This window comes from Abramis brama, assembly GCF_963993115.1.
Source record: "Abramis brama genome assembly, chromosome: 12".
Lineage (NCBI taxonomy): Eukaryota > Metazoa > Chordata > Actinopteri > Cypriniformes > Leuciscidae > Abramis > Abramis brama.
In genome coordinates, this window is record NC_139974.1 from 23,931,006 (window position 1) to 24,075,184 (window position 144,179).

General features: G+C 38.9%; 4 protein-coding genes across 4 annotated transcripts; 3 read left to right on the forward strand and 1 right to left on the reverse strand.

Moving 5' to 3' along the window:
- Positions 1–17,218: 17,218 nt before the first annotated feature.
- Positions 17,219–29,015, forward strand: serinc2 (serine incorporator 2). The gene is made up of 10 exons (XM_084130764.1): positions 17,219–17,335; positions 17,797–17,958; positions 18,609–18,796; positions 19,009–19,088; positions 19,771–19,908; positions 20,488–20,657; positions 20,847–20,937; positions 25,298–25,448; positions 26,997–27,209; positions 28,234–29,015. Exons 1-10 carry the CDS (start codon positions 17,297–17,299, stop codon positions 28,370–28,372), a joined length of 1,371 nt encoding a protein of 456 aa, XP_083986890.1. The 5' UTR covers positions 17,219–17,296; the 3' UTR covers positions 28,373–29,015.
- Positions 29,016–31,244: 2,229 nt separating this feature from the next.
- On the forward strand, positions 31,245–89,703 carry hivep3a (HIVEP zinc finger 3a). Its single transcript, XM_084130763.1, has 7 exons — positions 31,245–31,483; positions 57,715–61,860; positions 62,372–62,511; positions 80,469–80,644; positions 81,198–81,299; positions 81,788–82,461; positions 83,286–89,703. The coding sequence occupies exons 2-7, from the start codon at positions 58,087–58,089 to the stop codon at positions 83,856–83,858; spliced, it is 5,439 nt and encodes a 1,812-aa protein (XP_083986889.1). The 5' UTR covers positions 31,245–31,483; positions 57,715–58,086; the 3' UTR covers positions 83,859–89,703.
- A 9,198-nt stretch (positions 89,704–98,901) lies between these two features.
- On the reverse strand, positions 98,902–104,049 carry LOC311093031 (uncharacterized protein; the record flags this gene model as incomplete). The annotated part of the gene is made up of 5 exons (XM_084130107.1): positions 98,902–98,938; positions 99,459–99,636; positions 99,794–99,863; positions 100,317–101,311; positions 103,857–104,049. The coding sequence occupies 5 exons, from the start codon at positions 104,047–104,049 to the stop codon at positions 98,902–98,904; spliced, it is 1,473 nt and encodes a 490-aa protein (XP_083986233.1).
- A 9,233-nt stretch (positions 104,050–113,282) lies between these two features.
- Positions 113,283–115,973, forward strand: edn2 (endothelin 2). Its single transcript, XM_084130000.1, has 5 exons — positions 113,283–113,452; positions 114,332–114,485; positions 114,762–114,875; positions 115,432–115,524; positions 115,628–115,973. The coding sequence occupies exons 1-5, from the start codon at positions 113,392–113,394 to the stop codon at positions 115,713–115,715; spliced, it is 510 nt and encodes a 169-aa protein (XP_083986126.1). The 5' UTR covers positions 113,283–113,391; the 3' UTR covers positions 115,716–115,973.
- Positions 115,974–144,179: the final 28,206 nt, after the last annotated feature.

Below are 144,179 nucleotides of genomic sequence, written 5' to 3' on the forward strand. Positions count from 1 at the left end.
AATTGTGTTTTGCATTTGTGAAATGTATTTTATGAGTATATAATTTTATTTTGCGCATGTGAATTGCTTTTTGTGAATATATATTTTTTTCACGCACGTGGATTTTTTTTGTGTGTACGTGAATTAGGTTTCATGCATGTGAAATTGTCTACGCATTTGTGAATCATGTTTTTTGCGTGATTTATATTTGAGACTAAACTGCCTCCATACTCTACAAGCATGAAAAAATATATTATTTAGATTGTCAATAGCGCTCACTTTAAGCCATCACTTACTTACCGCGTTCTGCACTCTCACTGAAACTCTCGTCATAAACACTGAAGTTGTCCGTACTGCACAGCGAATCTCTTATTTATATCGCGTCAAGACTTTGTTGTTTATGAGGAGATTTGCGAAAGGATAAAACTCGCGCTGATTCTGAACATACGTTTTGAGCGACTTCTCCGCATGGTGACTCAAAACGCCTCTGATTGGCCACTGTGTTCATGCGCTTAATATACATATCTGTGATTGGCTACAGTGCAGTTTCGTTTCGTTTCGTTTTTGAATAATATTGTGTCCTCCAGTGAATAGGCTTGTTTGAGATGAGCAAAATCTGCGCAGAACCGATCACCGGTGATCAGCGCGAGATGCATGCCGGTTAGAAATGTGTCCGACTGCGGTCCGCCTTGCTCTGATGTCATGCTGACGTATGTCAAAAATCTCTCGCGATCGCAAGGCAGACGTGTCGGATTCTGCAGTCGAGCGCAGTTGCTCTCCACCGACTGCGCTGATCAAAAGCATGATGGGAAACGACTTGCTGACGACACAGCTTAATGTTCATTGGTTTAAAGAACTGTGATGTAGGCTATTGTTCTCTTTTAAAATGTTTTAAAACTCTAATATCATGTTTTATGTGTATATGTTATGTGTGAATATTCCCAAACTATCTGACAGTGCGATCTCTTTGGGTTATGCAATTTAATTTTTATTAAAAAAAAATAAAAAAAATAAAAAACACATATGTCTGTATTAAATAAAAAAAATATTGATAAACATGTATTTGGAATGGAATTAAATAACAAGTACTTTGGGTGTCTTGTTCATTTTATTTATTTTCATATAAAAGCAACAGAACTTGAATTACATCCAGTTTATTAGCAACACTGTGCACGAGCGTGAATCCCGCGATATCCATTTGATCTCGCAGGTGTCAGATCCACTACGAGAAGAGAGAACTGTCCGGCTTGCCTGCGCTTTTTTCACTCCTCCTCTCACTGCAGCCGCCTACTCTCGCATACATTTCAGGCGAGGCAAGGCGCATCTCAAACAAGCCTAATGTGTCCTCCAGTACAAATTCATCCGAGTGCGTGACAAGTCCGAGTTCATTAAAAATTGTTCGAGTTCGAGTACCCCAACTCTAGTGGAGATATCTATTTGGTCTATGAAAACTCATAGAATACAAAAACACTCTCGCATCTTCTGCTGAAAGCTGACTTTTTAACATGCTTTTGGTGAGAGGGTGAGAGTCTAAAATAATTTGAAAGATATCTAAAATCCCGCACAATTTGTAATTTTTCACCATTAACTATGATATCTGGTTGGACGTCTTCCTTATTTTTCATTTTAAAATGCATGCATGCAGTTTTCTGAACATTTAATGTTAAACAGCACTGAGTAAGCCAGTCAGAAATTTTGGACATTGCAAAAGATAATTTATGTGCCACCTGTTCTTTCGTTTTGTCATGTACAAAGTAGGGGCCCCAGGGTAGAGCCCTGAGGAACTCCTGTGGAACAATCTCTTAGGGAAGATATATGCATTTCAATCCGAGTGCACTGTTTCCTAGATATAAAATAAAACTAAATCCCTTTCATTGTATTGACTGAAAAACTAAAATATGATAATTTAGATAAGAGTATTTTATGATTTACCGTATCAAATGCATTTTGTAGATCAAGGAGCACAGCATCTCTGTGTCTTGTCTGGTTTTGACCTTACTTGCTGAATAAAATAACATACAGCAGTTTCTGTCGAATGCAATTTTCGGAACCCAAATTGCATAGGACAATAAATCTGTCACGTTTTGAGTTTCTTTGTTCATGTTTAGAGTTCAGTGTTAATTGGTTCTTCCTTCTGTTTCCCTGCCTGTCAAGTTACAGATTGATTTGAGTTTCAGTTCAGGTGTGTCTCATTAATTATCTCATTAAATCCTTGGTTTCCCTGTGAAATAGATTTGAACCATGTGTTTTGTTCTGTTCAGTTGTCTGTTATCGTTGCGTTTTACCGGTTGTTCTGTTTGAAGAGTGTTTTGTTTCTAGTTCTTTTGTTAATAAACCTTTTTCTGCTGCACTTAGATCCTGTCTTACTATTATTTGCTACTGTATTGTGACAATTATTTTGTGTATTAAAAAAATCACAAATTGCTTAGTTGCTTTTTTCCCCTGCTATTTTAGACACTACTGATAAAATTTCAATCGGTCTGTAATTTGCAACATTAGTTGGATCACCGGCCTTGAAAACTGCGGTTACTAGCCCAGTTTTCCAACAATTTGGGAATGTAGTGTTAATAATAGAGATTGACTAAAATAAATAATTTGTAATACATCAGCGTCCATCAAACTGATATTGCTGCTGTCTGGGACAAGTTGCCTACTTCCTGTGGTACTCGCCCCTTCTCAAAATACTCTGGAGGGCAGTATATTGCTGTCCCTGGAGGAAAGAGTTTGTTTCATGTGTAAGTTTGCTTTACCACTGCATGTTTTCTCTACTTTAACTTAAATGGCATTTATTTTAGTCACTGAAAACAATATTATTATTGGCTTTTCTTCTTCTGAGTATGTAGTTAGTGCATTGTTAATATATCACTGTATTATTTTCATTTCATATTTTTGTCAGCAGTATTTTTATAAGTTTCTTTTTTTTCGTCTTCATCATTGGTGAAATAAAATAATTTGTCAATGAACATTATCTTCAGAAACTTAGTTGACATAACTTGGTTATGACAAATACTCATCTGAAAGAGCTTTAGTGTGACATGTCTAATGGTGAAACACGTTTGAGAGATAAAACATACCAGAGTAGTACTACACCCAAAATCAATCCATTTGACCTCAAGGGTCTCCGTGTTAACTAGGAGGTTCAGCATCTTGATGTCCCAATGGATCACCCCCCGGGAACTGCACACAACAACGCCGTCAATCGCCTGCCACATTAAATGACGCACCAACTTCTCACTGAAGAGGTTGCTATGATACTGCCAGAAGTGGTGAATGTCCACGCAGGGCATGGGGTGCTCTGAGACCATTATGTACTGGTCTGGATTGTCCTGCCAGTCCAGCAACTCTATGATGTGGCGACAGCTGAGGCCTTGATTGGCCATGAGTATCAGGGCCACCTCAAGTGGATCTGGTCTATGGTCAGGCTAGAAGAAAGAAAGAAAAGTTTTTTTTATGATGGTTAGATGAAGTTGTTTCTCAAATAAGGATTTAGGCCAGTCTCTTTATTGAAATATTTGTACTCCGTGATTTACATTAATCTTAGATGTTATAAATTGCAAACAGTGACTTAGATGAGATGACACAGAGAGAACGGTCTACTTACAAGATTGATGTATAGCATGTTCTCCGTCTTCACTGTGAATTGCAGCCACCTGAAGGCCATCCTTATGGTGGGTCCCTTCAAAGACGGCACCGAATCCTCCTTCCCCATTCTTTTATCCGATGCCACATTTCCAGCAAATGTGGTCTATTAAAACATAATTCTAGATCAAAAGAGAGGAATATCAACCAATGCAACTATATTAAATATTGCAGATTCATATTAATTCTTCATTTACAGGTACTTTTGACTAGTTGAAATTTGAAAAACTTAAAATTTCATCAAACTATAGTTCATAATCTACATACAGCATTTATCACGTTATGGAAGAAAGTCATTTTTTTATAATGTGATGGTGTTGTGGGCTTTTTTATTGTGTGTAAATAATTAAGAAACTTACAGACGTCTCCTGGATGGTGCAGCATCATTCAGTGTCCTGGTCCACCTCATCCTGATTTACCTGCTCATGAGCTTCGGTAAATTTGGGGTGAGCACCACTTGGGAAGAAAAGAGGAAAACCTCCGAAACCTCGTATTTTTCTGCCTCTTATTCTTCGTTTTCTCTCCCACTCTCTTCTTTTTCTCCTGCCCGCCTCCCTCACTGATACCCACAGACGAGGATGAATCTCCGCCTTGTGGTTGGTGGGTTGTATGCTGACTGAGGGGGCTTTTCTCTGGGGTCAGCTCTCAGTATCTTATAGGTGATGCGAGGTCATAGTCATGGAATTTAATGGCTCTTTTTTATTTTAATCATTAGTGGGTGGAGTCCTATTTCTGCTCTGCAGACATTATTTTGAGTTTTTCGATGTAGGCCTACCTATTTTTTTACAGTCTATGAGGCCTACTCATATATTTTTTTCAGAATTCTGAGTCTCTATTGGGCATTTTTTCCATTTAGTGAACCTTTGGTTTGTGAGACTTTGGTTTCTACAGACCTCACATCCGTAGAGATACAGTAGGTTGTATAACCAATTAAATTATGTTTAGATTTTAATTGGGATGTCATTTTGATATTTTTCTTAATAGCGTAATATGCTCTTAATGCTTGTTTTGGGTCATTCATAGCCTTTAAGTTCCCTGTGTTGCTGGTGTTAATACCGAGATATGGGTAGTTTTGAGTGCTGTCTAATCTGAAGTTATGATGTTGGTCTTGGAGATGTGTTTTGGGGTTCACTGACAGATCTGACAAGGTGTGCTGGAGGTCTAATGCCTGCAATCATTCAGTCGACTGCACAAAACCTGCAAACTAAAAACATTATAAACTTTTACGAAACGATAAACAATTGTAGTTTAGCCATACGTTCAGTTCGGGCTGAAATTATATTTACCTTTTTAAGTAATCCATGAAACCTGCTGAGAAACAAAGCGTGAACTAAAATTCTCAGTTCCATGCGCATGTCCGGAAACTATGATTTAAGATCTGCTTTATGTTTGGCACTGGCAGTCCTTTTACAAAGTTGTCCATGCCTAAGCATCTTGCATCATGCTTAACTCATTCATGTTCCCTTTCGAAGGGAACTCGACACTACGTCATAGACGCTTTGGGGAACGCCTCAGGCGTGACAGGTGTCTGAAATGAAATATCAACTCACGGCAATCATGTTGACCGGCGACAGCCCGTGAATCATCAGCTTGATTGATTAACGCGCAACCTGGATGTATAAAGGGGAGCCTTGCACACATGAAAACATCTTTTCGTCTTCAGGGACTGTTTGTCTGGTAAGAATATCGCTTATAGAAGTAAGAATGAAACGCGCAGAGAAGAAGCAGAGCTTCCGTAAGTGTGCAGATCCGTGTCCAAGATTTTTGACGCCGGCTGACACACACGATCTGTGTGTCATCTGCTTGGGGGAAGAGCACGCACGAGAGGCTCTCGAGAGAGCCTCTTGTGCAAACTGCGAGAGTTTTTCTTTAAAGACTCTCCGCTCTCGTCTGACCCTTTTCTCGAGGGAAGAGGGTTCAGCATCTGAGCCCCGTGGTACCGGTCCCGCTCGGGCTGAGGCTCAGTGGCGGCTTTCATCATGGGGTTCTCAGATGGAGCTGGCCGATCGTCTTGAGAGGGAAGTGCACCTCTTAGACAGTTCGTCCGCTGACGAGGGTGAGCTGCAGGTAGATTATCGCCTAATGCGTCTGCAGCTGCTGCTCTTCCGGACGGGCAGGATATGGTTGATGATGCTGTCAGTCAGGCAGAGACCGAGCCATCTCAACCATCTTGCCCTGTGTATGCGGAGCTGGTGGAGGTTATGGGGCGCACCACCGGCACTGGCCGTCTCGACGATCGGTTTCTTCCCAGCCATAGGCCACCAGCTCAGGTGAGCCTTCCATTCCTTCCGGATCTCCATAATGAGATCAAGAAGGCATGGAAGAACCCATACTCTGCCCGTATTCATCCACATCAGCGGGGTAGTTTCGCTGCTGTGGATGGAATCGCAGAGCATGGGTATGTGTCGATGCCGCCCGTGGACGAGACGTTAGCTAACTATCTCGTGTCTGGGCAGGCATCGACACTAAGAGCTCCTACCCTGCCATCCAAGCCGCTAAAAACTACATCGCGCTTGAATGGCAGAGCATACACAGCAGCGTGTCAGGCCGGTGCTGCTCTGCACACACTCGCTGTGTTACAGGCGTACCAGGCCGACCTGCTGCGGGATCTCGACCAGGGGACAGGACTATCCCCTGAGGCGGTCACTGAGCTGCGCCGTACCACGGATCTTGCTCTCCGGGCCACCAAACAATCTGCTGCCGCTATTGGCCGGTCAATGGCGGCTATGGTGGCCACGGAGAGGCATCTGTGGCTTAACCTGGCGGACATCGGGGAGAAAGAGAAGACCTTTCTTCTCGATTCTCCGGTTTCGCCCGCTGAACTTTTTGGCCCCTCCGTTCAGGCGGTGGTTGAAAAGTTCAGGGAAGCGAGGGCGCGCTCAGCTGCTTTTAAAAGCTGTATTCCGCTGAGCTCCGAGTCCGCACCCAAGCAGGCGGGAAGGCCTGGTCCGTCTTGGTCTGAGGGCCATAGACAGGCCCAGAGTGCCAGTGTCTCCTCTCGTGCGCCTCCTCCTGCCCGGAGCAGGTCACAGAGGAGACTCAACTCCTGCAGGAAGAAGGATCTGAGGGAGGTTATCCAGGATAAGCGCACTCAGCGGCGCTAGGGATAATCTCCCCAGAAGCCTTCTCCTACGTTCCCCAGGCGTTTCTTACATCAGGCCTGGGGTTGGGCCTATGATGAGTATCATGTCTGATGGCCCTCCTCGACCTGGTTGGTATGAACGCCTCTTTCAGGCATGTAAGTGGTGAGCCCAGGTACTTTTTAAAGAAAAAGGGAATTCCTGACGTGTCTTTACTCCACACGCCGCAGGTGTACTGTCTGGTCTTTTTGTGAAATGTTTTTTGTGCGCAAATAACATATTTCTGTTTCTCTTACAGACCGCGTCTCCTGTATAGAGTTTGGGGCATGTTATGGTAAGAAGGTAAAAATCTAAGGTTTTTTGGAGGCTGTATGGCAGGTAGTAGGCCTTGGCAGGCCACCTTGACCAGACAGTCCCCATTTAAAAAAAAAAAAAGAAGAAGTATGTGGTTTATTAAGTCATAGGCCTCACTAGGCCTTCTTGAATATGAGCTCCCACATTCAGTGGTTGAATATGAGCTCCCACATGCTGTGGTTAGCAGGTTAGAGGCCTCACCAGGCCTTCCTGAATATGAGCTCCCACATACTGTGGTTAGCAGGTCAGAGGCCTCACCAGGCCTTCCTGAATATGAGCTCCCACGTGCTGTGGTTATCAGGTTTTAGGCCTCACCAGGCCTTCCTGGAGATGGGCTCCCACATATAGTGGTTGAATTTGAGCTCTTAGATACTTCGGTCCCACATTCTGTGGTTAGCAGGTCAGAGGCCTCACCAGGCCTTCCTGAATATGAGCTCCCACATACTGTGGTTGATTATGAGCTCCCACATACTGTGGTTGAATATGAGCTCCCACATACTGTGGTTAAGTATGTGCTCCCACATACTGTGGTTGAGTATGAGCTCCCACATACTGTGGTTGAGTATGAGCATCCACATACTGTGGTTATCCGGTCATAGGCCTCACTAGGCCTACCTTAATGTGAGCTCCCACATGCTGACCCCCCCCCCCCCCATACTGTGGTTGAATATGAGCTCCCACATACTATGGTTAAGTATGTGCTCCCACATACTGTGGTTGAGTATGAGCTTTCACATACTGTGGTTATCAGGTCATAGGCCTCACTAGGCCTTCCTTAATGTGAGCTCCCACATGCTGTGGTGGAATATGAGCTCCCACATACTGTGGTTGATTATGAGCTCCCACATACTGTGGTTGAATATGAGCTCCCACATACTGTGGTTGAATATGAGCTCCCACATACTGTGGTTGAGTATGAGCTTCCACATACTGTGGTTATCAGGTCGTAGGCCTCACTAGGCCTTCCTGAATATGAGCTTCCACATACTGCCAGCCTTCCTGAGTATTAAGCTCCCACATTCAGTGGTCACCAGGCTTCAGGCCTCTTCGGCCTTCCTGGTTATGAGCTTTCACATGTCAGGTTGCAGGTCTCACCAGGCCTTCCTGAATGTGAGCTCCCACTCACTGTGGTCGCTAGGGCACTGGTTGTGATCTTCCACATGTCAGGTTGCAGGCCTCATCAGGCCTTCCTGAATGTAAGCTCCCACGTATTATGATTATCAGGTTACAGGCCTCACCGGCCTTCCTGGGTACGAGCTCCCACATTCTGTGGCCGTCAGGTCACAGGCCTCAGCGGCCTTCCTGAGGATGAGCTCCCACTTATTGTGGTCGTCAGGTTGTAGGCCTCACTAAGCCTTCCTGAATTTAGAGTGATGGAGTACATGCATCTTTACTTCATCTATTTTTATTTCTGGTACGTACACTCCGTGCCTTCTTACCAGTGCTCATGGTAAATCACACGACTTAACGTCTTGTGTACTTTCTAAAAAAAAAATTATAGTAAGGGTCATGCGCTGTATGCTTCGGTCCCTTCCTATGTGGATCAGACCCCAGTCTTTCACCTCGGGTCCCACTCTAGATGCGTCCTGTCGTCAAAGTGGCTACGACAGATGCTTTTCTCTAGCTAACTTCCATCATCCTGGATACGAACTCCCACATTCTGTGGTCGTCAGGTCACAGGCCTCAGCAGCCTTCCTGAGGATGAGCTCCCACTTACTGTGGTCACCAGGTTATAGGCCTCATCAGGCCTTCCTGGATTCAGAATGGCTAAGCACATGCACTTTGTCCCATGTACTTTCTAAAATCCATATTTATGGTAAGGGTTATGCGCTGTATGCTTAATTCCCTTTTTTACGTGGCTCGGACTTCAGTTCTTAGGTCCCACTCTAGATGCATCTTGTTGTCGCAATGTATTACGACAGATGCCTCCCTCTTGAGCTATCTCCCACATTCTGTGGCAGGCTATAGGCTTCATTAGGCCTTTCTAGGGCCTTCCTGAAAGTAAGCTCCCACAGGTTGTGGTCCCCAGGTTACAGGCCTCACCGGCCTTCCTGAGTATGAGCTTCCCCCATGTTGTGGTCGCCAGGTTTGAGGTCTTACCAGGCCTTCTTGAAGGTGAGCTCCCTTTAGGCCCTCACAGGCCTCCTCAGTGTTGTAAGAATTGATAAATTAGGAAATTCCAGACAGTCTGTTTTGGGGGTGACCAGGCCCTGAGAGGACAAAAGGACCTCTCTGGAGATTACCATTTGAACTGGCCCTTGTGCACCATCGAGACGAAAGTCTCACCTCTGAGTCATCTTAATCTACATCTCCTTCCCTCTCCCTACACCCCCTCTCTCTCATGCTCAGATGATCACCTGATTTCACCCAAGAAAATGTATAGTTTAATGTGAATGATTATCACAGAGTATTTTCATGTTTGGTATCGTTTAAAATGTCACAGTGCGACTGGTACAATTCTCTCATTTCAGAATAAGTAAAACACAAGGTAATAAGGTTTTTGAAGGTTTATGGATAACTAGCATACAAGGAGGGGTTGGTCTCTCAAGCAAATGGTCACACACCCCCAAGAGGTGCTACAGTGTACCTCTGAATGCAAATTTCTATTGTTAGCACATGGTTCCAGGTGAAAGGTTTGTCTATTTAAGGAAGTGCAGCAGGGAGTTCGGGGCCTTTCCTGTACTTCAGATCGGTCCGTTAGGCTGAGAGATATAGATCTCTCAGCCTCACGTATTTTTTAATGTTGGGTTTGCATCTTCTTTCTATTCCAGAGCATTTGATGTTTTGTATCGATTATCTTTGAATTGATTATGAAATTGGCATGATACATTTACCTGACATAATAAATTGTTACATTTGATTATTCTAACTGACTTTGATATTATTTTCATTGAAGAGTTAAACGGAATAGTCAAACATTCACTCATGATTAATGATCCACAGATATCATTAAAACCTTTTCATTTATGGAGTCAGATGAAATAAACGAGAGAATACATAACTAAATGTATTGTAAATTTAACCAACCAATACTTTGCATGAGTGAGGACAGAGCACGTGATAACCTTCCCCGTGTATTGGCGGACCGGCAGATTGGACCAATTTAACGGGCCTTACAGTGTTTTGAAATACAAACACTGGGTAGATCCATGGATCGAGTAGAGAAACTCCCCTCGATGGCAAGGGTTGTAAAGCACTATGCTGAGTCATACTCTCCAGGATGTCCCGTCTCTGAGATCCGGGCCGAGTGGTTTACTGCCTGCTTTGCAGTCCCTCGGGTTGGATGCCTTAAGGCATGTGTCCAGAGGCTCTGTCTTCAGACAGACAGGAAGTGGCCAGACGGTAGTGTCTTATGTAGTGACACCAGGTCAGGCCTGCCTGGTGGCATTTCAGTTCTAGGCCCTCGCAGGCCTCCTCAGTGTTTCGAAACACAAACACTGGGTAAATCCATGGATCGAGTAGAGAAACTCCCCTCGCTGGCAAGGGTTGTAAAGCACTATGCTGAGTCATACTCTCCAGGATATCCCGTCTCTGAGATCCGGGCTGAGTGGTTCACTGCCTGCTTCGCAGTCCCTCGGGTTGGATGCCTTTCCTAAAGGCAAGTGTCCAGAGGCTCTGTCTTCGGACAGACAGGAAGTGGCCAGACTGTAGTGTCTTATGTAGTGACACCAGGTCAGGCCTGCCTGGTGGCATTTCAGGTGGCACGTTCCCCTGAATAGTGACTGGCTAGGGTTCCCTCGGGTTCCCTAGCCACATTCCCTAAAAGGGACCCCTTCTAAGAAGTTGAAGTTGTGGTCCTAGGCCCTTGAGCAGGCCCAGGTAGACCTTCCATTAAGCTATGTTTTTGGAGGTTTTCTGTGGTATCTTATAGCTTGGGCTATGACCGTAGGGAGTGCTGTCACTGACAGCCCAGTGTGACCTGAGGGGGTTCTAGCATTCTCTGAATTGCTGATCTCGACAGTTGCCACTGCCTTTGGGCATGCACTCCCCTCAGCATGGCGGAGTGGGTATTTCGTTCCCCAAAGCGTCTATGACGTAGTGTCGAGTTCCCTTCGAAAGGGAACGTCTCAGGTTACGACTGTAACCTATGTTCCCTGAGAACAGGGAATGAGACACTACTCTCCCTGCCATGCCTCGGGGCCTTCCTACCAACAGTCCCTTCAGACGATAGGATGTTGTCATGTGTGCAAGGCTCCCCTTTATACATCCAGGTCGCGCGTTAATCAATCAAGCTGATGATTCACGGGCTGTCGCCGGTCAACATGATTGCCGTGAGTTGATATTTCATTTCAGACACCTGTCACGCCTGAGGCGTTCCCCAAAGCGTCTATGACGTAGTGTCTCGTTCCCTGTTCTCGGGGAACATAGGTTACAGACGTAACCTGAGACGTTTTTTTGCATGGCTCCCTGCAATACTCAATTCTGATTATTCAATTGCACCATCTAGTGGCTTTTTATTGCACGACAATAACCGCTACAACTGCAATAGACCGTTCAAGCGGGTAGGCCACTCCGAGACTTGAGGTAATACAATATGTCAAATTAATATTTTGTGTTCAATCATTTACTTGTGTGGTGAGTAAGCCGCATAATAATTTGTAGAATTTCGGAGTGGGGTCTTGTTTCTTGTTGCATAACAATCTGACTGCTGTATGCCTGCCACGCCCCCTTTGAATTTGTTATAATTTGTTAGTGATCTGTGAATTTATTTTATGTTGGCTAAAAGTTATGTCTGTTTGTTAATGTGGAATTTGTGGACACAAATTAGATTGTTGTGGTAAGACATTGTTTTTATTTTGAAGTCAAAAGTTGTGAAACTGTGCTTCCTAAGAATTTGAGCAGAAGGCCATCTTCTGGTGTTTTTACAGTTTTTCTCAATTGTTTACACACAAATACTGGTACTTGAGACACAGTGACCACAACATGTAACTCATTCACCAACCCCCTGAACAGGGCCGGAGTGGGACTCATTTTCAGCCCTGGAGTTTCATGCCTTAGACCGGCCCACTTTAGTTCCCAACTATTAAAATAATGTAATTAAACCCTCAGTATATAAGGCCCAATCTTTCAAGGGCTATCTGGCCATTCCCCCTACCACTACCCCTCCAACCAAAAAAGAATCGAGACAACCCTACCCCTTCACGGGAACGCGCAAAACGGAGGGGTAGGGGCAAGGGGTGAATTGGGATTGAGCCTAAGTCTGCAATAGTGCACTGTTCTGTACAGCCTTGTAATTCAACGTATTTTTCAAAAATATAATTTTCTATTCAGTGCGATATCAGTACACAGGGTTTTATAAATACAGAGGTCCCAAAAGTGATCTAGGGGGTTCGGGGGCATATTATTTTTCCACTGTCATTGGCAAAGAACATCTGACTGTGTTAAATAGGAATCCATTGTAATAAAGTTATTCTCATTATTATGCAATAGGCTATTGCTCTACCTGCTCTCCTCTCTCATCTCCATCTCCTTCTCTCGTTCTTCTTCTCTCAGTCTCTTTATCTTTACCTGTAAATCTCCCGTTTCTGAAGATGAGCTTAGATTGATACAGTTTTTGTAAAGCGATTATTTATGTCGGTCGTTTAAAATCTATCGTAAAACAGCTGTTTAGTTTAGCCACTTGCACCTTATCTCGTGAAGCGTCGCGTTGGGATTCGCGCGTGGCCGCGGCTCGCACTTCTGTGAACATATATCCCGCTTGCTTTGATCGGTCATCTCAAACATTTTGCCATTGCCGACGAGCGGTGTTTGAGTGCTGAAGCAGCTCAGATGATAAGGTCGGTTATCGTCGCGATATGCGAATCATTGCAGCAGTTAATATTAGGAAATTATTTCACAACGTTCATTATACACTCAGGAAAAATGATCGAGGTCCGGACCTCGGAGACCTCAATGGTCGGTACGGCCCTGACTCGTAGGCTATTTGGCCGCTTGAGTTTCTAGAGATATGGCCTTTTCAGCGCCGCCTTTGCGCCTATAGGCTATTATCCATGTTTTGTATCTCTTATTTTTTGTTCGCACATCTCTAACAAAGTGACTTTATTTTTATTTTTTGTGGGGCTGCGATAAAATAATAATAAAAAAAATAGTGGGGCTGCGCTATGACTGGAGCCTATAAGGAAAGCATTCAACCCAGTGCCATGACAACACCGGCCCTCCTGGCCAATAAAACAAACCGGCCCACCGGGAATTCTCCCGGTGCTCCCGATTAGCCAATCGGGCCTGCCCCTGAACCAATTCTGCTAAACTACAAGCACAATTCCTGCTTTACAGTCAAATTACAGTTCTAAAACACACCTTTTTCAAAACACTACACACAATTCTCTGCTTTTGGCACAATTTTCATGCAGAAAATCTCTTGTTTTCACAAGGAACACACTGCCATTCAAATATGCACACTGACTCATCACATGGGCAAACACCCATCACACAGTTTTACAATTAGCAATCAGAGCTTTAGCATAAAAGGGCAACAGGTCAGCTCTTCAATGGAGCAATGGATGCCAACATTGGATTTTTTTATTTTTTTTACTGTAACTGTATACAGTCAATTCTTCTGTTGTTTTGTATGTAGACCACTGTATGTACAACTTTGTGTTGGTTGGGATGTACACTGTGTACATTGTTTTTGTGGGAAAAATAAAATATATTCGTTACCGTGTATTTGTGTGTTCTGAGTATAAAAACAATATTCTCAAATATTTTACAACACACTTATGTATGTACTGTCTGTAGTAAGTGTAACACTGAACAAAAAAAAGGCCTAAGTCATTATGATGAATGGAGAAGAAGTGTTTTCCATTCATCATAGTGTTTTACATTGAGCACATCAGTGTTCAACTGGTTCTTATAAATGTCTATTCATATGATGGTTTGTGTGTGTCATTTGAAAACAAAATACCATTTTGAGAAGAAATAACATTGTTTTGAATGTAAAGTTTCATTTTGCAGGATAATTGAGGGGTTTTGCCCATTGTGTGTGTGTTTTTTGATTTGTGTGTAGAGTTCTGAGAATATGAGGCATGCTTTCAGAAAATGTGTGTAAACAATCAAGAAAAACTGTATTACTTAGTTTACTAATTATTATAATTCATGGAGTTATTATTTAATAATAATAGGTTATCTATTACATCAACATTGCTGATCACCATAGCCTTAGTTAAGTGAGCGGAATCCTCTCCAATAAAAATTCATAATCTATTTAAATTCCTTAGAATAAACAATTATTTGCAGAATATGCTTAGAGTATCCTTGTGCTATTTTTATTTGCCTGTCACTATTAAATTATTCAGCTGTAGGCTATAATTCAATAAATGTATATATTGGAATATTTAATTTAGTATTGCACAATGTTATCAGATGCATTTTATATATTCAGAAAAGTTTAAGTTATTACAGTTTTTTCTGAATGCTTAAACCCTAACCATGATTCTTTCTAAAACTATTAATACTTATAGCAAAACCACTCACTGAGTTTGCAAAACTAAAAGCACAAACACTGCTTTGCACTCAGTTTGCAATTTTGTAACACACACTTTGCAAAACTGTAGGTACAATCCACTGCACAGCACTCTTTTTGCGGAACTGTAAACACAACTCACTGCTTTACACTCAATTTCCAAATGATCAACACACTCCTAGCAAAACTATACAAATGTATGGCTATTATTTACACTATTTTGCCAACTGTCTGGCACACTGTCACATGTGAAAACTGTTTTAGATAATTAGTTCACTTTGCAATCAGCCTAAGCCACAGGTAAGCTGTCCGTGTGGAATACAATGGAGGGAGCAGGAAGAGTGAGAATTAGAGGAGGCAGAGGAAGAGGACGTGGAGGTGAAAAAGTAGGATGAAGAGGACGCAGAGGTGAAGAAGTAGGAGGAAGAGGAGGAGGAAGAGGACGCGGAGGTGAAGAAGCGAGAGGGAGAGGACGACAAGGACAAGGAGGTGAAGTTAGAGGAAGAGGACAAGGAGGAGCAAGAGGAGGATGAGGAGGGGGAAGAGGAAGGGTAAGAAGAGTAAGAAATAGAATTACTGATAACATCAGAGCTACAATAGTGGACCATGGAATGACCCTGAGGGAAGCTGGCCAACGGGTTCAGCCTAACTTGAGCCGCTACACTGTAGCAAGCATCATAAGGACATTTCGAAATGAGAATCGGTTAGTACAGTCACTTTGCACTAAGTTTTGTAGCACTGCCATACTCTAATGAGAAACAAAACAATACCATACATGTAAAAATACTGAAATTGTTACTTTACAGAATTGCTAGACGTCCAGATGCTGGGGGCAGAGGAAGAATGTTCACTGCAGAACAAGAGACCCATATAGTCAATATGGTGATTGCAAATAATTCCATAAGGCTACGAGAAAAACAGCAGCGCATAACTGAGGATGACACCACCTTCCAAAACATACACAATGTGAGCATTTCTGTATTATCTTGTATTATTCTGTATTATTACTTGCCCGTAACAGAATCCAAATGAAACAAATCTACCGAGTCCCTTTTGAAAGAAACAGTGAACGTGTAAAACAACTGCGTTATGACTGTGCAGGAAAGCTATAGTATCATATAGTATCATTGGTACTGAATCTGGAAGTGCATAGTGCTGTGCATGGGCCTGCTGTGCTGCATTTGTTTTGTCTTGTCCAGAGAGTGATGGAGCTAGAGGCAGATGCCATGGGTCATGAGCTGCTTTTTGTGGATGAGGCAGGTTTTAACCTCACTAAAACAAGGAGACGTGGCAGGAACATTATTGGACACCGTGCCATAATCAATGTCCCAGGACAACGTGGTGGTAACTTTAAGTCAAAATGGTGTTGTTCACCATCATGCAACCCTAGGCCCATAACACTGCACACATTATTGACATGCTCACTAATGTTCAGAGACCAGAGCAGACCAGATACGTCATCATATGGGACAATGTTAGTTTCCATAGGGCTGCTTTGGTCCGCAACTGGTTTACAGATCACCCGCTCTTCACTATACTCAACCTCCTCAAGAGTTCTTCTCTGCCTGGCGCTGGAAGGTCTATGACCGTCATCCCCATCAACGCATAGCCCTTTTACAGGCAATGGAGGAGGCATGTGGGGATATTGACCAGGCATCATGTCAGGCCTGGATACGGCATTCCAGAAGATATTTCCCCGGTGCCTTGGACTAGAGGACATTGCATGTGATGTAGAATTATTTTTTTTATTTTTTTTTGTGAAATTACTATTTTGTGTTTTGACTTGGAAAAAAACACTTGTGTTTGTTTTGATGTGTGTAAATAAACACCAATACTTGAAGTTTGGATCCCTGTATGTTTACAGAACTATGACAAAAGTATGACCTCAAACGGACATAGCCTACCTTGTGCACAGAGAAAGCAAAAACCAGATGTGTTTTTTATTCATACCATCAGTGTGTAGTTGGCGCATTGTGTGTTTATTAATGTGATGGCTTGTGTTAACTGTTTGATACGAAAATACCATTTTTATGACGGTTTGAAGAGTTAAGCAAGGTTTATTAGCTTTTGCAAGAGAACTACAGTGTTTTGCTGATTTGGTGAAAGGTTTTCTTATTTGTGTGTAGAGTTTTGCAAAAATAGCCAATAGTTACAAAAAATGTGCTTAAGCCATCAGAAAAAACTGTAAGTGGTTTAAGTAGGCTATAGCCTACATCATCTTTTAAATATTGGACAATAACCAATAAATGTTAAATCCTGTGCTAAAAGTGCACGTATGATTATGTTAGCTACAATTTAACAGTAAATGCACTGTTTTAAGGGGGATATCTTCCACAATTTCCCCTATGCAAATTGGGAAGGTTTTTTAAGTTTCAAAATCACAAAACCTTTGCATCACAATCCATATTATGGGATTTTGCGCCATCTAGAGTGCATCGTAAGACAGAGACTTTTACCGATCTCATAGGTTGCTTTAATCAAAAACATAAATATGTAATGCAATTCTATAAATTGAGATGTGGATATCAGACGCATGCAAAGTTAAGGGTCTTTGCAAAATACAAACACAACCACCGTTACCACAAGTTACTACGCTTAGTTACATCTGATTGGTTTGTTACTTCAGCGATTTTTCTGTACCGTCGTCTGATTGGTCCAATAGTTTTGCGATGAGTCTCCCAGCCAATCATTGCTCACTTTTTGAGTTATTTATTAGTAACCTGAATGAGGAGGAAAGATTTGACTTCCGTGTTTTTGCTTTAGTCTTGGTGTTTTCTCCGTCATCATGGGTGCTTGTATGGCCTTGTGTTCGCTGGCGAGCTGCGTAAGTCCAAAATATTGTTTTAAAATGGCTTAGCCTACTTTTTCCCTCACTTTATGTTGTCAAACTTCAACGGGTAACGTAAAGACAGCAACGCATTTTTCCAAAAAAACATTTGTAACTGTCTTTTTCATATAGGAGGCTGTTTCCTTGTTTTGTTTACGTATAAACTATAAAGTGTTGAGAAAACATTAATAAATCACTGTATAGCCATTTCTTTATGTTATCTCAAAACTTTATAAACCATGTTTAACTTTTCCTCACGAGTTTTTCGCCCACATTTGATTTTACAGTTCCTTTTCAGACTTAACATTTCCATTTTATCAGTACAGTTTAATATAAATGTTTAACATACAGACCCAAGCTACTCATATAGTTGACATATAGTAGGTTGTTCCCCCTGTATGACAGGGAAATGAGTGTATTTTCTGTGTTGAACTTGAGTGAGTGTTCTTGTCCTGTAGGCGTCCTGTCTGTGCGGCTCTGCGCCATGTCTTTTATCAGGATGTTGCCCTTCTACATACAACTCCACTGTGACCCGCCTGGCCTTCTCCTTTTTTCTGCTGCTGGGCACTATAGTGTCCATCATCATGATCCTGCCAGGCATGGAGACACAGCTAAAGAAGGTACACAGAGTGATGGTGTAGTTCTACAGGTAGTGCATGGGCTCACAGCGTAGCTGGTGTGCTCATGAGGATCCAAGTTTGAATCTGTCCCGATGAACCCACTTACTCTCTCTGCATTCCAGTCCTAAAAAACAAAAACAATGAAAACATATAGACCAGTGTCAGAAATAGTTTTTAGTAAAGGGCAATATTTGAAGATTTCTTCATTTGAGCACAGGAATAAACACAAATCTGTATGTTTATATTTTCATGTTTATTAAAAGAAAGTTAATCATATTTTAAGATTTTTATATTTTTACATAAACAGTTCTTTGGCTGGTTTGTTTACCTTCTCTCATTTGTGATATGCTTTAGTAACTTTATGAAAACACAAGCAAGCTTACGAGAGGCAGCTGAGACATTCTGTTTGCAGTATTACTTTATACAATTTTGTGGGTTATACATAATCATTATCTTAAATGTAAAATGTTTTGTTCTGTTCACTAACTTTTGAATTTTTTTTTTTTTTTTTTTTTTTTTTTTGATGATGTATAAACACCCACATTATGTTTGTAAGATGTTAAAACACATTCTTGATGCGATTAAAATGCATTCTTTGATCACTGTGTAAAACTGCAGATGTTTTTCTTTTTTGGTGAATTTATCAACAGATTCCTGGTTTTTGTGAAGGAGGCTCTTCTATACCAGGGATTGAAGGGAAGGTGAACTGTGAGATCATTGTTGGCTATAAGTCGGTCTACAGGATGTGCTTTGCCATGGCCTGTTTCTTCTTCCTCTTCTCCATCATCATGATCCGTGTGAGAAGCAGCAAGGATCCACGAGCTTCAATTCAAAACGGGTATATTTTTACTGTTTGCTGTTCCAGCTGGCATTCTCATAAAATCTTTACTAACTCAAATATTTTCACTAACAAGTGTTGCCCTCTACTGTTGAAAGCTGGGTTATTTTTTTTTTATATATATATATGTGAAATTCCTTTTTGCACAATAGTTTCTGTCTAGGAAGCCTTACATAATGACTCATGTCAATGTGACTTTTTTTCTTTTTCAGTTTCTGGTTCTTCAAATTCTTGATTCTGGTCGCTCTTACTGTGGGAGCTTTCTTCATTCCAGATGGAGCATTCAACACGGGTAAGTAAGCTGATAAATAAGAAAATAAAGACTATAGTTCAGTAATTACATGAAAAAAAAAAAGATTGTTGCTGTTTTTAATATATTTTTTGTTATGGTAATTTTCACAAATATTTTTCCACTCATTACAAGTTATGGTAAATGGCCAGTGTGATCTTTGTGCAGCTATTCTATTAAAGATAAATCACTCTTTATTGTCATTCACAGCTACGTAGGTTTTCTTCAGTACTCATAGTTCCCATGCGCAATCGGTGGGCGGGGTTAAAGAGGCAATAATGTAGAAGGCGGCGTTGATCTTCTGCAGGGGCAGTCTGTCGTTGCACTTTTACGTTATAATGTGACAAAATCCAAAACAAGTAATTTTGGCTTGGTTTCAATAAAAGCTGTTTTTGGACTAACAAGGACGTTTTGATTTCTGAAACTTACAGCATATATTTTTAGTACAATGACCTCTTATAGGTCAAAAGACCAAGGAAAATTTGATTTCTCAATTCATGACCCCTTTAAAAAGTCTTCTAGTTATGCTTTGCTGTAAATCATTTATTTAAAAAAAGAATTGCTCTTTGTGAGTGCAGTCTCTATAAAATAAGTCACTTCAAGGTGGCATGGACAGCTGGTAAAGTCATGCCAGTTCATTGGGTCAAAAGGAATGGATGTAAAACCTAAATGTTGTCCATTGCAGTGTGGTACTACTTTGGTGTGGTTGGGTCCTTCATCTTCATTCTGATTCAGCTCATTCTGCTGGTGGATTTTGCTCACACCTGGAACCAAAAGTGGGTGGAGAACGCAGAGGACGGGAACCGTAAATGCTGGTATGCAGGTATGTTCAGCAACATTGTTTCCCCATGACTAAGCTTTAAAACTGATGATGGTAAAAGCTGAAAGCATGCATGTGAAACGATAGAGTCACAAGCATTAAAATCTGTTCTGTCCTAACCAGCTGCAGCATTGAGAAGCAATAGACTTTTTTTTAAAAAAACTTTTTTTTATGATGATGCAATTCCACAATTACTAAAATCGTAAATCTAGGAAGGTTTTTTTTTTTTTCATTTGATGTGTTTTATAGCACTATAGTTTGTTTTATATTACTTTGACATTAAATTGCAGAGAACTAGTTAACGCTGCAACATGAGTGTTTATAATACAACGGCTAAGGGAGTGACGGCTAATTTGGCATCTTTCTTTATTATAACAATGTAATAAGTCTTTTCTTGCTCTTTTGTAAAGTCATGGAAATGGCATCATAGTTTGCCTTTGGCTATTTGAGTAAATGAGAATGAAAAAATTAGATTTGTTGTAGTTTCCGTTCACCACTATTTAAGTTTAGCCAACTATGACGACTTCCGCTTCAGAGAACCCCGGAAATGTGAATATTGACAGATGTGTGTTTTCTCCACAGCCCTGCTCTCTTTCACATTGGTGCACTATATCTGTGCCTTCGCTGCTGTGGTTTTGTTCTATGTATTCTACACACAGCCAGATGACTGCACAGAGCACAAAGTCTTCATCAGCCTCAACCTCATCTTTTGTATCATTGTGTCTGTGGTGGCCATCCTTCCAAAAGTGCAGGTCATTCCCACACTCATTTGATCCATTAGTGCTCATTTGTTTTCTTGTTTTTCTCTCTATCTTTATCACTCTTATGCAGCGCCAAGACTACGCTCAAAAGGCTAAAGCTGTTCTGCTTTGGGGTGTTTTGGGTTTTGTGGGAGTGTGTAGAATCAAAATGTGAACATTTGCATTGTATATGTGTTACAGGAATCTCAGCCGAGTTCTGGTCTGCTCCAGCCGTCTGTCATCTCTCTCTACACCATGTATCTCACATGGTCTGCTATGAGCAACAACCCCAGTAAGTCTCACAACCAGATCACATGTCCATACCAACATTAACCTCTTTAATGCTGTATCACTTTTGTTGATTTTAATAGATATTTGGATTGAATTACTAATTTAGTTCCTACTGTATGTTGACCCTTTTCTTTAAAAGAAAGACAAACACTGAAAAACACTGTCTGGCGTTTACATGTACAATAAAAAAGTTGATAAATTAAGAATTTGACATTGAGGTGATTTACATTAAAAAAAGTGAAATCAGAGTAAATCATATCCAAAAAATTAGGTTTGATTTATCAGGTTTTGTTTAAACGTTCTAGAACAACGATCTATGGTGGTTACATGAGTTAAAAGTAAATTATGTGTAAATACAGTAGCTGTAATGTTCAGCAGCTATCCAAATTTTTTGTTTGTTTTTCACCTTTATTTGGATAGTGTCTGGACAATATATTTTGATAATGACAACATATTTAACTCTGACTCGGTCAGCACGTTACTCACAAAACACCCCGAGGGCTTTTTTATGATAGCAGGTGACTTTAACCAAACCAACCTCAAGAAAGTCCTACCTAAATGTTATCAGTATATACTGTTTATACTGTTCCCACGAGGGTAGACAACATTTTAGACCATGTGTACACAAATGCACAGGGTGCTTACAGAGCCTTCCCCCGCCCCCACCTGGGTAGTTCTGACCATTCTTCTGTTATGCTAGTGCCCTCTTATCAACCACTTCAGAAACAGGAGAAACCAAAGTCATCAGAAGATGGCCAGAGGGAGCCATATCAGCTCTAGAGCACTGTTTTGTTTTTTTGCACCAATTGGTATGTGTTTAAAGAGGTTGCCACATCTGATGGTGTGATAAGATATTGAAGAATATGCTTCATCTGTTACACGTTACATCAACAAATGTGTAGATGATGTTGCTCCCTCCAGGAAAATAACAGATCCCCCAAACCAGAAACCTTTATGCAGATGTCTGCTCGCTCCTCAAACTATGAGATTTCAGGGAAGGTGACAAAGCAGCATTGAAGGAAGCAAGGAAAAAACTCAGTGCTGGAATAAAAAGAGCCCAGGCCACATACTCCCACAGGATCCAGGAACACCTGGAGACTAATGACCCCCGGCGAATGTAGAAAGGGCTAAAGGACCTTACCGACTACAAGAGCAAAAACTACAACAATGCTTCTGTTAATGATCCTTTTTGCCTCATGCATTGAACAATTATTTTGCTCGTTATGAGGAATCCAAACGCAGGTGCTGTCCCTTACAACAACTGGGGTAAAAAGGACTCTACAGAGAGTGAACCAACGCAAGGCTACTGGCCCAGATGGGATTCCTGGACAGGTGCTGAAAGAACGCTCGCACCGGCTGACAGATGTCCTTACAGACATCTTTAACATCTCGCTAACACAGTCTGTGGTTCCAGCATGCCTCAAAACGTCCATCTTCATTCCTGTACCAAAAAAACACCACAGAAAAAACACAGACACTCATCAGTAAACTCTTCACACTGACTTAACGCCACACTCTGCAACTGGGTTCTGGACTTCCTTACTTTAACAGAACTCAGGTAGTAAGGATCCACGAGAATACATCACACTCTCTCACTCTGAACACCGGAGCCCTTCAGGACTGTGTTCCCAGCTAGAGTTCTGCACTCCCGCGGGAGTCCCGCGGGACCCGACGCAAAACAGAGCGGCGCGGGACAAATTTTGAAAGGTCATTGCGGGAGCGGGCGGGATGATGAAGGTGCACTTGCGGGTGCAGGCGGGGGGGGATGATACGCTGCACTCCCGCAAATTAAATATGAGTGTAAAGTAAAATATATAAATGATTAAAGTAGCGTACATAATTTGTAGTTGTGAGGGAGATTCTGTTTGGCAGCAATAAAAACGTTTTAAGCAGCCTAAACTTGGATGTTGTCGTTTGGGGTAGGGCGGGGCCTAATCTCACGCACACTTGTTTAGAGACAATTCCTTCCCGCTGCTCCGTGTTCGAATTCAAAAGCTTCAAGTTCAAAATAGACAGCATGGATGAGGAAAAGAGCACCTCTAGTGCTTCAGATATAGGCCTAAGCGCTTCAGATGTAAGCACTTCTCTAAAGAAAGGCACATTTACTACAAAAAAAAATCACGAAACGTCTTTTTCGGTTGTGCATGATGGAGAGGGGAATCAACTACCTTTTGCCTGCTGCGATAAATGCCAAAAGGTGTTAACATACAACGGACACAAATCGCATTTTTTTTCCAAGACCTTTCGTGAGACAGAAAGAACATACATCCTGCCTGCCGTCTTGCGGGCATTTGCGGGCGGGAGCGGGACATAATATCACAGATGCGGGCGGGAGCGGGACTAAAAATTACAAATCTTTGCGGGAGCGGGACTGAACACTGCGGGCGGGAGCGGGACTGAAAATTGTGTCCCGCGCAGGTCTCTATTCCCAGCCCATTACTGTTCACACTACTCACCCATGACTGTATTGCTCAGCATCAGAACAATCACATCAAGTTCGCTGACGATACAACAGTGGTGGGCCTAATCTCACATAACGAGACAGAGTACAGAGAAGAGGTAAGAGACCTTGAGCTGTGGTGCACAGAAAACAATATGTCCCTTAACTTCAACAAGATGAAAGAAGTGATTGTAGACTTTGTAGATTGTGATTGTAGAAAATCTGCTATTTACCCTCCACTGCACATTAATGGAGCGGCGTTGGAAAGTTCCTGGGGGTTCACATAACTAATGATTTCTCCTGAAACCAGAACACCACTTTCCTGGTAAAGAAGGCCCAATAACGTCTACACTTCCTGAGAAGGCTTAAAAAAAGCTGGCAGGAGTACAATTTTTTTTACAGACATAAACTTTTACAGCTGTGTAGTGGAGAGCATCTTGACCAATAACATCACATTCTGGTTTGGCAGCTGTTCTGCCACTGACAAGCGGGCCCTACAGAGGGTAGTAAAGTTTTCCTAGAACATCATTGTGTCCAGAGGACATATACAAAGTCCGGTGCATTAAGAGAGCAACCAGAATTGTAAAGGACAGTACCCATCCCTCTGCTGGATTGTTTTGCCCACTGCCATCTGGAAGAAGATTCAGAAGTGTCCGAGCACGGACCACGAGACTGAAGAACAGCTTTTCTCCCCAGGCGATCAGGTTACTTAACAGCGCTGGCCCTCCACCCTATAGGGAGAGAAATTACAATAAAAATACTTGAACTTAAGTCTGACCACCGTTTCCGGGTTCAAACGCTCTATCAGATGCCAAAACCAAACAACATATGGTACTAATAATCTCTCATGCTGTGCAGTAAACTACCGAAAAATCATGTTTCTAAACTTTATCTCCATTCCGAAATACCAGATGGCCAAGCAGTGATTCATTTTTTATGTATTGTTAAAATATTGGTGTCTGGGTTGCCATGAGTCCAGAGATTGTAATGTAGCCTACGCTGTGAGTTTATAAAAGCTTACCTTAAATGTGTAATATGAATAAATAATTCTAATAAACAGCTGAATCTCACTTGAAACGAGTGAAGGCTTGGCCCCGGAAATAGTAATCCGTCCATGACTTTTAAACAGATAGAGTGGACAGGAAGCAATGTGGGAGAGAAGCAGACAACTCACTTGTCTAATATATTTTGTATATATTTTCGTAATATATTTCTGCTGTTTTGCTAATTTATACCTCCTATTAATTTCAAGTCAAGTCAAGTCACCTTCATTTATATAGCGCTTTTAACAATATAGATTGTTTCAAAGCAGCTTTACAGTGATAATAGGAAATTAATTAAAGTTACAGAGATTGTTTTGGCTTTACAACAGCTCTAGGATAAAGTTATTGTCCAGCTAAAGTTAGTTTTGATTGATTTACTTCCGTCGCAATCTTTGACCAGTAGTTTATATCATTGTCTGATGGTCTCTTAATAATCGGTTTCTTACACTACATGATTCAATTACAAAAGATAGAAATCACATGCTTATAAAAGCTATACCAGAACAAAGGAATTCTTGGAAAGACATCGGAAAATTCCAGACGCCAGTTGTTTGTTTACATAAGTGAATGCTGGGAAATAAGACATGAAAACATGGAGCTGCTTGAATGGAAAAAATGACATACCTCAGCAACCTCCAGGCCAAATGTAATAGGATTTAATGCAATTAAACTTTAAAGGAGCATTTTTACTGTGGAGCACAGTATGAAAATTGTCCCAATTATTGGCCCTCAATCATTAACTCAGAATAATTGCATTATAGCCAGTTAGCATGTGTAAAATGAATAACAGGATCAGTATCTATTTTAGAGTATTACTGTATGCTGTTGTTTCCTCATAAATTAACATGTATGACACATCTTTTTCTCTCTGTGCACAGATCGTAAGTGCAACCCCAGTCTGTTGAGTCTAGTCAATGGCGGGCCAACAGCACCCACTCCCACCAGTGCCCCCGGTATCCATACACAGTGGTGGGATGCTCAGAGCATTGTGGGTTTGGTCATCTTCCTCCTGTGCACACTGTATGCCAGGTGAGCTTATAACCATCATCCTTACCACTGCTAACAACAGACAAGGACTATTTAATATCATTAGTTAAATGAAAACCAGTGATGCTGAGCAGTATATCTAATATAAAATATTTCAATATTTTTTTAACCTTTTGATTGTATTCAAATAAATAAATGTATTGTAGAATTTGCTTCGAAATGGCTTACAAACAATTACAAATAAATTATTATCAAAGCATGTAAAACATTTGATCTTAATGCCCTCATGCTCATTGCTTGTCTACTGACAGGATTTGTAGGAAATACAATGTCCAAATGAAAAGCACATTGAAATAATTGCTATATTCATGATATTTGTTTATTTTACATTCCTGCGTAAAGTTTGGGGTCATAAAAGGATTAGTTCAATCCAGAATTAAAATGTCCTGATCATTTACTGACCCCCATGTCATCCAGGATGTTCATGTCTGTCTTTCTTCAGTCAAAAAGAAATTAAGGTTTTTGAGGAAAACATTTCATGATTTTTCTCCGTATAGTGGACTTCAATGGGGACCAATGGGTTGAAGGTCCAAATTGCAGTTTCAATGAAGCTTCAAAGGGCTCTACACGATCCCAGCCGAGGAATAAGGGTCTTATCTAGCGAAACGATTGGTCATCTTGCACTAGCTCTGCGATGCCCATCCAAAACTTCACGCATTATGTAATCACGTTGGAAAGGTCACGTGTGACATAGGCGAAAAGCTCCATTTAATTTTCTCCAAAATCATTTAACATCGTTGTTTTACCTTTTTTTGTAAAGGGCATTTGACCTAGTCTTTGCACGTTCGCTTTGTTAACACTGGGTCAGTACTTCTGCTACATGCGTGACCTTTCCAACATGATTATGTAATGCGTGAAGTCGTGGATGCTCACCGCAGAGCTAGTGCAAGACGAGCATTTGTGGTTAAAAAGTATGACTGTTCGAAGAAAATGACAGATTGTTTCGCTAGATAAAACCCTTATTCCTCAGCTGGGATCATGTAGAGCTCTTTGAAGCTGCATTGAAACTGCAGTTTGGACCTTTAACCCGTTGGTTCCCGTTGAAGTCCACTATATGGAGAAAAATCCTGGAATATTTTCCTCAAAAACCTTAGTTTCTTTTCGACTGAAGAAAGAAAGACATGAACATCTTGGAAGACGGGGGTGAGTAAATTATCAGGAAATTTTAATTCTGGAGTGAACTACTCCTTTAAGATTTTTATGTGTTTGAAAGAAGTCTTTTATGCTCAACAAGGCTGCATTTATTTGACCAACATTATTGTGAAATATTATTTAATTTAAAGTAAAAATTTTCTGTTTTAATTTAATTTAAAATGTAGTTTATGCCTGAATTTTCAGCAGCAATTCAGTCACATGATACTTCAGAAATCATTTAAATCTGTTTTAAAAATGAATAAAAAAATCATCATGAAATATATATCATCATCAAATCATATTCAGTATATCCTAAATGCTAATATCCTAAATCCTTTTATTTTTTGTAAAATGTCTAACTAATAACATTTTACATGTTTTCTTCTCTTTTTCTAGCATTCGTTCCTCAAACAACAGCCAGGTGAACAAGCTCATGCAGACAGAGGAAGTTCAGGGGCTGGCGAGCACTGATGAGCATGTCTCTGAGGATGGCGTGAGACGAGCTGTGGATAACGAAGAGGACAGCGTCACATACAGCTACTCGTTCTTCCATTTCTCCCTCTTCCTTGCCTCCCTCTACATCATGATGACCTTGACCAACTGGTATCAGTGAGTGTCTAGAGCAGGGGTATTCAGTTATATATATATATATATATATATAAAACTTTCATCAGTTGAGTCCAATTAGCTATGAAGATTAAAAGGTTAGATCAGGTGTTTTATCAAGCTATTATTATCTTTACATTTAGATGCTTATGAAAGGCAGAAGGTCATGTGACAGATCAAATGCCCTTATCATGAGCAGAGCAAAGTTGACTAGTACATTTCAAAGTTTAAGTTGTCTTTCCTTGCCATCTACTAATATTTTTCCCAATTATAACATTGTTTATTATGAAATGTTCTTAACATGCTGAATAATAATGCTAAATGTAGATGAAAAAAAGAAAATGTCACAATCCTGGTTTATCATAATATGTATGACAGATAAAAAATAACTATATTTGCAGCATTGTTTTCTGCAGTGTTTTAGCAAAAGTATCAATCTATTTTACTGATCACTGTGTTTCTGCTACAACAACACTGTGTTGTTAAAATAACCACGTCATCTGCAGCTCTTAATGTGTTGCTTCAGCGGGAGAGAGAAACAACGCGCATGGAATGGAAAGGGCTTGAATGAAGCGTGTTTGGCTCTAGACAAAAATATTAGAGGAAATAGTGCCGAAAGATCATTAACATAAACGACCCTGAGCACTTGTGCTGTGTACCCCTCCGTTGTTTTGATGAGCTGCTCACTTTAAACTGTAGAAACTGTAAAATGATGCTACAGGTGTCATTATGTCTCGCGGTCCGCCATTTGAATATGCCTGGTCTAGAATATCCTAAACAAGCACAACTGTGATCGCCCAGTATTTTCCCTTTCATTTTGTCCATAGGCATTTCAAAACAGGTCTTCAATCCTCAGTAATCAGTTTGTATGGAGAAAATAAATTGGGTTTTTTACTTTTGGAAACAAATTGTCCCACTTTACATTATGCCGTTTTTGAGTTGAGTTCTGTGTATATGTTAATGTGAAAAATTGGGGATTGAGCGATAATTATTCCTTAAACATTTTTTTCTTCTCTTTCCTTCTCAGGCCTGAAACCGACTATGCAGCCATGAAAACCACTATGCCATCTGTGTGGGTGAAGATCTGCTCGAGTTGGCTGGGACTGGCACTGTACCTCTGGACTCTTGTGGCTCCGGTAATCCTGGCCGACCGAGACTTCAGCTAAACGCCCATGCGATTCTACAAGTGGCCTTATACATATTACCTTATGCTGAGTTCATTTATGCTGAGTTCATTTAGTAAATTACAGAAGTTTTTGTTTCTTAAGATGTTTTGAGCCCTTGAATTATGCACACTTGTAAACCTTCATAGGACACTTTTCATTTACATTTTTGTTGTTACATAATCAAAAACATTTATCAAACCTCTTCAACTGTACCTACAATACACCTGTCATAAATTATGCTTCGATCTAGGTAAAGACTAAATAGGGCACTTTGATGTATAACTCTTTCTGTTTTAAAAATGGTTTAGAATTCTTTGTGAATTTATGTATACTTCAATTCACATATTCTGACATCTCATTATTATATACATCCATTTCTGGATATTTTATTGTTCTTTATATCTGTCTTGGGTCCAATTTTGTTACAAATTGCACTACGTTTGATCAAATCAAAGATGAATGTTCATTTGAAAATGAAGATCGCCTTCTACATGTCAAGATTTTGATGAAACATTTTTCTAAATAACTGTATCCATTTACACTTTCAAAGCTTTATGATGACATTCCTGACCAAAAAGATTCTAGTTCTGTTTTTGTACTTTATTCATTCTTATAAAACTATTAAAGAAAATGTACACAAGAAGTTATGGTTCATCAATCCATTTATTCAAAGTTATTCCCTCTAGATGGAAGTGGTGTTGTATATGGTTACTTGTGTTTTTATTATAATTCTAGAAATGTAAAAAAAAAAAAAAAGAAAAGTTGGATCAATGACAACCAAACAAATTTAATTTTTTAACTTGCATCTGTTCAAACCCTGCAATGTTGCGATATGTGTCGTTATCCTTGAAGAATGTAATTTGCTAGTGATGTAATAGTGAGATCCTAAAGTGTATCGCTTGGTTGTGTGACGTGGCTGATGGTGCTACACCATGGAATCCTTTTCCCTTTACGCATCACTTTGTGCTGACCTCACTAATTGTGCTCTCTCACTTTCCACCCGCCGGCTGTCCCACTGCGGGTATCTCCCTGTCTATCTTGTCGTTATTCCTGATGGTTTTATGTCAGCGCAGCGGTGCATACACGCACTCCAGGGAGCAGTAGGCAAAACTAATTCTGTTATATAACCAGTAACTACACCACCACAACATAGTCTAAAGTGGGACTGTGTCTGCTTTAGTAAGGTGGCTGCCATCATGTCAGCACGGGAAGCTGAAAGCCCAAAACAGTCTTTTCACAATATCAAACTCCCTCTTAAGGGACTGACTCAAATAGAGGATGATGCACTGGCTAGGGACCCTATGCACTGGCAAGATCTGTGTGTTAGCTGTCAGGGTAATTAAAGGTTCAGCTGCCCTGCCGCTGAGACTCAAGTGTGGTGTGTAGGGAGGCTGCCATGGTTATGTAGCTGGAAAAACAGCAACGGTTTACACCTGCTCCATAACAACAACAGTAATTGCTCCTAATGGTGTCTGATTGTGTTGGCCATTGGAACTCATTTTAGGACCTACAGTGTGGATAGTGCACCAGGGGAGAGGCAAAAAGGCTTTCATTATGAAAAATGTTTTAGAAATGCTGTTAAGTGGCTCTTTTTTTAAAGTCAGCATGAAATGCTCTTCCAATGACGAACTTCCATCACTCATCCTCTGTCTGTTGCTCTGCTCCGTACACAACAAACCCAGAGAAACTATTCTACAAATGAATTTTGACACGGTTAAAGGTTTACTTCACTTCAAAATGAAAACTCTGTCATTTTATTCATTCTCAAGTTGTTTCAAACCTGTATGAATTTCTTTATTCTGCTGAACACAAAAGAAGATATTTTGAAGAATGTCGCTAATCAAACAGTTGATCGTATCCCATTGACTTCCATAGTATTTAGTTTTTTCCTATTATGGAAGTCAATGGGGTCCATCAACTGTCTGGTTACTGACATTCTTCAAAATATAAAATAAATGATGACAGAATTTTCATTTTGAAGTGAACTATTCCTTTAAGATATGTATATGATTTCATACGATTTGAGTTATTTTCAGAACAATAAAGGATGTGTAGGCTACATCCTGTGTGAAATGCTAACAGGTGCAGTGACTAGCTGCTTATTGTATAAAAGGATATAAATAACATATTTCAACAACATTATATGACCATAACCCACATTCGATCGTAACTGGAAGTTATTACAAACTCTCAATTGTGGTTTAAAGTGGGTTTTGAGTAAAAGCATAGTATTAAAATAAAGTATTAATATAAATAAATTGTCTTATGTAGCGTAATGCTAATTGTAGATCTAATAAAAATACAAAAAGTATTTTTTTTTTTGTCTAAATTATAGGCCTAATTCTCAAACACAGACCAATGACACCTAATAAACAGCATATCATGATGAAAGCAGTTTTATTTAAAATGATTCTTGTGACCAGAAAAGTTCGATTAATTTTCAAAAATCACATATACTGCTCAAAATGAATCTAAAATGCATTGCGTAGCCTAATTCATGTTTGTTAAACTTGAACTGTTCATAGATAATGTGATTCTCTACACATGTGGCTGCTCTGCTAGACTAGTGAAATTTAGGAGAACTGACTTCATCCAATAAAACCAAGTTGATTGAAAGTCAGTTTGGCTCAGAAAAGTGAAGTTAGTTCTCATTAAAGCTCGAGCAGCAGTTTGTACGCCACTTGCGTTTCTTTATTATCTAATACAATTAATAACATTCAGACATTTTAAGTGAGATCTAGGTATCCTAACGTACGTGTTTTAGAGAAACTGTAGGTCTGCATGGAAAACTAACTCACTGTAAACGATTTGAAAGCATGCAGTGGGACAAGCGTGCGGGTGCACTGCCACTGACAGTTCATTGAAGGGGGCGTGGCGCGGGCCGCTCAATGGTCTCGTGCGGGATAGCGTGGCGCGCGGCGCTTGCGCTCATCGAAGCAGCGTGTTCTGCGCGAGATTGCAGTTCTGCTTGTGCCAGCCTGCCCTGGACGAGAGGAAAGACATGTGCCAGCATCTAACAGACCTGCCTCTCCGGACCTAAATGCTACAAGGCAATCGGTTGACCGAGTCATCGTGGAATTAAAGATGATGAGGGAACGGCCACGCTTTCAGGTAAACGTCTTTTCTGACATTGTTTTACTGAGCTTTATTGTGTACACAGATCTGTCCTGCAGGGTACAGTAACAGAACATTACATCCGAAGAACCAAAGTCTGCCCCATGCGGTCTGTAAATATGCTTTATTTGCCAGATCTTTTATAACGACGCCAAATGTAAACGTTCAGTGCGTCAATTATTTATATTCTAATGTCTTTGCAGTGAAGTCACATGAGCCGTAGGGCTCATTAGGTAGGGCACACCAATCTAGGTGCCAAGGCACAGGGTGGGTATATGTTGCATTGTCAGTGGTGTAAAGGGGGTCACTAAACATGTTCAGTGGCTTCGGTAAGACTACAGTCATGTGTTTCCCAGCTGCCCTCTTGTTGATAGCCATTTTAACATGCAAGCTCTTTGTTAGCGGGAGTAAACGTTAATATAGTGGAACTGAAGTAAAATGACATCATCGCTCTTTTCTTACCGTTTATGATTTCAAGTGCAGTTTATAGCGTCATCAGGAAATCCAGACTCTCAGCACTGAGAACTTGAAGCATTAAATATATAATGAAGGGCAAATGCAGATTAAAGCTAATGTAATATAGCCTACTGAATTTATAGCGCCTGGTTAACGCGTTAATCTTTGTATTATGCCGTTTTGTCGCTAAAACGCCGGACTGAACTATTGGAGTATAGGCACACAGAATTCCCGGCATTGTCCAGAGCGCGATGAAATCATCAATAATGTTGCATAATCGCAGAATGCGGGATTGGGTTAAACGGGGGTCATTGCGTGCGTGTCGATCCTAGAAAGATGCGAAATGCCACCTCATAATGACGATTAGTCTATCAATCTTAGCAGTCCATCGTGTCGTTTGTTCATTGCCTTTGTTAACATACATACGCGCAGTAGGGCAGCTTAGTCTACATTAGCCTAAAGAAAACAGAGTGATTCTGCTTTTCTTTATTGCACGAGAATTCGAGGCGAGCGTCCTAATCGCAACGCGACAAAAGCTTCGATGCTAAAGGAGCTTTCACACCGCGCTAGTTTGAATCGTTGTTCTCTGTACCCAGGCGTCGCGTTTTGTGACATTATCGTGTCGTTTTTTATGCGAGGTGTAATATTAACAATTCAGATTTTGTCTCTGTCTAGTTGTTCTAAATGAAACGTTCTCTGTGAAAGCTCCCTAATAATAGGCTATACGCTTTGGTGATTATAAGCATTGTAGTTTTGTCGCGTCGCTCGCGCTGTCGATGGGATGACGCTAGTCTCTTGCTCATGTGATTTATGTTAATGTGGCCTAATTATAGTCCACCTTTTTGTCATTTCCAGCCATACTCTGCCTGAATAAGCCAAAGGCACATTATAAAATGAAAACAATTTGAGCAAATGAGATTATTGAAAAATGAAATCAAGGAGTTTAGATTTTACCTATAAAACTGATATTAGCCTACCCATCATCACCCAGGAACCTAGACTAGGCTGTCTACAGTACAAGAGCATTATTGTGTGGTTCTTGTGTTTGAGAGATGTTTAAATATTCAGAGACATAGTTGTGATGTAAATCTGATTAAAAAAAAAAAATGCATGTTGTGGTTTAATAAAATGTCATGTGAGTAATAACTCTGGAGTCATAGAAAAATTATGTCTTAAGCACTGATTGGCTGATGATACCACAAGAACACACAGTCTCAAACCATTCTAGTAACTAATTGACAGGGAATTGGATAAAATTTACAATTTCACTTACACTATTATTATAATAGAATGTAATATGAGTTTGTTATTGTTACACAGACAAATGTTTCTTTAATTTAAAATGTGACCAAAGTATGCAACAAATTAAATGTAAGTAGTGCGATGCACCACGTTATCATGGATTGTTGTTACATTTTTTGTAGCCTTTATTTAATATTCTCATCACAGATGGATTAGTCTCTTGTGAAAATGGAGTGTGCTTAAATGTATTGAATGTGCATTCGTAGTGTATATTTTATAAAAACATGTACTTGCAGATAATATAATATTAATTAAATAAAATGCCTCTTATTATGTGTACTTCAAAAGAGTACACTTTCATTAATGTTTCTTAACACAGTAAAGTAAACTTTTAAAAAGTGCACTTTTTAAAAGTCCAATTAATGTCAAATGATTTTTTTTTTTTTTAGTAGCCTACTTTTTAAGTCTTTGTTTTAATAATCTTGTGTCATGCTTTACATAAGTACAATTGTTTAAATGTTTTGACTAACATACTGAAGCACATGTAAGCTACTTTATTATACTTTTTACTGTAATGTTTTATTCAATATTACATTTAAAGTTAAATATTTTAGTTCACCGGGCCGGCAGTACACTTTAACCATATTTCAAATACAATAGAAGTAATTATACAATTTCATATAAATATGTACTCAAATTCTACTTAAGTTGTCACGGTCATGTTTAGTTTCATTGTCTTGTTTAGTTTCTAGTCATCATTTGCTTTGTCACTGTTTTGCCTGTAAGTGTACTTCTTTTCCATATGGACTTGAAAAAAAATAGTTCACTAAAATGTTTTAATTCTGTCATAATTTACTCATCCAACATAAAATAATTTTAGAAGAATGTTTCAGCTATTTTTGCCTATACAATTAGAGTTAGTGGGATTCAAAACCACATTATCCTCACTGACCAAAAAAAAAAAAAAAAATTGAGGTCTAACAGTCATACAGGCATGAATGTGAGTAATAGATTTTTTTGAGAACATTTTTTTTTTAACTGTCCCTTTAAAGTAAATGTGTGTGTATGAGATTTTGTGTGTATGAGATAGTCATTGGCTATTGTCACTACAGATAAAGGCTTAATTAATGTATGAATAATGAATAGCATATAATTATTATTATTAATGTCAATAATATTAATCATTCATGGACAATCCAATAAATTCCAGTTATTAATCAAACCCAGTACACCCTATGAGCCACTAGCCAGGAATGTGTTGTGATGGAATCAGTTCTTTTATGCAGGGCCCACAAAGGCACCTTTCCTTGTGTTTCAGATGGCCTGGCATACTGACATACTGATAAGGCAGTCTTAATGACTTTCCATGAAGAAGTGGGATTTTTCAGGTTGCATCGGACAGGCCATAGGAATCTCCCCAGTGGTTTCCAGGAAAGCCTGTGACAATATTTATATTTCACTTATTTTTCTAAGAGAGCATGCAAGCGCAATGTTGCTTAAGAAAGACCGGGATCTTGCCTCACACAGCTTACTTTCTGTCTACGGCACTGAGCTTCTCCTTTTTGTCCAGTTGGCCTGCAGTTCTCAGCTCAAATCCACATGCAATATGCCAGCCGAGTCATGGCCGCAGTGTATAAATGACTGGTAAACTTTACATGTTCAACAGAGTCCAGCATTAAAGTAACAGAGGAAAGGAAAGGAAACTGGTTTCGTAATGACAGCCTTATATTGTGTGTAAAGTGAATGGTATCTGGTTATGTAACCAAATATAAAGATACTTCTTACATCGCTCAATGGCTACCTCAAATAATCCCAAGTATTCCCTTAAACTCAAACCTGATGCTTAACTGTCCTTCCCGTAACTCCCGTAACTCAGCTCTCCTCTTTGCTAAATGTGTTCTGCCAGCATAAGGTTTAGCTCACAGTGCCTTTTCTCTCTGAGGTTATTTAAGACAATCCCTCTGTAATCATACTTAAAGCCTCAGCCGTTATAGTCCAGAGGAATAAAGCCTCGATTGTGAAACTGATAGGCCCAGAGCCCAAATGGCACTCTGAAGGTGTGTCATCAGAGCCAATACGGAGTTTGATTTCTTGATACCTGATACAGGCACAGTTCAGAAGGAATTAAACCCATACTATCCAGACAAGAGCCAAACAAGGGCCAAATCTGCTTTAGTGCTTGAGCTGTTTGATAAGTGTATGAGAGGGATGACAACATGACTCATATTTGGTGGTGTGCACCATGCTGAAGCTCTGGCTTTGATATCGACTCTGCCAAAGTTTAAAACTTGAGGAGATTACAGTAAGTCCAAGTTGGCCAAATATGTTGAATTTAGGGTTACCATGATACCAAAATGTCAGCAGTCAATGCTGATGCCAGTGAAATTTCACTCTTCTTTGTACAAATTTTAATACCACAGCAAAACAAAAACACCATTGAACACACACTATTGAACTGCAGTGTAAATATTTACAAATTAAATTAAAACAGCTGAATCTAGCCTTACAATACTTACAGAACTACGTTATGTATTCATAACTGTAATAAGCCTTGAATGCCTTAATTATTTTGTAAAATGACTACGTAATAAAAAACAGCAAATTTCCTGTAAAGCATTCTTTTATTAAGCAAAATAATTAGATACAGATAATTAAATAACTAGAAAGCATGAGAAGGACATGAGGAAGATTAAACATGAAAGATTTTTTTGTTTTTTTTGTTTGGTGTGTCAGTACTACTGATACTAACAATGATTTTAGCATCATCTTGGTACTGAAGTACTGGCTCTTGCATCCCTAGATGCATTCATTTCTCTGTACTGTAAAATTCCCCACAGCTTCCACTCAAATCAAAGCAGTGCTAAGCCACTGAACTATGTAAACATTACAGGCTGTCTATGATTTCAAAGGTTTTAGTGTACAGCCATCAGCAAATTCCAGTAAAGTCTATATTGATATCAATGTCTCATTTACATGTAGACACTTTGAGTAGCTGTCAGTCAGGTGGACTCTTTGGAGAACTGGGACTTGGACTGGAGTCCAGCCCACCTGAGCAGTGCACAAGAATAATATCCAGCTGCGCTGTCAACCTTTAACCCCTTAACTGTAATCAGAGATTTGAGAGTTTCAATATGCATGGGCTAGAATTTGGTATATAGGAAAGGAAACTGTAGTTATAGGTACTTAAAAAGAGTAATCATTCTTAAAACACTGTACCCAACAATTAAAGGTAGGGTAGGCAATTATTGCGGAGAGGTTAGCAATAGCAAGTTAGCTTTGAAAGTATGAGATCCCACCCTCCCTTCAGAGCGCTCTTCAAAGCCACGGCTTCTCCAAACCACATGAACTCACACAGCCAGAGCAGAGACTGCAAAGCATCACTAGAAATGAGTCTCAATAATGATGAAATGATGACTCAAACCACTTAACATTAGAATAATAATGAATGTAAACAACTTGCAGAGCTCTTACTTGTACCACCTGACTGCTGCAGATTCATTTCGGCGTTGATAGTGTTGACATAGAAACTCATAGATTCGAATCTGAGGACGTGAATAGTTCCAGGTTGCCAACTCGTAATTACGGTAACAACATAGCGTAAACAAAGTATAAACTCTTTGTTTTGGTTCAGGAGGAGATGTAAAAGGTGGCTTCTGTTTGTTTGTGGCGCTCAGTGACTGTCTGTCTACAACTCTGTACAGCCTTACGGAACGCGCCGATAATGTGTGATGTCTGCGTGAGCACGGAGGTATGGAGATACGTACAGGCAGGTAGGACATTGTATCATTGCATATGGACTGAAAGCAATGATTGGATGAACATGTTTTGGTCCTGGGACTTCCACAGAAGATATACAGTATGTATATGTTTTAATATTAAGACCACTTCTATTATTGATTGCTTTCAGGATGTGATGAGAGTTTCAACCAGTAAAACAAAAAGTGTTTATAAAACAAATGTCCTACCCTACCTTTAAGCCTTTACAATTGACAGATATTTTTAAAAGACTTTTTTTTTTTTTTATACAATACGGTGTTATAATATGTAAACACCTACCATTGGTCCAAGGTAAATACGTAATAGGTAGGTGTGTTTTGCGATTCTGCTTTCTTTGAGATGGAAATACATTTCTGATACTAGAAATTTCAAGGTGTATTAGTACTGATTTATTTCTGTATCTCATTGTTTGCCATTCAAAGTATCTCTTTATTTTCTTGCCTTTGCCTTAAGAGGCATTTAATGCAGATTATTAATCTAGTCCAGATTTTGAGCTAGATCTGCTGTTGCATTGTTGTGGTAGGACAAGTTTTGTGTATAAGATTAAAGCAAGATGAATTATAAAGGTCATTCAAAATGCCCTCGACTTAATCCAAACTCAAGTGGGATGCCTGGTGCTCCTTGACTTCCTGTTGTGATTTGGGATGAGTGGTTTAATGTGCATATTGTGTCCTTGGCCCGCCTGCTTTGCCCCTGTCCACGGTGCTGAAGCACATCTTGTTTGGAACCCAGAACAATGCTGGGGCTTGACTAGCCCTGTCATGAAAACTACTTTTCATTGTGCAATATATATTGTCCCAGAAATAATTGAGATATGCAATATTATTGTCATTTTAAGACTGTTTTATGCCACTGAATATATAATCATAATATAACAGAATAATAATGCAAGTAGGCCTACACCATTTCAAATGACAATGAACTTTATTCTTAAGAATATTTAGATACTGGATATGAAGTGTCAAAACACAATAATAATATTGAAATAATAATAAACCTTTGCTAACAAAAAGTGCAAAATAACAAGTTGAAAAAACAAACACACTTGCAAATGCACAAAATGCACTTACATGTAGAATTTTCATCTACATTATTTTCCTGACCTTTTCTCATTAAAGGGTGTACACTATTGCTAAAACATCTTGAGGGTCGTGGTTTACAACGCTGCATCTATCTGTCTATGAATGCTATAGATTTCAGGGCAGGAGAGATTTGGAAGTGTGCCATAGCCTGTCTCTTAATTCAGTGTGGGTGAAATGAGAGAACATATGTCTGGTCCCTCTCCGCATGACATCACCTTGCTATCAGATCTGATCTGTTTGTCTGCACTGCTCTCATGGGGTGCAGCCATTGTCCCTTTCATAATAAATCTCACTTATGCTGGGTACACACCAAAAGATTTTTTACGTCTTATAAGATTTTCAAAATGTGATAGACCACAAACATGAGGACAAAAAATCCTAGATTTAACCATTTTGCTCCTATAGTGCGTGGTGTGTCATGATGTGACAAAGACAGCACACCACACACAAACAGATTTTCAACCATAGTCTTGACCGTGAACACAGGAAATCTCGCAAAATCTCGCAAGACTTCAGAATAAGCATGCCGGACGATATGCAGGAAGAAATTGCGATGATAGTGTTTGGAATGATTTTGTTGTTGGAACAACAATACTTGTTGGAATGACCAACAAGCTGATCCTCCATCTCTGCTGTCCACATCAATTTCACTTTGTAATGCGCCATGACTGCGTTTGTTATGCTTCCGTCTTCCATCATCTCGCTTTCTGATTGAATATTGTTTCGTTTCACGTGATAATCTCCTCGGGGTTCCCCCCACACATCAGGATTTCTGATTCGCAATCGGGGGGGCTCCGACGTTCTTCCGAGCAGGTTCGGACACTCTTAACACACCTCACACCAAGGGAAAATCTGATAAGATAATCTGTAGAACCATCAACCCAGGTGAAAAAGACGTACTGTTAAATGTATTAAAAATGCATTAAAGTATATTTGTATTGTACTAAAAACATACTCAAGTACATTTTTTATATATTTAATAGTACGTCTTTTTCACCTGGGAAGATAATCGGGACATAGCTAGGATTGTCAGAAGGGGGGAAATCGGCCCAAAATCAGCCCGATTATCTTTTGGTTTGTACCCAGCATTACTATTTTCTTGTCTCTCAATAATCCAGGATAGTCAAAATTGGAATTGTTTTTTTAGACAACAGATGTTTAGCTGCTTTGTTTCATTTTAAATTGTTGCTGGTAACACCAGTTGTGGCATTAACGACCTAGGCTCACTGGAAAATGTTACTCTACCTACATTTTTGCAAAATCGTACATATGCATACGATTCACGATAGTTTCCAGCTGAAATGAACACTACTGGCATTAAAACCCCAACAACTTTTTACAGAAGATTATCGGTTATTCCTTGCATGATACTATGTTATGACCTCAAAATACTTTTAAAATAGTGCATGCTTTGTAAACTAATACATTTTCACATTTGCATCAAATAACCAGCTCCTTATGTATGGCTTTTCTGGTGTAGAAAACTTTCCCGGTAGCTCACCTGGTACAGCATTGAGCTCTACAAAAGCTTAGAAGCAAGCTAAAATGGCACGGTTAGGTCAGCACATGCATTTTTATTTCATGTTATGTTGTTTTGTTCACACAACCGGTTAGGTTTAGGATGTGTTTAGTGTAAGAGGTATGTTATTTTCAAAGGAGCATTAACCATTTATCGCCACTTCCCGAACATTTAATTTCTGAACTGTCGCAATATGTATGCAACAACAAACATAATAAAACGTTGCAAGATTCACTTCCATTTGTTTTGGATAAAACTTGGATAAAAATGCTTTTAGCGCCATTCACAGGACATTTCACTTTGAAAGTGTCGCAAAATGCTCAAGAAGCTACGTAATATGATTTTGCAGAAGGCTTGTTTTTCCAATGTTCCTGGGTTGGAAATTACACAGTGAACATCAAGATTCAAGCTTGGGTCTGTATGACACAACATTAGCTATTTAACATCATGTCACCAGATCTGTCACCAGAAAGGATAGAATGCTGAAGCATAGCTGTTTTTTTCTCGTCATAGGAGCTACTTTGCCCATTTAAATTCTCCTTGCAGTAGATCTTCGTTTGCATGCAATTGCTATTCCTGGCACTGTTTTGACTCTTTTACACATTTTAAGTAAGTAAGTTTAAGTCGCATTTCAAAACACATGAATGCGTACAGCAAGGAGCAAACAAAAGCTTCACGAGAGACAACGTTAAATTACCTCATGTCTCAAAGCACATAACATTAAAATAATAATGAACACAACTTAAAGAGCACTGACATGTACCACCTGACTGCTGCATATTCATTTCGGCATTGATAGTATTGCCATATAAACGCATAAATTCGAGTCACAAAGCGCTCCATGTATAACGTCACAGAATTCAATCTCTTCTAAATCTACAGTAGTTATGTGAACGCAGCATAAGCTTGTTTTGGTTCAGGAGGAACTGTAAAAGTTGGCTGCTGTTTCGTTTGCAGTGCTCGCGCTGAGGTCAAACATTTTATGGTCCTACGCCTTCCACAGACTACATATATACATATAAATACATTTAGATCACTTACCTTAGTGATTGCTATCAAGATGTGAAGAGACTTTCAACCAGCATAACAAACAAAACAAAAATCTAGAACAAATCAGCTACCCTGCCTTTAAGTACCTCATCAGAGTATTTAAAATGCACTTTTTCCTTTTGGAATTTTCAGTGTGAACACACTACTCAGTAGTATAGTGCATAAGTACTATTCTAGTACTAAGTACTGTATGTGCCTATTGACTTTGCTTTGCAAGACTGATACTAGACATTTTTTGCACTGATCTTCAAGGCCATAACATTTTGACATTCCTGAGAAATGTTATTTAATTATTTATGTATTTATTTACTTACTTACTTACTTACTTACTTATAAGGCAACCAAAAACTGTGTAACATTGCCAGAATTAACTCTGTTATCTTATTATTAGTATATAGTTGTTATATATACATATATATATTATTTCCAAATGTTCTGTGATGGGGTTGAAATGAGAATGACCCAGTATATACTGTTTTTATGGTTTTGTATGTTCTGTGTATGCTGTTGGTGGAGGATGGATTTTCTTTAGATTTTTGTCAAAACAAGTGCAAACATGTTCTTTTTTATATTTATAATCCATTACAAAACCGCCATTCTGATCCTCAGCCACACTTCTTTTTAATCATATAAGTGATTGCCTCTTTTCCATCTAAAACATATCTCTCTTAGTCAGTGAACTACCATTTAACAGTGTTGTACAACTTTTTCCAAAAACATTTTAATGATTTTCATCCTACAAGTCACTACACTAACTTTATACACTGTAAAGATGCTGATCATCTTTTGGTAAAATAATGAGGGCTTTTCCAGTAAGCAACACAAGAAACAGTAATAGCGAGTGGTAAGTCAGGAATGAGACTGTTAGGGTGCTCAGTGAGGCTCTTTACTGGAAGTAAGGTGACTCATATGTGATGAATTTTCTTTGAGTTCTCCTACGCTTTCTGGTTGGATACAGTTGGTTTGATCCATCTTGGTTTAATCTGCCAAGGTCCAAACTTGTGATCTTGTGCTGTGACAGCATTTTAACAGCAGTGACAATAATATGCTGGGCTCACCTTTTCCAAGAGAGACTATATTATTATTGGACAAATATTGGCAGTGTTACATACTGTGTAAACAGGGCTGTTTTTACAGTTAATAACACATCTTCCAGAAAAGCCCCACCACAAAATATGTTGTGGCTACAAATATATGTTTGAAGTGCAGGGGTCTCTGCATGTACTTCTGTACCTTTTTTCAGATCACATTTTTATTTGAAGGAGTGGTCCAGTCTATGGTTTTCTTGTTACATTAGCTGGGAAGGCCATCATAGCTTTAGTTTTAGGGCTGTTTGTTTAAGTGCGTGTACATATTTTCATGTATTAGTGTATGTATGTGAGTTTATGGACAAGGGGTGTGACTGGTCCCCACCCCAGATGAGTTCTTTTTTTAGCCCTCACAGGTGTCCCTCTGGATGCTTACAGGGAAATGAAAGACCCTCATTTATTGTAAATAAATGGCACATACTCATACACATTTTCTTTGACACTCTTAAACAAACACACGTATACTTTAAAATCGTCAGCTGCTGTGACATACAGTACACTACCAGTTAAGATGTCTGACACATTAAACTGAATATATGTTTCTCAAGATCTTGGACAAGACAATGAAGGTCATTTTTGCCAAAAAAGTGTCAAGCATACATGAAAACTCAAGTTTGATAATTACAAACAACAGGAAAAATGCAATATAATAAAGGCTTCAAATGAAATAAACTGTGATTTATGTTTTTTTAGGTATTAAAGTAAGAAATTAAATAATCAAATGTAAAAATAACACTGAATTAAATATACACGGAATCTTATTAAAGCTACAAAAGTTATTCAGTCAAGAGCAGTTGTCTTTTGCTGATTAATTAACATTAATGACACAGACAAGTATATTATGCTGCTGTCACTTTATGTTAGATGTGAGGTGGTTGCAGTGCACGAAGGAGACAACAATAGAAATAACACTCTTTATTAAACTTAAACACTCAGAAGAACACTACAATTATCACAGGAACATTAACCACACAATATATAAATGAGAGCCAGCAAGGAGTGACTAAAGCACAGGAGTATACACTATACAAACAAAGGCAGCTAGATTAGGAACATATGGAAGAAAATGAATGCCAAATGTATTTGAAACAAGGAAGCTTGATGAATTACACTAACTGAAAAAATATGCATTGCATTAACCATGCTTACATTTTAATGCATTGTATTTTTTAGGAATTGCATTTTTATGGGCTGAAATTCAACATGGTTATATATTTAAGCTGTGAAAATTTAAATTCAAAACATTTCAAACACATTTTCATTATTAAAAATTCAATTAACCATATTCATCTTTCACATTTCACTTCCAAAATATTCGGTCTGTTTAAAAATACAACCTATAATATTTTCGGTCAATTTTACAGTCAATTTTCGGTCCATTTTATTTCGCTTTACAAATTTGCTTCCACAAATTCACTGGTTCAAATTCGCCAGAAAATTCAACACTGCATATCCAGGAACTGCAGTAATAGCAGTAGAGTGCCTTATCCTCTCCATGACACAAGATGGCTCCGCCCTGGCCTCCTGAACTGTCGGATCCTCCCTGGCCTCCTGAACTGTTGGATCCTCCCTGGTCCCTCCTGAACTGTCGGATCCTCCCTGGCCTCCTGAACGGTCAGATACTCCCTGGCCTCCTGAACTGTCGGATCCGACTTGGCCTCCTGAACTGTCGGATCCGACTTGGCCTCCTGAACTGTCGGATCTGCCTTGGCCTCCTGAACTGTCGGATCCGACTTGGCCTCCTGAACTGTCGGATCCGCCTTGGCCTCCTGAACTGTCGGATCCGACTTGGCCTCCTGAACTGTCGGATCTGCCTTGGCCTCCTGAACTGTCGGATCCGCCCTGGCCTCCTGAACTGTCGGATCCTCCCTGGCCTCCTGAACTGTCTGATCCGCCTTGGCCTCCTGAACTGTTGGATCCTCCCTGGTCCCTCCTGAACTGTCGGATTATCCCTAGCCTCCTGAACTGTCAGATACTCTCTGGCCTCCTGAACTGTCGGATCCACCCTGGCCTCCTGAACTGTCGGATCCGCCCTGGCCTCCTGAACTGTCGGATCCTCCCTGGCCTCCTGAACTGTCTGATCCGCCTTGGCCTCCTGAACTGTTGGATCCTCCCTGGTCCCTCCTGAACTGTCGGATTATCCCTGGCCTCCTGAACTGTTGGATCCTCCCTGGTCCCTCCTGAACTGTCGGATTATCCCTGGCCTCCTGAACTGTCAGATACTCTCTGGCCTCCTGAACTGTCGGATCCACCCTGGCCTCCTGAACTGTTGGATCCGCCTTGGCCTCCTGAACTGTTGGATCCGACTTGGCCTCCTGAACTGTCTGAGCCGCCCTGGCCTCCTGAACTGTTGGATCCTCCCTGGTCCCTCCTGTTCTTTGTCAGTTCTTAACATTTAATTTTGTTGGTTGTTCTGTTCCCGATCTTGTTCTTGTTCCTGATCCTGAGAATTTGTTTGGTATAGATTTGAGTTTATTTGTAAATAAAGACTGCTGCACTTAGATCCTGTTTTGTCTCTACTGCAACCACCATTGTAACAATTACATCTCGGTTGTTAGGTTTTCTTAACTTATATTATAGCTTGTGCAACGCTGTGCTGTAATACTACTGTTATAAAGAAAATGCTTAAAGGGGTCATATAATGTCATTTTTGTACAAGCTAATATGATTCTTTAGGGTCTAAATTAAAAGTTTGTAATATACTTTAATTAAAAATTCTCTTTAGTATTGTAAGAAAACACTCATTTTACCTGGTCAAAAACAGCTCTGTTTTCAGCACGCCGTTTCAGTGCATGTGTCTTTAAATGATAATGAGCTTTGCTCACCCCGCCCCTCTGTTCTGTGCGTAACCATAACGTGTCGTTCATTATAAACGTGGGATTATGAATTATATTGATAACGTTGTACATAGAAAACATGCCATAATGTTTCCTGAGTGTAAAAATAGCCACATTCATCGTGAAGCGTGCAAGCTATTTGCAAAGATTAATATAAAGATTAATATAAAGGTCAATAAAACGTTACACTCACTTGTTCTTCTGGAGGTTCAGCAGGAACACAAATAGTTGGTACTGATCCTTTTTTCAGGAGCAGCTTCTTAGCAAATCCAGCTTTATACTGACCCTCGTTTGTAAAGCAGTCTGGTGAAATGATTCGCGCAAACATGACAGCATTGACGTTGATCGTGGGGAATATTCCCTTCGAAAACAAACTCAGCCACTGCGTCTTCAGCTGTACGGATTTAGAAACATCATCAATATGACTGCTGTGTTCGTTAATACACCCAAGAACAGAACACCACAATCGTTAGACGCCATTCTACTCAGCACTCCAGCTATCAACAATGAATTGACAGCTATGATTGACAGCTCGCTCACGAGGGCGGGTCTGTGTTTGAAACGCTGCTGTCAATCAGCCATCGTGGGAGGGGCGTCGATTTTGTGACATCACAATATCGAACAGCTTGATTTGAGACAGGAGGAAACATATAAGAAGATAAAAAAAAAAACACTGGATGGATTTTTATCATTTTAAGATGGTTGTGTACAGGCACTGCCAACACACATTTCAGTACAATCAACTTGTAAAAGTGCATGTACCATTATATGACCCCTTTAACATGGCTTATTAGACTAATGCAGTAATAAAAGATCAAACTCAGTATAAACGTTGATGTACAATACACAACACTATATACCAAATACCATATACCATACAACATGCAGATGAGCCCAGAAAGTTATTTGCCATAGAAAATCATTAAATCACTGTAAAAAAAACAACAACAAAAAAACAACAACAAAACCTTTAACTTGGCTTAATGCATGTAGGCTATAAAAAGACCAAACTCGCTATTTTGGTCATGCAAGCAGATGAGACCAGAGCAATGCAACATGCTACACTGCACGCTTAGCATTTTCTTTATAATGGTTTTCTATGGGAGGATACGCATTGCATTAATATTCTGGGCTTAATCTGCTTAACTGTACATAGTATGTTATACCGAATTTAGTCTTTTACCATCACAATAAACCACATTAAGAGTTTTCTTTATGTGACAATGCCTAGTTCGATATTCACAAATTTAGGGACATACACATTTTGTTTGTGGTTCAATATAATGGACTCACGCGTGCTTACTGTACGACTCCTGTACGTCACTGATCGTCTTTACTTTGATTACAATCTGCATCCATTAAAACTACTAGTGATACAGTGGTTTGCTTTATCCAGCAGAGAAACGTAGTTTGCGTATCATCTCGCCATCTTGTGTATTTCACTCAGCACGATCCGTGAGGACTCGTGCTCTTCAGTAACAATGACAAGCTTGTGTTTTAAAGCTAAACAGACACTGGAATGAATAATTAACTGAAAACTGGAAATGCGAGTCACTGTTCTCTCTGCCATCTCTGATGTAATAAGCCTAGTTTTCTTTACATTAGCACTGTTTTGGACTGATTGTTTGAAAGAATTCGCTCACTGAATCATTGGGCTGAAAATTTTCCCGGATTTTAGCGGCTTAAAATTATCTGATCGCAAACAGAGAAGCGGAATTGGGTTAAAGGGTTAGAATATAAATTTCTGCCTACCTGTCACGATTTGGTCTCGTCTTGGTCACGTTTCATGTCTTTGTCATGTTTCATGTCTGTCATGTGATCCCCTGTTCAAAGTCATGTGATCCTGCCATGTGTTCTTCTTCTTTGTTTCGTTTAATGGCGGGTGGCAACCAGCATTATGGTGCATTACCGCCACTATGTGTTCCCTTGTCTGATGTGTCATGTTGTCATTGGCTCATTGTTTAATTGTTCACAGGTGTCCCTTGTCAGGTCATTAGTCTTGTGTATTTAAGCCCTCATGTTTGCCATGTCTTTTGTCAAGTATTGTTTCCTGTAGTCCACTATTGTGTAAGTCTATGTTCGCGTTTATGTCTGCCGTTAGTTTTTGTGTGCCGTGCCGTGCCTTTGTTTTATGTTTAATCTTGTTTTGTTAAATAAACTGCACTTGGGTTCTCAATAAGCTTGCCTCCAGTGGATCCGTTACACTAGCAGGGATAAAGGTGTTTGTGGCATTGTAAATGCTCAGTGTGATAAAATCCTGACTTCTAAGATCATTTAACTGTGTGTCGTAAATTACGTTAATGATGCAATTTCACGCGCTTCAGTAATTTATTTGTGTTATTTGTATTAAATAATTTTAATGCGTTAAGAATTTTGAATTAATTGCATGCAATAACGCATTAACGTTGACAGCCCTAATTAAAATAGATGAGATTTATTATATTTTCAGTTTATAAACCCCCTTTTTTAGAATGGGGTCCCTCACAAAAGGATGATCATATTGGGGGTCTATGGCATCTAAAAATTGAAAATCCCTGGTTTAGACTATATGTGAGTGAGTGACATCTAAAAATTGGAAACCCCGGGTTTAGACTATATTTGAGCGAGTGATTGTCCCTCTCTGTTTTGCATGTGACATTGAGCCCAGAGTTTTCTCCTTTGGTGCAAAGAACAGGATTTTCAGACAGACCCACCTTGAGTACACTGGTAAGACAGAGACTCACCTAGTGTCTGATATTCTAGTCTAATGTGACATGACAGGCAAGGACAGGTTGAATGTTGAGTAATTCTGGGTACATGTATTCTGTCTATAGTTATCTGCTGTACTGTTATCCTTTCTTTGGAGAGAGCTGGTACAGGTCTTATAAATTATTATTATTTTTTATTAATGTGCAGTGACTACGCTTTCATGTACATTTCAGTTTTTCAAATATACTGTTGTTTCTGAAAAATGACTAATGAATTTGACCGTTGCACCACATCTCATTGGTGAGCACACATTTTTAAAAACACGTCTTGAATCCCTTCTTCTAAGGGATACAGTTGATACAGTTGCTTGGCATCTTGCATTTTTAAAGGCTCCTTATGCCTGTCACTTTTAAGTTAAAAAAGACATTGTCAGATTAGACAGAAACTAAAGCACTTCTCAAAGAAAAAGTGCTGTGTTTAAAGGTGATTTCCAATGATTTACACCACAGAGTTTACAGAGTTTTTTGCCGTTGTTGTGTGAATGGTATTTTTGTGAATGGGCCAATGCTTGTGTATACACAGTGCATATGGTGCATTTACCAGAATCTGGAAATTATAGGCAATTTACCTAGCCTGACAAGACAGACCTACATCAAGATGTTAGATCTGGCAACTCACCATTGTCAGGGCTCAATCCGAGGGGCGGGATAAACGGCTGTCTTTCAAATTCGCTCTGCATGCAATAGGATAGCGCTACAACCAACTAGAGCGTTTTCCCAACAGCGGAGCTAGTTGATAGATTAAACTTTTGCCGTATCTGGCCGGCAAAACTACGAACACATCTTCCTGTTTTAAGAATGACTTAAGTGCCGTTCTTTGTTCTTTTCTCAAAGAAAAGCTTAACTCCAAGTCCACCAGAATCATGGACAAAGCCGATTCGAAAGACCGCTGTTCGCCAGCAGCAGCTCTTCTTTGTTTTCAAGTAGCAGGGAATTCACACGGAACCGTCGACTCACAACTCTGTCGTCATTATGTAAAGCCCGCCCACCGACTCTATACACGATGTGATTGGCCTGACTAGAGTTTGGTTTTTCCAGCTCGAAAGTCAACGGACAGTTGCTAGACTACACTGGCTACAAAATAAATTTTGCTGCCGCTAGGGTGCGTCTAGATTTCTAGGCTACAATTTACCTATTTTAATGTCTGAAAGCAGCTATTGTAGCTGTAAAGTAATGGGAAAAAGAAAGGGGATCCAGGACAGATCCCTGAGGTACCCCATGTCCCCTTTCCACAAACAATGTGCTGCTGCTGGTGTGGTTTCCCCAAATGGCAAACAAAATATCTCAGTGACAGTGTCTCAGGATAGTACCTGCCCAACAAGGCTATGGATCTGCAGAGGCAGTTGTTCAGTGTAGGCTTAGTCCCAGATCAACCCTTAAGGAATTGAGATCCTGGGGTTGAATCTGCGTCCAGACTATAAAACCTGCCGACCATCCTGCTACAGCACAAACATTTTGTAAGGATGCACCCCTAATGAGTCCTAGTGGAGTGCGCCCTAACCCCTAGAGGCGAAGCCATTCCGTGCACCTCATAGGAGAGGGAGATCGTATCAGTGATCTAATGTGAGATACTTTCCCTCTATTGTGGCTCCTAAAGCAGACCTGAAGCTGAGAGGATTTACGCCACTGGCCTGAACTGTGGACATAGATCCTCAGAGCACAGACCGGACATAACAGGTGAGAACCACTGGCTGACCAGCCATAGAAGGAACTTTTGAAATATAGCCCGTTCTGGGAAAGTTAAAATGTATTCTTAAAATTAAGAGTAAAAAATGTGTCATGTTTGTTTATGGGAAGCTTGTTTAGTAACATATTTGTGTCATGTCATCATTCAGAGAGGTTTGTAGTTTCCCCAGTCCAGTACCAGCATAAGCACCAGCACAATTTGAGTGAAAATGGTAAATATTTACTCAGGATGCAAATTTAGTCCTAACGCTATCCCTATACCTACCCCTAAACCTACCCCTACCAATAACTTATCCCTAAAATCAGAGAGAAATGATAGATGAATAACACTGATGTAGAAACAACTAATCCTGCTTGTAAGCCTAAACTTGACATAAACTGTAAGCCTCCCTCAAACCAGATTGGTTGATTGGAATGTTGTTCCAGGATCAACAAAGATGATCCAGAAACATGTTGTACTTGGTGTTGTACCAATGAACCTGTTGTACTACATGTTGTACCAATCAGGTTTGAGGGAAGTTTACAGTTTATGTCAAGATTCCTTGGTGAAATCATGTTCACCTAGTTGGAAGGAAGAAAAAAAAAAAAGTAAGACTAAAAGTGAAAAAGGAGAAGACATTAAACCAATGTCAGAACTTTTTGTTGTTGTGATATTTACTTTTTCTGATGATATTAGGGGGCATTTTTACCTTCATGAGGTCATATTTTTTTATAACCATATGAAAATGGGATAGCTCGTGAAAGTGTGTTGTCCATTTACATCACTTAATTTTAAACTTTTCCTATTCATTAAAATTCTCAATATGAAAAATTGTAGCTGTTACCTATTCAAATCAACATCAAAATCAAAATGTATGCAAAGTATTCAGAGATACAAAAATAATTTACAAACAGCTAGACAAGCACCAAAACACCCCGAAGCAGCATTGAAGCTCATTCTAGTCTAAACTGGTCTTTTCAGCACTGATGTGTTTCAAGTTTGCCCTTTCTCACCCAGCAGCCTATTACCTTTAGTACTGCACAAAGTACTGCACACTGAGCTTCAGATTCCTTCAAACTGTATGAATGGAAAGAAACAGAAAACTTTGGTGATGTCAGAGCTCCTGATCCTATTTCAGCTGGAGCAGAGGACATTCTCCAGAGCCACTCTAACTGGACCCCCTTTTTTCCACCTGCAGCCATTCTTTTCCATTTTTCCATTATTTCCATTCTTTCCATCTTGTCCCTTACGAAAAAGAAGTTTATTCAAGTGTTCTATTAGTATACTTCTTTTAAACTAAAAATAAGAAAGTATACTTTCAGTCTACATTTTATATATTTCTCAGAAATATACTTTATGTACTTCTCAGAAATGTACTTAAAATTACACTTAAGTGTACTTGACTTATACTGAGAGAAAAGTCAAAGTATATTTGGCCTGTACTTGTACTCAATCTTTTGATCGAGACTTAAGTATAATTAAGTATTCAAAGTATACTTTGCTTGTAGTTGTTACCGCTTTTGATCGAGTAGCCTATTAAATATACTTTTTTTTACATAGTTTTTCATATACAGTCTTATGGAACTTACATTGTTTGAAAATATTGATTAGAATATTGATATAAAACAGATATGTTTCTAATTCTGCGTATCTAAATTTTTGTGTAGGCTAGTCCACTGAAAGTGTACATAGGAATTTACTTTAATTCTACTTTACTCTTTCCCCACCATTGACAGAATTTTCCTGCTATCCATGTTTTCACTGTTATACGGTAGGGGGCGCTATGACACATCTTCTAGTACAGAATCTCCGGATCAAAACACAGGAGAAGAAGCTGAAACACGTGATAGAAGATTGCTCACGCAAATGTAAAATAACGTGATCATCAAACATTAAACAGCATGTAAATCAAAACTGCTTAATGTTACCAAATGAAATGTCGAACCCATGAAGAGAAAACGACTGTTAAGTGTGTTGGACTTGATCTACTCCATCTGTGTTTTGATCATCGTTCTGAATCTGATCAAGGCGTAGTCTTTGACAAAAAAATTATTTTCTCAACTTTTTTGTTTAAAATGTTGCCTTATGAAACTTGCCGACATTCAAGTGTTGATAAAAAAGAATGCATGAAGCTAATAAAATGTTTTTAAAATTAAAGTACAGTTAAAGGTATTTTTCAAGTATAAAAAATAATCTACATTTGAACATAGTAGTATACTGCAAGTGCAAAAATAATATATAAATAGTAAACTATAAGTATAATTTTATGTTCACTTAAAGAAAACTTACAAGTATACTTGTAGTATAAACTACTAAACTAGTAGTTTACTGAGAGTACACTTCAGTGTGTACTTTCATAAACTAAAAAATTTACTAGTATTAAAATAGTAAACTACTAGTATACTTATAAGTTCACTTGTAGCACAGATGCATTACAAATGAGAAACCTAGTTGTGTACTTAAAGTTTACGACTGTTACACTTGTACACTTAAACGTATACTTTTATATACTAAAAGTGGTCCCAAGCAGTATTGAAATAGTACACTTACAAGTACACATTGATATTTGTATACTTACTACATAAAGTATACTTGAACATTACTTACGTGTACTTGTAAACTTACGTGTAAAATGAACTTGAAGTATACTTCTTTTTCGCAGGGGGTGCTGAAAGCTCAATGGAAAAGTGTGTTTGAAGTGTGTCCCCTCAATCTCTCCACACTAGAAAAAGAAAACACAAAGCAACATTTCAAAAATAACTAGAAATGTCCAGTTCTGTCCGGAATGAATGAGGGAATCCTTAAAATGCTTCTAATAATGTGTCAGCAGACACTAGATATGCATTATACAAAATTACCTTTCAGTTAGTGCTGTTGAAGATTGCATGGGAAATACAGCTTCTACTATAATTTTATCAAAAATATTTGAATTATAATGCGAGGAAGTGGAAGAAGTTATTCCCTGTGGTCTCCTGTCCCTGCTAGTCCCGCCCAGCTCCAAGCCTTTTTTATCTCCACTGGTCCCATCCAGCTCCAAGTCTCATAGTTCTCAGTTGATCCTACCCAGCCACCTTCTACCAAAGACTACTCTACTAGGTCACGCCTAGGGTTGGGTACCAAAACCCGGTACTAATATGGAATTGGTAACCGGACCGAATCAAAACACAGATTTCAGTACCTCATTTCGGTCCCACTTAAATGCCTCAGCTGTCGGATTAAATATTTGCCCTCTGGTTCTCCGAAATGGACATAAGAAGCATCATCACAGCATGTGATCGCTAGTCAACCCTTTAACGCGTAAGATCGATCACACCAGTGTCATTAAAACGTTCAGATCACGTGATCATCAACTTCTAAATTCAAATCTGCGTTTGCGCGTTGGCTGGCGCTGAGCCAGAGACAGATGCTCAGCGCTGTCATATATCACAACTATTCAGTGTTTTCAACCAGGTTTATTTTAGGTTTCAGACATTTAAATACACATAAGCCTTCTCTACTTCAGGCTTTGGAATGGCCTCCCTGTTTACATTAAGTCCTGCAATTCCATTGAAGGGTTTAAGTCTATGTTGAAGACATATTTATTTTCTGTTGCTTTTAACTGTTCTTAGCTATATGTGGTACTGAATGATTTGTGTCTATTGATGTTTGTTTTAATGCTACTGAAATGTGGAATCTGTAAAGCACTTTGGTCAACTCGTGTTGTTTTTAAATGTGCTGTAGAAATACATTTTTGATTGATTGATTGATAAGTACTAGGCTAGCAAAACAAGACATTGATAGTTTATAAAATACACACTGATGTCTATGGAAACGGCATTAACAATCCTTTCAATTATAAATTGATTTAGATACGCATTGTGTAGGTAACTATACAATTTACTCTATTCTTCTCACACTTCACTGCCCACTTACTTTCATGTAGCCTATTTCGGGAGTGTGGATGAATTGACGTGTTGTAGCCTAAATCTGACAATGATAATTCTCTGAACCGCAGTGCGTACTAACATGGTGGTGCCCATTGTACATCAAATAACATAAATCATGATCAATTTAAAGGTTTCTTAAATGACAAAACACTTTCACTTGTATTTAAGAATAAAAAATATCAGCCAAGGACTGACTGACATGTAACGCAACCAATCACAATTCGTTTTGTTCATATTTGCGGTTAGTCAAAGTCTTTTTGCTAATCCATTTCAATTTAGAATTGAAATTCCAATCCCCCCCCACCCCTCCCTGAAAATATATGACACATTTTGGCATTGATAATGATAAGTGGTATCTGTGCCTCCTCACTCATAGAAAATCTTTACTGTCAATCCACCGTACATGAAGAATAATCTCACCTCCCCTTTGCCTCACGGTTACCGTGCTAGACTACGGCAGCTCATTCATACATTCAGCCTCTCTCTCTCCCTGGCTCTCTCGCTATGACTCACTCGCTCTCAGCCTCGCAGCCTTCACTCAAAGCCTGACTGCTCACACATATTAGCAGGGCTGAAGAGGAGACCTGCAGCTTCCAGGTAAAAAACAAAACAATGATGATTACTAGTCTAATCTGCTTGATTACCAGATTTCACACACATCCACTTCTGCAGAGCTCACATTTACAGGATGTTGATGCTGCTTATCTTAAAGGGCTCTAAGCTATCTGTATAGTTCGTATTATGTGTTATGCTGAATTGTGAGAGTCATATGTCTGGTTGTACAGTATGTACCAACTGACGTTGAGTTTGGGAGGCTGTGTGCTGCCTGTAGTGTGCTGTGCGTGTGTGTGTGTTTCAAATGGCTGCCAGTACAGAAGGCTAGCAAAGAGAGAATGAATGGACTGACTGTACTGTGTATGTGTCCTCCTCTACGCTGCTGCCGTATGAATGAGACTCGGGGCGGATGGATGCCGGGGGTGGCCCAGGGCTCTTTCACTGGAGGGAGGGGAAATTTAAATCTCGGGAGATGGACGTGAACTACAGTCTAGATGAAGTCATTGGGATTGGGCTGATTGTTTGCTAATGATAAGCTTGGAAAAAACTTGGAAGAATGAATGCATAGGAAAGCCAAAAGATTGCTTATCTGGAATGCCTGACACAGGTGTTTAGTGCATCAACAGATTCAGATTGACTGCCGAGCATATATGCTTTGTGTAGTTTATCTATGTCTGCATGAGTTATGTTTATGTAATGTGAAGTTATAAAGAGAGATTTCAATATTAGCATGCAGTAACTGCAAACAGAACAAATGTTGCTCTGATATCTCAGAATTTCTCCAAATATTGTTAAAATATGCTTTTTATCTGTCTTGATCCTTTTAACTTAATAATGACAATGTTTGTGAGCATTTTTAAAGCTTCATTTATCACTTTATAGAGCCACAATAGTGCAATGACTTTGCTAATCCTGGGTTGATCATTTGTATTTAATTTAAAATGAAAGAAATCCTATTATTATTATTATTATTGCACTCATCTTTTGAAATTGAATTGGAAATTTGTTTTATTTTATTATTTAAAGGAAACAGTGAAAAGTTGTTTTTCCTTGTCCATCACCTCCTGTCTTGAGAGATGGGGATTTTTGGAGGGAAGGGGGGCACCTTGGCTTGTCAGGCGCTCACTCTGTAGTCAGGGAGGATGCTGGGAGATAAATTTAGCCCTCCAGCTTTGCTTCCATCTGCCATTGCATGGTTTAGGGCCGTTGCTATAGGAACCACCATGGGTGCCCATTAGTGAGCGAAAGGGAATTTTGGCGAGGTTTCTTAAACGTATTTAAACAACATATTTTAGATTTGGTTAAGTACAGTGTAAAGCTTCTGTTTTGTGTGGCTGGGGTTTTAACAGAGTGGACGAAGCTTTATTCCCAGTTTCTAACCATCTGAGCCTGGCAGGGTTATGCTGTGGTTTGGTAAGACTCATCACTGACCTTGTTATAAAATATCTTAAAATGCTCACAGGTGCCCAGTGACCATACACAGTGCAGCTGGATGATTCTCTTTGTCACATACAGTATTGAATGTTTTCATGTTCTCATGGTTTCAGTACAAACATTGCCCATAGTTCTTCCCTTTTGCTGGCACAATCCCTTTTAGTATGCATTTCGTCTGCGGTCTAGTAGAACATCATGCTTTTGACTTGATTACCTGCAGAGATTTTATGAGTTCTCCCCAAAAGACTTCATTGTGTGTTTCAAGTTCAATTCTAATTGGGGCTAAACGATTTTGTAAAATAATCTAATCTATATCTAAATAATCTAAAATATATATATATTTTTTTTACCAATATTGCGATTGTGATTTAATATGCGATTATTTTTTAAGCTCTTTATCTTCTGTATTATTCAAAAAAGACAAGTAATAAATCATTGTACAGTAGGGATGGGAATCTTTAGGCACCTCATGATCCGATTCCTAAACCGATTCTTGATCTACTTTTCTTATTAATCTTATTAATAAAACTTAAAATCTTTTTTTGTTTAATTGCATGTAATTATAAGTACTTTTAAAAATAATTACACATTAAAAAATTTAATTAAAACAATGTTTAGAATGTTAAATAGGCTATATGAACTATATAGCTTCAAAACAAAAGCTAGTAAATAATAATGAGGAACAAAAAAATAAATAAAAAATTAGGCTACAAAAAATAAACAAAGAGTGCTTTCAGTAGGCTATTTAAGAGTAGGCTATCTGAACGTTTTCCATTCAAGAGCTGTGAGTGATTTTTCTTTATCAGTTTAGATCCGATAAGCTGCATTCACACTAATCCACAGGTCTCTTTTGAAATATAAGATTGTTTGTCCTGTCTGATTAATCCGTTAAGATATAACTGACTGTGTTTACATTCATTTCATAATTGAAATTGAAATTGAAAGTAGCCTACTGTCAGTGAGTTTCATATTTTTAATATATAAGCCCACTGCATTCCAAAAGACATAAATTATGCCTTTGTAGAGCATAATTTCGCGAGCTTCATTACATTACTCGCGCATTACAAGAGTTTCTCACAGCGCATATCCTGTGCAATTAAGCTCGCGAATGTCATCGTAATTCGCTTCAACCTTTCCAAACTGTATGAATGATTATTTTACGGAAGGTACGAGTGGTGTGTGCGTGAGGAATTGGAAGCAAGCAGAATACGGGTGTTTCTAAAGCACATGCAGCGTCATCACGCATCTGTGTTTAAAAACTAGCTCAGAATCGATTCTGAAATTCTCTGAATCGTTCCAGAATCGTTGGAGAGAGAATCTATAACACAATATCACATAAATTAAACATAAACTGTTCTTTCCTGTAGGCCAGGCCTATATGCGTAGCGTGCCAAGTTGATGCTTCCTCTGCGGACAGCTGCTTTACTCTCGCGTGTCTCGTGATCAGAGTATAATCGCAGCCTTTGCGGTTACAAAATTGCGTTTCATCATATCGCGATATTATCGCAAATGCAATTAATCGTTCAGCCCTAATTCTCTTAATCAAGAACATATTTGGAAAAACAGCTCAGAGAAGACAAATCAGTCTCTCTTGTAGAAGCAATATGTGTAGTTTTAATACAGAATTGTGTAACAGTTATAGAACTGTGTTTGAGCTAAAATGAGTCATTATGATGTGCCACTGCAGTCTGTGATTCAAGGTCGCCAGTGTTTTTGAGTGGGAGGACAGAACAGGTGGTTCTAGAGAGATGAATGCTTACTTGACTCACATCCAAGTCCAGACAACCACCATGTTTTACGCCTCCTACACTATCCGTCCGACCTACATATACTCATCAAACCTAAAAAGCATGAGCCACAGAATGACATGTGAATACAACCCAGGCAGTTTTATCTTGCTTTGTTTAAATTTTCAGATTGTTTAATTTATTTTATTTTATTTGAAGTCTTCAAATCACAGTGCCCTTTTGTTAAAACAAAGTTTTATTTAGTATGTCAATGCTATCAATTAATTTTCCATGAATCAAATATTTTGGGTAACTGAATATAATTGTCACCTGTCAGATTCTCTACTTTCCACAATACAGCATTCTTAAATCATACACTCATCAATTGTGCTGGAATGTATAATTGGCAGGGATTTTGATATGTACCAGCAGGATCCCCTGTGATTCCACACCTAACCGCCCCCTAAAGCAAAGCGTGGGTGCCAATACCAGCTGGTCAGTGAGTGGGATGCCTAATTCCTTATTGTGTTCTAGTGAAAGTAGTGTCAGAGTCAGTGAGTGCTGTCCGAAATTGTGCTTTTGTTAAGAATACTAAAGAACCTGTAGTATTCACTCTTTGTTACTACATACATTACTCTTTTTTATATGCACATACATGTACACAGACACTTTAGTGTTACTTTAAGTCCAGTTAGACAGCTTTTATTTTACTAATTTACTTGTAACAGTCAATGTGAACAACTGTATGTTAATAGCTGGAAAAAGGTTAGCTACGATCCCATTAGATGTAGTTCATTAAGTGATTTAGTCATTTCAGAAGTTTTGGTACTTTGGTACCAAGTCAACTAAATTAAAAAAGAAAAAGTAACATGCCAGTCTTTCTGCAGTATTGGAAATAGCAAGTACAAACTCGGATGGATAACTTCGATCTGTCTGACTGTCAGGCTACTGCTTTCAAATGCTCACATATTTATTTTGTGTGCATGCTCTGTGTGGTCTGGAGGCTTTGAGCATTGCTACTACACACATGAATATAGGGTGTATTGTGTATGATATTCTATCAGCAATTATAATGTAGAATTGACAGTCTGACTAATTCTGTTGCCTTCTGGTATTTCCCAGAATTTGAATCTTTGAAGTGGATCATCATCTGAACCAGGCAGAACATAAAACATCTGCAGAACACAGGGACTTGAAAACCAGACAGGGCACTCATGGAAAAACATAGTTGCCATGGATTTCCAAGGACAAGAAGGGACAAGAAACAGAAGAGGCAGAAGTATCTGTAACTGAAAAAGTTGTAGTGGTATTCCACAAAATTAATTTGAAGAAGCTATTCTCACATCAAGCAATGATGTATACAGAATGCTACAGTTGTGACGATCCATGCATATGTTGAATGAAACAATGTATTAAGCAATGCTCTGAATTAATTAAATTAATTGGTCATTCGTAGTCTGGAATAAACAGTACTTCAGGCTTTCATCAAATTTTATGGAGGCCTTGCATAGCCAGTTGACTACAGGGGAGCAATCTGGAGGATTAGAAAAGCAGAATGAGACTCCAGTGGACAGCCCCCAGCCACATTCAGTCCCACAGTATCATGAACAGAACAAGTTTGGCACCCAGCAGCATCATGGACAAAAGCAAAAACGTATTAATCCTGAGAGAAAGCGTCTCAGATTACAGAAGAAAACTGCTCTGGAGACAGACAATGTTGAAGAGGTAAAGCCACCAAGGGCATCTGGTAGTTCTGAATATCCTGATGATAACATGAGGCAGCCTAGTGAAATGCCATCTGGAGCTTCATCCTCAGCAGTATCAGCTATACCATCCTGTTCCATGGATGAGGCCCTGGAAAGTACACCTCGACAAAAACGTGAGCGTAAACCTCAAAAGCCCGGAAAGTATGTGTGCTCATATTGTGGTCGTGCTTGTGCCAAGCCCAGTGTGCTTCAAAAACACATTCGTTCCCACACTGGAGAGAGACCTTACCCATGTGCACCATGTGGGTTCTCCTTCAAGACTAAAAGTAACCTGTACAAGCACAGAAAATCACATACTCATAGGGTGAAAGCTGGTCTGACTGCAGACAGGGAAGGACCAAGTATAAGTTGTTCGGAGGAGCCACTTACAGAATCAGAAGATGAAAGCCAACCATCCTCCTTTTTAGAAAAACAAAGGATGTCCATTCAAAAGCAAAATACCACAGAAAAGTGCTCTGATAAACAGTTACAAGGTACAGAAGATTCTCATGCAGTTAAAAAGAGACTTGCAATGAGACTTAGCAGAGGAAGACGTACACCTATAGGATCATCTGATGAAACATCCTCATCATTTGGTCTAAGTAGCAAAGGTAGCACAGAGTCAGGCTATTTCTCTCGATCTGAGAGCACAGAAGTCTCTCAAGATAGTCCACCAAACACAAGTGCCAAAAGCTATGCAGAGGTCATCCTGGGAAAGTTTGGTCGTCTTGGTCAGTTACAGAGGACTGCTCATCAGCAACATGCCCATCCTGCTGGGCAAGAAAGTAAAAGAATTCCATTCTCTGTGCCAAAAAAGCAAGTTATTGACCACATAACAAAACTCATCACCATCAATGAGGCTGTGGTAGACACCAGTAAGATTGACAGTGTCAAACCAAGAAGGTTCTCACTCTCTAGGAGAAGCAGCACAGAACTGAAGCCAGCCTCTTCTAAAGAGCCTTTCCTTCACAGTCCAAAAGAAATAGATGTGAGTACAAAGAGCAGTGGTTCAATTACTCTTGGTGTACCTTGTGAGAAATTTCAGCACCATTCTCTCAGTATGGAACAAACTGACGCAACATCAACTGCTCCTCTTCTGAGAAGTCACTCCATGCCCTCAGATGCAAGCGTTAGTGATGTGTCTGAAACTTCTCTTAGTCTTCGCCTTAGCCAATCCTTTGATGACCAGCAATCAGTTCATAATCGGCGTCATGGTATGCTAAGACGACAGCCTGCCATTGAATTACCCATCGGTGCTGAAATTACCATAGACGGACATCCCTATTCCAGCTCATCATTTCATCCCTCAGTTCCTGCAGTGCCTGATCCCAGCCAGAAACAAGAGCCACTTGAGTGTGATGCATGTGGTATAGTTTTTAATGACTGGGAGAGATATCAAACACACTGCATGGTTCATATTTCTCAACAAACTGAAATTCCAGTCTATCAAGTGGAAGAACACAAAAGAACATTCACAACTCGTCCTGGTGCTTTTGCATTTAGAAAAAGAAGAAAAGAAGAGAGCATAGAACTTGACGATCCTTCTTTACCCTCAGTTTCTTATATATCACTCAAAGGATATATGCCATCTTGTGAACAGCCTATTAAAGGGACCATTGAATTAGGTCAAGAACATGGCACAGAATGTGCTTTGAAAGGAATATCTGTCATACAACATACTAGTTCATTTGAGAAACATGATAGTACTTTAAAAAACCCTGGACCAGATGAGGTCTCTCACCCTCATGATGTCTCCCATTGTTCTCCTTGCTCACAATCAAAGGAGCAGTCAACTAAACCATACTTCCGTAAACTTGTACGGCAACACAATGTCCAAGTGCCAGAGATTCTGGTCACTGAAGATTCAAACACCAACACATTGACAGTATCACCCCCTCCAACTGTACCTAAAATCAAGGATGCTGAAAAGGTCAGTGAGTTCCAATGGCCCCAAAGAAGTCCAACTTTAGCCCAACTTCCAATTGAGAAGTTACCGCCTAAAAAGAAACGTCTCCGTCTGGCAGAAGCTGCCCAGTCATCAGGGGACTCAAGCTTTGAATCAATGTCCCTGCCTCACAGTCCAAGTCAAGACAGTTGTGTATCTCACACCTCCAGTCGATCAACTTCATTTGAAGAGGCTTGCAAAGCTGATGCAGATATGACACCAACTAGGAGATCAAGAGCCACTCATACTTTGACAATTCCCACAAATTCTCACAGAGAAATGAGGCGCTCTGCATCTGAGCAGGCACCCCATGTTCCTCAACATGTTAACCTTATTAAGGAAGCTCGCAGTAAGTCTTTTGACTACAGCAGTTTGTCTCCAGATCGGACCCCTGCAGGATGGAGAGAAAGGCGGAAATGCCTTCTAATGAGGCATAGTGCAGTGAGGGAACCTGAGGAGGAGGATCAATCTTCTAAAGTCTTCAACACCAGTTCTCCAACTCAAAGGACTAGCACATCACCTAGCAATAGCCCAGCAATCTCTTACAGTCCAACCACCACCCATCTTCTGTCTTTAAGCAATACTGTACACACATTTAGTGAGAAGCAGATAATGCAATCACAGGATGTTTTATCAGAGAATACCCAGCAGAATGCATTGCAGTTGACACCATTGATTCATACTGACCAACCCACAACAATGGGAAGTCTACTTTGTCCATCAGGTGCTGCCAGAGCTCATTATTCTTCAATGTCAACAGGACTCAAGCTTGAAATTCCAATGGAGAATGAATTGGTGAATTCTGATACAAGGGTCAACCAACCATACCTCACTCATTATCGCCACCATCAGAATCTTGGTTTTGATGTTACTTCAAATACAGAACTACTGAGACCTTTACCAGCTCAGAGAACTCCAGTCCGTCTTAATTCACACTTTCCACACCATACAGGCTCTATTTATACTACAGCTTCACAAACATTTGCCTCAAGGCCTCAGGAACCTTGCTGCTCTGAAGTCAGTTCAGTTCAAGTGGCCTCAAAGTTTGAAATCATGGACCAACAACCAATATCTGATGGATCCAAATCAGTAAGTGCTGGAGCAACCAAACGTGTGCTATCCCCGACAAGCAGTGAGGAGATCAGCCCAGAAAGTGAGCAACAGCAGAAACGTGTGAAAGAGGAGGAGAAAAAACAGGAAAATGAAAGGAGAAATTATGAAGTTTTGATTGAATGCAAGAAGGATGAAAGACTGGGTGAGCAAAGTGTCATCTTACCAACAGAACACAAAGAACCACCATTTCTGACTCTTAACACTAACCTTACTTTTACCTGGTGCTATCTAAACTATATAAAGCCCAATCCATCTATACAGAGTGAACAACAAAACTCAGTCTATTCCTCATGGTGTACAAGTACCCGCAATCCAAACCCTCCTGGCCTGACAAGCAAGGAAATGCTAGCCCTGTTGCACTGCAGGCAGAGACCAGAACCACTCATCTACACCATGGCAGCCATGTCACCCCCTCTAGACAGGAAACAAGAGACACCTGAGTCCCAAAAGCCTAACGTGACTGAGGTAAATGTAACAACTCTTGCATTCATCACGTCAATTATTTCTGCCCTGCTTGGAAAATCAGCTTAAGCTTGTAGCTGTGTTTTATAACATGGTAGCTGATTTCTAGCTGCTCCAAGCTGGTCATTAGTTGGTTAACCAGCTACCATGTTCCCAAAACAGCTTGTCCACTTTAAACTTAACTTTTCAGGTGGGAGAATAACTGTTATGCTAGCTGACATTGATATTATTAAATTGAGGGATTATGTTTGTTTTTTTAGCTCAGTATTTTAAAAGGCATATGAGGGTTTAAGTAATACAAAGGTAAGTCACTTACAGTCCCCACTCCACAGTTTTAAAATGTGATTAAACTTAATCTTCACAAGACAACATTAATGTAAACTTGTAAATTTTACTTATAAAAAGTATACAAAGTCAACTTAAAATGTTGAATGAGACTCCCCCCCCCCATCTCTGTCTCCCTGGGCTCCCGGAATAGGGTTGGTGAACTTGCCCGTGTCTCTCTCGAGTGTAGGTACATGCCACTCAGCCCACAGAACCAAAAGAAGCCCAGCAAGCTGAGTTGACAGAGGTAGAAAAGAAAACCGCAGTGGAGAAGGAGGACCGACTATCTACCTCCAAGTACAGCTCACGGGTACAGATTTGTGAGGGAGGGTAAGTCATAATAATACATAACACTTGTATAAATGCAATGAAAATAAAGTGTAAAAGCATAATGAATGCTTTACACAATTTGCAGTAAATCATTCGTACTGTGTTTGCAAGGCAGCATTGTATAGAAATATATATTTGTTTATTTTCCTCACACTTTTCTGCAAGAAATTCAACCTAAACCTCCATAGATACCTTTGTAGATAGTTTTATTCTTCAGTGTAGTCTAAGTGCTGTCTAGTTTTGCTTTTGTAAACATTATACTTGTGAAATGTAAAATTAAAGGTGTGGTATAATGCCCTTTTCACAAGATGTAAAATAAGTCATTGATGTCCCCAGATTGTGTATGTGAAGTTTTAGCTCAAAATACCTCACATATATTTTTTATATAGCATGTTAAAATTGTCAATTTTTAAGGGTGAGCAAAAACGCACCGTTTTGTGTCTGTTCCTTTAAATGCAAATGACCTGCTGCTCGTGGCACAGAGGGCGGAGCTTCAACAGCTTGCACTCACACAGACATTCACTGAAAATTTCCAAAAAAAAATGACTTTTATGTTCAAACCGGATTCAGACAATGATGGAGAGACTCAAGAAGAAGTGACAACATGTAGAAGCAACAGGACATTTCTGAATGGTTAGTTGATGAATTTATGTAGCTTATGTGTAGTTATTTTCTAGTCATTGATTAGCATATTCTGTCTTGATAAGCTATAAATCGTTTTTCGGGGGGGGGGGGGGGGGGGGGGTTATGTAAATTTCAGGGTTAATGATGTCACTAACCCGGGAGGAAGCTTGTGTAGTCCCAACCAGCCGTTTGTTGCAGTCCTTAAAAAGCGATTTCTTTAAAAGCAAATATCTCCCTTTGCTTTGAACTTTGAGCATTGTAACTTTGCAGATGTTGTTTATGCTCAAACAGCAACATTACACACTAACTAAAGTTAGAAAAGTGAAATCATAATCAACCACCCCTTTAAAGTTAATCAGTGTTGACTTACATCATTAGCATTTGGCCATTCAAAATGAAACACAGAGTGATAATGTCATTGTACAATTTGCATACTTTTTGTGATTCATGTTCTATTTTGCATTTATTTGCATACTGAATTGTGGTCTTCTTTTTCTCTCATGCATTTATTTAAACATTTATATCTGTATTTACACTTCAAATATGATGTCATGTTAGCTGTTGATTATTGTACACAGATGTAAGAAAACCAGATGTGTGTGAGCATCATAATAAGCAAGATACTCTGATATACTATTTCATTTGAAAACCAGAAACAAACCTATAACTTTTTTTTTTTTTTTTTTTTTTTTTGCTGCCTTGCAAGCACTGTTTTTTTTTTAGCCGTTTTTAATACTGTCATAGATACAGCAGCTATGAATGTCCTCTTCTCCACACCCATATGAAAGCTAGAATCTTTGTAGTTCCTGCACTGTGTATCCTGCTCATACTGTATGTGTGGTGGCTTTCTGTCACTAGTTTGTCAGTATTTTGAGCAGTGTTGTTCTTGCCCCGCTGCAGGAGATCAGTTGGCTGTCAGAGCCAACACGGACCGTCTGTTACACAGGCCGAGCCAGGAAACTACCTAGCCTGGCGGTCACTTCCTGTGGAACCCCACAGAGTCCCATTTACACCATACTGCATCAATGATTTTGGTCATTGAGCTAAAGGCATATGGAGATGGCCAAGAGGCAGTAGAGTCACATTTTGAGGTGTTTTCAGATGAATGAAAAACAAACATTTAAGAAATTTAAGTGGTTTTTAGCTGGATTTGCTTTAATACCCAAATTATCCGAATTATAAGTGGCAACCAAACACAGTTCCAAAATTGATTGTTATACAAAAGTAAATAATATATTTATTGAAAACTGCATAGGCCCAAGAAAATCCACAATTATTTACATGAACAGCTGAATTGGAAATGTAGGTCACAAATTTTGGTCACGTCATATGCATTTGCAGGTCAGAGTTCACCAAAACTTCTTTGCATTAGGTTGCGTATCCAGTTTCCCATGCACATGTATAAATGCATATGAATGCATAAGAATGAAAGACAATGGAAGGTAAAGCCTTTGGCCATTTTAACTGCTTATTTTAACCCTTGTTGCAATTGAACCCATATTTAATATAGAATTTGGGCGTAGTTTGATTGGATGCATGGTCTTGAACATGAGTAACAAAAGATATATAATGTTTTTTTCCAACCAGTTAATAAGCCTATTTATTTTGCTCTTTTACTTTGCACAATTAGTAGCTACTAATTAGTAGCTAATTGCATTTAGCATTTCTCTATCCTGTCAAAACAGACCTGTGACCTAATTTGGGTCTCGACCAGCCAGTTGAAAACCACTAGTGTAATTCCCAAAGTATACTTCCGTTTTAATTCAAGCGCTTAATGTATGCACACAACCGAACGCATAAATCCTAAAAAGTTTTGTTCACGAACAATAGTATATGCGTACAAATGTATCCAAAAGTTACTTCTTTCCAAAAGTTAAGAGGGATAAAGATGTCTTTGTACTCGTTTAAACGTTTAAAAGTTGTGGGTATCTCTTAACCTCCTCATGCAAGCACTCGTCAACGTTGCCATCTATTGTTGTTGCCATCATTAGTAGTTTGTTGTTGTTCCATCTCATCCATTTCTTTTACGAATGTAAAAATTACAATTACAGAGTTCGAAAAATTGGGCTGTGTTGATGACAAAATTTGAGCACTTTGAGTACATAAAGCACATAAAAACCAAATACTTTGATCTAAAGCCCAAATGCACTGAGTATACTAGCGACACATACACACTCTAAATTTTTATGTTTGTCTAGTGTCCAGTTGTGACCATTAAACAAGTCATGATTTTTTCTTGACAACATTTGGGAGGAACCCATTCATATTGCCTATCCAATCAGTACAAGAGGAGGCCTATATATACATAGCCGACTCATCTATGTTCCTCGACAGTTTTCTGCATTTGGACCTGCCCAATTGCAACTATGTCAGAGATTGAGCTGTTCCTGTCTGATGACGCATTCCTATTCTCCCGAAATCCTTCGCCGCACTCCACCGAACTAAGCAGCACCCACTCTACGCCGGGTGCTGTTGCAGAGCTTCTGGCTCCATTGTGTGGTTGCCAGCCCATCCGTTCTGTTCTCCACACCCCAAGATGCAGAGCCCTGCTCCTACAGGTAAGACATCCACTATCCTCCTTGCCATCTTAGTACACCCTTGCCCATCCAACTATATCTGCAATCGAGAAATGGACACTGTAGGGATTAAGACATGAATAAAGCACAGTAATATCAATTGTACATCAACCTGCAGACAGTTTGCTTCTTTTTACCCTCTAAGGCTGCCAGTAGAGTGAACAAAGACTGTAGGTGCCCAAAGCCACATCCCTTTCAAACACAGTCTTCCTCCCATGCGTCGGGCCGCGGCAGCAGGCCTTCAGCGAGCCTGGGCTGCCCCCCAGATTCCGCCGCTGCCAGGCCCTACTCTCGTCCTCCCTCTGCTCAGCCACTCACCGCGGCTTTCCCCAGCGCTGCACCCAGTACAACAATGCCTGCTCCTCTCAAATGCCTTCCCCCTAGCGTGAGCAAGCTCAGCCATCTCAGCCATTTCATCCTGCCGTCTCTAACCCTCCCCATTGTCCTTTGCCTGCAGCTCCTAATGCGAGGCTGCCTCCGCTAGTGACACACGGCCAGATAACATTTCCCTCTCCTCCCTCTGCCTCTAACCTTTTCCCCTATCAGTGGCCTACAGCTTCTCCCGCAGATGTGAGGATGACTCCGCTAGCGGCGCAGGCCCAGTCTTCAGTCTCAAATTCTCTTTTTTGTCCTTTACCTACAGCTCCAACCACGGGCCCTAGCGTGAGGCTGCCACATTCTTCTTAGACTGTCTTAACATTTCATGTGCAGTATGTAGATCGGTCGCCCATTCCACCACGGCTTGTCCCCAAGTAAATCCCTCAATTCCTCCATGTCCTGTTCCAAACCAAACAAAATCATCCAGTTACATCCCATGCACAGCAACCACCAACTTCGACTTTTCTGGTACGGATTCCAGAAGAAGACCCTCAGCTTTTTCTTCCAGCAGACAGGTCTGCAATAACTTTTATACAAGGAAATTTACAAGACAGCGTTGTCGGTTTTTGCACATCTGCAGCTACTGCAGTGCCGCTAATGCCTAATATGCCCTGTCATGAGATCTATTAATAATTTTTTTTTAAATTGCTTGTTGACTCTACTGAATTGTCTTGCCACCCTAATCCTGACTTTACTAACAATTTTCAGCCTGGTCTCGAGCATGGTTTTGAACCCAGAGTAGAAAGCCTTCCCTCACAAAATATTATTTGTGATAATCTTCAATTTGCCCTCATAGAATCTGACACAGAAGACAACCTGATCAGTAAGGAAGTTAATTCAGGCTTCATGATCAACCCATTTTATGTTCCTCCCTTCGAAAAATCTTCGCATCAGTCCCATTGGAGTGGCTACTAGAAAATTTTCTGGTAAAAATCTTTTAATAATCAACCTCTCAGCCCTGCATAAATTTCGCTGCAAAAAAGTCAGCTTAACTTTCGACTGCAAAAGCAGTTCCAGGATTTTTGACATGTTATCCAAAGCCATTTGCTGGATTTTCTCTAACAACTATGCAATTCCTTACCTTATTCACGTCATCTCGCCTCCCAATGCCATCCCAGCCACGCATTTTCCTCACAGTCCAATTTTTTTTTTGCTGAGCTTGGGATTCCAATTGCTCAGAACAAAACAAGGGGCCCAGCCACATCCGTTGAATTTTTAGGCATTAACTTAGACACTGTAAAATTCCAGGTCTCATTGCCTAAAGAGAAAATCAACAGAATAATTCTGGTCGCATCCACCCTACTCGACAGCCCAAATTGTTCTGAACGCAAACTCCCATCTCTGCTCAGCCACCTAAACTTCACACTGCACATAATTCTGCAAGGCTGCTCTTTCATCTCACATCTTCTCTCCCTTGCGTCCTCAGTTTACGCGTTAGAAGACCAAATATCTCTAACTAATTTGTGCCGTGACGAGCTTAATTTATGGATAGCCTTCCTTAAACAATGGAACGGTCTATCATTCTTCTACAGCAACCTGGTTTCTCTCGCTCTCCAACTTTTCACCAACGCAGATCTCTCCATCGGCTTCAGGGGATTTTATCAAGGCTGCTGGTTCGTGTCTATGTGGCCACCTCAGTTTTTAGACACAAGGCAGTTCCCAGCTTTGAACTGTATCCTCTCATCGTAGCAGCCTTTCTATGGGGGAAAGAATGGTCTACAAGCAACATCGTAGTTTACTGCAACAACGAAGCAACCGTGCACTGCATCAATAAAAACCGTTCTCACTCCCCAGCAATGATGCCACTCATAAGACTCCTAATTTGGATCGCAGCCTGCAATCAATTCATTATAACTGCTAAGCATGTTCCTGGGTCCAAAAACCAAATTACTGACTCTCTCTCTCGCTTTTCCTTTCAGAAATTCAGGCAGCTGGCTTCAGAAGCGGACCCCAACCCTACCCCAGTACCTCAATATTCTGAGTTAATCTTCTCATAAATCACCCTTTGAGGCCTTTGCTCGACTCTTCTCTTAACTCCATATTTCAGGCCTTTTCTCATAGAACCCTCCAATCTTACCTAACAGCATAGAGATGTTTTAAAACTTTTCCACTCACATTCAACCTGCCCTTCCCAGACTTTTCTCTTCTCACTATTACGTTGTATATCTCCAATCTTAACACAGTCAAGAGCCTTCAAATTGTTTCCATTAAAGGCTACATTAAAGTGGAATCCAATTTTTCCATAAACTCATTTTCGGCTCACCCTCCTCCAAAATAATCAACTCACAGACTTCCCTGCTTATTAAAGGCATTAAAAAAAAACACCCAGATGCCAGACAACCTTTAACTTTAGACATACTCACCAAATGCATTTCCACCCTCCGCCTAGGCTACCATTCCATTAATACTGCTCGCACTCAACGCTATGTTCATTTCATCTATAGTTTTAACCCTAAATCCATCCCACTATTTCAGATTTATCAATCTTAGATAACAAAACAATCTCTTCATCAAAAAAAGCAAGGCAGATCAGACGAAAAAAGCCCATTTCATTTACATTTTCAATCTCCCATCACCTCTATGTTACTTACATTTTAGAAACGCACAGGTTAAATACCCTTCTGACCCGCTTTTCACAGATGATTCAAATCACCCTGTTATGCGTTTCTGGTTCCAAAAACACCTCATATTACTCTTAGCAGAGCACTTTTCAAGTCACTCTTTTCACATAGGTTCCGTAACCACAGCTGCTCAAAAAGGCCTCTCCCAGCAACAGATTCAAGCACTCAGTCGTTGGCCATCAGAGGCTTTCAAGAGCCCTGCCTCTACATTTAACCCCTTTCTCACCACCACAGCAGCGTTATCCCCCTACTTTAGCAGAAGCTCACCCCTATACGCGACCATCCCTGTTTAATTGCCTATCTTTAATTGCGCTTAACTATCATCAAGCCTGTAACCGTTCGACTGTTGGCGGGACCCATCTGATGCCATGAGCATTGTGCTCCCGTCAGATGCCACGAGAACCCTCCCCGGTCAATATCTATTTCCCACCCGTCTTCCAGCTGGGGCTTACCCATTAGATCACTGTGAGTTTTGAGCTCCTGTCGGATGCTGTGAGAGCCCTCCCGGGCAAAACAGCTAAACTTCCATCCTCTGGATTGCCAGCTGGCGTATGCTTACCCGTCTGACGCTGTGAGTATTGCGCTCCCGTCGGACTTCATGAGAGCCCTCCACGGTCGAAATCTATTTTCTGCCCATATGCCGGCTGGAACATTCCTATATAGTATTGAACTCCTGCCGGATGCTGTGAAAGCCTCCCAGTCGAGCAGCTAAGCTCCATCTCCATTCAGCTACCGGCAGGGCTAACCCAACACCCATCGAACTCCCATCGGAAGCTGCAAGAGCCCTCCCGGTCCAGCGGCCAACCTACTACCTGCAAACACTGCACTGTCAACCTTGTACTTTGCAATCTTTTTTGGGGTGTCAGTACCGTTTCCTGGCTGCTTTTTACTCTATCTGGTTATTTGTAATTGTGAACTTGTTAATTTGTACCTGTTTAAACTTGAGTTTCATGTATCTCTTAACCCCCTCACACAAACACTTGCCGTCAACTCTGCCGTCTTTTGAGATCTAAGAGATGCTTATTAGAGTGAGTGGTTATTTTTAATAAAAGAAAGAGGTCTATATAATAAAGATAAATAAATCTGTGCTATGGATTAAAGCTATAAATCAGTCTGGTTTCAAGCCCTATGTTAATTACAAAAGAAGTCAGACAAACTGATAGAAAGAAATTGAACTGAAAGAAATGTAATTCTTCAAGGTTATATAGTATGTAACTTAGTCTGTCGTGACTGAGATCAGTTTACAGACACAAGTCTTCCTAAAAACAACCACCTGTGGCGCTTCTGAAGAATTATAGCATTTTTAACACAGCATACTCTTCACAGCAGCCATGAAATTGACTCATAATTTGGCTGTGCTGTTTCTCCTTCCAAGTATGGTCTTTAGTTTAGGAGACATTTCTGTCTCTTCTGAATGAGAACACTGAAGGTGGTTAAGGTGGTTTATGCATCTTAAAATGGAAGCTCTGAGGTTTTAGTTGATGAATGAGGGGAGTGATTTTGCGTGAAAGTTTGGGAAATGGATTGAGCCAGCATTTTGGGTGAATGGTAATTATGTGGTTTCTGCACAGTTCATCCTTTCACATAATGTATATGTCGTGAATTTTCACATCTTTATGTGTCATGATTGATCCCCTTTCTTCAGGCCATGTCTTACCTTTCAATAATAAGCTGTCAATATTTCTCATACTTAGATTTCGTTATTAAACGTCAGTGCATAACTCATCCCACACCATGCTACAGACATGAATGAGACTGAAAAATTTCATTTTCAAATCAAATAATGAATTTTCAGACATCTTGGGAAAAAAAAAATTTTCCCACAAAATTTGTATGCATGCAAATTGGATAATATGCAAGGTAAACATTTCTAAACATTTCAGATTTTTTTGCTATTTTATTAAATAGGTTTCACATGTAAATCAACAATTTTACAATTTTAACAATATTTTGTTTGTTAAATTTTAACAATATCGTTTTTATGATATATTAATATAGGGTATAATGCTAATTTGCAGTTTAATACGTTGCTTATACAAAGACATTTTATTTTAACATATTTCAGTCGATGTTTACTCATCTCAGTATAGCAATACAGTTTAGGAAAAGCTAAACTAGTAGATGTGGTCATGTTCATGTAAAAATAGCATGTTGTAAGTGCCTGTAGTAAACAACAGACGCATCTGTGCCGTTCATTCACACATAGACACACGATTCATATTTAAACAGTCTTTTTGCAGTTTACATACACTATATTGCAATTAGAACAAAACACTCAAGAATAAAGACCTTACTATTCACAATCCTCAGCCGTTGCTCCTCGAAATGAAACCAAAACCAGCACTTTTGAGGTACATTTTTCCAGGATTATATTACTATTACGCTATTATTATTCCTCACAGCGTCGCAAGGCGACGTAAAGTACATGAATCTGATTAAACTGTTTTATCGAACTGATGTGGGCATTGACAGGTTTGCATGGATCGCCTCAGATCATTTGTGTTTCAATAGCGCGCGCTCTCCGTGGGTGTGTTCACATTAGCAGATAATGAGTTGCCATGATAATGACTGATATCTCTCTTTTCATACAGATTACATAAACAGATAATATTTGTTTCCATTTTGAATTTGATCATTTAAAAGTAGACACTTAAATGATTATAAAGATGTATTGCTCTTGCCTGTGTGACTAGTATTCGCTGAGTTTTGGTTAAGTTTAGAGATGTGCTCCAGAAAAAACGTTCACGGAGACAGAGAGGCAGAAAGTACACCCTGTTTATTTTCTTTATTTTACAAAAGCCCAATGTTTTGTTTCGATTGCAAGTGGACGCATAAAAAAGTAGACATTTAACAGTTTATTTTTTTATATTTTTTTAATTCTGTATGACCATAAATGACGGAGTATTTTAAGTCTATTTTGCTGCTATGTGAAAAAAAAACAGCAAAACGCGCACAGGTGTAGCCGATCAGCACTTACTCCTGGCTGCTGATTGAATGATGAGAAGTAATTACAGGGTGACGCTGAAGTGCACTCTGGAGACTTGTCATCACTCCCCCGCTTAAGCGTCGACCTGGTCCTGGAACAACACAGGGGAGAAGACAGGGGTAGGTGGGGAGTGACACTGGACAGACCACACCAACCTGCCCACATCCTTGACAATCCATCCGTATTTCCATTTGCTGCCCCGGCCCGATGTTGCACCTTGAAGTGGAAATCTTGGAGGGCGAGGAACCAGCGAGTCACCCTGGCATTCGTATCCTTTGTCCGGGCCATCCACTGCAATGGAGCATGGTCAGTCACCAGAGTAAAGCTCTGCCCTAACAGGTAATACCACAACTCCAGAACTGCCCACTTTATGGCCAGAGCTTCTTTTTCCACTGTGGCATACTTGGTTTCAGCTGGAGTAAGCTTCCGGCTAAGGTACACCACCGGATGTTCCTCTCCGTGCAGACAGGACAGCTCCCAGCCCAGTCGGAAGCATCTGTCTGGAGTGTGAAGGGGCAGTTAAAATCAGGGGCATAAAGGACTGGAGAAGAGGCCAATGCTGACTTAAATGATTGGAAGGCTGCTTCAGCATCTGATGTCCATTCTAGTCTCTCGGGCTGCCCCTTCTTGGTCAGGTCTGTCAGGGGGCAAGCTATTGCAGAGAAGTTAGGGATGAAACATCTGTAGTAACCTGCCAACCCCAGAAAGGCCTGATGAGGTCTCAACAGGATGTCCATCATATGCTGGAAGGTTGCTGGAGCACCATGCACCCCGAAGGGTAAAACCCGGTACTGCCAGTGGCCACTAGGGGTGCTAAAGGCTGTTTTCTCCTGGGATGCAGCTGTGAGAGGGACCTGCCAGTATCACTTTATCAGGTCCAAGGTGGAAATATATCGGGCTCTACAACGAAGATGGAAATTTTGTTGAGTTTCCGAAAATCATTGCAGAACCGGAGGGTTCCATCAGGCTTTTGGACCATCACAATGGGACTGGACCATGGGCTCTGTGATGCTTCGATGACCCTTCAACATCTGCTGGACTTCTTCCTCAATAGCTTGTCGACGATCCTCGAGGACCCTGTAGGGGCACTGCCGGACAATAGTTCCAGGGGGATTGCGAATCTCATGCTAAATTAAGTTGGTCTGCCCTGGTAATTCTGAAAACACATCTCGGAACTGTCCGATCAGGGATTCAAGTTCTATCCTCTGAGTGCCTGACAATTGTGGTCCCAAATCAACCACTGGTCCTTCAGCTTGCGAAAAAGCGGCCAGATGTTCTCGAGGTGCTGTCCATTTCTTCAGCAGGTTGATATGGTAAATTTGTTCTGCTCTCCTCCTTCCCGGCTGGCGGACTCTATACGTCACTGGCCCAACCCGCTCAATTATGGTGTAGGGTCCCTGCGAGGACGCCAGGAATTTAGAAGTGGCACACGGAACCAGGACGAGGACCCGATCTCCTGGCTGGAATTCCCGAGCTTGAGCGGGTCGGTTATAGAGGCGTTGCTGTGCACGCTGGGCCAAGGCTAGATGTTCTCGCACTAATGGCATGACTCTGTCAATCTTCTGTCTCATATCTTGTACGTGCTCTATCACTGTTCGATGTGGGGAGGGCTGACGTTCCCATGCATCCCGGGCTACGTCGAGGAGACCTTGCGGTTGCTGCCCAAACTACAACTCAAAGGGGGTAAACCCTGTGGAGGCTTGAGGGACTTCACGGATACCAAAAAGCACATACGGGATCATGAGATCCCAGTCACGTCCGCCCTCAGCTACCATCCGCCGTAACATCTGCTTTAGAGTCTGGTTGAAACGCTCAACTTGTCCGTCCGTTTGGGGGTGGTAGACTGAAGTACGGAGCTGTTTGACTCACAGTAACTGGCATAGGTCTTTCATGAGCTTGGAAATGAAGTGCCCTGGTCAGTCAGGATCTTGTCCGGAATGCCCACCCGGCTGAACAGAAGAAACAGTTCCTTGGCAATGTTTTTCTATGTAGCCTTCCGAAGGGGTACAGCTTCGGGGTATCGGGTTGCATAATCCACGATGATGAGTATGTGCTCGTGGCCCCATGCAGACTTCGGCATCGGTCCTACCAGGTCCATCCCGATATGCTCAAAGGGCACCTTGATAATTGGCAATGGGATAAGTGGGCTGGGGGGAGGTTGTAGTGGTGATGTTCTTTGACAAGTTGGGCAGCTTTGGCAGAACCGCTTCACCTCAGCGTCCAGGCCAGGCCAATGGAACCGATCTCGAACACGCTGAATTGTGTTCTTCACCCCTAGGTGCCCTGCTATCGGGTGTGAGTGGGCTAGCTCCAACATGATTTCAGTCTTGGACTTCGGCACTACCAACAGGTGTTTCTCCTCCCACCGCCATTGGGCAACACAGTAAAGCAGGCAATTTTTCACTATGAAGTGCGGGTAGGGATGGGGGGCTGGATGTTGGGCTTCTCCCTCCACCTCCCTAACCTGTGACCGACAATTCCGTAGCCTATCATCCTCTCGCTGTTCGTGTCCAAACAAGCCCCCTTCTCTCTCGCTGTCGGTGGCCTGCAGGACTGGTTGGCTAGCAGTCCAACGGTGGGTCCTTTGTTTTCGGTGACTCCTGTTCCGACTAGCAGGTTGTATGGTGGTTGCTAGCAGGTGGTCAAACCCCGGCCAATCCCTTCCAAGCAGTACAGGGACCGGGAGGTCCTTTACCACTCCTACCTCCACCGGCCAGGACTTCGATCCAGCAGAGATGGTGACCGTTTGGGCAGGCACATAACGGGTATCCCCGTGTACGCAGGTGATGGGGATAGACGATTTGCTGCCTGGCCGGGCCTTGATGATTTGAGGTTGTACCAGGCTCACTGAGTTGCCTGAATCGCATTCACAGGCGCCTCCAGCGGTACAGCTCGGTGGACAATACAACCTGCTAGCCATACTTTGGCATCGGGTGGGTGTGGGTCGGTTGGCATAGGTTCATCCCGTGGTGTGGACGCTGCCAGCCTGTTTCCTGTTCTTGAGATGCCCTTTGGTGATCGCCATTCTGGGGGCACCCTCCGGGGAAATGTGGCTGCTCTCTCTCCGGCGTCCCAAGCTTGGGCTGCCTCCGTCAGCTCCACCGCCTCTACGAGTTCTGCAAGGGTTGCGGGATTCCTCATACTAACAGCTTTCCGATAAACTCGAGGTAATGTGGTCCACCACCACCCTTTCAACTACCTGGCCAGCCGTGGGATTCCCAGAGAGAAGCCAAAGTTGAGCTAATTGTGACAGCTGGGCGGCTTGAACTCCTGCAGGTAGTTGCAGGTCATACACCCATTCATGGAAGCGTTGTGCAGCACACACCAGGGAAAGCCCCACTCGTGCCAGGATTTCCTGTTTTAAATCCACATACAACTCATTTGAGGGGGCCTGGAGTGAATAGTAGGCTCGCAAATAAGCCTCAACATCATCATGTTCTGTTAACTTTGTGAGCAGCTGCTGGGCCTGGACACGGGGTTCTGGAAGGGGTACACGGCCTGCAGTTCCCAGCCTTAATTGCTCAAGCACAAGCTCCATACGTTTTTGTCTGCCGGAGAGTTGTTCTACGAACTGCTGTTGGCGAATGCTGACATCGGTAAGCCGGTGGATAATTTCCTCCATTATGAGAGTGAGTGTGGTTTCTGCAGTAAGGTAAACAGAGGTGTCATCAGTATGACCTCATTCAGCAAAAATCTGTATTCCCGTATTCTCCACCACTGTGGCTGTCATGAATGCGAGAGGAAGCAAGATGCAGGTAAAAGATGTTTATTATAAATAAACAGTGATGATCAGATCCAAACAACACAACACACAAGGCAGGAAAGTAATACAGGGACCTTGATGGGCTACCGGGCTGATGGTGGAATGACAGGTGAATGAGTAATCCGTTAATCCAGAAGAACGATGATGACGACAGGAAACGAAGACACGGAGAGACTAATCCAACAGGAACGATGATCACGAGGGATGCCAAACAGGACAGGAACCAACCCCGGTAAACACCACAACAATCTGACAACACAAGACACCAGTCACTGAGAATATATGGGTGAGTAGAGTGGAATCAGCTGGCGCTGATGATCAGCGGTAATCGGAGGACACACCCACACTAATCACACACACTACACACAATCATACGAGACAAGGAAGAGGCAACGAAGACATTGCATTTCTCATTGCAACCTTGAACCTTCAACAACTAGAGATCGAAGGTAGCGTTAGTTTTGACGCTGTGACAGTGGCGGGCTGATTGAGGACACAGACCAAACTGACTTGCAGTGCACACGTCCCTGGAGGTGTTTATTGAACATAAAGTAATATCTTAACGTGGGAATTACTGTGCTCAAAGGTTGATGAAGTGATGAAGGTGCAGAAAAGGTCTGTGGCTTTCCAGTGTTAGAAGGCCAGTGCTGATCAGTTAATCCTCACTTGAATCTGGAGAAGCAGAGACAAAGAGAACACACTATTAGCATTTCCTGCAGTGGAGAACTAGCTCACCCTTTCATTGGCTGCGTTTACACTTGGCATTAACATGCAACCTGTATCCGGATGTTGTCCACATACGCATTGAAAAGACAAGTGTAAATGTGCTTCTGATCGGAATGTTATTCGATCAGCGTGTCCAGGTTCAGAGGTAGTCGAGGACGCATTGTGATTGGATCTCAGTGTAAACGCAATCCAGCCATCGTGTCTGCATTCACTGGTGGACGTCACACAAAACCCCGCCCACTGTGTTTATTCCCCCACCTCTCTCCGGAACTGAGAGCTGTGTGGTTTTGCGATACAGTCGAGTGCGAAGTACATCGCAAATATACTGAAATGTTTGCCTTCGCAGTTTGCACCCAAAAGTTGCAGAACCATTCATTTTCTGTAAAGAACGCGCATTTTTCCCACCACAGCTGGCAATGTTCTCGGACCCATACGTTTCTCTGTACCGTTTCCATTATGGCATCTATCCACAATTTTAGTACTTGCAGCCTCTTCATCCTCCTCATTTTGCGAGATTTGTAAAATGTCCCCCGACTGAAAATTGTTTTTAAAAGAAAACCCACCACTTTTTTTTTTTTTTTTTCGTGGGAATGCGAGATCCGATCTGTTATCCAGATACAGAAGCCACTTGATGTGGACAGGTGTAAATGCACCGTGTCCTGATTGGCTTATGATCCGATCTGCTTGATCGGATTGCGATGATCGCATGTTAATGCAAAGTGTAAACGCAGCCATTCTCTTGCTCTGCTTATATTCTCTCTTCTTAATGAAGCACAGGTGTGGCCGATCAGCACTTGCTCCTGGCTGCTGATTGAATGTGTCACGGTTGTTAGATCCACTGTCTTACTCATGTCGTGTGTGTGTGTGTGTTGTTCGTACTGATTGTTTCACATGGGCGTTACCGCTGATTACTTATTCCCTCATCAGCACCAGCTGCATCCCATCTAGCCAGCCTATTTAATGCCTTGTCTTTCGTCTTGTGTTTGTCAGATCGTTGTTGGAGCTTCCCCGTGTCTTTACCTGTTCCTGCTCTCCTCGTGTGTTCTCTCGTCTGCTTTTGAGTTCATCGTTTTGTGCTGGATTCCTGTTTCCAGTCCCGTTGTGGATTCTACACTCTGATCATCACTCATCACTCCGGGGAATTCTACACTCTGATCATCACTCATCACTTCGGGGTTGCCCGTCGAAGTCCCTGCGTCACCACTCTCCTGCTGTCTGCGGCGTTTGGACTTAGTTGTTTATTCCCAATAAAGAGATCTTTTACTTGCATCTTGCATCCGCATATACTTTACGTAACAGAATGATGAGAAGTAATTACAGGGCAACGCTGAAGTGCACTCTGGAGACTCGTCACAGGGTCTAGACGAAGACACAAGTGGTCACAGAAGATTTAAAAATGCATTTTAAGACCAGGTGTAAACGGTAATGCGTCTTGACTGACCACTTGTGGATTATTGAAAATGCATCTTAAAGGAACACTCCACCGTTTTTTGAAATAGGGCTTATTCACCTTCTTTCCTACATTTAGATAGGTGGGCAAATGCATTTTTGTCTCAGTGCATGCATTGTTTTAGTTTGACAGGGTCGCGCTAGCTTAGCTTAGCATAATGAATGGAATCCTTTGTTGCCAGCTAGCATGTCCTGAGTAAAAGTGATAAAAAAAAAAAAAAAACCACCTAATTACTTCTTGTGGCCTGCGTATTCACAACGAGTACAAATAGCGATTCAGAGGAAGCACAGGCGAAGCACTGCTACTTGGGCGTGATATCTCTGCACCCAAGTAGCAGTGCTTCGTCTGTGCTTCCCCCTAATATAGTCCCAAGTCAATATCTGCATAGGAAATCGCCTAGTGTTAATCTGCATCGCTATTTGTACTTGTGAATACGCAGGCCACAAGAAGTAATTAGGTGGGTTTTTTATTTTTTATATCACTTTTACTCAGGACATGCTAGCTGGCAACAAAGGATTCCATTCATTATGCTAAGCTAAGCTAGTGCCGACCCTGTCAAACTAAAACAATGCATGCACTGAGACAAAAATGCATTTGCCCACCTATCTAAATGTAGGAAAGAAGGTGAATAAGCCCTATTTCAAAAAAAGGTGGAGTGTTCCTTTAATACCAAGTGTAAATGTTTTAACCACCACGCAAAGCACCTTAGCAACTATGTAGCAACATGCTAAAAACCGCTCAGAAATGCATTTTTTTTGCATGCCCAAGCATCACTCATATTTTCTTCAGAACAGATTAAATCTAATTATTATATAATGCACTGCCTTTTGGACCCACTTTAATTTAAAATTTTGGAATTCCGGTATGTTTAGAATGGCATTGGTTATTTATTGGATCACATTAATTCCATCTTTACTTTGTGGTGAACAGTAGTCTGTTACTGTGAATATATTGCATCACAACCTAAATAGCTGCACAGCCTCAATCTAAAAAACTAAATCGTCCAAAATTGAACTCTATTATGGCTGTTATTTTTAAGAAAGCTGGCAACACAGTTCTTGATTTGTACTCATGTTATTGGTTATGAGCTGCTGGTTGGGTCCAGGGTTCCCCCCTTTCAGCTGTTTGCATTGGCACAGAAGCCCGGGCTCTGGGCACAGAGCGGCATTGCAAGATCCCCATGTTTGAGCCGGGGTGGTGGTGACGGGGGTCGAAGGGAGGGGGGCCCTAGTTCTTGACATTATAAATGGCGCTCTGTTTGAGGTCAAGTGGAGGCCCCGTTTTGGGACTTTCTGGACACAAACAGGGTGGATAACCAGCCAGACTACCCATGTGTGTGTGTCTGTGGGTAGGCAATAGGGGTGTGTATGGATATATGTGCATGTGTGGTGTCTGAAAGAGGGTCTGTGCCAAGCATACCAAGTTGTTTTAGAGCACCTTTAAAAGCATACCATGCAGGTGCTATAGATTGGAGACCAGATCTCCCACACAGACCTGTGAGATCAATGTAAAGGCCTCTTTATGCACATATTATAGCCCAGAGGCTTTGCTTTGCTTTGCTGGTATTTTAATTAACCTAAAGGTGATGTTGAGAACTTGCAGTGTCAATGTCAACCTACATGTGCTGCTTTTCTGTTCCATTCTGTTTGTTTAACTTATTAAACATTGAAAAGTGCTGATATGATTCACCTTTTTGCTGCACACATTTCATCCAGTTAAAGGGTTTGTTCAGGCAAAGTCTTTATTTAATCACCCTCATGTTTGTCCAAACCCAAATGAGATTCCCTTGTAAAAAAAGAAGTGTACTTAATTATGTGCAACTGTAGTGTACGTCAAATTTTGCAAAAGTTAATTTAAAAAAATATATATATAGATTAATATATAATATAATTAATTAAGTGCACTTTCATGACTGTTTCTTAACACACTAAGTGATTAAGTGTACTTTTTAATAATCAGTTTAATTACAATACAATCAGCAGAACCTTTTAACCATATTTCAAAGACAATAGAATTAGTTTTGAACTTGTATTTAAACATGTACTTAAGTCCTGCTTATAACTGCTTATAAGTACATATAAATTTAAACTATAATACATTTTCATTTAATTACAATTATCATGCAATTAAGTGCCAGAAAACATTACATTCAGTTTGTACTTGTGTGTGTAGTCTTTTACGGTATTTAATTTCCGTAATAAGTACTTCTTTTTCACAAGGGTTCAGAAGGGTTCCAGAGTGTTATTTTGTTTTTTTATAATGAGAACTGTCAAGCTCCAGAAATGTCAGAAGTAGTCCATACGGCTTGTGCGAGTCTTTGTTTGGAAAACTTTTTTAGTGAATTATTCGCTAATTTAATTATGTGTTTGATTCGCTAATTAAATGCATGGTTGTCATCAGTGATTATACAGTATATTGATCTCACAAGATATGTGATGTTATGATGATTTTTTTAATTAATAGAACTTCAGTTATTCTAAACAGGTATGCAATTCAAAATGTGTGTTTTGTTTCTTAAACCAATGTGTCCAGATTTTTTAAGCTTTGGCCATGAAGTTTCCATTTGGTTCATCACTTATTTTATGATATTTCTCTGGTGCTTGGTTTGTTACCTTTAGAGTTTGAAAGCCACAATTCCCATTATGATAAAGAGCACTCTAGACATTCTGCAATATTTTTCTTTCCAACATTTTCGGGTTATCTATAGTCTTTCCCTTTAGTAGTTCAACTTATAAGGGTCAGTTTGTTATCTGTCAGTGACTCCTGATCATTGGAAAAGCCCGGTGAATGTTCACACAACATATTCTTTCAGCTTTAATGTTGTGTTTTCCAGCTACAGGTCAAGTGAGGAATACGTGTATGTACGTGGCCGGGGGAGGGGACGATATGTATGTGAAGAGTGTGGAATACGCTGTAAGAAACCCAGCATGCTGCGCAAACACATTCGACTACACACGGACGATCGACCTTACGTCTGCCAGCACTGTAACTTTGCCTTCAAAACCAAAGGTATGCTGCACAACTGATGAATGGAGATTTGTGGCTTTTAGTTCATGTCTGTCCATATTATATTAATATTATTGATAAAGTAAAATATACATTTAATATTTATATTAACTTTGAGCCCATCTACTATACGCTAGTGTACACCTAAAAGACAATATTAACTTTTAGCAGATATACATTTAAAATGTACATTCCAAAATACATCATCTCCTGCTCAAGGGCAAATGCAAATATTTGGTCAAATAAAATGTACTGTGGAATAAGATTGCCACTCTCCCTAACTCCACCTGCCCCTGACTAGTAATAGCAAGAAGCAAATTTAAACTAATTTACGATAAGGACAAGACCATCAATATGCTCCCTGTCCTGTAGTAGAAATATTGGCAACACAACAAAAATAGAGGTTTATAATAGATATTATTGTATCACTAGTTCGGTTGTTTACATGGACACTTACATGGAGTCTACACCTGGATTCTCACAGGGACGAACTTGATATAAATACGTTTATTTTTTTTTCATTCCCATGTTGAAGCTCTCATACTGTTTTCCTCAGGGAATTTAACCAAACATATGAAGTCAAAGGCTCATGGGAAGAGGTGTCCAGAGGGAACTGCTCCAGGACCAGTTCAGTGTGAGCTTGAGACAGATGAGGGAGGTGAGAAACTTGTTTTTGAAAGAAGTCTCTTCTTCTTGCTCACCAAGGCTACATTTATTTAATCACAAATACACTAAAACAGTAATATTATTACAATATAAAAAAAAACAATATAAAATTGTATATGTTTTAAAATGTCATTTATATTTGTTATGGCAAAGCTCAATTTTCAGCAGCCATGTACATGTATAATTTATATAAATTCAGACAAATTCTGTCTGAAGTATTAGTTACTCATTAACTTCTTTTTGTAGTTCTGTTTGTTGAAAGCATTAAATCTTTGTCTGTCAATTTGACTTAAAAAATGATCAAAGCAAATTATATGATACATCGATTAATCTGATTATTTGGAAATAAATTATGCATTTACCATGAATTATTGTGGCATTTGGATTAAGTATGGTTACTTAGCTAGTGATTGAATTGGTTAAATGTATTTGTCTTTTTTGTTTGCATAATTAAGATACAGTGACTCTCTTGTGCTGTAGGTGACAGTGATAAATGTTTCCTTGAGACGGATCTGGTGGAGGAGCACCAGTTCTCAGATGCAGAGGAGACAGATGTGGATGAGGCTGATGATAATGATGAGGGTGACGAGCAAGCATCATGCTCCTCTTCATCATCTAAGAGTGCGTCTCTCTCCAGAGATAATTCTGGCTCCTGTGACATCTCAGGCTTTTCAAACCCAGGCTGGGAACAACATCCCAAACCGCCTGTCAGTATGAGCCCCCGAAAACCGAGCCACTATGGAGAAGCTGCCTCTCCGAAGACCACAAAGTCTATAGTAACCCTTCCACACCTCGAACCCACTACAGGGAAATGTTCATCCCCCATCCGCAGCCTGTCTCCTGGCCTGCAAATGTCCCCTGCTTTACCACAGTCTCCTCAGCGAGACATGTCCCCTCTACGTTGTCCCTCTCCGAGACATAGTCTCTTTCCATCATCCTGCCTTTCCTCTTTGTCTCCTTCTGAACACCCAGCTTCATCATTCCCAGAGAGACGCGTGTCCCCCATTAGAGCCTTGTCCCCCATACAGCCTTCGTCTCACAGTTGTCCACTTGCGTTGACTGTTGGGGCCAGCGTGACTGTTCAGTACCAAGCTGATAGACCCAGAGATTCTACAAAAGCCTCACCCAACAGATTTAATCTCAAGACCAAACCGGTAAGTGATCTTTCTGACTGAATGTAGTGACCATACAAGTGACAAGTGACCATAATGCTGATAAGAAAAAGTTAAACGACCATGCCATTTATTTAGTGCATTTTTATATTGGCCTGATCAAAAATAATGGTTTCCCGTTTAAACCTGTTTTGTTTAGGTTCTCTAAAAGAAAATTACACTTTTATTACCCTTACACCCATAGAATTTTTTTTTTTTTTAAATGTATTTAAATAGTATTCTCGCTTGACAACAGTGTTGATGTGCAGAACACATACTGGCTAGCTTTACTGTCTCCATTCATCCTTGTTTCAATAGTGAGTAAATTGTGGGTTTATAGTCTTGATAGCTAAATATGTAGATGCTTCTTTCTTTGTCTAAGTTTGTTTTACTCCACTTATAGAAAGATTTTTTTTTATTAGTGCACAAAAAGACACCCAAATATATCCAAGATAAACATCCAAAAACACATATCCTGATTCTAAAAGCACACTGTGTGTTATTTTTGTGTCGCACCTTTATTACAAATAGAAGTCAAGCCACCGGTCTTTACATACAATTAAAGCCAAAACCTTAGATAGTAACCCATGAAATGATGAATGCATACTCATCTGTTTACCATCTTCTGTATGAAGTAAAAATTTGGGAAGAACCAGGACTATCTTTAGCTGTCAAGACCGTAGCTGCAAAAAAAAGATTAACCACACTGTTTAGAAATAACATCCCTTTGCCTAGAATAAAGATGACTGCACTAGTGGTCACTCTACAATATCCAACAGACCACTTGGTGATTTCACTAAAAAAATGTCTTTCTGGCTCCCCTCAAGGAGAAAACACACAGTCCTAAGAGAAGGACCAACATGACACAGTCTTGGCCTCTGCCACATGGGCGTCTCTCCAGGAACATGCAGCCGAAAGAAGGCCAGCGTGTGTTAAGTCACCTGCCACTGCACTCCCAGCCCCAGGTGATGATTCCCAATCTCAGCCTCACGATTCCTATAGGCGGGATACAGATGGTGCAGCCACGCTCCAATATGCTCCTCCGAAGCTCTTCTCTGAATCACAGTGTGGCCCAGATGACTGTCACTGTACTGACAAAGGAGAAAAGGGCAGATGGGAGTCCTACAGTTGAAGTTCCTCATCGTAAAAATCAGCTGATAGTGTTCTCGGAGCCTACGGTGGAGATGAGCTCTAAGAGTAACACTTCCTCCGATGAAGACAAGGAGAAAATCCGGGGAGTTATTCAGTCAGGGCTAGTATCAAAAAAGAAGGAGGTTCCCAGCGTTCCCATGACGACCTGGAAGAGTATCTCTCAAAGAAATAACAGAAAGCATTCTCGAAGTCCCAAGAAAGCTCAGCCGGTAGAAAGCTCAAGAACATCCATGGACACTAAGTGTTAAAGAAAAAGTTCAGCCAAAAATGACAATTCTTTCTTCATTTATGCATGCGTAAAATATGTCATTCCAAACCTGCATGTTTGGCAGAATGTTCAGTTTTGCTCTTTTTAAACAGTGGCATTTGGTATTGTCTAGAATTGTCAGAAATGAACGGGCTTGGGGCAAAAATGATATCAAAATGCACAAGACTGCCTGCATAGACACAAATCAACACCTGCATCTTCATCACCGCCCTCTGGCGTGTTTGATATGCAGGCAGGAGAAATAAAAACAGGATTATTTACATTGTGTTTTCACTGTGTTAGTTATGCTGAAAGCTTCAGTGAAAGTGCAGAAATCTAGTTGCGCTCTTTACGCATTACTGTGATAGGCTACAACGCTCATCCCTGCAACCTTTTATGCAATGTGAGTAGATATGAATATAGTGTAATGCTATAATCAACCCTTTTCACAATTAGATAAAATAATAAGTTTTTTTCTTAAATAGGGGAGAGTGGGGTAAGATGAGCCATTTTTTTACTTGTGTGTTCCTCAAGATAAGAGAAGTACATTGAATGTATCTAAAAAAAAAAAAAATGTTTCCTAATTTTAAATGATGAGAATACATCTATGACAAAGGGTTCTAAAAATATGGCTTCTTATTAAAAAGTGTTGTTGTGGCTCAATTTACCCCAGGATGGGGTAAGTTGATCTGAGTCAGAGGGTAATGCTGGGCACACACCAAAAGATTTTTTACATCTTATAAGATTTTCAAAATGTGATAGACCACAAACATGAGGACAAAAAATCCTAGATTTAACCGTTTTGCTCCTATAGTGTGTGGTGTGCCATGATGTGACAAAGACAGCACACCACACACAAACAGATTTTCAACCAGAGTCTCGACTGTGAACACAGGAAATCTCGCAAAATCTCACGAGACCTCAGAATAAGCATGCCGGACGATATGCAGGAAGAAATTGCGATGATAGTGTTTGGAAAGGTTTTACACGACACGTTGTCTAAACATTTGTGCTGTTGCCACAAATCAACAAGCTGATCCTCCATCTCTGCTGTCCACATCAATTTAACTTTGTGTTGCGCCATGACTGCGTTTGTTATGCTTCCGTCTTCCATCATCTCGCTTTCTGATTGGATATTGTTTCGTTTCACGTGATAATCTCCAGAGCGTGCGCGCGTTTGTCCTCGGGGTTCCCCCCACACATCAGGATTTCTGATCGTAAATATTAAACATGTTGAATATTTAAGCCTGGTTCACACGGCAGGATAATTAGGCCGATTTTAGCCCCGATTCACCCCTTCCGACAATCTTAAGGATGCTCCTAAGGATATTCCTGCCGTGTGTGGTGTGTTAAGACTGCTCTCGTCTGCTCGGAAGGACGTCGGGACCGCTCCGATCTCAAATTGGGGATATCCAACATGTTGGATTTTTTTGGCCCGATTTCTCCTCGTGTGTGGTGTCCCCCGGGGACAAACGAGCACGCAGCCTGTGGACTGTGGCGTGTAGCCAATCAGAAAGCGAGGTGACGAGGCGGCGAGGAAGCACCGGGAAACTCTTCGTCCGCCATGATTGTTTACTCTGAAGTCACGTTTGATCTCGAGGGATTTTGCGAGATTTCCCGTCTGACCTGGGAATTGCTCGGGAGTCAAATCGGTTCGTGTGTGATGTGTTGATTTTGCCGTGTGGCTGCGCACCACACACTGTACGACCAAAACTGTTTGACCCGTGATTTTTTAATCGCAGTGTGTGGGGTCTCTCAGGTTTGGAAAATCGGCCGACAATTTTAAAATCGTCCCGTGTGAACCAGGCTTTACGATTCGCGTTCGAGGCGGCTCCGACGTTCTTCCGATCAGGTTCGGACACTCTTAACACACATCACACCAAGGGAAAATCTGATAAGATAATCTGTAGAACCATCAAGATAATCGGGACATAGTAGCTAGGATTGTCGGAAGGGGGGAAATCGGCCCAAAATCAGCCCAATTATCTTTTGGTGTGTACCCAGCATAAGTTGCTCCATCTGGGTGTAAACTGACCATCTAACTGAATGTGAATCAACCCCATGTGAAATTTTAAAGATCATTTACCTATTTTAAAAACTAATTTAAAAATCAAATTTCCTTTTACAAATAGTCATATTTCTTTTCTTAAAGCTAACTTAAACAACATAAAACCAACCAAATTAAGTTGTAATTTCAATATCTTTAATTGTTTATATTTCTGAAACAGTATGTTTAACATCAAAGTTGTAACCTTCCCAAAAAACAGACTAAACAGAGAGTTTGTTGAGTGAAATTAAACAAAAACTGAATTAGAATGAATGAATAAATGTCACTGAAACTAATAAACATTTTAGTCAAAACAAAAGGTTCTTGGCATGGTAGTTTTTCTGCAATGTTAGGCCATTAGGGACTACGGGTGGAAAGACATATATGATTAATTGGGATGCACCAATACCACTTTTTCAGAATGAGTCGGATACCGATACCGAAAACCGATACCTGTATTTTCACTGCATTTCTAACATTTCTAATTGTATTTAAAAGATAAACCAAAAGAATATAAATCATATTAGTTTGCTTAATTTGTCCATCAAATATATATTTCTTTCAGTTATTTTCATGCTTAATTAAGCCTGCTAAAATGCATTGAATGAGCTTCTGTTACTTTCTACATAAACTAGTGTGAATAAGACGTGAAAGACAATTCAATTCAGTATTCGCGCGCTGTCTATCAAGACGTTGGTTTTCAGAGTGGTCGCTTTGGATGTTTCGTTCATGGAACTTCTTGACCTGCAAACGTCCTGTAATAATGTAGGGAACCACCCATTATACATAAATCAGGTAACAGTTTATGTTTTACTTACATATACGATTTAGTTTTAATCCAAATAACACATGCTGAGTGAACGATTAGCAATCAGAGCATTCAACAGAAGTGCTCTCTCTCTCTCTCTCTCTCTCTCTCTCTCTCTCTCTCTCTCTTTTGATAAGTTTTGTGATTTAGGTGGTTTGTATTGTTGTTGCTAATGATTTGATAAGATATTGTGTCTATAAATAGTTGTTTCCACTAAAAAAGTATGCATTTTTACAATACAAATCTTTAAAGGCCGTTTTCTCAAAATGTTTTTTTTTTTTTTTCATACTCTGAGCCAGAAGTATCTACTTCAGAAGCACTTACATACACCAGACTTTCCAGTTGTATTCCTATCTATATTCTTAAGGTTTTTACAGAGGGGTTTGTTCATATATCATTCAGATTCTGATTTATACTGGATTTTATACCTAAAAACGGGGCGAAAATTGATTTTTTTATGGCTGTTGTTGGTATCGGAGCATTTTTACGAGTACGAGTACATGCTCAGTATCAGGTATCGGTATCGGTGCATCCCTAATGATTAAGCAACTTCTGGTACTTATCAGAGAAGGATTTGGTGTACTTGCATTGTTCCTATTAAATAAGCTAAACTAAAAATAAATTAAAAAGTATAAACTAAGCCATTTTGTGTAGCCTAATATTACATTGAAATTATACCAGTTTATACTTCAGAGATTTAACTTAACTAGTGCCTTATGGTGGGGTAAGTTAAAACGCTGGCTCCCACAACATTGCCCCATAGCTGCCATTTTGGGCAAAACTAGCTAGCTTACCAATTCAGACTAATATTTAGCTAAATGATTTGCATAGTTTTATACATTGCTAAATCACCAATATGGATCATAAATATTTTTAGACCTGGACAAAACAGCCACATCTGTTATGCTAAATTTTTACTTTGACAAGCCAAAAACAGTTTTTAAAGTAAATGGGTGCCTTCCACTCCTCCCGTGTGCTTCTCCTTTTCACAGTCTGTCAGAAATGATGGGTGGTTCCAAAATATATGGTCAAATGACAATAAAAGTGTACTCATCTTGCCCCACTCCCCCCTACTCATTTAAATTTTACAGTGAAATATAACATTTCTTATTTTGATTTATTCAGTCATTTTACTTAATGCTAATTTTTATTAATTACTTATAACTTAATAATAATAATTATTGTTATTATTATTATATAATCACAAAATCTTGGCCAAATTGTGCATCCCTTAAAAACAAGCAAAGCAAACCTGTTTTTAATTAACATTTTAAATTGCAAATCGCAATTCGAATTTCCCTTAACAGCAGCTGTATACTCAAAAATGTTCAAAAGAGTTCCACATACTTATTCCAGTAACAATTTACAGTAAGGTTTCAATAGTTAACATTTAGTTGAAGCATTCACAAACAACGAGCAATACATTAGACTATTTATTAATCTTTGTTAATGTTAGTTAATAAAAAAGTATTCATTCAAGTTCATTGTTAGGTTATGGTAACTGCAGGTCCATTAATTAATATTAACAGACACAACTTTTAATTTAATTAATACATTAGTAAATGCTGAATTTAGCATAAACAAGGATCAAGAAATGCTTCAGAAGAATTTTTTTTTTTTCATTGTTAGTTCACTTTAATGTATTGAAAAAATTTAACCTTAATTTTAAAGTGTTACCATTTTTTGTTATTTCATGTTACCCAATCACAGCAGTGGGCGTTTACATTAAAGATTTAAGGGAGACATGCCCCTTTAAACAGAGCGTTCAAATCATATTGCTTATATTGCCCTTATATTTCTAAATTATAACAGTTTTTAATGTAAAAATAACATTAGAAGTGCACCTCAGGAAACATAAAATGTAAAACAAAAATGCAGTTCATGACAATGGCATGGTTTAAAGGGCATGTGTTGTATGGATCACTTAAGGGTATTTTTAAGATGCCTTTTCGTTGCTTAAAGATTCTGCTTTGCATGCCGGTTTGGATATGAGGGTGAGAAAATGATGTCAGAACTTTATTTTTGGGTGAACTATCCTTTTATAGGTCTATCAGATTCTGTGTACCACAGAAAATGTCACAGGTCATGATTCAAGTCACTGGGACTAAAGCTTTGCAGAATAACCGGAGTCATTTTTGCCTTGTTTAACCTTAGGCTAGATACATTATGTTCCTGATCTATGTATATTTTCTTGTCTGCATTCTTCATAAACACCAAACACACAAATATGTGTGTGTGATCAGTGTGTAATAAAATGAAAACATTTATTACATATATTTAACAAAATTATATATAAGGTGCCAATAAAATTCAACTCCCATTTTCACGTTTTATTGTGTTACTGCATGGAACCATTGAACGAAAAAAAATCCTCTCATTAAAAATATATCTATATCCTACTGTAAATCTTAATAGAAATCCTACTGTACAAATGTATGTTTTTATATGCATTTATACTATATTCTATGGCACTGCAGTGTGTATGTGTTTTTCTTTGTTGTATGTGATGGTCGGTAGAATATTTTTGGCCAGCATTTTAAACACTCATGCATTTCCAGTGAATAGTCTAGAATATGGTCAAACCCAGAAGATGAGCAGCTCTGGTTGATGGTTCAGTTGTTCTTGTGGTGTTGATTATTTAGATGTGGGAAGATGTCAGTATGGTGTTCCTCCCGTTGTGATGTATCCAGATAGACGGAGATCTCTTGTGTAATCTTACAGACAGGACAAAGTATTAAGAATATAAGAGTAACATGAATTTAAATTAAATGATGTTACAAGAGTCTGCTGTTGCTTTGGCCATGTTTATTTATTCGATAATCTATGCACAAAATGATTATGTGTTCTGTCATACTTGTATTTCAAACTATATGCAAAGATATTGTTAATGTATGGATTCTGATAACTAATGCTATTAATAGCATTTTTATATTCATGTATATTCATGAAAATCTGATGTCATTTTAATTAAATACAATCATTATATCTGGTAACAGTATTTTACAGTGTCCTTGTTTTCACAAGCATTTCCACAGCGTTCCATCACTCGCGTTTTCACAGGTTTGTGCTTTTGAAGTTTGCGCAGAGATAACCTTTTTTTTTAAAAAAGAAAAATTCAAGGCTTGCACCTTGGAATCTATTTCAGGGTTTGTGTTCTCGATCCACCAGGCACTGTTTTTGAGCGCGTTTAGAGCGGTGTCGTGTTAGCGGCCCCTAAGTTAATGATCTTTGCAACGGAAGTGAATCAATCAGTCAAAACTAACTTTAGCTGGACAATAACTTTATCCTAGAGCTGCTGTAAAGCCAAAACAATCTCTGTTACTGTAATTTCCTATTATCACTGTAAATCTGCTTTGAAACAATCTATATTGTTAAAAGCGCTATATAAATGAAGGTGACTTGACTTGACTTGTTACACGTTACATGTAATTACGGTAGTAATAACTATAAATTATGCATAATTACATTTAACTAACCCTAACCTATATAGTCAAGTCAAGTCACCTTAATTTATATAGCCCTTTTTTACAATACAGATTGTTTCAAAGCAGCTTTACAGTGATAACAGGAAATTAATGCAACAAAGATTGTTTTGGGCTGTACAGCAGATCTAGAAGAAAGTCATTGTCCAGCTTAAGTAAGTTTTTAATTTATTCATTTTACACGACACAGGTTTCAACTGAAAACAAAAGTTTTTTTTATTGAATTGTACACTTGTAGTGTACTTCAAATCTTAAAAGTCACAAATCTTAAATGTTACTTAGGGTAGGATTTTGTTTTAACACACTTAACACTTTTAAAAACTGCATGTTACTTTGTAATAAGTGAATGTGTCGTATAATATAATGTAGGCTATAGATTGTCACTTCATTATAAATCTGTAATTACACATTTTTTAAATACTTTATAGGTTTCAATATAAATTACATAAAAGTATATTTTAGTTAAAGCTTGTAATTTGGCAGCACACTTTAACCAAATAATTAATTTAGAAATAATTATGAAATGACAAATAAAGATGTTAAGTACTTAAGTCTTATGTAAATGCACGTAAATATTTAAAAGGCTTTACAACAGGGTTCACCAATCTCGGTCCTGGAGGGCCGCTGTCCTGCAGAGTTTAGCTCCAACCCCAATTAAACACACCTGAACCAGCTAATCAAGGTCTCACTAGGCATACTAGAAACTTTCAAACAGGTGTGTTGGAGCTGGTTGGAGCTAAACTCTGCAGGGACAGCGGCCCTCCAGGACCGAGATTGGTGAACCCTGCTTTACAAAGTGATTTTAACTGATTGCATTTATACAGTATAATAATTTACAAACATTTTTAATTTAATTGATATTGACAATAATTTTAACCACATTTTCATGTCAATAGTTTAAACAATTATGCAGTCTGAAAACATTACATTCTTTAGTATTTAAGTATGTTTTAGTATATATTCCTTAAAGTATATTATAGCTGTAATAAATACTCTTTTTAAAAGTATGTTAAAGTTGACTTCTTTTTCACAAGGGTAAGTTCAATGTACAGCAATATTCTATCATTTCTGGATAGAGTAGCTCTAGAAAATTGTCTCAGCTAGTGGAATGGCTTGGTGTTTAAGGTAGATGGGAGAACATAGGTTATTGTATAACACCAGCATATTTCAGCAGAGTGTCATGCTGCTAACCAGGAAAACCTTAACTGTACACTTAACCTTAAAATAATGATATTGTTGACTCCACTTGAAGGCAGTATAGTGTGTGACCTTATGAATATGCTCAGAGGATACCATAGAACTTTGGTGATAACGCCCCCTACTGGCACATGATCATACTTCTAAATAATGTACTTTGATTCTTTATATCATGCTTAATGAATGGCTCCGTGGTTGATTGAATAGTTGTTCGTTTTTTTTTTTTATCATCATAAATCAGATTTTTTTAAATGAATTTTACTAACAAACTAATATCACAATATCATCATATTTATAATTATTGTCATAGCTGTTGAAAAACAAGTGAACACAATAAAACCACACTAAAGTTGTCAAATTGTACCGTCACATGTGTTTTATAGAATTTATATATTATTTAAGAATATATTTATAAATACTGAAAAATGACAACTTATCCCATAAAGTGTGATATCATGCCTCAACATGACCCCAGCCTCCATATATTTATATTAGAACATCAGGCTTCATTAATAACTAGGCTACTTCTTTACTTTGTCACTCATTCATTTGTAGCGTTCTTTTTTCTTAAGGAACTGAGAATGCTAATGTAATAAATGGAGTGTCTACTCTCATTTCGCCACTAGAGGGAGCTGTAAATGTGCTGAAACTTAAATGAAGGTTCTCATGCTTAAAGTCAACGTGTAGACAACGTGTTCAAAGTGTTATCGATAGCTAAATAGACTCTACATAGTAGCCTACAGTACAGATAAACGAACTAAATTATCTTATCCACTTTTAAATTAAAAATAATTACAAAATAATTCTATAACAGTAGGCCTATATTGCATACACGGAATAGCCTACAGACATAATGGTTTTTATACTGTACAAACTCTATATGCTCTAACGGTAAGATTTATAAGCTGTTTTCCAAATGGGGACCAACAAAAAAAGTCACCACAAGGACAAGGATTTCGGAGATTGCCATCTTCGTGGAGACAATTTGTCCCCATAATGTAGGGATTACCTGAACCACACACACACACACAGTAGGCTATAGATAGAGCTCAGCAATCATTGGTTACGCGTTTAGGTATCAGCAGTGACATTTGTTTACTGATGTTTATTTAGTAGGCTATGTGATATGTATAATATGTATGTGTTTCAATAAGACAGTGAGGGTTTTTCAGTCAGGCCCGTATGGTGTTTGATTTCCAGACGCAGATCATGAAATGTTTGCATTCCACTGTAAAAAATTGACCGTAAAATTTACAGTAACTTACTGGCAACGATTAGCCAGTAAGTTACTGTGAATACTTTTTACAGTAAGGGTACTGTACTTCTATTTACAGTATTTTATGTATACACTGTGAAATCAAAAACAGTTAAATACTGTGATTTTAGTTGTATTTACAGTAACTTACTGGCTAATCGTTGCCAGTAAGTTACTGTGAATACGTTTTACAGTAAGGGTACTGTACTTCCATTTACAGTATTTTGTGTATTCACTGTAAAATAAAAAACAATTAAACACTGTGATTTTAGTTGTATTTACAGTATTGATTGTTTTACTGTAGAAGAAAAAAATAAATGCGTCTGTATGCGGTCAGGAGATAACAGTTAATCACTGTAAATTCAGTTTCTCACTGTACAATTTAAATACTGTATCACTGATTTAATATTAGCCATCATTAAAAGAATCACCCATATTCTATATTGCAATCAACTGCAGACAATAAGAAAATTGTTAATAGTTATTTATTTAAAAACATCGGGTGAACAGGAATGACAAAACAGGTACAACATAAAGGGATAATGGACATTGGACAACATGCCATTATACCATCCAAAGTTAACACACATTCTATGTTTGTAATGCAGCCACAACGCCCAGCGGAGTGTGTTAACTTTGGATAGTCTAATGGCGTGAAGTCTATTATCCAGCTTATTCTACTGTTGCTAAATTTAAGTTACGACAGAAGAAAATTTTACAAAACGAGGTATTTCATTACAAGTTTTGTTAAGTTACAGAGCAAACTGTTACTAGTTCATTCACTAGTTCCGCATGACTGGTTGCTATGACAGAACAATAATGCAAATTGATACAATACGGTCAAAACATGTAACTACTTTGAAACCGTGCAAATAACTGATTATTACCACATTCTAAAGAGCAATAAATAACACTATGGCAATATTGAAATAAAATAAAACATTGAACATTAAAAAATTAAATATTTAACATTTGCATGAACATTTAAAACAGAAAGGAAAATAAACTTCCCCTGCCACTTGACAAAGGTCTATGACCTCTTGCATGCCGTGACCTTGGAGACCTAGAATCCCAGTTGGAGCCCTGAAATTAAAGAAAACACATTAGATCGGCTGAATGGTTTCGAAAACGGTAAAACTCAACTGTTTAACTCTGGGGGAGTTGTAAAATGAGCCTATTTCCAAAAAAAAAGTGGTGTGTTCTTTTAACAAATACAACTTTTTATTTAAAAACTACTACTAGTAAATGGTAAAATTAACATTAAAGATGAACTGAACTGGAATTTTGAGTAAAGGTGATATAACAGATGTATTTTATTTATTCTCATTGGTACAATTTTTAAAGTGGCAGAATTTGTTAAAAAGGATAAAATGGTATGTTGAAAATGTTGTTGTTGTTACACGGGTGCCGCCATGTTGGATTTCAACATTCGGCAACGTCACTGGAATGGTAAGCTACTCCGTTGCTAACCAACACTAGCAGAGCAGCCATTGCATGCAGCCCCTGGATTTCGAGTCCGTAGTGAGCATTTTTTTAGCGACAGACTATTTAGAGAGTTGTACTTTCAATACAACCGGTTCACTGGTGAGGGTTAGGCTAAACCTGAGGACATTCCGTCAATGTTAAACTTTTCAGGCTGTAGTACAGGGCAGACCGATAGACCAATGGCAAGTACTAACACCACCGATGCTATCTATGTTACCGCAGAGACAGGGCGCTGAAACGCTCACGTCAAGGCAGAGGACAGAGAAGTATGTTAACTGTTATGATAGCAAGTTATAGCAAGCTAAGCAAAGGGCTGGATGTAACGTTGTCACATACACAAAACATGTACATATTCACTTACACGCACATATAACGTGTAACGTTAGGCTTTATAGCATTCAACAAAACTGAGACACTCATTAATTGAAATTGAGTAACAAAATCAAGCTAGATACCAAATGATCCAACCTAGGGAAAGAGCTAGCAGCTAACGTAAACACGTTGGAAGCACTTTTGTCAAACTCCACAAGCTAGCCACCACTCCGACCATATAAACTGTATAAATCATGACTCGTCTCGATAATAATGCGTTTACTAGCTGCTAATTAAACTACAGCAGGTCTGTAAACAGATTCCAATGTCCTACCCACCCTGAAGCTAGCTGATGTCATCGTCTCAGGGCACATTGTTGATACAGAGGGAGTTCACTTTTCTTTTCTTTTTTTTCTTTTTTTTTTTAACGTTTCTTCATTCGGATCCATTTGCGATCCATTCCATTCTGAATAAACAAACAACGCAGTTTACATGATTCATCCTTGTTGCATTATTCATTAAGATAATAATTAATAAATGCACGCACAATTATCCATTAACTTGATAAATGTTGCAGATATGTTTTATGCACAAACAAATGCCTTTCAACGTGCACAATTCAGAAGTAAATGAATGTGCAGCAATTTGTACAAATATAGAGTCTGTAAGCCTACTATACGTGTTGTAGCCATTAAATAAGCTCATTCAGTTTCATTAAAATATTATTATTTTTTATTATTTTCATCTATGTTGAATATAAAAAAGTTAACAGCATGAGTAAGATAGGATGCGCAATATATCGAGAGATATGGAGCGGGTCAGACATGATTTTGACCACTTAATTAAGATTTGCTTTGTAGAAAACCTTTCTTTAAAGTGAATTTCGTTTTGTATAAATTGTATCTTAATTTTAATTTTTTTTCATCAACCAATTGCCTGTATTTAATAAGCAAATATAGCAGACATTATAATCACGGAGGCGTCCGCGCGTCCACTTGCATTGCACGTGAACTGGAGCGCATCTCACCCTAACTTAACCGAAACTCAGTGTATGCCTTACAGACATGAGAAATATAGAAAGCCTGAAATGTCTTTAAACGAAACAATTCAAAACGAAAAGAAATGGGCTACTCTCTGATTATGTAATGATGTGCATTTCTCTCTATAGGCGCGTTCACTACGGAGATGGCGATCGTCAACTTAATCTTTGCAGCTGACACGGTTTATTAATAAAAATCAATGCATGCGCGTCACCGGATTTACAAATGCACATCTTGCTTGTTGCACGCACACATATTATGTAGGCTACATATTACGAAATAACGAGATATTATGTTGAAATAATTAGGCTAATTATTAATTATCATTATTAATAATAAATCTATAAGAATATTTGATTGAATGCTGAATGTTGCTTGTTCAATTGAATAAAATTAATACTTTAATTGTGATAATTAAAATAATTGATTATTAAATATATAAGTGGCCTATGTTTGCTCATTTATTAATACTATTTGTATATAATATATCTAGCACCCCCTCAGCACCTGCGTTAAAAAATTCTCTGGCGCCGCCCCTGGTTATAACAGCCCACGTATTAAAAAAAATAGTCAGGTTTAAATCGGGCTTGGGTTCATAATTACAGTTAATGTGTCGGGCCGGGCGTGTGGTGGTAGTCAGATACCCATGCCATTAAAATGACTCATTTTCGTCTGTGTATAGTAGTGGTGGAAATTTTGATTCTTTCCAGAGACTCGTTCATTTTCAGTTCGTTCACCAAAATGATTCGTTCAGATTCGTTCACTGATTCGTTCAGTGACAATTTTTTCCTATTACATAAATACTGCAGCAGGTGGTGAAAAAGAGTGTATTTTATGATACGTTTTAACGAACATATTTACTTGTTAAAAAAAATGATTTGGCTTTGTTAAAATTTGTGCCTTATTTACTAAATTAATAAAATAAGTCTAAATAAGAGGTTCAGGTGACCAAACCAAGGTTTTCTTGCATAATTAACATTTTAATTGTTTGGTCTGACATACACATTCATAAATCTGGGATTATATTAAACGTTGAGTTATGTTATGTATGTTAAATATGATAAACAATTATACGCACACCTATAACTGCGCTTTGAATGAGATTGAATCACATGCTAAATGACCGATCTACCCAGTACTCTCATTCACAAACTAAATGTACCAGTTTGATCAATTCGTTCACGAACGAGATCTCTCTCTCGTTCAGACTCGAAACAGAGCGATCTCGGTCAGTGGCGGGCGTATTCGTTCAGTAGATCCAACCAATTACATGCCCCTTCACAGCCCGAACTGAAATGTTATTTGCTGACGTTACGCAAATGAGACCTAACCAATACTGTCATATTTTTTGGTTTGTTTTAGTTTTTAGAGAAGTGCATATGACATGAATAAAACGTAATTAATTCATTTTTGATAATACAAAATGAACACAAGTAGTAAAGTAAATTTTTCAAAGTGCAAATACCACAAAACTAAGTCTAAAACACACAAACAAAAGAAAAGAAAAGCAGGTAAAGAGAAGTGTAAATTTAAATCAAGTAAACAGTCAAGTACAAAATGACAATGTTAAGTTGTATTTGTTAGCCTATATTTAACCATCAGCTTGCGTTATTAAACTGTTTTCATTACAACGGTAAAGTGTAAACTTCCTTCTTAGATGCAAATATGCTGACTACACAAACCCAGCTCTATCGGTTCGCCATCATTATCGTTCAAACAACTGGTTCTTTTCGTTCACGAACGACATGTAGCCTACCAGTTCGTTCACGAGAAGATCTCTCTCTCTCGTTCAGACTCAAAAGCAATTCGGTCACAGTCAGTGAAGGGCGTATTCGTTCACTACATCCAACAAATCACATGCTCCGTCACATCTCATACTCGAACGCTATTGGCTTGAGGTTTAGTCATTCTTGACAGGTTGAAAACACAGAGCTACCCGGTTCACTGAGCTGCGCATGCGCTCAGGGGCGTAGTTTGTGGGGGGGTTGGGGGGGAGATAACCCCCCCAATATTTAAATCTATGCATTACAACCCCCCCAATATTTATACCATGATCACATGAAAAATATGCAGACCCAAACTTCAACCCCCCCAATGTTCAAACCAAATCTACGCCCTTGCATGCGCTGCAATAGCGCCGCGTGGCTGTGGAGGGAGGAATTTCAGTGAACGAGAAATATGAGTCAATGGATTACGTGAACGAGAACGATTCGTTCACCTAAAAGATTCGTTCAAAAAGAACGATTCGTTCACCTAAAAGATTCGTTCAAAAAGAACGATTCGTTCACGAACGTAACATCACTAGTGTATAGGACCTGCAGCTGCAACTGCCTATATACCTTTGCAGGTTCTACCCTGCCGTTGACGTCATCGGAATTGCCAGCGTTCTTATACTAACAAACGCAATTTTTGTGTTGCTTAAAAAAAGAGCTATATTGATATTTTTAATTCAAAATTTTTATGTAATTTACTTTTAATTGTCATAAACAACATGTTATCAACGTTGATTATTTCAGTTCAGTTCATCTTTAAGATTAATAAATGCTGCAGAAGTGCAGTTTATAAATAGTTAATGTTAACTAGGGGTGTAACGATTCGTTTTAACAACGATTTGATTCGATTTGCGATTCGTGGTTGTCGATACGATTCAAGGACGATATTGGTTCATTTAGAACGATACGATCCGAAACGATTCAGTGACTTGAAATCGATTCAGTGACTTTTTAGCCAAAAATTCTTGTAAGGGAATCATGTATCAATTAATTATGGATATAAACAAACAAGTAAACAACAATTAATGTCAAATGCATTCACATTTTATTTTAATAAGTAGGACTGAACGATTATGACAAAAAATGACGCCTGGTATCGGTTGTTGATATCGGAGTACACAAATCATTTTTACGAGTACAAGTACATTGAGCTCAGTATCGGCCCGATATCGAGACCGGTATCGGTGCATCCCTAATAATTATTATTATTATCAAATTATGATTAATTATATCATGCCCACATATACCTATATTATTAATTACATTATAATTATTATTAAAGCTACTATCAGAACCTCACCTGTATCTAGTCAGTTAGCAAATAGAACTCTGTGAAGTCCCTGATGAAGGAGATTACATGGGGGTTCATGTATGAAGTCTTCCGCTTCACCACTCTCCCAGTTGTCTTGCTCATCTGCTCCTTGGCAGTGCACTTGTTGGAGTCAGGATTAATCCTGACTAAAAACCTATGAACATGAGTATAGGAGTTAGGGGATGGGACAATATGTACACATTAATGAATAACTGTAAGTGCAGTGAGCAATGTAGAATCATACATAAACCAGCAGACAGAGGCATTTCACATCTCAACAGGAGTTAGTCAAGGTTGTCTACTTTCTCGATTACCATTCCTCTTCGAAGGTCGACTAGATCATGCGGCCGACTAGATCATGCGGCAAGCCACTGACAACAGGCGCAATGGGATCCAATGGCATAAACAAGCATTACTCCCAACTGGAATGTCACTGTTTGAACAGGCGAGCACACACATCACTTTTGAAGAAAAATTTGCGGTGCATCGCGATGCATTCTGATATCGAATTGAACTGAATCGATGACATGATAATCGTAATCGAACCGAACCGTGAGACCAGTGTCGGTTCACAACCCTAATTTTAAAGGGAGAAGATGATTTTGAACAGCTTTTCAATTGTCAATTTGCTTTTACACTGCAATCAAACTAGCCTAGAAATCTAGACGCACCCTAGCGGCAGCAAAATGTATTTCGCAGCCAGGTGGGTCTAGCAACTCTCAATAGACCTTCTAGCTGCAAAAACCTAAATTGGGTCAGGCCAATCACGTCGTGTATAGAGTAGGCGGGGGCGGGCTTAACATATGACGACAGAGTTGCGACGGCTGCCACTTGAAAACAAAGAATGACGGCTGCTGGAGAACAATCAAACTATTTAAGATAAAAAAATACCTCTGAACAAACTCCAGTGTTGTGCTGGCTTCCACCTGATACTCTAAGTTAAATACATAGTAACAGGCGAAGAGAGCGGCCAAGGCAGTGGTGAAGTCCGCCATGTGAGCACCAGGTGGGATTACGACCCTCCCCTCGATCGACAGCATCCATTTTTTGGCAGTCAGGATTGTCTCTCCTTAGTAAAGACAATAGTCATCACAAAAATTATATTTCATAGCAATACATTCTATAAAAGATTTTCTCCACATAAATTATTGTAAAAACAGGGCAGGTTTTGAATGCATATCACATATGCATTCAAAGGATTCGTTAACATTGAATGTGAAACTTACCGAGCATGATGATCCTTGGAGTGATTGGGAGAGACAGCTGGGCCTCTGCGTCTGCGGGAGTGGTAGTCTCCTATGCCAGCAAAGATAAGAGTTACTTGAAACAAGGTAGACGGTTATATTATCTCTAGGATAGAAAAAGCTATCCTTTTTTTCTCCGAAGGTTTGTGCATGTTTACACATAAAAAATTAACTAAGTACCACAATAACTTTATCAATTACAACACTACATCAATTTTCTCTTAATTAAAATATTGTGCACACAGTGGACAACAGTGACTTTACCCAGTATATACCCAAGAATTGAGATAGAAGCTTGCACCACGTGGGCTATATTGTGAGGTGAGGTCTATCAAGGAAAAAGTGCTCAACCACCAATAACAAAAACCTGACACAAACCTGTATTTACTTGAACAATTGGAGGTTCGTCAACCTGCATTAACAATTTGGGGGGGGATTCTTCCGCAATAAATGTGACAATTGCTGAAAACTCCAAATAAAAGATTTAAATAATTAAGGAACTTACATCAGCAATGAGAAAAAGTGACTCCTCTTGCTCTTTGAAGTGTGCCAACATCACAAGCATCGCTGCTAGGCCATCAGATCCTTCTCGGTCCTTCTTTATGGCTTCCTTCAGAACAGCTCTTACTTCTTTCCTCCACTTTGTAATCTGACTACTGAAGAAATCCAGGAGTCTTTTACCCTTTTTGTCCATATCTTCATTTAGTCTTGTGTATAGTTCAACATTGGTGAGAGTGGTAAAATGTGTCAATAAAAACTTCTGTGAAAAGAGAAATGGCCACTCTTTACCCACATCCAGAATGCTTGGGGAAGGCTTTGTGTTGATGTATTCCCGCTGTTTGGCATAAGTGATTGCCATTAGGTCTTCTACCCTTCCTCTCTCAGCGCCCTTGAGTCCCTCTCGGCTGAATATATCCATCATCTCAAGCTTCTTTTCCTCCAATGATGCTGATGTTTCCCCATCTGGATAGTCCTCTGGCTGCCAACGAACACATCCATAACTGTCGATTCTTGCACATGTAGCTACTGCTGGCTGGTCATCATCACCATCCTCATCATCTCTCTGGGTGCGTTTGTGCTTCCTCAGACGGGAAAGAGTGTTGCCTCGATTCAAATACTCTACTCTGGTTTTGAGCTGATTTATAATGCTGAAATACCCACATCCAATTAGCTCCCCCTCTTCATTTTTGTCTAAAAAGCTATTTGGATATTTTTGAGTTATAGCTTTAGCCACTACCACGCACTCTCTGCGAGTAGGGTTCAAGGAACGCTCTCTCATCGCATCAACAGTGACTTTTATCAAGTGTCTGCGGTCATCCGGAGCTGGCCTCTCACCAGCATCTACTGCTCTTCTAAGAGTCGGCCTGACTTTGTTCCATGGCACCTCAAAACTGTTCACCCATGCAGAGATGGGACTGATAGATGATATGGGGCATGTGCTGGAAGGGGCAACTGCCAGTGGCTCAGACGTTGAAGGGCTCAGCTGGGGATTGGAAGGACCTGCATTACACACATATGAGTGAAAGCACAGAATAGTCAGGTGAAAATAAAGGTTGACCCTAAAAAAAAAAATTCTAACAAAAGGTTTCTTAGTGGTTTACAATAGTATCAGATGTACTTAAACTAAAACTTTTAAAAAAATTCTAAATGTAGGGCCCTATGATTTCCGTGATGCGGAAAACGCGGACGGAATCACGGAATTTACACATGAAAACGGAATTCTCTTATACGCGCGGAATCTCACGGAAAAAATAATCTGTTTTTATAATAAATCTTTGAAAATCAAAATCTGGATTTGAATTATTTATGTTATTATAACCTAAAGATGCTATGTGAAAGTTTGAAACAGAAAATAGTGGTTTTAATCTTGCCACTTTCTTGGTAAAGAAAATAATTTTTTTACTCAAATTAATCAAAATGGATTTATCACGTTTATACTATATTATTCAGAAGTAAACATTGTAGCTGACAGTGTGTTTATGTCAGAATGTTTATTTTTTAAACCACAACCTTCTAAGTGCTTCTTTTACTGATATATTTAACAATATCTTTTGCATTTCTCATCCAAACAACGTCAAACTTGGCACTGCACTTACTCGTGCCCAGACAGCTGTCGAGTTTGAAATCCATCGGAGTAACGGTTCGAGAGATATGCGAATAACAGACAGGATAATTAATTCAAATTAGTCGTTAGATTAGTCGACTAATCGATAAAATAATCGCCCGACTAATCGTTTAATAAATAATCGTTTACCCCAGCCCTAACAAATACGTTATAATAACCGTAATTAAACTACTAAACTATACCTGTTTTATCTCTATACAGCACTCTGACTCTGTAGGCATTATTGTCCGACTCGAAATGAACACCGTTACTGAGAGTTTCTGATATTATCATCATTCCGGGAGATGAAATTGTCCTGAGAGACTGTGCGTGAGCTCATGAAGCTCCGCCCCCTGGGTCGTCCAGCAGCAGCTCATTTGCATTTAAAGGGCACACACTAAAACAGAGCGTTTTTCTGAGCCCCAAAAAATGTCAATTTAAACATGCTGTAAAAAATGATCTGTTGGGTATTTTGAGCTGAAACTTAACATACACACTCTGGGGACATCAGAGACTTATTTTACATCTTGTGAAAAGGGGCATAATACGGGACCTTTAATATTAAAAGATAAGCTAATATGCACTGTATTTGTAAATGTCAGTAATTTATCTTTTTTGACTAATTCTTTTTATAAAAATGATTTAAAGGCTTAAATATGTGGTTTATCTTTTTATAAAACATTCTTAGTGAAAAATGATTTAAAGGCTAATTTAATCTTTAATTTAATATTCATCAATCCTACCTTGTAACTGTTACCTTCATGTTACTGTTATTTTTGGCCAGAGATTTGTTGAAGGTTTGGCTGAATTTTGGAGAATTTTGAATGTGCTTTGATGAATATATTAACAGTTTAAATAAAATAGCTGAATTGTGAGTTTGTGAATTTCTAAAGGTCAATACTGCTTAAAAGTGAAAAGAAAACAAGCAAATCCTAAAAATCCAAAAGGGCTAAAAAAAAAAAAAAACGTAATTTGAGAAAAAATAAAACGGATTTCATAGGGCCCTAAAAATGGTGGCCGTCGGGTCCTTATAGGTGGGTCAATATAGGGTTAAACCAACAAAATTTATACAAAATGTTTTTTGTTTTTTTATGGATTCCAGTACAGTTCAAATATACTAACTATAAAAAAAATACTAAATAACAGACTAAAAATCTATTTAAATCTGACCTTGGGAAAAGGTAATTTCCAAAATGGTTGCCATGGCTTTATCTCAATTACTAATCGGCCTAGATGGATGATTTGAGGTCAACTGATGGTCAGAACAAACAAGAAAATTATTTTACTTGTGAACATTGAAATATTTTTGATGATGTGCTTTTCAGCCGCATTGCAGGTGTATATTAAAATCAATGCGTTTAAACTATGTGCATGACTATGTGATCTGCATGGGGGAATATGGGAAATATCTTAAATGCTGTTTTCAATTGCTATGCGACCACTGTCCTTCTATACTGTATTGCACTGTTCTTACATACTTGGGCCTATAAACAAGTGATTGGGCTCTTTGGAAAGCTGTGGGTCTGTAGTTTTGCGTGGAATAACTTTACTAGTACAGATACAGCATAGCAGAGGCATGAATAGTTTTTATTTTTCCCGGATATACCATCTTTTTTTCCCTTTTTTTTTTTTTTTTGTCTTTATATGCTGCCATTAGCAAACAGCAAACTGCACACCCAGGAAGGCATTTATTGCTGCGGGGGATTTCAATCTGAAACCTCAATCTGTCCTCAAGTTTTATCAACATGTCACCTGCCTGACCAAAGGGGACAGAATCTTGGACAAGGTATACACTAACATCCACATATAATAAGCTGAAATCAGAGAATTTTTACTATTTTTTTTTTATTTACAAAATTATGATTGAATGATTGCTGATTTATTTAGTTATTAATTGTAGCGGATCAACTAATATATGTTAATTAAAACAAATAATCTCACCTCCTTTCAAGAAATGAATAATTTTTCTGCACTGAATGGCTGTGAGCAGATGTTTGATGTCATCTTCTTGAATAAACTGCAGATCATCTGGTCCTTCAACACCTACTTTCACCAACTCATTGACTAAAGTTTCAAGCTTTGCTTCATCTAGCTGTGGTAGCACGGCCTGTATTGCCTTCTCAATGGAATCCATTACTCATTCGTCTGAAACACAGAATGATGCAGAGCAACAAGATTAAGACCAAATTGATTATATACAGAAAGAGGGTAATAATCTGCGAGCTTCTCTACAGTCAAACACTGATACTGTGCTTCTGAATTGCTTTGTAAGCAATAAACACCAAGATCCACAACAGGCACAGACTGATACTGCTGGACAACAAAATGCACGTTTGCCTCGTTTACCAGTATCAACAGTATTTTCCCAAGTAGATACCCTGTGTCATTTTGGTCCACTACAACAGTCATGCCTCTTTTGTACAGAGTGCCTTTGAAAGTGACAGAGGGTGTTTCAATAGTGTGTTCTGGGTGGAGACCCTTGAGACTGACAGCTCTCTGAATGCCAATCTGGTACAGTTGGTCATCAAATTTACTTGGCTGGCCCATTTGCAGAGTTGGAGAAAATAAGTTACCAGCATGTAAATATGCTTGTAGCAACTGGTGTCTTTCTGCTAAGGTACTGCAGAGGTTTTTAAAGTTATGCAGTTTCCTTGCACACTGCTTAAAATATGAGTGCTTGCTTTCAAAGCGCAATGTCCACAACCTAATGAGGGGACCAAACTGAAGAATGAGTTCTGGGTAATGGACAAGATAGTGGTGTTTGGGTTTAAGTGTCTTTTCTGGGAATGTGACAGTTCTTAGCTGGATGTAATCCTCAATGAGAATCTTAAGGTATGCTACTTGGTTGGTATGGATCTTGGGTGCACATATCAAATCCACAATTTCTCTGAGCTTTAAACACAACTGCCACACCTCATCATCAAGTGGATTTTTGATTCTGTCTCCAACCAGAATAGGAAAGAGACGTAAGAGGCACCAGTTTTGAGCAGCATGTCCTCCCAGCTTCTCCGCATTAGTTTTAACCTCACATGGCTTGTTATTTGCATCACTGCCTAGGTATGTGAACTGTGATATAGTCCGATTCAGTTGACCATAGGTGAAGTGTTTGCCCACTGTCACTAAGTGCTTAATGTACATAGCAAGATCAAATGAAACAACCCCTTCAAACAGGTCATGACCCAGGCATGGAGGGAGCCCTGGTTGGCAAACATGAAAATATTTCAACTGATTGAAAATTGAGTCAAACTTTACTCCACTGTTCATTTTCTGGTCTACCAGGTCTGCCACACTGTTTCTGTAACTCTCTATGGTTCTTTTAGGACCAGATTTGCAGGGATCTGTTTGAAAAGACACTCTGTCGATGACACAGTACCGGCAAAAATGTGTGCTTTTACTGAAGTTTTCAGTAAACCCACCAATACTGTGTGACCCCAGATTATCTCCAGTAATGGCAATCACAGAGCCTTTTATTTTCTCCCCAGCACCATTTTCAATTCCATTTTCCTCCATTTCTTTTAAGTCACTGACTAAAGTGGAGAACACTTTTTCTTGTCCAAAAAATTGGAAATCCTCCTCTCTGCACAACATAACTAGTTGCATTGGATCAATGGAAGACCTGTTGTGTGGTGCAATCTCTGCAAGTGTCATGTACATGGCCAGTATTTTGTGTTTTTTTCTGCCTGAGCCGAGTGGGTTTGCAACTTCGAAAGAATCCTGATACAAGATGAGAGACAATGAAGATGGTGAATCTCGTAAAAGTATATTCTCTTTAAAGTTTCTACCATCTCTCACATCTTCCAGAACATCAGGATTTGTTTCTGTGTCAGCTTTAGCTTGGGCATACTGCTCTTTAACAGAGTTCTGAGAGAGGAGTGATTTTATTGTATCTTTGATGGGCACATACTGGTAGAACCTCTCTTTGCCTTTAGCATCAATGCCCAAATAAGTCTTGACTGGCTCAACATAGCTAAATCTGCTCTTAAAGAAGGTTTTACGGGTTTGATCTGTTCTAAACACTCCTTCGTTGCACATTTTCAGAAGGTTATCTTTTGAGAGATTATCAAGGAGCCTCTTAATATCACTTTCAGGCACATTCAGATTTGTTAACTCTTCATGCATCCTAGACAATAGATGAGTCAAACCAGTGTTGTGAACCTCTTGCATTTCCTCTATTAAGGTCTGAATTGTACTGGCTGGTAACAGCATTTTAGCCTGCATTTGGAGATAAAACATGGCCAGATTGTTCATAAAATCATCTGTGTCCACTTCATCATTTGTGTTGTCATCATCATCGTCAAAAGTTGTCTCAAAAGTGTGATCTAGTTCACTGTCTGATGACATGGAGGCACAGGTGATGTTAGTACAAGCACTGGTAGAACTTTGGCTTATACGTGGAGAACTAGATATATTCTTGTGTTTCCGATTCAAGTGCGAGGCAAAGGTTGAACGGACACGGAAATGTTTTATACAATTAATATAAGGGCATGACACTTTTGTGCCATCTTTAATATGCCAATGAAGATGTTCATGTAAGCTTGGAAAATTTGCTGACACATAGCTACAACCTTCAACAGAGCAAGCCAAATCAACTCCATCAATTTTCCTTTTAAGTCCTGGTTTAGCTGTCTTCTTGTGAAAGCGGTACATGTGGCTTTGAGCGGCACCACGCGTCACAAAAGTGGCAAAGCATTTTGCTACGCCACATGGAAATCTAAAGTTAGCTAGATTTCTGTGTATGCTCAAATGACGAACAAATGCAGTAATTGAAGCTGTGGTGAAATTACAGTGCTTGCACGAGTAATTCATTTTTATGACAAGTGGCTTTCCACAGCCTGACAAGGGTGTGCCACAGCCACAGAACTTTTTTTTTGTTTTTTTTTTGCTCCTAGTAAGTTACGTTAGTGATGGTAAATTTACTTACTGATTTTCTGGAAGTCCCGATAAGCAGTTGAAGGATCCGCGATTCCAAGATGGAAACTCCGGCAGAGGCCACGGGTGGGAAAAAATACATTAACGTTAACGGCTGTGAAAACGTCTCTGTCGGAGCTCTCACGGAAACGTTTTCGCTGAATTCCTCTCAGGCCAAAAGTAAAAGATATCAACACAAAGACGAAAACAAAATAAATACAACCACAAGACAAAGCCGTGTATAATGAAACGTAAATTTGTGTAATAATAGTCTGTTATTAACGGCGTCTCCGTCGGAGCTCTCACGGAATTAAACGTTTTCGCTGAATTCCTCTCAAGCAAAAAGTGAAAGAAATCAACACAAAAGACGAAAACAAAAATAGATAAATACAACCACAAGACAAAGCGTGTGTAAATAAACGTAAATTTTAGAATTAACGGAGCTTTTCTGTCACTGACGAGTCCAACGAGTCAGAAATGCAAGTGCTGCTTTCGCGCTTTTTTCCCACAGATTCTAGAACTTTCTAGACTGACTGGGTAAACCCCGCCCACTCTGCCGGCGCTTTATTCGCCCTGCAGCTCAGAAACAGCTCTGGAAACTTGCACGTTTATCTCTCCTGCTTCCAAAGAAAAAAAAATACAACACTGATTTTTTTGTAAAATAAAAATCCAATGGTACGTATTTATGAGTTAACCAAACAGCCCCAATTTTGGCAAGTAATGCACATGACATAGCCTACCCAAAATAAAAGTCATTCTGAATAGACACATAAATAAAAGTCATTCTAAATAAACACATAATGAGAGAAAGCTTGAGAGTTTTCAATTTAATTTTTAGTTTCAAGTTCAAAACTAAAAATTAATCAGATGTTATTAATATTGAGATAAATAAGCTCAAAAATAAAAACAACAAATATTAAGAATATATTTATTAAATGTATAAAAAATATTAATATTTTAATATTAATATACATAATTATGTGAATATACTATTGCAACTTATAACCAATGGTCATGCTTAATTTCAAATCTAAGGATGATATCTAAAAAAAATATGCGTTTATGAAGCCTATATTGTTAGACCATGTCAGGGGAGACTTTGGAAAAGTTTAAGATAAGGCTTATCAAATATTTTATTGCCCTGTTAACACCCATTTACACCCAAACACCCATTTACAGTCACAAAACAAACAAACAAAAAATATTCTTAGAATCTTATGTGAATTCTTAAAAAAAAAAATATTGTATGGAATAGAAAGCTCCTGCAGCAGGTGCATCAGTACAAGTTACATGACACATTTTAATTTAATAATATTACACTTTTACTTATAGCTCACCATCGAGTATTTATATCATATTCCGGTAATGAATTCTGAACAACAATAATCTGGGTCCATGTGAAAGGGGTACAAAGAAAGATATGATAAAAAAGGAAAATACAGTAGTTTACTTTACTATTTACAGTACTATAGTGGCTAAATTGTGATTTTTTTACAGTAATGATTTGACTACTGTGATTTCAACTGTAATGCTTGGACTACTGTGATTTTTACGGTCTTACTGTAAACTTTACAATATTCTACTGTAAAAATCTTATACAGTAATGTTACTGTGAAATCTACAGTAAATAACTGTAGATTTCACAGCCATTTTTTACAGTGTCTTTACTGTGATGCAGGTCATAGCTCACACCAGAGGAATGTACAGGAAACGGAAATGGACATGTGTGTGTGTCTACCCTATCCTCTACCGTCATTGCCTTCATTGGTCAAAGATAAAGGATCATCTCATGCAGGATGCAAGTGATTCCATTTGTCATTGTTTGGAATTCCTCAAACACCTCTGTTACTGGGGGCATAAACATCAAAGTGATTATACCTTCAGGTAGCCTGTGATAAGGATGAATTTTGCAATTTTGAGGGTGTGTTCTAAAACACCTAGATTAATAGCATAGCTATTACTCATAGGCCTATACGGAGAGTTAGATGTGATACATGATGTGAACATAAGCAATGTATTAAACTTTGCTCATCCTGCACCGTTACACTTAAGCAACCCATCTACTGCATTAGCAATGCCCTAGCAACTACATAACAACACATTGGAAACCTCCCACAACAATCTTAATTTTTTTAAACATTTCTTTTTAACATTTCTGTAAAAGGGATTTGTAAAGGGATCCCTTGTGAATTTTTTTTTTATTTATTTAAAAACTACTTCTTTAATTGTAGTATACTGTGTATTGAATGTAATGATTTCAGTGAAAAAACAAAAGAAAAACAAAAAAACAAAAATAACGACTTTATTCCACTATTCATTTCCTTCTCTCTGGGCCTCGAGTTAGTTCACGTAGTAAAACAGCGCAGCGCTTCTGTGTTGTACATCACACGCATCACACACATGACCAGCGTCAGCCAATAGTGAGCCTACGTGTGACGTACAACCCAGAAGCGCTGCGCTGTTACACTACGTGAACTAACTCGAGGCCCACAGAGAAGGAAATGAATAGTGGAATAAAGTCGTTATTTTGGGGGGGGTTTTGCGCACAAAAAGTATTCTCGTCGCTTTATAAACTTAAGATTGAGCCACTGTAGTCACTTAGACTATATTAACAATGTCTTTAATACCTTTTCTGGGCCAGCGAGTTCCAATCCCTTAGAAGCCTATGGAGGAGTGATCCAGCTCTCAGATTTAATCAAAAATATCTTAATTTGTGTTCCGAAGATGAACGAAGGTCTTACGGGGTTGGAACAACATGAGGGTGAGTAATTACTGACAGAATTTTCATTTTTGGGTGATCCCTTTAAGTAAATATTTTAAATTAACATTATTACAAGTGCAATTCTTAAAAGTGTTATCTGCAAGTATAGTTTTCAAAAAAAAAAAACTTTTAAAATTTGAAGTACACTACAAGTGCACAATGAAGAGGCTACAATTAAGAACACTTCTTTTTCACAAGGGATTTACTTACTTACGCCTACCGCCCAACTTTGGGCATAGGCCACGAACAAGTGCTCTCCAGTCGTCCCGGTCCTGGGCCAACTTCTCTAACTGTCCCCATGTGTGGCCAGACCTCTTCACATCTGCATAGGTCGCGGCGCCAGCTGTTCCTTGGCCTGCCTCTCTTCCTTTTCCCTTGTGGGTTCCAAAAGAGGGCGTGTCTTGCTGTGCTTGATGCAGGCTTGCGAAGGGTATGACCAACCCATCTCCAGCGTCTTTGGGATCACAAGGGATAGTTCAGTCAAATAAAACTTCTGTCATCATTTACTCCTTCAGGTCATTCCAAATCTTTAATCGGTGGAATTCAATTCTTTTTGCACCCCAATGACTTTCATTAAATGGACAAAAAGAATTGAATTCCAAAGACCCGCCACCTTTAGTTACTGTTGCTATGTCCGACAAGCCACGCCGCTCTCATGCCACACACCATGTTCTCACACAGTGAAAAATACATTGCGGAGCAAAAAGGACACTGATAGCGTGCTGACAGACAGGACATGGAACTTACTTTTGATATGAAACAAAGTCTCAACTTTCAAATTTGGTCATGTTCTTAAAGAAATTTAAACAATAAATATCGTTTTGTGGCTCTTTAATGTGTCTGACAGATCGCTGTACAGCCTCAGTTAAAGCTGCTCATGAACCGATCATCTCTTCTTTCTAGTTCATTTAATAGCATCAAATAAACATGAAAGAACATAAGAAGGAATGTTGTTTTAACTGTGGAAAGACATCAGTACACTCCGTTTTTCAAGTTCAAATCCTCCAACATTAATCTATTAACTCTCCTGACTGCTTTGTTGGACAAAAATGGCGGATTTGGCGGATGGCGGATTATGATTGGTCACATCGCCTGTCAATCAAACTCCATGCTAAGGGTCAATTGGACACCAATTTACTTTAGAGGTATAGACCAAAAAAAAAAAAAAAAAAAGTGTCAAAATCTTCTTTCTTTTTTTTTCTTTTTTTTTTCATGGAAGAAAATTATGACTGAATTTTCATGTGAAGGGTGAACTATACCTTTAATATGTCACTGATACTGTCTGTGATGTCTTAAAATGGGTCTATGTGGAATGGCACACTATTCCAAAGCTAAGTTTCAACAATGACATCATTATTCCTGCATTGTTTAACAATTTTGCACTTCATATTTGCTGCTCTCTCTCTCTCTCTCTCTCTCTCTCTCTCTCTCTCTCTCTCTCTCTCTCTCTCTCTCTCCCAGTTTTGGTCAGGAAAGTCTTATGGAGCATAAGGTGTCAAAGTGCAGAGGAGCAGTGCATTCCTGAGAGCTTCTGAATGAATTCCACAGGCGCTTTCAGTTGTTTTGTGTTTGTCTGAGCAATAGCGCCACATTCCTTCAACAAGCCACCACGTTAAGTGGAAGAGGAAATGGATAAAGCGACATTGTTAGATTGTGACTGTAGAAACTGAGACAGAAAAACAGAGAGTAAGTCTGAGGTGTAGTGTGAGTGTACTGAGCAATCATTAACTTATCAAGCACAATAATCTGTCTAAGAAAAAATGTTTTATAAATGCTATACAGCAAATGAATCATATTCTTATGACTTTAAGCTCTTACTTCATAAATCTGACATGTATGCAATATTTGATTGGGGAAATAACATGTAATGATACAAGATGGGTTATGATCTTCAAAAATGATGGGAGACTTAACAAACATTTGCTTTTAGTTATTGTTGTATCTTCTTGACCTCCACATTTCCAAATAATAATAAGGAATAATAAGGACAAATAATCTGTGAGGTGCCATTGTTTGGTAGATTGTGACATCACTCTGGCATTTCCTGCCCCCCTGCAGTGACTCCTGACTGTTTAATATTTGTCCAGTTTATAGGAGGAACATTTTTGTTTTGTAGGGCAGTTGCTGTATAAATTATCATACAATATTATCTAACCCATATATAACATCACATAACAAATTATTGCAGAATCCATCGTTTTTATATTTTTCATTGCATATCCATGCATTTTAATTATAATAGCCAACAAAGTAACCAACTTTCTAAATAAATAAATGATTTAGTTATATTCTGTTAGAAAAAAAATATCAGGTTCTCTCTGCCTTTACCATTATCATTAATTATTTTATATAGTCATAATATCTGCAAAATATGGAAAAGAATTTAACTCAGTGCTGGAAGAGCAGCTAGAGGACATTTGTCTGTACATTTCCTGTGTTTAATAAAATGTCTTCCTTCAGGTCAGAATATTTTGCATATTTGAATCAGTGACATTTGTTAACAGGAGTGTGCTGATAGGATTAATGACAGACAAATTATGCTGTCATGACCTCCATTGATGGGGTTTTGTGTTTAATTTGCATATTTTCTGAATGTTATGTAATTTTCCCAGTGGTCAAATATATAAGGTTTGAAAAAATAGAGTGGTTCCACTTTATATTGATAGTCCACTTTAGACATCCTACTAACTATAAGTAACTTTGCAACTACATGTCAACTAACTGTCAATAGAGTATTAGTAGACTTTAGTAGACTGTTAGGTTATGGTTAGGTGTTAGCTAGGGTTCGCGTTAGGAGAATAAGTTGACTTGTAGTTGCCAGGTCACTAGTCAGTAGCATGTCTGTTGGGGGACCAACAAAATAAAGTGTTAGCAAATATTAAGCAGACAGTCTACTAATACTCTATTGACAGTTAGTTGACATGCAGTTGCAAAGTTACTTATAGTTAGTAGAATGTCTAAAGTGGACTATATCGAAATAAAGTGTTACCAAAAGAGTCAACTGTCAGTGTCACATTATGAGTTATGAGCATGTATATGCTATATAAAATGTGTGTATCAGTAAAAGATATTGCAAAACAAATTTAAGAAGGAAAATGTCATTGCTCAGACACACACACACACACACACACACACACACACACACACACACACACACAGTAATATTGTTACTTTGCAATATTACTGTTTTTACTCTATATAATTAATGTTATAGAATCAAGAAATACACCCTAACCTGTGAGAATATCTAACCAATCTTATTATGCCATGACATATCCATAATCTGTGGTCCTGGACTGGATATCCTGGACATGCACTATCAGTCCTGCTTTTTCCTCCAGGGGTTTTCTGCACTAATGTGGAATGTATCCCTGGGCACATGCAAAACATGCCATTAAATGCTATCTCCTCTGATGATGACAGCATGTGGGCTTCCCTGGGGAAAAAAAGGTTTCCTGTTTCTCTGACACTGACTTATCCAGGGGGAGTTAATGACATCACTCCCTGTTCCATACCTTTCTTTTAATCCCCCCCCCCCCACACACACACACACATCATACATGCCTTGAACCAATCAGGAGGCACGAAAACTGAAATCAGTGGAACAGTCATTGTTGTGTAACCGTGTTAGCTCCAATCTCTGATGACATGGGAGGAGCGTTCGGGAGGATAAATGGAAGGCGGGCAGGTTGACTTGAACACAAGCACCTGTCAGTCTCTCTCTTGAGCACTGTGGACTGCAGACACTGACTGAATATCAACACTCAACTGGATTTAACAGACGTGTTAAACTCTTGAGAAACTACAATGGCTCTCTCACTGCGGATTGCTGTCTTTATCTCAGTTACACTATGTGTGCTGCAGCAAGGTAAGATACTTCTACCTTTTAAAAGAAGAAGATTCAAAAGTGTTCTGTCCTCTTGTGTGAGTCACAAAAGTATGAGCTGTGCACTTTCGTTTTCAAAAAGGTTAGATTAATTATACGTTTCAGTTGTTTTAGCTTGACAGCAATACGATTTTATGGAGTTTAGATTGAGATTTTTCATCTCAGATTTTGGAATTGAGAAATGGTCTTCACTAATCAGATGTTATGATTAAATTGTCATATATTTCAGTGTATTCTCTTGTACTTTGTGACCCCACTGGTGGACATCTGCCAAAACATAACACACAAAGAAAATGATTGTCTTATTATCTTTACAGATAAGTGCAGCTGTCAGTACTCAGTGTCATATCTATATAGAGTAATGCTTTTATACTGCATTTACATACTAGAATTTGTGCATTTATCAGATTACATGGAAATGAATTCTTTCCATGTAATTGATCTAATATAGAATAATACATCATGGCATCGATGGGTCCATGATGAACCTTTAACATCCACGGAAACTTTCCATTCCACAAAAGGTTCTTTATAGTGGAAAAAGGTTCTTTAGATTATTAAAATGCTTTTTCACACTAAGAAAAAATGGTTATTTTAAGAAGGGTGCACTAAAAGGTTCTGTGTGGAACCAAAAATGGTTCTTCTATGGCATCACAGTAAACAAATATATATATATATATATATTTAAGAGTGTATGAAATATTGTGCAATTGGATCTGATCTGTACTTTTGTTGGTATACCTAATGGATACAGGTTGATTTGGTCATGTAAAAATCAGTAGATTTAGAGATTACCGTATATTTTAGGTTACCAGAAATCCATTTGTGAATGTTTCTTCAAAGATTCTGTGTGTTTTCTAGGGTTTGGATATCCACTATCTGAAAAGTCTGAAGCTTCTAGCAATCCACCTGCTCTCAAACGGGTTCGTACCAAGCGCTGCTCCTGTAGCAGTTGGTTGGACAACGAGTGCATCTATTTCTGCCATTTGGACATCATCTGGGTCAACACACCAAGGTGAGTGTGTATATAAGATAAAATAGCATGAATTTAGGGAATGAGGTACTTGATAATTTTCAAAAAGACACCAGTTGAATTCACCTTAAATTAACAAAAGCTTTTCTTCTCATTGTAAAACCCCAAAATATGACTGGTAAAATGGTCCCAGTGTAAAATTAGGTCCAGAATATGTCATTTTAATAACATGTAGACACTGATATACACGAATTTATAACATCTTGTGTGCATTTTTTTGAATTATCTACTAATTCTCTTCTTCTCATCTAATTACAGTAAGATAACCCCTTTTGGTCTGGGAAGTTCTCTTTCCCGTCGCCGGCGTTCCACTGGCCGTTGTGAATGTGCGAATCCCACTGATCGTACCTGCTCCAGTTTCTGTCACACCAGGTGAGCTCCACCCTGAAGATGAAATCAGATAGATACGTGTCATGATGTGTCGTACATACGTGTCGTGGATGCCGTAGGCAGTCGTGTGTGACCTGCGGAGATCAGGGCAGTTTGTGTGGGAGGATTTACCAAGCTCTGATATGCATCCCTTTTTTGAGATAAAAGGAAATAAGGGAGTGAAAAAGAAATCATCTAATGACTAAAGTAGTAATGAGTCATGCAGGTCCCAAAATCAAAGGACAACTATTTTTGGACAAGTTTATTTTTATCAGAACAGTCCTGTGGTTGTTCAAGGACGGCATTAGCTAATGTCTGTATTTGTCTGTTTGTATTTGGGAGAGACATTTGGATCTGGATGCCAGAGCAAGTCATTGAAAAAAAGTTGAAATTTTTTATTATATATATATATATATATATATATATATATATATATATATATACAAAGCATAGGCTATTTTATACAATAGCATTACCAGTCAGAATTTGGACACATTTGAATGACCAAACTTAACTGGTGAATTTAGTGTGTGACCTTATTCTCAAATTTTATCTGCAGCTCAGAAAATCCAGATATGGAGATTGTGACCCAACTTGGTGACCAGTCAAATTACATGGGCAAAAGCAGTGATCATCTACTGTCAACTCTCAGGTAAATTTGCCATCAACATAAGCACTATTAGCACATGCTTTTGCTTCAATTAACACAAAATATCATGCTTTGGGGCTAAACAATGTGGCATTTCCATTTGCAGGAAGGTGGTTAAAGACAACCTCATGACAGCGTCACGATCTGCTACACCCAAAAAGAAATCCAGAGCCAGGAATCTCTTGATCAGTTAGAGAGAGATGAAACGACGGTCGTGTGAGCATTTGAACAAAACCAATCCTGGATGAAGAGGATGTGCCTTGTGAGGAGTAAACATGGCAAACATGGGGAATTCTCTGAATTCAAGATAGAACTGAATGTTTCTTCAGTTGAGGTGGAGCAGAAACGTCTGTTCGCCAGAGTACAAGGATGATTTAGGTGGTGAAAAGAAGAACAGATCACCTTCTGCTCCAGTAAAATTGTGACTTTCCAAATGAGTGAGCTGAAATCTGAAAAATCGCTGAAATACTGCAAACATTTTTGCAGGAAGTTATGGTGGGTTCGTTCTTGAAAAGACAATATATATATATATATATATATATAAACATAAAAACCCTTTACCCTCGGACTGAAGGACTATTTTTTATTAATGTTTTATTTTAATATCCTTTATTTATTAGAATTTTTCTCTGTACCAGAGCTTAATTATATTATATTATTTATTTATTTATATATTTATTTAAATTTTATTTGTAAAATGAATGTGTCTGATGCTTTCTATGAACAACTGCTCAAGAAAGTGTTTAAAAAAAATAAAATAAAAAAAAACCTGTTGCCGTGAGGAATGTTTATCTGTTTTCCTTTTTACGACTTTTCCTTCCCTCCATTTTTACTCTTTTTTTCCCCCTTCAGTGAAGGTGGAAGTATTTATTGCATACTTTCAGTTGGGTGTTTTTATTGTTCAGATACCAGCAAGTTTCAATAGCTCAACACTTGCCAAAAAATGCTGTTATTGTTTTCCTACATTACAAACCGGCTGCTGGGTCCATTGTGTAAAAGATTTTAGTGCTACTGTATGTAGAGTTACCATTACTGTCTCAAAATACCCTGAATTAAATGGAATCTATTAATGACTACATGTGTATTATTATTTATACATGTACAGAGTTCTGACTATTGTAATACATTTAATTATCCTGCACCTGTTCTTGTTTTCTTCCTTATTCACAGATACTTGAATGTTTAAACTTGAATTGCTTACGTCCAGAAGTCAGTTTATTTATTTAATTTATTCAATGAAATCTATTTTTTGTATCATTGTTTCTATTAATAAACAAACAATATACTATCAAATAACACAGAAGTCTTTATTTACTTATGGCAATTTTCTGTATTACACGGTCGTTGGATCACGTCCAGATCAAAATATCACATTACACTCCTTGTTAAACATTAAATTCCTCCACAATATACTGTAAATCCATCTTCTCATATTCATCACACTTTGCAAACCACAAAAACAGGGTACATTTATGAAACATGCAACTTTTAAATGAAAAAAGGGCATTTAATGCAACCCTTTATATGTGAACTAAATGTGAAACCATGTGAGATATTTTATTGTAATGTCAGCATCATATCTGTGGCTGATGCTTTAAGATATCCTTGAAAAATGTTCATGCAGAACTTTGGAGTACTGAGAATTCCACATGTGCATTCCAAGAGGTACGCAAAATACCCATTTTAAAGGTCAGAAGAGATGTTAGCTATATGGGTGAGGTGAGACTAAAAACATTTGTGTTATTTCTTTTTTAAGCAGAGTTTGACAGTCTTCTGAGACGGTATTTTATCTTTATCTCGTGCAGTCTCTTTGTCTACCACCCCATTCCAGCTGCCCGAATGTTTACTCAATACTTGCAGTTTTGAAATTCCAAGGAACATTTAAGGTATTCCAAAATGTAAGAGGAGAGTATCATTATGTGGATTGATCTATATAATTTGGCTTATGTAAAAAAAATTAAGTAAAATGTTTGAAATTCCTTACATAGTTACTATGGGTTACATGGAGTAATGTAACTAATAGAGCTGTCATTTGATTTTTGTATTAGATCAATTACATTAAGTGCTGCATAATTAATTAAATGAACCACATTTAAATACAATGCAATTTTGCTGAAAATAAAACTGCAAAAGATGCAACAATTAAAAGATTATTACACTATTGTGACAGACAAATAAATTATTGAAAGGACAGATCTAGGAAAATTCCTTTTTATGAAATGTCAGGGTGTGATTCATGTGTTAATATTTGTAAACATATTTTTACAAAGTTTAATTATAATACCACAGGTAAATTGACAGCCGTAGTTACCAACATGTCTTCAGCATGGTAGTGTTTTTAGTAAGAGCTTTTCAATCTTGATAATATTTCAATACAGCAAATTGAAGTAGAGAATTTTAGACCCTTATGTACAACTAGGCCACAACTATAAGACTGAAACCAATTTTCTCCTCATCTCCTTTTTCTTTCTTCAGCAGAGATGAAAGCATCTTGTGCTCACACAGTTCTTTGAGAGTAAACAGCTGACTAAGTGTAAGAAAAAACAGGATGCTGTCTGCACATTCCCGCCGCATTCCTTCAGATGTGTAGTTAACGAACTAGGGAAAAACTGGATAAACAGTGGAAAAACACTCTTTGAGAGGAACCTATGTGGCAAGGACGGAAACTGATTACGACTAAATTGTTGTGGTTGTCATAACACTGTGTGCTTTGTTTTAATATTTCCCTTTGTGTTCTTTAAGATTTTCAGTGTTGCTTAGGCCATTAGCAGTGGATGCAGGTGCATGTTTGTCTTAGATTAGCATGCATTCATTTAGAGGAAATATTATCTCTTCTGGATCATGTGTTTGCTCAATTTTTTTTTTTACAAACTAGGGTGATTGCAGCAGTCTGTTTCTGAAAGTTCCTAGTCTTCCTTTTTTTGCATTGCAGAAGTGTGTGTGTGTGTGTGTGTGTCTGAGATTTACCTATGCTTTGGGGACAAAATGCCCCAAGAGTTTAGCTCAAACTGGCAAAAACCTAATTTTGGGATTGTCCTCTCAAAAGGGGAAATTAAAATGCAGGGGTCTTCTTTTAGGGGTAGGGTTAGTCTGTACTAATTATTTTTGGCCCTATATTGGGGGATTGGGATCAGGTATCGATCTACAGTATTTGTATAAACTATTATTCTAACAGTATTAGTAAAACTTGACATAACGTTGATGATGAAACGCTTAAAAAATGATTAAATTATGTTTGGATTAGATTTGAAAATAAATTTTAATTTATATAATGCTAGGTTCATAGTTGTACTGTAAGGCATATTATGGAACTTAATATAAAAACAATATATTAACAATATTAATATTAACATGATATATAAACAAATATGTAGCAAGAGTGTGTGACAATACATTTGAGTTCATGAGAAATTAAGTGTGAGATTAACATGTATCTAGCTGTGAAGCTCTGCACTTAGATACCTGTTTTCAAAATTTGTGTTCTCAGGCCACCAAAACGCTGTAGTTGTGTAAATGAACGGCCAGAATGCAGTTTTCTGCAAGTTTTCTGTTTTCAGTTGAAAACGGTGTTGTGTAAGCGGCCCCTAAATTAATAACTAATGGTTTTTACCACAGAAATGAATCAATCAAAAACTTACTTAAGCTCGACAATAACATTCTTTCTAGAGATACTGTACAGCCAAAACAATCTGTGTTGCATTAATTTACTATTATCACTGTAAAGCTGCTTTGAAACAATCTGTATAGCAAAAAGCGCTAGATAAATGAAAGTGACTTGACTTGACTCTGCCTACCCAGAGGATGTAACATTCATGTGAAAATATACATGTTGCCTCTTATGTTATTTTTTATAAAAAAGTTACTACATATACAGAACATGGCAAGGTTTCAGCAACAAAAATTTAATTGTTTATTGATAATGACTAATAATTCTTCCGTCAAGCAATGTAGTTCTCCAACAACATTTTATCAGAACGGTTGTCAAGCAACACACAACATTGGTGCAGTAACTGATGAACTATAAACTATTTTAGAACAACTTTGAATGCGGCCCAAACGTATTCTAACTTAACCTCACAAGTGAATGATTTGAAAAACTCTTCATAGGCAGCAACTTTGTGAGCCACATAAACCATCCAAAAGACTAAATTTTGTAATGCTGAAAACATGCAAGGGCCAGGCCCATGGAGAGAAAGAGGACCTGGGGACTGAGGGAGAACAGAGGCCAGGTCAGAGCCGGCAGAGCAGAAGACCACGGCAGAGCTGAAAACCACCACGACTGAACTGGCAGAGAAGAAGACCACCACGGCGGAGCTGGAAACCACCACAGCAGATCAAACAGAGTAGATAGTTCATAGGCAGCCTCCGTGATCGTGTCAGAGCTGACAGAGAGTTCAGGGATGACCTCTGTGGTCATGTTGGGGGAGTCAAGAAGTTCAGAGATGGTGGTCACGTCAGAGGGCACAAAGAGTTCAGAATCTGCCCCCATTGTCATAACACGACAGACAGCGGGTTCAGGAAGGTAGGTATGCTGCTGCCTCGGGAGGAGCTGTAGAAGGAACAGGAGAAGTGTGTGCAGCCCACACACACAAAATGGTAGTTGCCGTCACAGAAAGCATAGCCAACCGTGGAAAGATGTCTGAGACCAATTGCACTGAGACGACCAGACTCGGGACCACCGGGCTTTGATGCTGAGACCACTGGACTCGGGACCACCGGACTAGGATGCGCTGCGACCGCTGGGCTTGAGGGCGCTGGGACCGCCAGACTTCGGATGCTGGCTGCTTGCGCAGACATCAATGGAGGATCCGCCGCACTGAATACCAGTCTCCTCCACCCTGAGACGGATCCAGTGGCTAGGATGGTACTGGCCGATGGTGTCCGTGGTGGATCAAGCTCCACGACTTGTGCCTGTGTATGTGCGCTGAATGCTCTGGAGAGCTTCATAATTGATTGTATTTGGACTGAGTTTTTTGAAGAGCCGTGAGCATTACTTAGTAAAGCACGAGTAAAGCAGGAACCTCAGTAAAGCCGACCCTGTCCTCTTTCTTCCTTATCCTGAATCATGTTACAAGGACCATCTGTGGAAAGTAGTGCATATAGATTTTTTTAATACAAAACTATTCAACCTCCTCGGGCCCCTCAGGAACCCAATGATCAAGTCGTACTTTCCCACAGTGCATCGTGATGTGTGGTGGTAGCAGCAGACAGGAGATAGGAGGGAGACAGCCTTCACTCCAGCCCTTCTAGCAGGAATGAAAGCATGACTCTGATCAGGCATTTACGGGGGTCTTCTCGGTGAGAAACAATCTGCAATCTCCGCACAAAGGACAGGGACATCCTTGTCTGCCCCTGGGGTAAACTGGATGCCGCTGAACCTGGGGGGACGCCAGGCAAACTGAATCGCACAGGCTGGAAAGTGCTAGCCAGGCTCCCAGACACCATGCGAGCGGGACCAGTGGGACTACAGACGCAGTGGGGCAGCGAGGTGGAGCACAGGGGCCCGACCCGGAAGGCATAGCATCCCGGAGTGCAGACAGAGTGTGTGGTGTAACATTACATTAGCAATGCCAAAATCATGGGTTTGATTCCTAAGTAATGCATGAACATGAAAAAATATGTAAGTCACTTTGGTTAAAAGTGCATGAATGGCAATGCATTCTGGAATTGAGCTCTCCGTGAAGATAAAGAAGTATGTCTTAGAAACAACCTGTTGAAACATCTTTGCTGACTAAGGGTTTTGAAACAGAGCTCAAACTAGCCAACATTCAGACTTCTGCTTTCTTAGAGCCCAAAACAAGTCTGTTGTTCCCAGACTTTTTCATGTCCGGGCTTGAAACATACCTGTATTTGAGCACATACAACAGCTCAAGATGCAGATCACGGTCATTCCTGTGTTGTGGCACACGTAAAGCAGATAGCCAAAACTGATAGTCAGACTTCCAACACTGCAGACAGTCAGACCTTCTTTATAAACAACCTTTAGCAAGCTCTGTAAACGGTCAAATCTGTCAGTTTAATTGCATTGGATAACTATCTTAATTTCTCATTCAAACCTGACAGTGATAACCATCTCTGGTGTACCCTGATCCACATACCAGAAAATGAAGGGAAACCTGGTGCAGGACGGTGGAATCTGCTCGGATTCATGTTGCGGGTGAATGCTGGAAGTCACGTCTACTGCGAACAGGTGCATGAAGGTACGGCTGTTGACTGCAGATGCAGTTGTTTCCTATAACAGGTCTAAACACTTGGCAGAAGCAAACATATTTGTTTTTGTAGGAAGTCATTACTGCAGGTTGTGAAAAGAAGCAATACTATGGCAATTGTCTATTGGATCAAGAATGGAGAAATTCTCATGGGAGTCACGTAAGAGTGCATTTCCCGCCGGGAAATATTACGTGTTTTGTAGAAGGAGAATCAACTATTTCAAATGAAAGACATCCTCCCTCCTCAAATCAGAAAGCAAAACACTCTCTATTGAGAGGTACTCAACTTCAGAAGCACAGAGAGCCGTGTTTAAACAACAACAGATGCAAAATAGATTAGTTCTGCCACTAGTTGACACATAGGGTTGCACGTTGTATACGATATTGACCCAGCCACTTGTGTATTTGTCTGGACAGGTGTAAATATGTATGCATACCCTTGTGAAAAAAGAAGTGCACTTTTAAAAAAAGAGCACTTTGATTGAAAAATGTATGTATGTATTCATACACTTAACTGCATGTTATTTACAATTAAATGAAAATGTATATAGTTTAAATTTATTAAAAGTTGAATTATAGTTGAATTTAAGACCCAATTAAGCAGAACTTAAGTACATATTTATATGTAATTTTATAATCACTTCAGTTGTTTTTGAAATATTGTAAAGTGTACTGCCAAATGTACTGACAAGTGGTAATGGTAAATTACACTTTAATGCCATTTTTTAAACTTACTGTCATGAAATACTGCCATGTATTTAAATATATTTAATTACACATTTGTAATGATGAAGTTGCAATTTAGTACATTTAAAATATATTAACTTTAAATGTAATATTGTATAACACCCTACAGTTAAAATTATTATCAAGTACTCCACATGTTCTTTAGTATGTTAGTCATCACATCAAAATAAGTGTACTTCAGATTACTAAAACAATGATTTAAAATGTACTTTGAAGTGAAACTTTTAATTTGACATTAGTACAAAGTGCATTTGTTAAAGGGACCATCAGAATAAAGTGAAACCATATCTTCTTTTGTGTTCAGCAGAAGAAAGAAATTCATACAGGTTTGGAACAATTTGAGGTTGTGTGATGACAGAATGTTCATTTTTGGGTGAACTATCCCATTAATACACTTTAATGGCATTTTTTCCCCAGTAAAATTCTATTATCTACACATTTTTTAAATATATTATGATTTGAAGTATACAATAAGTGTACATTCAATACAGTTAAGCACACTTATTTTTCACAAGAGTAATGCAAACTGTATTAATCTACATGTTGTTGCTATTATCTAATGTAATTAAGGCTGATTGACTAGTTGTGGCATGTGGGTGCCTGTTATGTGCATCGGCTTTATTGTGCCCTATTTCAGGTCATCAGTTTGTGTCATGAACTTTTGGTGTGCTGACATTTCTTTTGAGATATTTACAGTAGGAAATGTTTGGTTGCCAAGGAGCTATATATCAAATAAACACACACCTAAACACTCACTCACTGGGTGGACGGAGGTGGACTTAGTGTTGTGTCTGTAGCTATAGCTCTAGTTTAATAGGAAGGAAGAAGCGTAAGCAACAGAACCGTATAAGGGCGTTGTTCTGCATGCAGCTTTCCATGACATGCACTCAGAATAATGCTAATCAAAGAAAGGTATGACAGAATAACAAAGAGGTTTTAATTATAGTTTGGATGATTCTACAGAAGCTGTCCTCACAAGCGTCTCAAGCAATCCAGAGATTAGAAAGAACTATTTATGTGAAAGATCAGATCCATAAACTATGTAACTTATTTCAGACGAAAGATCAGATTTATTTATATGACAGATCAGAGCCATAAACTCGGCATTGGTGCCTTTTCCATATCAGTAACATCATACTTTTCACTCTCCTTTAAGCTCATATGAAACATAAGAACCTTTGAACTTGCAGTGTCATGCTAAAATCAATAAAATAGCCAGTTCAGATAGGAAGGAAGGAAGAATATCAGCTGTGAATGTGTTTGTATATAACAAAGAGAACAACAAATTAATGCAATCATTATTTTTTTCAAATTGCTTGTCCCACATAGGGTGACAGGGATGTTGGAACCTATCCCAGTGGCTCAGGCTGAAGGCAGGGAAACACCCTGTGCATATCGCCATTCCATCATCAAAAGGCTTGGGTGAGACGACAGTTACACACACACATACGCTCTTAAAAATAAAAGGTTCTTTATTAGCATTGATGGTTCTCATTCATTCTGACAGTGACGAGCGCTGTTAGACCGGTGAGGCAGACTAGCATAAAAATGTAACATTTTAAACTTTTTGTCATCTTAACAACCAATAGAGTGGTGCGTAATGGAGTACAGCAGAGCAGCATTAAGAATATAAAATACTGGGGGAACAAATTGGCCATTTTTAATGATTGGGGAGGGGGGTGACTTGTCCCCTTCAGTGTCTATGGTGGTTACAACCCTGCTTTGAGGAACTCAAAATAGCTCTTCTAAACCCCCTTTCTGGAACCTTAGGTGTATGGATGATTTAGTGTCTCAGTTCTCCGATACAGAGGTGCATTTCATACCATTATATGGCAACACCATTAATCAAAAAGTATGCCATAAAGCTATTGGTGACACCATTTTCATGTTAATGTTAACAAGTTGAACATTAATTGTTTCCTAAATGTCTGCGCTTAACCAGAAAAATGTCAAATGATTTCTTGTAATCTCTTGTCTTTCAGGTACCACATGTTTCTAAAACAGTCACAGATCTACATTGTGATCAAAGACAAACATTCTTTTCAGGAAGTAGTGAGGGGTTTTCCATGTTTGCCATAGTTGCCTGTATATGAACTCTGACTGAGCTGGAATGATGGAATGGCAACATTCTGAGAACAGATTACCTTTAATAAAAGATTGGCTTTAATGGAAGATTTCACATACTTATAATTCTAACTAAAACCTTATAAAACCTTTAAAACTCTTATCATCCTGGGACCCAATAATAGACTTTTGTCCACTGTAGTGGACATTATATTTTAGTGAATTTCTCTGACATCATACATGTCACATGACACAACCTGGGTGTCCTGTAAAGAGCACATTCAGGACTTTTCAGAGATACGAAATGTTTGGAGGTTTCACCATGAAAACAACTTCTCCTTGGTCTTTAAAAATGTCTGACATTAATTTAGTGATCAAATGTAGCATTCTTATGGAAATATGATAATATATTGTAATTATAATTTAAATTGGACTACTTTTCAGATTGTATTTCATAAAACAACATCTCAGGAAAATGTTAAGGGGTTTCAAAAAAAAAAAAAAAATTCTGTTCCAGAACAGGGCATTGATTTCATACGTGTCCACTGTAGAGGACACCAGGACTTAAATCATGTTTATCAGGCATTTTGTGAGACACAACAAGTGAATATGGAAATAAATTATACATCAATATTCCTATGAAATATTAGATATTATTATTCAAATGTTGCCAATTATTACTCCAATTATTACTTCTTTTTTCATTAAATGTTGTTCCAAGAACACATTAAGGTGCAAATTAGATACAGTTTATAGATACATTGCATTGAATGGGAATATTAATTTATGGACATTTTACCCACATATTGCATAAAGTAAAATGGTGTATCAATTCATTCCGTTATTTATTTCATAACATAGTTGAGAATCCTCTTTATACAAATTTTGGTTGAAAAAATCCTGAAACCCCCAAATTTATTGGTGATTGAAAAAAAAATCCCATTGTTTTTGCCTATACATATAATTTCATGTCATTTTATTTTTTAAACAACTTAGTCCTGGCGTCCACTACAGAGGACATAGCATAACGTATGAATAAAATATTATTTTTCAAAAATGTTTTTTTACCATTTGTTTATTGTGCTCTAAACAATGTGATGACATGGAAAAAAACTAAATTCAAAAAACTTTTTTTTTCTGGGTCCCAGGAGGATAAGATGAAACCATTTCATTTTGCTTGGGGTCTCATTACCTCCCCTTGTGGAAAAAAAGTGTGTTTTATTTTTATTGAATGTGAGTCATTCTCCTACGCTATTGACAGTGAAAATAATCTTTTGTCATGCTTTTAAGTATACTTTTTATTTTTATTTTGACTAACACACTTGTCAAAAGCACATGTAAAGTTTTAACCAAAGTGTGTATTTTATATTACATTATACTAAATTGCATTGCAAATGTGTAATAACACATTTAAATGCATGAAATACAAAATTTAATAAAAAATTACATTAAAGCATATTTTAGTTCACTATAAATCCTTGGCAGTATTTCATTAGTAATTATGGAATTACATATAAAAATTTAAATTTAAATTCAAACTTAAGTTGGTCAAAAAAGCATTCTGTGGGTTCAGCTAATTGCATTTAATATAAATGTAAGCTATAATACGTTTCCACTTATGAAAGATGAAAATTCTGTCATCAATTACTCACCCTCATGTCATTACAAACCCGTAAGACCTTCGTTCATCTTCAGAACACAAGTTAAGATTTTTGATGAAATCCGAGAGCTTTCTGAACCATCCATCCGCTGTTGACGTAGTAAAGTGCAGCGCTTCCAGGTTCTACACCAGAATGCCGGCTAACCATTGCCCGACACTCGCATGCGTCTGATGCTGACACAGGAGCTGGCCAATAATGAGGTGGCGTTCTGCCATATTACCCGCTGCACTGTGTTTACTACATCAACAGCATAGGAGACTGACACAGACAAGAAGAAATTGTTTAATAAAGTCGTTATTTTTGTTTTGTTTTTGTTCACAAAAAGTGTCCTCAACGCTTCATAACATTAAGGTTGAACCACTGTCGTCACATGGACTATTTTAATGATGTCTTTATACCTTTCTGGGCCTTGAAAGTTGCAATGACGTCGCTGCCTATGGATGGTTCAGAGACTTCTCGGATTTCATCTGAAATATCTTAAAGGGATACTCCACTTTTTTTGGAAATAGGCTCATTTTACAACTCCCCCAGAGTTAAACAGTTGAGTTTTACCGTTTTCGAATCCATTCAGCCGATCTCCGGGTCTGGGGGTCCCACTTTTAGCATAGCTTAGCATAATGAATTGAACCGGACAAGACCATTAGCATCTCTCTCAAAAAAATGACCAAAGAGTTTCGATATTTTTCCTATTTAAAACTTGACTCTTCTGTAGTTACATCGTGTTCTAAGAGCGACGGAAAATTAAAAGTTGCGATTTTCTACTCTCATTCCTGCGTAATAATCAAGAAACTTTGCTGCAGTACCATGGGTGAAGCAGGCGTAATGATATGACGCAGCACCTGATAATAGTCCCCAGCTCAGTAGCCTATTATCAGGCGGCATGCGCTGCGTCATATCATTACGCCTGCTTCACCCATGATACGGCAGCAAAGTTTCTTGATTATTACGCAGGAATGAGAGTATAGTTCCTAGCCATATCAGCTAGAAAATCGCAACTTTTAATTTTCCGTTGGTCTTAGTACACGATGTAACAACAGAAGAGTCAAGTTTTAAATAGGAAAAATATCGAAACTCTTTGTTCATTTTTTTGAGAGAGATGCTAATGGTCTTGTCCGGTTCAATTCACTATGCTAAAAGTGGGACCCCCAGACCCGGAGATCGGCTGAATGGATTCGAAAACGGTAAAACTCAACTGTTTAACTCTGGGGGAGTTGTAAAATGAGCCTATTTCCAAAAAAAGTGGAGTATCCCTTTAATTTGTGTTCCGAAGATGAATGAAGGTCTTACGGTTTTGCGGGTTATGGGAACGACATGAGGGTGAGTAATTAATGACAGAATTTTTGGGTGAACTTACCCTTTAACATGCAATTAGTGTCCATTCAGTTTGCACTTCTTGACATGCAACAATGAGCTTGCATGTAAATCTGACACAATGCATTTACAGAATATTCCAGGCATCACATTTTACTATCTATTTTAAAAATGACAGAGTTGATGTTTTTAACACATGCATGCGATGGTGTTTACATCTTCTCCCCTCATTCCTGATTTGGAGTCATGATCTAATTATTTTTCACTGTTGTCCGCTCCTGACCCACTGTTAGGTAATAGGTAAACATACCACAATACATCTGAGACTGCTTTCTCTGATGCTGATGACCTGGAGTTTGTAATCCATTAAACTCTTGTCCTGAAACACCCTCCAGATCAAGTCTGGTGCTTTGGCAGTCTGCGCTCCCTTTGGGTACACCCAGATTCCTCAGTAGCTTGAAGCCATTGTTCCATTTTCCTGTGTGACTATGACAATCTCCAGACTGTCAGGTCTGCTAAATTTGGTCCTGCTTTCCACTGCTCAAAAAAACAATCTTTCACCTCAAACAACATGTTATCGTTTTCCATGATGTGACAGACAGAGACCCATCTTGAAGGTCAGGAAAGATGACAGATTTAGCGTACAGTGCAGAGGGGTCATACATATCAGGGTGCACTGGTCTGGAGGGACATGGACTGATCTGGAGACAGCCATGAACCAGGAACCAGAGGCAAATGACTCACAGTGATGTACAAAGCATGGCTTTCTTTATTTAGCAAGAAAAGTGTTTTGTCATTTAAGATTTGTCATGATATATGGAATGTTTTAGGCACAGTTTAGCAAAATCACGGATAAACCAAAATTTGGATAGTTAGTTCATACAGTATTTTTTTCCACCAACAAAAAAAAAATACAAAACAAGCCAAAGCATCACTCCTTGCATGTAAGCAAGCAACAAAAACTAAAAAATCCTGGGTTGTTTCAAATTAGGTCAAATATGCATACAAGTCGTTTAATTTTTTTTAATGACATTTTTATACCTAACGTTTATGTTTGTCCATATTTTACCCACAAATGGGTTAAAACAACCCAGCATTTTTAGAGTGTAGAACGACAGTGTAACGGAGTATGTTGTTGTGGGAAGAAGGAGGCGGGAACCGCCGAACGTTCACAGACTTTTAATAAAATAATTAAACAAATACAAAAACAAAAGTAAAGGCAGCAGTCCCTCTCCAACTTTGCTCAAAGCGATTTCAGAGCGAGAGAATACACAGACACTCCGAGTTTCAAAAACTCTTTTCCACACTTAAGTCAAAATCACACAACTTCCACTAAGGCCCAGTCACATATTCTTGTCTGAACCGTTATGGAGGTAGAGGGATATAAACAGTAAAATTGTTATTTTAAACTATTGCAATGCCACATGGCCAAACAAATTAAAGAACCATAACTACTTGTCATGTACAATTCAATGATCCAGTGAGGTATATACTGCAAGTATCCATGCAGTAAGTGGGACATGGCGCTTGACACTGCTTGCATTTTTTTTTTTTTTAAATAATCAAAAATTAATATTTTGTTTTGTGTGAACTTCTAAAGAAACATATATTCCAAGGCTTATTCATTTTTTATGTTTTGTATAAAACTTTTGCAGTTATTTCTTGTGTTTCTAGACTTATTGCAATGGTGTCCCTGAAAACTAAGCAACAGCACTATTCCTCCTCTATACTCCATAACCATTACAACAAATGTTAATGATTTCTAGACACATATTCAGCTTCTCATGACCTGAATAAATATGCACACAACTAAATGATCTGTCCTTTATGAAACATCTGACAGATAACACGATAAGACCTAAATGAGCTGGCACACACTTGCTGGTAAGTAGAGATGGCTGTTAATCATCTCATAGGAGCTGAACAATGCAGATCAGAGAGAATGTGTGTATTTGTCAGACTTTTAGAATCTGTGCCACGCAGTTCTCCTGCCCGAAAGACTTGGTGATATTATTTAGTGTTAAAGCCTTCATTGTGTGAGACACTGTCTTGTCTTATCTGATTCCTGCATGGTTTGGAGTTGAGGACTCAGATACCTGACTGCATTTCACACACCTGCAGGAGAGAACCAGTATACAGTGCGTCATTAGAAACAACAGCACTATCTGTCTCTGTCCTGACCGACACAGGAACTAGAAGCTTGATGACATCATGCAACCCCTAATCTGTAGACGGGAGAAAACAGATGCAATAGGCCTGCGCTCATGATCACTGTGTGTGACAACATTTGTTAGTTACTACAATATTAACTCATCCCTAGAAATGTCATCAAAAGTGGGAAAAGTTGGTCAAAATGTACACTTTACACATGACCTGACCACCAACCTCAAATTTCAGACACCATCTTTATTTTTTAGCTCAACATTCAGAGAATGGAATGCACAGGATTGTGGGATATCAAAGGCAGCGAAGGAACCATCTATGCTGCCTTCAAAAATCGATCAGATGAAGGTATCTCAGGAGACAGGATGTGGCACGATCATTGGATTCGGACGTGCCTTGTTACCTTCCTATCCTGCCTGCGGAGGCAGCATTCTTCAGTTTTCGGATGCAGCTGGTGCCATGTCAGTGTCAGTGTTGCTTGACAATGCTAGTTGCGTTACAATGGCACATGCCAATGAAGACCGGATGTGACACCAGATGATCACTAAGCATAGCGACATGTGCCATTGGCTTCTGTGTGTCTGATGCCATGTCACTTAGGCTACGTCTACATTAATCTGGATACATTTGAAAACGCTCCGTCCACACTAGCGTTTTCAGGCGTTTTCTGACGTTTCAGTGTGGATGAGAAACTTTGAAAACGCCTGAGGAACAGGAAAACGCTAAATTCACCTTACTGCGCATGCGTAAAACCTCACTAAAGCTCACTGAGATGATACAGACCGAAAAATAAATGTTAAAGTTATCTTGCAATCCTTCTGATAGGATAATTTTATTTAGCAAAATATCTTACCATTCATGCGTCCAGGTTGCACTCAGTCACCATGTTGGGTCTAAAACTCTCATGTATTGCCGCAGGACAGCAAATGTGAGTACATTTTCTGTCATCTTTGCAGGACTGTGATATGAAGAGTGTGCAGTAACATATTTTAGCAACTGTGAAAGTGTTTCACATTACAGGCACAATACAGGTATAAACATGAATATCTATTGGTACAATATGCGTCACATGACTAAACTTATATTTTTTAAACAAAACCAGTCTTAAGTTGCACGGGTATATTTGTGGCAATAGCCAACAAAACATTGTATGGGTCAAAATTATCGATTTTTCTTTTATGCCAAAAATCATTAGGATATTAAGTAAAGATCATGTTCCATGAAGATATTTTTGTAAATTTCCCACCTTAAATATATAAAAAACGTATTTTTGTGAGTGAATGCAGCACAATCGCCAATAGAAATGGAGAACTTTAAAGGTGATTTTCTCAATATTTCGATTTTTCTGCACCCTCAGATTCCAGATTTACAAATAGTTGTATCTCGACCATATATTGTCCTATCCCAACAAACCATACATCAATGGAAAGATTATGTGTTCAGCTTTCAGATGATGTATAAATCTCAATTTAAAAAAAATGACCCATAAGACTGGTTTTGTGGTCTAGGGTCACAAATATCTCCGTTTTGACAGTCCACACAACGCGAAAACATCGTTTTCAAATTTATCCACTATGGAGAGCGTTTTTCAAAAGCTTTGTTTTTATTAATAAAAATGCCATCTCAATGTGGACAGAAGGCCAAAACAGAGAGAAAAAGATGCGCTTTCAAACGAAAACTTATTAGTGTGGACAAGGCCTTAATGTTAATACTGCCTCTCCAATGTTTCATCAAGTTCGTTGTTGTACAGTGGCAGTTCTGAAATTACATGTCTGGTGAATGGCACTTAAAGGTTAATATTACATTTGAACACAACGTAACAGGCCTACCACTGATAGTGTTAACAAAAGCAGAAATGATACAAACAAATGGGCTTCTATTTTAACTTGCTTCTACAAGTATTTGAATATACAAGCCATTTTGTTTAATGGGACTCGTATCCCCATGACAACTCATACAGCTGTCTTCATCACAAGTGCACTGATGTACCAGGTGGTACCAAGCAAGTTTACTGCAAATGTCAAAATCTGTTAGTTTACCAATCAGTTTTGAGGTCATATTGTATTGTGCAACATTGCAAAATAAGTCTTTATTAAATGATAATCACCCCCTGTAATCATAATTTCTGTAAAAGGAATAAATGTTGTTGGTGTTTTACTTTTATTTCAGCTGGAAACTGCAGTGAATTGTATGTATGTAAGTTTTTGGAGTTAACATGTAGGTACTGTAGAGGCATGTTTTTTCTGATGAGCCTATGTTGTACAGTTTACACATTTAATTAGCTCTCTTCTAAAACCTAGCGAGCTGTCTACAGTTTACATAGTCAAGTTCTACTGATTACTAATGAAGACTACTGTTTGTATAGGCATAAGCAATAAAAATGTAACTTCATACTTTAAATTAATTAACATGACATCTCAGTTGCAATGAAAAGTCATCATGTAAACACCTTAGATGAGGAAAAATGGCATGTTTTAGATGTTAGAAAGATTTCACTTATTTTCTTATGCATTTATGCAAATTTAAATCAGTAAATGCCACACTTTACGTGTGCATAAATTAAATTAGTTTGGATTATGATGCAGATATTCATGTATTTAAGTATGTAAACAGCCACCGATGTGATATGCTCTATATAGACATTCAACCCTGCCACACAAACAGCATAAGAAACTCAGCTAACACTCACAGCCGATTCCAATCATTTTTATCAATTAATATTGTATAAACACAAACAATAATAGCAATAGCTCAAACTAAATTTGGGTTAAAAAGTGCATAGGATAAATAGGTTAAATAGTTTTGAATTATTTTGGAAATCTAACACTAAACAATAACACTATAGTTGTATGTTCTAAAAAATGTGTTTATTTTTAATCTGCCATTTTGGATTTTCCACTAACACCATTGCAATGCATTCTGGGGTGTGTCTTATCTGTGACTTATTTATATCAATACTTGAAATCATAACATTTTAAAAATAGGTTTTTCTTATGTCAAAGTAAGTTTCATGTATCTTCTTGTGTTTTTGAAAACAAAACAAAAGTTTACTGATAACAGTATAAAGAGTTATTTTATCCTTCTTTCAAAACCACGCAATACAGCTGGCTAAAAATGTTGTTTCAGTTGTTTATGTGGTGGATTATCGAAGAAAATGTAATGATGTGATGAAATATAGAACTGAATGAACAATAAAAAAGAGTTTTGTTCCTTTTCTGAAAAAACTAGATTTTTCCATGATACAGTATGGTTGATATTTCTGTGGAATAGCCCATGTCTGTAGATTATATACATTTTGGATGTCATGAGGAAAAGTGATTTATAGTGATAACATGAACTACGTGCCCATCTCAAGTTTTGCATCAGGCCTCACATAGACCTCACATGAACATGTTTATCAGGCTCGATCAGAACCTGCATCCACTGGGTTCAGTTATAATCCTGACGACAGCCCTAAAGACACGTTCTTCTGTGATCTAATCTGATTAGCCCACAATCACACGTCATTGTTTTAAAATGCCATCAGGAACTTAGTAAGAGCTGTTATTGCTCATGTCTGAGAGATTTCATGTGGTTCTATTATTAGTCTCTGACACAGAGGACAGGGAAAGTAAATCTCCAGTGAAGGGTGTGGGATGGTTAAACACATTGTTTGTGTGGTAGATTAAATGTTGCTTATCAAGGACATTTGGAGGAATGCACTAATATATATATTTTTTTTGGCATCTGTTTTTTTTGTGTGGCATTTAACATCTGGCATTTTTGCAAAGAATGGGGAAAACCTTTTATGAAACATAGCTGCTGTGCGTATGTTTGATTTAGAATGGTGCGTAAAAGGTGATTAATATCAAGTTGACTGATATTTATCAGGATTTACACCGTTCAAAAAGTCAATAAGATTTAATATTTTAAAAAAAAATCTCCTCACCAAAGCTACATTTATTTGATAAAAAAAAAAAAAAAAAAAAAAAAACAGTAAAAACATAATATTGTCACGGTTAGGTTCTGTTAGTTTCATTTTCATGGACTCTTAGTTTGCTTTCTTTAGTTCCTGTTGTTTATCGTTTAGTTTCCCACCACTTATTAGTTACTTTGGAGATTTATTAATCATCACAGGTGTTTGTCATAATTTCCCTCATTTGCTTTGTATATACTGTAAGTCAAGCTGTTTGAACTTGAAAAAATGTTTTTCACTGAATTACACAGGAAAGTTTTGTGGTGTATTATGTAATCATGCATTGTAAAGTGAACACACACACACACACACACACACACACACACAAAAAACAAAATACCTTGCCAAAACGTCTTTGTTAATTAAATATAAATAGTTTTTTCAGAAATACTTTTCCATACTGTATAGTTTAAAATAGTAATATCTAGTATACTGTAGTAAACTACTAGTTTAGTTAGTAATATAAAATATAATATTGTATTTATTTATTTTTATTTATTTTTTATTTTCTGTCAAAACTAAATAATCTAAAAAAATATATGATTTCATCCGGAGTGTGCATACACTGTATCATTTTTGCACGACTTAAACATTCTACTTGGTTTGAAATGTAATGGCTTACAGAAGACATATTCATAGTGCACCAGCATAAACTGTGCCACCAATATGTTGGCCTTCACTTCAGAACAAAGTTCTGTTACATAACAGAATTCATGAATAAATTCATTCAGAAATACAGTTCTCCACACACGTTTCTATTTACACTATCCTATTAAACTTGATGAATGAAAAAAAAAATAAAAAAAAATGAAACAACACAATATAACACAAAACTTGAGATGGGCACAGTTCATGTTATCACTATGAATCACTTTGCTTTATATGGTATCCGAAATGTATATAATCTATACACATGGGCTATTCCACTGAAATGCTTCACCAAATGGAGACAGTGAAAGTTGATTGGAATCATATAAGGAGAATGTTGGCTACTGTTGTGCTGAACTTCATCTGATAAATAGAGCGTATCTTGTTGTTTATGTGGTCATTCTAAAAAAATATGTCAAATCATTCTTACAACTACAAGAACTTAAATGTGATTTACAATGTGAGATACAGTTTGTTATGAAAAACAATGAATAGTTGTTTCCATTGTGCTCAATATCGGTTTGATCGGTCTCTGTACATAAAGGCGGGTACTTTAAGGTAGGGAAATAATGTGTGACTCAACTCTGATACTTCTACTGTACATTATCTGATGATATGCAGCACCCTCAGACACACATGCATGTTTATTTTTCCCTCTGTGAAAACATCGGCAGGCCACACTTCAGGGTGCTGTTTTCCACTCTAAATTTAGCCGTTTTGGATTATTTTTGGCTAAAGTATCACAGTTTATCTCAGAGAGGATGTAACAATTATCAAACGGTCATTGTCCTGTTGTGAATAAACATAGACTGTAGGTTATCACCTCGTTGCAGTGTTATTTATTAGAGTTTTTTTCTAGAGTGGACTCTTCAGGAAAGTACCCTGCTTTCCATCAGTTATGTGGAGAGCTGACTGCATGTTGTTTATTTTGTGATATAAGAGTGAAATCAAGCAATTTTATGTTAAGTTTTTCATGCTGGAAAGATAATAAAGATTAAAAAAAATAGGTTACACTTTATTTTAAGGTGTTTAAGAGTTAGTTGCATGTGATTATGCATAATTTATTTATTGCTATAGGTAACTATAACAACTGTATGTAACACACTTTGATTATGATACCCTCATGAAAATGGACACTTAAGCATGCTTTTACTTATATTTAAAAAAAAGAAAATAACATACTTATAATACATTAAAAGAACATACTTAAGTGCAAACTGAATGTAATGTTTTTGGACACTTCATTGCATTAAATGCAATTATTTGAATGTAATACCCACTTAAATAGGACTTGAGTAAACTAAAAAATACTTTAATGTCATTTCTATTGATGTAATATTGAATAACACACCACAGTTAAAATTATAATCAAGTATTTTGCATAATGCTTTAGTATGATAACATCAAAATAATTTCCCTTCAAAACATGACAATATTGTCATGGGTAGTTGCAGGTAAACAGACAAAGATGGAGCATGAAGCTTCATGGCAATGGTCCAAATGACAGGCAAACAACACACACTTAACATAGACATGACACTGAATCACGGTGAAGGAGAAACTTAAATAGTGAATACAAACAAGATAATAACAAGACACAGCTGATACACATGAACTCATTGACAGAAACCATGACTACCAAGGAGAGGTGGGAACTGAACAAAGGAACACATGAGATGAATGTAAATAAACTAAAAGTTCATGAAAACTAAAGACACTGAACATAATGGTGACAAATATATATTAAAACATAATTATTTCAAATATACTTTAAGGTAAAACATTTCATTTGACTAAGCACACTTTTTCACAAGGATACATTTGATTGTCATAAGCTTGATTGGAGTGGACCCATATCAAATAAACCCAATAGCCTTAAGTAAAGATCCGTCCTTATTGCCAGCCGTAACTTATCCGGATATTTATAACTATCTCGTTCATACAGTATCCGCATACACTTCGCAGGAGCTGAAGGCCTTCAAGTCACTTGAGTCATATAACTAACGTTACTTCATCTCGGGCAAAGTCGGCAACCTTCTTACTTTTGTTCCACCAACGACATCGTCAAACATTGTCGTGATCGCAGAGGTATGTAACTGTTTTTTTGATGTGATGCTTGACGTTAACTTACTTGCATAACCTGATGATGATTGCTAGCTAATGTTAGCATACCAGCACGGGGTTGCATTAGCTGTGTGTAAGTTATATCTTAAAGGAACACTCCGACTTTTTGGGACTTTAGCTTATTCACAGTATCCCCCAGAGTTAGATAAGTCCATACATACCTTTTTCATTTCTGTGCGTTCTGTAAGTGTTATTTGACGCACCCACCGCTAGCCTAGCTTAGCACAAAGACTGGATGTAAATGGATAATGGTAGCATACTAATCCCAATAAGTGACAAAATAATGCAAACATTTTCCTATTTACATGTTGTGATCTGTATAGTCACAGCGTGTACAAATAACAAGACTATATGAGACAGAGACCATTTTTAATCGTATAAATACTGGGAACTATATTCTCACTAGGCGTAGGAGCACAGCTACTTGGGCGGAGTGATTAGCGCAGCACACGAGACGCCCTGTTGATGGTTCCGTAAACAAAACAAACGTGACTAGCTAGACGTGACTCGTGATCATGGCTGACTTTGAGGAATTGTCAGAGGAATTTTACTGTGTATCAAACCAAGATCCAGAACCATAGTTTTGAGCCAGAATACACAGACGTGGAGTTACAAACTTTGGAAGTTGTAAGACAAGATGCCGAACAGATTGATGTCGAAGGGAGAATCAGAACGAACACGGACTGGTGGTGTAAATGTGGAACATGCCAACCTATACCGACAGAAACCGAGTGCCTTTGTTGTAATGAATGGGACCGGGTATTGCCATCAGTGTCAAGGCTTGATGACAATCAAAATATTTGCGTCACTACCACGGAAGATTTCTCTGCCCTAATACACCCGGCAGTTGTCGTTTTTTTCCCATTGTGACAAGATCAACTGGAAGAAACGCCCCATGCCGAGTGAACCTAATGGTCAGCTGTCCACCAAGTAGCTAAGTGATTTTGTTATAATGATCATTCATAGTTCAATGAAATTGTAGTATAGCCATTGCATACAAGTGTGTTCATGACAACACAATAATAACAATAAAGGGGATACACGGAGCCCCTATTCACGTAATAGTGTCACTACTAAGGTTACATTACATTAGCATGGCACTGTTACAGTATGGCTAATGTTAGTCATCTCAAAACATAACGGAACATTTACCGCAGCAACAGGTGATCCAATTTGTCCTGTCTTTATTATCGATGGGATGGCTGTATCCTTTAGCACACGTTTCATGGTCCGTGTGGCAACTTGCATTTTTTCAAAATAGTCGTCTATAGTAAAATGTTCAGAGCAAACGAAATACTTCGTGATGCTGTTTACAGGTGTGTTTGGCCATCGATTCATCAGGTCAGCATTTTTGGTTGGAATTCTATGAAACATCATAGTATTACCTGGTCTCCCCTGTTTATTGTCGCAGCTCTTTACAATACAGCGAACACCCATGATTGTAAACTATAAATTTACTATCTAGTAATTGCTGACTCTATTACTCCAACTCTGAGCGAACTCTCTGCTCCTCACCACAGGGTGTCTCGTGTGCTGCGCTAATCACTCCGCCCAAGTAACGTTAGCTGTGCTCCTAAGGCCCCGTTTACACGTACATGGTTATTTTGAAAAACGGAGACATTTCTCTTCGTTTGCGCCCTTCGTTTACACGCAAACGGAGGATTCGACAATGAAACCGATTCTTTCTAAAAACTCCGGCCAGAGTGGAGATTTTGAAAATCTTCGTTTGCCCGTTTGCATGTAAACTGAGAAAAACGGAGTTTTAGGCAGCGACGTCACAGAATGTGACTATTTTCAGGATTCTGAATGGCTAAAGTGGGCTTGAGCTTCTCGTTACACTGCCACCTACAGGTTTGGCATGCTCTTGACAGCATATACACAGGTTCGTGTGCACGATGTTATTTTTGAAAACGAAGAGGGGTGAAATGTCCGTTTATGAAAATAGCCATCCACGTGTAAACGTAGCCTAAGTTACGCCTAGTGAGAATATAGTTCCCAGTATTTATACGATTAAAAATGGTCTCTGTCTCATATAGCCTTGTTATTTGTACACGCTGTGACTATACAGATCACAACATGTAAATAGGAAAATGTTTGCATTATTTTGTCACTTATTGGGATTAGTATGCTACCATTATCCATTTACATCCAGTCTTTGTGCTAAGCTAGGCTAGCGGTGGGTGCGTCAAATAACACTTACAGAACGCACAGAAATGAAAAAGGTATGTATGGACTTATCTAACTCTGGGGGATACTGTGAATAAGCTAAAGTCCCAAAAAGTCGGAGTGTTCCTTTAAGGTCGCGGGCGCGATCGAACAGTGGAGACATAAAAACATACTCGGTCATTTTGTTCATACAGGACATCATTCAAACTGCAAAGTGTTAACTTATATTTGTGTACACTCGCAATAAAACACAACATTGTGCTTTTAACAAACTGTAAACTCTTGTCAAACTGTAACCTACAACTGTCACACAACAGACACCCCAGTGATTAAGTTACACATTCTACATTGATTAAAAGAAAATCAAATTAGTTTTTAATGGTAGTATTATTTTATACAGAAATAAATTATTTATATTTCAGATGAGAATAAAGTTAGTGTTAATTACAATTTTAAGGAAAACAAATATATTGATCTGAAAAATAGCAAATTAATTTTAAATTCATTCAGGTACAATTATATCATGTATATATATCTCGAGGTCTTTTTGTCTTTTTATTAATTTAATTAATAAACTAACTATATAAAACTATTGTCAATTCACTACAAATAAACTGGTTCTATGCCTTTACTTTATTAATAAAACTTATTTAAAAAATACAAGGCTTAAGACATTTATTTTCCTTTGGTGGAACAGCCTGAGACATGCACAATAAAAAAAAAAAATGCCTTCTACATTGCAGTGAATAAAACAATAAAAAAGATGCAGGAAAACGGCTGTTTTAGGATTAGTGAGTATAATTCTGTGACATTTTATGATTTACACAGTTGTTACTCAGAGTAATGTTGTAACTTATCTCCATGGTGCAACATTTTATTTTAGTGAAGCATAAATCACAACTTAGTAAACCTTGAACCTACACACAGCTGGTGCAACAGGCTGCAGAATAACATCTGAAGCTATTGCGTTTGTTGTCATTATACTTACTTTCTGTTTCTGCTTCAGATACTATACCACAATATCTGAAAACCTTTTGAAACTGTGTTTTGTGAAAATAATAACCGTGAATAATAAATGTGAATGTTTGAACTGCAATTAACCATGAGATAAGAATAGAAGCTGCCATACACACAATTAAACAGAATTAATGCCATGCATGTATCTTGTTTGAAATCTTGAATGCAATTCTGTGTTTTTGTGTTTTCATAGGTTAAACACAGTCAGAAGTTAAGTGCCCCACCTCTGCGCCCATGGGTTACTGCCCAGAAGGATGGCATTATCTTGGCTGCACACTGCACCTGCATGGCGGGATTAGGCGAGACATGTAGCCATGTTGGAGCGGTTCTTTTCGCCATCAAGGCAGCTGTTTTGCTCCGTGAGTCCCAAACTGTGACAGAAAAACCTGCATATTGGTTACAGTGTTTCCCCTATAAATTTTTCCAGCAGCGGTGCTGTTACGTGCCGGAGGTTGTTACGAACCCGCTCGTGGGGGGTCCGGGGGCATGCACCCCCGGAAGATTTTTTTTTTTTAAATTACCCCTTAAACCATGACTTCTGGCAAGTTTTGTGGATAGAAATGGACATTTTGAGACATACAAATTTGACATACCATCAACAGAAGGCATGATTATTGCAGCTCGTACCTTGAACTGGTCACAAACAGGATTAGGAAAGGATTATTGTTATTTGTTTTTCTTTTGTGTTAATTTTCAGATGTAATGTAGAAATTGATAGTGGAAAAATGAAACTCTTTCCTCCCTCATCTGCACTACTGATCTTTTTTTCTGTAACACACTTTAGCACTTGGATGCATCATCATGTAATCAGTACTTTCATTTATTTTATCCTGTAGACATTTTGAACATTAAAATCCAAATGAAACTTTTCATTAGTTTAAAAGGTGACTAGCTTGCATAGCCTATTTTACTTCACTAACCTCCAGGGACGTGCAAAGAGTTCATCAGGGGCAGGGGCTCAAATGTAAGAAAGGGGCAATATGTAAAAAATATATATATATATATTACGGCTGGGAATCCAATTATTATTTTTTTTTATTAACTAATTAATCGCACAATTTGCTGTGATTAATCGCAATTAATCGCATTTCCCCCAAACTTGTAATCATCAATATTTAAATGTAGAATCACTAATTAAATTAAACAACACACACAAAAGGGGAAAAGGAGAAAAATGTCCACACAAATTGGACAGAAAATAGCCCTATATTAAAATATAAAACATAAATATATTATTCTTCATTCGGTTCTATGCAACTTTAACAGATTAATTTGTTGACTAATTATCAAAATAAAGTATAGTCATAAAGCTCTTATTACCAGAGCATGTGATCAGAGCAGGTCATTTTACCATTGTTGCCCAGCATGGCTATACCAGCTCAGCAAACAGAAGTCTACTACTAAGAAATTTCACGTTATTTGACCGGACTTTGCTTTTCCAGTGCATGATCGGTAGCCAACATGATTGGAGCGTTTGGGCCGTTAACCACAGAGCAGAACGCGCAGTGCAAACACGGAGCGGTACATTGAGCAGAGAGCGCAGTGCGCCGACACACACTCACACGCACCGTGCGAACGGAGAGCACGGCGCAAACACGGAGCGGAAAAGACCCGCACGTGAAGTTACTAAACAAGCTGCGCGAGAATGAAACCTGATCGCCGAACACGGAGGGGCGGGACGGCATATTTTCCATAGACAGTAAAAAAAAAAAAAAATGGACACAGTGACCCCATAGACTTCAACGGAGAAAAGTTCGTACCGCTTTCTCCTTTCCACAAGCGCTTGTTCGCTCTCCCGTGGCGTCTATCATTGCTATGCAACCATGAAGAGAGGCGCGCCTGAGAAAACGAGCGCGCCGCGTGCCACATTTGAAATATTTGCATGTGAATGTGAAGTGAACGGCCCCTTACGGCAACGTGACATTAGCCTAATCAAAAATATTTCCATTTGCTCTTTCCTCCTTTGTCAACAAGTGGATTCAGAGCCATCACATTAGCAGCGCCGCCGGTCGTCATGTTTCAGTGTTTTTAGGTGTGTTGTGAATGTCGTGATATTACTGATCATGTGAAGATTTTGCAGCGGCGCTGAAAATCCTGCGGCGGCGCTGCGCCGCTGCTTAATACATTGTAGGGGAAACACTGGGTTACTTACAAGTGGACAACCAAAGGAAAAGTACCTTGAAGTCGAAAACATTGACTTTCACTCAAAAGCTACAATTAAAGGGACAATGTGTAGGTTTTTAGGTATTTTATTATCTAAAATCAATATTTTTATTCATAAATATGTCCTCAATGGTATACAAATACCTCTGCTAATTATCTGACTTATCCTCGTAAATGAAGAATTTATTATCTTTATATACATGGGACGGGTAGGTCCACGGAGGCTTCCATGTAGTTCCGCCATCTTGAAAAACTATAATAGCAGAAAGGGACAAAAAGTACTAAGCCAACGCGTTTTCGTTCAGAGCCAGCGTCACGTGACTGAAGCCAGCAGAAGCGGAGTAGCAGAGCAGTGAGAGGCGCTTGTCACTGCCCCGGCAAGTTTAAAAGGCTGCACTGTACGGCTATTTATAATGGAGGACCATACATATGCTGAGTCACAGGATAAGGAGTCCTCGTCGTCGAAAAAGTCCGAAATAGACCATAAAAGGAAACGTGACCGGAGATTACAAAAAACAAGGGTTAATGTCGGGATAGCTAATGCAGGAGAAAGCTTCCAAAAGATATGCTGAAGTTGCCTGTTTTCTTCTCGACAGGTAAGTCAATGTTACGGTCTTAACACTAGAAGTGCCAGAATTCCATAACTACTAGAACTGCCGCAAGCGGTCAAATAGATTCCAAACTCTATGGGCCCTATCTTGCACCCAGTGCAACTGACTTTGTACACCGACGCATGTATCATTCCTATTTTGCACCCGCGCAAAGCGGACTTTTCCCTCCACAGACGCACGTCGGTTAACTAAGAAATACACTTGCGCTCCCCGGGGTGGTAAGCGCAAAGAGGAGGCGTGTTCCGGCGCAAACGTTCCCTCATGCTATTTTGCAGGTTTAGAAAACAATTCCGCCACTGACCGAAAAAAAAAAACAGTTTAAAGTCAGTGGCGCGTTGCGCATGTTATTCATATGCTATTTTAAGGGCCATAATCAATGTAGCGTGTGCACAACGCGCATACACTTTGATTCTCTCATCTACACACAGACGCAGTTATCATTTTTGCAAATCATACATTATTACGATAGATAGATAGATAGATAGATAGATAGATAGATAGATAGATAGTTTATTATAAAAGCATACATCTAGCTTACACATTTACCCAAATTATCATACGCCTGTTTAACCGAAGTTAATTTGGGTGTGTTTCTCCATCCCCAACATCCCTGACGAGAACGTCGGTCTCCTCGGCTGTGAACCGCTCCTGGCGCGCGCCTGGCAAATCCGCCGTTATAATAGGAATCTGCTATAGAACAAGCGCGCCTGCTCTTAAAGGGAATGTGAGATGATGCTCTGATTGGTTTTTCATGTTACGGCCAAACCACACCTATGAATAATGAAGCTACTTCAGACCAAACCATTTTAGATTTGCGTCGGGCGCAAGAGTCATTTATCCCGCCGGTATAATAGCAACAGCGCCCAAGACCCGCCCACAAAGTTACTTGCGTTTTGCGCTTGATACTTGCGTTTCAGATCGTTAAAATAGGGCCCACAATCTTTATTGATAAATACCCAATTGAGAGATGAATGCATTTATTGTATTAGGATATCTTTTAAAAACAAAACAACACCAAACTGTACATTTAATTATACATTTATAAATAAATAATATCCGTAGATGTCCTGAACAAAATGACAGAGTAGCCTATGTTTTCATGTTTCCACTGTTCGATCGCGCCCGCGCCCGCCTACACACACACACACACACACACACACACCATATTACAGCATTGCAATCTTGACATTGCAGCCTGTTCATTATAGCCATTAGGGCTGCAGCTATCGATTCTTTTTGTAATCGATTAATCTAGCACTTGATCGATTAATCGAGTAATCGGATAAAAAAAATGTGTGTTTTTTAGGGCTGGACCCGAATACTCGAATATTCGAATATTCGTTTGGTGGGTTGGTATTCGATTTGAAAATTTGACATTCGAATATTCTTTTTTTTTTTTTTTTTTTGCACACCTGGGATCCCCCGCGAAACGGTTCACATTCGCGCTTGAATAAGGCCAGCGACACACTGGCTGCGTGGTGTGAGCGTCTCAGCTGCGTTGCATGTCCGTTTTTATTTCGGCTCCCATGTTAACAGGTTGGAGTTTGTACACTGCTTGCGTGAGACACGCGTCTCAGGCGCGGCTCGAGCCACGCGGAAAAAGCGTGCATGCTAGAAATAGAACCGATGCCTAAAAGTGTTCCAGCAATGGGAGTGTTCTCTGACTAGAACGCAGAACAGCGGAGTTTGTATGCAGAAGTGCATGCCTGCCCTGCTGAAAAATCCAGCTAAAACCAGCCTAAGCTGGTTGGCTGGTTTTAGCTGGTTTAAGCTGGAAGTAGCTGGTTTTAGCTGGTCTCCCAGCCTGGCTTAGCTGGTT

Coding starts and splice junctions, on each gene's coding strand:
- edn2 (XM_084130000.1), top strand. CDS start 113,392: ATGGCTCTCTCACTGCGGATTGCTGTCTTTATCTCAGTTACACTATGT. Junction 114,876..115,431: donor TCCAGTTTCTGTCACACCAG/GTGAGCTCCACC, acceptor TTTTATCTGCAG/CTCAGAAAATCCAGATATGG. Junction 115,525..115,627: donor CATCTACTGTCAACTCTCAG/GTAAATTTGCCA, acceptor TTCCATTTGCAG/GAAGGTGGTTAAAGACAACC.
- hivep3a (XM_084130763.1), top strand. CDS start 58,087: ATGGAGGCCTTGCATAGCCAGTTGACTACAGGGGAGCAATCTGGAGGA. Junction 61,861..62,371: donor AAAAGCCTAACGTGACTGAG/GTAAATGTAACA, acceptor TCTCGAGTGTAG/GTACATGCCACTCAGCCCAC. Junction 80,645..81,197: donor CTTTGCCTTCAAAACCAAAG/GTATGCTGCACA, acceptor TGTTTTCCTCAG/GGAATTTAACCAAACATATG.
- serinc2 (XM_084130764.1), top strand. CDS start 17,297: ATGGGTGCTTGTATGGCCTTGTGTTCGCTGGCGAGCTGC. Junction 17,336..17,796: donor TGTGTTCGCTGGCGAGCTGC/GTAAGTCCAAAA, acceptor CTTGTCCTGTAG/GCGTCCTGTCTGTGCGGCTC. Junction 25,449..26,996: donor CTGTGCACACTGTATGCCAG/GTGAGCTTATAA, acceptor CTCTTTTTCTAG/CATTCGTTCCTCAAACAACA.